The sequence below is a fragment of the Thalassophryne amazonica genome, chromosome 14, assembly GCF_902500255.1.
Source record: "Thalassophryne amazonica chromosome 14, fThaAma1.1, whole genome shotgun sequence".
Taxonomy (NCBI): Eukaryota; Metazoa; Chordata; class Actinopteri; order Batrachoidiformes; family Batrachoididae; genus Thalassophryne; species Thalassophryne amazonica.
In genome coordinates, this window is record NC_047116.1 from 17,617,262 (window position 1) to 17,745,543 (window position 128,282).

Genomic DNA, 128,282 nt, shown 5'->3' on the forward strand with positions numbered 1-128,282 from the left:
GAGCTGCTGCCCCCGCGACCCGACTCTGGATAAAGCGGAAGAAAATGGATGATGGATTGATGGGAACATGACCAAAGGGCCAACGGCAGGTGCTCCTGAGTTGCAGGGCCCTACAAAGCCCAAAATGGGTACATGGTAGAGGTGGGTGCATCGATCCTAATATAAATACCAACGCTGGTATTGATATTGAATGATCCTCGGGTAAAAATATTGATACTCGAGCTTTTTTTCTCTCCTGCACGCATTGACTGTTGCGCACGCAGATTCATCAAAGTCTACTCTGCAAGAGCAGCGCTGCGCTGTGTCACACAACATAGAGTAGCGCACCCTTGTATTGTGGTTGGTCAGCCCTCTTCCTCAGGAGATTTTGTTTTAAGTCGTGTTGTGATATTTTTTAAACAAAAATGTTTATTGTGATAAAGTATTTTGCTGTCACGTACAATGTTTGGCGAAATTCTATCCTAGGTCTTTTGGATCCTTTGGATCTATGAAGCTTAAATATGAAAAAGTAGCGGTATCAGTATCGATATCGGTGATACTGGGCCTGTATTTACTTGGTAGTTGTATCGCCCGCCTCTAGTACCTGGAATGGGTATGGGTCCCCATGACAACAAACTCCTCCCACACCAAAACCATGCCCACAGAACAGAAATGGGAGAAGAGAAATATAAGATTTTATTACAGTGAAAGCCCAAATAAGTAACCCGATCTTCCAACGTCAATTAAAAAAAGCGAATAGCCACGTCCACTGAATCCATCGTTTCGTCTTTTATTATTTAGCTTTTTTCAGTAGTAAAAACAAATAATATCTTCTGGATTGGCGCATGAATCTGTTATTTTTCCACCGTTAGCAAAATGCTAAATGTTGGAAACATGTTAATGACTTGCAACCCTTTGTTTGTTTTTGAAGTAAAAAAAAAAAATGCCTCCAGTGCTTCCGTTTTCCCATCATGCACTTCGTGTAACATCATGGCTGACCACTTTAACAACCTCGATGTGATCTGAGTTAATTAACCCGCTTTCACGCTTCTAGACGAATCAGCACCTTTTTTAGTTTAAAGGTTTGTTCTTTACAAAATGCCGAAATATTACGAGGGTAAAGTCGAGGATAAGAGACCCTGTGCCGGGATCAGAGAAGATTTTCAAGCCTGTCTCCTGACGCACGACTGTGTTGTGAAGGTACATGAACGCCTCATGTCTAAAAGTCTGTTTGAATTATAAACATGTGGTTCTAATTTCTAGAGTGGGAGACAGCAGCGGTTTCCGTGGCTAAAGTGAGGAATAGACAAGATTTTCGAAGATTTAAACTAAAGGAAGCGAAGCTTTAGAAGGTCAAGCGTTGTGAAAAAGCTCGAACCGCAGCACGACGGCGACATCTGGTGGTCGAAAGCCCAACACTTCTGAAGCTGTGTTCCACAATGCCCCCCCCCCCTTTTCTTTCCAACATGGCAATTTTTTTCTTCAATTTCAGGAGGGGAAGCTGCCCAGTGAATGTTTAAAGGATGGTCATTGCAGAGCTCTGCAAGAGTCATTCTTTGACTGCAAGAGGTCACTGGTGAGTGTAAAAGACACACACACACACACACTGGTGGATGATGAGCATTTATCTTTCGTGTATACAACACAAATGTGTGTGCAGTCCATGTGTGCAACCCCTCATGCATATTTGTGAGGTTTGCACACTTTTATGTTTCATACATATCAATGTATTAATAGTTGTGCGGTTTCTGTTCAACTTCGTTTGTATGGTGCATCCTGAAAGTATTCACAGCGCTTCACTTTTTTCACATTTTCTTATATTACAGCCTTATTCCAAAATGGGAGTAAATTATTTTTTTCCCCTCAAAATTTGATTCACAACACCCCATAATGACAATAAAAAGTTTTCTTTTTTTTTTTTAATAGATGTATTAAAAATAATAATAAAAAACGAATAAATCACATGTACATAAGTATTCACAGCCTTTTCTCAATACTTTGTTGATGCATCTTTGGCAGCAATTACAGCCTCACATCTTGAATATGATGCCACAAGCTTGTTGCACCTATCCTTGGACAGTTTTGCTCATTCCTCTTTGCATCACCTCTCAAGCTCCATCAGGTTGGATGGGGAGCGTCGGTCCACAGCCATTTTCAGATGTTCAATTGGATTCAGGTCTGGGCTCTGGCTGGGCCACTCAAGGACATTCACAGAGTTGTCCTGAAGTCACTCCTTTGATATCTTGGCTGTGTGCTTAGGGTCATTGTCCTGAAAGCTGAACCGTTGCCCTAGTCTGAGGTCAAGAGCGCTCTGGAGCAGGTTTTCATCCAGGATGTCTCTATAGATTGCTGTATTCATCTTTCCCTCAATCCTGATTAGTCTACCAGTTCTTGCTGCTGAAAAACATCCCCACAGCATGATGCTGCTGCCACCATCATGCTTCACTGTAGAGATGGTGGTTGGTTTCCTCCAAACATGACACCTGGCATTCACACCAAAGAGTGTAATCTTTGTCTCATCAGACCAGAGAATTTTGTTTCTCATGGTCTGATAGTCCTTCAGGTGCCTTTTGTCAAACTCCAGGTGGGCTGCCATGTGCCTTTTACTAAGGAGTGGCTTCCGTCTGGCCACTCTACCATACAGACCTGATTGGTGGATTGCTGCAGAGATGGCTATTCTTCTGGAAGGTTCAGCTCTCTCCACAGAGGAATGCTGGAGATCTGACAGCGTGACCATCAGATTCTTGGTCACCTCCCTGACTAAGATCTTTTCTCCCCTGATCACTCAGTTTAGACGGGCAGTTAGCTCTAGGAAGAGTCCTGGTGGATCCAAACTTCTTCCATTTATGGATGATGGAGGCCACTGTGCTCATTGGGACCTTCAAAGCAGCATAAATGTTTCTGTACCCTTCCCCAGATTTGTGCCTTGAGACAATCCTGTCTCGGAGGTCGACAGACAATTCCTGTGACTTCATGCTTGGTTTGTGCTCTGGCACACACTGTCAACTGTGGGACCTGATATGTAGACAGGTGTGTCTTTCTAAATCATGTCCAATCAACTGAATTTGCCCCAGGTGGACTTCAGTTAAGCTGTAGAAACATCTCAAGGATGATCAGTGGAAACAGGAGGCACCTGAGCTCAATTTTGAGCTTCATGGCAAAGGCTGTGAATATTTATGGACATGTGATTTGTTAGTTTTTTTTTTTTTTTTAAATAAATTTGTGACAGTCTAAAAAAACTTTTTCACATTATCATTATGGGGTATTGTGTGTAGAATTTTGAGGAAAAATGAATTTTATCTATTTTGGAATAAGGCTGTAACATAAAATGTGGAAAAAGTGCTGTGAATACTTTCTGGATGTGCTGTATATATACGCTGTAACTTTAACAGGATTTGGTATTAACAGTAATTTGTCCGGCATGAGCTAACCCTTGTCTGTTGTCTGTCCACAGCTGGACAACAGGACAAGATTCCGAGGACGGAAAGGATACTGAGGCACAAACTGAATATTGATGCTGTCATGTACTCGAGTAAACGTAGAGCTGTTCCATGAGCACAGCTCTGGGGTCAGTGTGTGCAGTCCGGGGGCCAGTTTCTCTGATGATGTGCCCGGGAATCAGATGACTAAGAGACTTGCAAATTATCTGGATAAATACCACACACTGACTGTTATTACTGATGTCTGCGATTTTTGATAAAATGTGTATTAATATGTGTTTTGTAATGGAAAATAAAGAGTTGTAATCAACTAAATGACAAATAGGCGTGATGACAGTTTGGACACTTTTAAATGAGTTGTACTGATCAACTTATGTAGTGTTTCAAACATATAATGGCACATATATATATATATATATATATACATACCTATATATAGCTTTTAATATTTAAAGTTAATTATTTAAAGTGCCACCGATGCTTCAACATGAACAGCTCATCACAGTTCAGTTTGTGCAACTACTTTTTTTTTTAAATGCAAGAATTCTTGAGTGAAATCAAGAGACCTTGAAGTCCTTTGGACAAAGAAAGTAATTTTGATCCCATGTGGGGGAAAAAAGTGGCATTAATGAATCGAGGATTTTGAAAATCTTTTTCAGTAGACACTTATGCAGCATCAAGGGAAAGGGTTAAATCCACCTCAGTTCACCAGAATTCAGAAAATATTCCTGACTGACCATCTACAGTTGCTTTTCATACTCTGACAAAATAACATTATTTCCTGCAAACACCATACAAAATTTCATCCTTATATCTTTATTGGATTTTAAGATGCTGGGTAAAAACAAGTGGTACAGAAAAAGATGCAAAGTTTAGAACTATTAATGCATTATATTTTCAGGAGTTGTTAAAAAAGATATACAAAATATTAGTTAAAAATAAATTAATATAATGAAATAGATATAAAAAAATAGATTCTCACATTGATGATTTATTTTTAAAAAACGAGGTAATACTACGAGTGTAGGATGAAAGGTTCTAAGGCTCCCCATGAAGGAGTAATGCATTAACTGCATTATAGTGAGCCTTAGAACTTTTCAGCCTACCCTCGTATATTAATTATAGTAGTGAACGACAGTTTGACACTTTAAAAAATTAACGTTTTTCTTGCTGCATCATGCAAGTTCTATAAAGAGTTTTAGCGTCATGTGATAAAGGACAGGGTTTGGCTAATGTACAAAAAGTCATGACAGGTAAGGACAGCAAATGCCGTCATCTCATTTCAAACTCGCCATCAACATCTGCTTGAACTTCTCCATGTCCACCTTCTTCATGATGACGGCCTTGTGGCTCTTCTTCATGATCTCTGTGGTATCGACAACCATCATGCCTCTGGTGTGCGTGCCGGTCAGCTCCACGCTAACCGCATAGTGGTCACTTTCTATGATGAAGGAGTCGTCGATGGCGGCTGCTACAGCGTACGAGTCGCAGGAAACGAATCCTGTGCTGGCGACAAACACCTTCTGGAAGTACTCACTGAGTGACACCTTCATGGAGTACTGGAAGATCTGCGCCATGAAGCGCGCTTTCTCGGTGTCCTGATCCAGCCAGGCGTCGCAGAACTCCTGCAGTGACAAGACGTTAGACGTTACCATAAAAGGCATTGGTCCATAATTATTGGGACACCAATAAAGTCTTGGTGAGCTCATACTTTAAACTCCAATGTGCTGCAAAAGCTAAAACAAAATCCCAGCTGTTGTCCAAATATTTATGGACAGGTCATGTGACCTTACCCAGGGAAGCTTGCTGTAGCAGGTAAACTCCCAACAGGCCAAGTAGGTGGGACACTGGTAGTCGTTGAGCACGATGTACGCCGCCTCTGGATCGGACGCAAAGTTGAACTCTCCGCACACTGTGGTGTTTCCTCGAGCTGAAGGAGCAAAGAACACCGAGCACAAAACAAATAAACCACTACACACAAAGTCAAGTCCGGGGCCCAGTTTCATAAAGTGGTCTAATCTTTTAGTCTACTAAGCTTACTTAGTCGACTACAGTTAGTAGCCCAACATTATCTGTCTAATCTCCGTTTCACATCGACTTAAACTTCAATCAATTCAATCAATTTTTTTTTTATATAGCGCCAAATCACAACAAACAGTTGCCCCAAGGCGCTTTATATTGTAAGGCAAGGCCATACAATAATTATGTAAAACCCCAACGGTCAAAACGACCCCCTGTGAGCAAGCACTTGGCTACAGTGGGAAGGAAAAACTCCCTTTTAACAGGAAGAAACCTCCAGCAGAACCAGGCTCAGGGAGGGGCAGTCTTCTGCTGGGACTGGTTGGGGCTGAGGGAGAGAACCAGGAAAAAGACATGCTGTGGAGGGGAGCAGAGATCGATCACTAATGATTAAATGCAGAGTGGTGCATACAGAGCAAAAAGAAAAAGAAACAGTGCATCATGGGAACCCCCCAGCAGTCTACGTCTATAGCAGCATAACTAAGGGATGGTTCAGGGTCACCTGATCCAGCCCTAACTATAAGCTTTAGCAAAAAGGAAAGTTTTAAGCCTAATCTTAAAAGTAGAGAGGGTGTCTGTCTCCCTGATCTGAATTGGGAGCTGGTTCCACAGGAGAGGAGCCTGAAAGCTGAAGGCTCTGCCTCCCATTCTACTCTTACAAACCCTAGGAACTACAAGTAAGCCTGCAGTCTGAGAGCGAAGCGCTCTATTGGGGTAATATGGTACTACGAGGTCCCTAAGATAAGATGGGACCTGATTATTCAAAACCTTATAAGTAAGAAGAAGAATTTTAAATTCTATTCTAGAATTAACAGGAAGCCAATGAAGAGAGGCCAATATGGGTGAGATATGCTCTCTCCTTCTAGTCCCCGTCAGTACTCTAGCTGCAGCATTTTGAATTAACTGAAGGCTTTTTAGGGAACTTTTAGGACAACCTGATAATAATGAATTACAATAGTCCAGCCTAGAGGAAATAAATGCATGAATTAGTTTTTCAGCATCACTCTGAGACAAGACCTTTCTGATTTTAGAGATATTGCGTAAATGCAAAAAAGCAGTCCTACATATTTGTTTAATATGCACTTTGAATGACATATCCTGATCAAAAATGACTCCAAGATTTCTCACAGTATTACTAGAGGTCAGGGTAATGCCATCCAGAGTAAGGATCTGGTTAGACACCATGTTTCTAAGATTTGTGGGGCCAAGTACAATAACTTCAGTTTTATCTGAGTTTAAAAGCAGGAAATTAGAGGTCATCCATGTCTTTATGTCTGTAAGACAATCCTGCAGTTTAGCTAATTGGTGTGTGTCCTCTGGCTTCATGGATAGATAAAGCTGGGTATCATCTGCGTAACAATGAAAATTTAAGCAATACCGTCTAATAATACTGCCTAAGGGAAGCATGTATAAAGTGAATAAAATTGGTCCTAGCACAGAACCTTGTGGAACTCCATAATTAACTTTAGTCTGTGAAGAAGATTCCCCATTTACATGAACAAATTGTAATCTATTAGACAAATATGATTCAAACCACCGCAGCGCAGTGCCTTTAATACCTATGGCATGCTCTAATCTCTGTAATAAAATTTTATGGTCAACAGTATCAAAAGCAGCACTGAGATCTAACAGAACAAGCACAGAGATGAGTCCACTGTCCGAGGCCATAAGAAGATCATTTGTAACCTTCACTAATGCTGTTTCTGTACTATGATGAATTCTAAAACCTGACTGAAACTCTTCAAATAGACCATTCCTCTGCAGATGATCAGTTAGCTGTTTTACAACTACCCTTTCAAGAATTTTTGAGAGAAAAGGAAGGTTGGAGATTGGCCTATAATTAGCTAAGATAGCTGGGTCAAGTGATGGCTTTTTAAGTAATGGTTTAATTACTGCCACCTTAAAAGCCTGTGGTACATAGCCAACTAACAAAGATAGATTGATCATATTTAAGATCGAAGCATTAAATAATGGTAGGGCTTCCTTGAGCAGCCTGGTAGGAATGGGGTCTAATAAACATGTTGATGGTTTGGATGAAGTAACTAATGAGAATAACTCAGACAGAACAATCGGAGAGAAAGAGTCTAACCAAATACCGGCATCACTGAAAGCAGCCAAAGATAACGATACGTCTTTGGGATGGTTATGAGTAATTTTTTCTCTAATAGTTAAAATTTTGTTAGCAAAGAAAGTCATGAAGTCATTACTAGTTAAAGTTAATGGAATACTCAGCTCAATAGAGCTCTGACTCTTTGTCAGCCTGGCTACAGTGCTGAAAAGAAACCTGGGGTTGTTCTTATTTTCTTCAATTAGTGATGAGTAGAAAGATGTCCTAGCTTTACGAAGGGCTTTTTTATAGAGCAACAGACTCTTTTTCCAGGCTAAGTGAAGATCTTCTAAATTAGTGAGACGCCATTTCCTCTCCAACTTACGGGTTATCTGCTTTAAGCTACGAGTTTGTGAGTTATACCACGGAGTCAGACACTTCTGATTTAAAGCTCTCTTTTTCAGAGGAGCTACAGCATCCAAAGTTGTCTTCAATGAGGATGTAAAACTATTGACGAGATACTCTATCTCCCTTACAGAGTTTAGGTAGCTACTCTGCACTGTGTTGGTATATGGCATTAGAGAACATAAAGAAGGAATCATATCCTTAAACCTAGTTACAGCGCTTTCTGAAAGACTTCTAGTGTAATGAAACTTATTCCCCACTGCTGGGTAGTCCATCAGAGTAAATGTAAATGTTATTAAGAAATGATCAGACAGAAGGGAGTTATCAGGGAATACTGTTAAGTCTTCTATTTCCATACCATAAGTCAGAACAAGATCTAAGATATGATTAAAGTGGTGGGTGGACTCATTTACTTTTTGAGCAAAGCCAATAGAGTCTAATAATAGATTAAATGCAGTGTTGAGGCTGTCATTCTCAGCATCTGTGTGGATGTTAAAATCGCCCACTATAATTATCTTATCTGAGCTAAGCACTAAGTCAGACAAAAGGTCTGAAAATTCACAGAGAAACTCACAGTAACGACCAGGTGGACGATAGATAATAACAAATAAAACTGGTTTTTGGGACTTCCAATTTGGATGGACAAGACTAAGAGACAAGCTTTCAAATGAATTAAAGCTCTGTCTGGGTTTTGGATTAATTAATAAGCTGGAATGGAAGATTGCTGCTAATCCTCCACCCCGGCCCGTGCTACGAGCATTCTGACAGTTAGTGTGACTCGGGGGTGTTGACTCATTTAAACTAACATATTCATCCTGCTGTAACCAGGTTTCTGTTAGGCAGAATAAATCAATATGTTGATCAATTATTATATCATTTACCAACAGGGACTTAGAAGAGAGAGACCTAATGTTTAATAGACCACATTTAACTGTTTTAGTCTGTGGTGCAGTTGAAGGTGCTATATTATTTTTTCTTTTTGAATTTTTATGCTTAAATAGATTTTTGCTGGTTATTGGTAGTCTGGGAGCAGGCACCGTCTCTACGGGGATGGGGTAATGAGGGGATGGCAGGGGGAGAGAAGCTGCAGAGAGGTGTGTAAGACTACAACTCTGCTTCCTGGTCCCAACCCTGGATAGTCACGGTTTGGAGGATTTAAGAAAATTGGCCAGATTTCTAGAAATGAGAGCTGCTCCATCCAAAGTGGGATGGCTGCCGTCTCTCCTAACAAGACCAGGTTTTCCCCAGAAGCTTTGCCAATTATCTATGAAGCCCACCTCATTTTTTGGACACCACTCAGACAGCCAGCAATTCAAGGAGAACATGCGGCTAAACATGTCACTCCCGGTCTGATTGGGGAGGGGCCCAGAGAAAACTACAGAGTCCGACATTGTTTTTGCAAAGTTACACACCGATTCAATGTTAATTTTAGTGACCTCCGATTGGCGTAACCGGGTGTCATTACTGCCGACGTGAATTACAATCTTACCAAATTTACGCTTAGCCTTAGCCAGCAGTTTCAAATTTCCTTCAATGTCGCCTGCTCTGGCCCCCGGAAGACAATTGACTATGGTTGCTGGTGTCGCTAACTTCACATTTCTCAAAACAGAGTCGCCAATAACCAGAGTTTGATCCTCGGCGGGTGTATCGTCGAGTGGGGAAAAACGGTTAAAGATGTGAACGGGTTGGTGGTGTACACGGGGCTTCTGTTTAGGGCTACGCTTCCTCCTCACAGTCACCCAGTCGGCCTGCTTTCCCGGCTGCTCGGGATCTGCCAGGGGGGAACTAACGGCGGCTAAGCTACCTTGGTCCGCACCGACTACAGGGGCCTTGCTAGCTGTAGAATTTTCCACGGTGCGGAGCCGAGTCTCCAATTCGCCCAGCCTGGCCTCCAAAGCTACGAATAAGCTACACTTATTACAAGTACCATTACTGCTAAAGGAGGCCGAGGAATAACTAAACATTTCACACCCAGAGCAGAAAAGTGCGGGAGAGACAGGAGAAGCCGCCATGCTAAATCGGCTAAGAGCTAGTAGCTACGCTAAGCTAGCGGATTCCTAAAAACACGCAAAGCGAATAATGTGTAAATAATTTAGAGGTGATTCAGCAGAAGGAGTGCTTTAGTTAAGGCACGTAAAGATTACACTGGGAAACAAATCGTAATCTAGATAACTAGATCAATCTAACTGCGCAGATCAAACAGCTAACAGATACAGAAAAACACCGCTGTGCTCCGGAACAAGAAGTGATACAATACCGCAGTGAGAGCCGACCACCAGTAGAGTCAAGTAAAAAAGAAAAAAAAAAAAAAAAAAAAAATAAAAATAAAAAGGTAAAAAAGTAAAAAAGTCTTGAAAAAGACTATTAGTTCAAAGTCCAAAGCAGCAGGTAGCAGTCTCTGTGTAAACAGTCCCAACAGAGAGCCAAAATTAACAGATACAGCAAAACACCGCTGTGCTCCTTGTAGATTAGCTTACATTAATCGATTTTCACAGTCATAGAGGCCTCTCAAGCGCTGTTGCCAAGAAACGCCTCCAATGCGTGACAGTTTTGTTTACTTCCGGGTTGGTCAGTCTGCTACAAACATGGCCGTCCACCGCAGCAGAGGAGAACCGCTCCGGCCTCGGCGTCTGTAAACATCACCAATGGATTATTCGGGTCCCGGAACACCTGCTCTCGCTGCAAACCTCTCCTTCCTTCCTTCTCCATCAAGTGGTGGCACATGATAGCTGCCCTTTTGAGGTAAGACTGAACTTTTGTCGATGGTTAAAAACTTAAGTAGGCTAATGCAAAACTTTAGCTGACTAAGCACTTTGTGCAATGACTGTCAAAAAATTAGTCAAACAAGATTAGAGTGCTTTATGAAACCAGGTCCAGGAATACAGTAAGGTTCACACAACAACGTGAACACCTGACGGAGGAGGACATCAACATATTGTCTTCCTTCTTTCTGCTATAAAATTCTTTGAGATTAAAGTTACAAATTTATGAGTAAAAAAACCTTCAAACAGTGTGCAGGGAGATGTTTTCATCAACAAACCACTTAGCTTCAGTTTGCAAGATGGGACCATCCTCATCTCACCAAAGATGTCATTGCTTGGTATATTTATAATACTGAGGCAACTGGTCACTAGAGGGCGTTAGGGCGGCACCCCGCCAAAATATTGAGAACAGAAAATGCACAACATAAACAAGAAATAAGTCTACTTTGTTCAGAGTCAGAGTCTGCAAGTGTCCGTCAGTGTCAGTATGCATTAAAATGTTTTCCAAATCTTCATTTAGGTGTTTTAATTTTGGTTCACGAGACTAAAGCCCACTTTCTCTTTGGGTTGCTGGTCACAGGAAACTCTGCAGAAAGCCATAAGCATGCTCAGCCCTGAATAGCCAATGAGAAACATTAGGTTAGTGTGAATAGACTAGGCTAGCTCATGCCTCGCTTCTTCTGCTATGGTGGATTGACCAATTCTGCCTTTGTGAAAATACTCTTCTGATTTCACATCGTTAAAGAAAGTGGTAACTCCCGGATCTGCATGTTTATACCAACCAATACTTCCACAAACTGTCATGAGAGATTTTTAACTATCAGACAAACTGAGGTGACACAACCTGTTTGGTGAAGTTTCATAATAAAATAATTACATTTTGCAGCAGTACACACAACCGGTAATATTACATAGCATATTTTCTGGACTACATGTCACGTTTGTGTTTGTAACTGGTCCTGCAACTTATACTTCAAAGTGACTTGTATATATGAAAAAATACTGCATTATCATATATGGTCATAAGATGGTATGGTCGACACGTGTGACAAGCTGCTCCTCTGTACTCATCTAAATGAGGTACTGCAATTTACACTGCAGATCAGAAGGTGGTGGTAACATACCATTAACTGAATGAGAAGGGTGTGCCGGGTCTTCAAAAATGAGTGAAATTTTAAGAAGCATGCTCTCAAACTGAAAGATTCTTGAATAAAGAATCAGCACTCAACTTCTTTTAATTTTGCTGGGTAGCCAAAACAGCAATGAGGAGGACAGCTAGGCTAAGGCCAGGCTAAATATAGTGTTTTAAAAATGTATGAGCTTTAAACATTTAATTACATTTAGTGAGTGAAAAATGCACACATTTACCTCTGAATTGATGCTATCATCTGTATAGCACAAACTCATCCTTTTCCATGATGGACATTTCCTCTTGACTCCTCCACTGCAGTCATATTGATCACCTTACTGTGGTGAGACTTTCTTTTCATCTTTTCTTCAGTAATTGTACGACCCTCAGGTGACACGGCATAAACAGCATTTATTTTTTTTGCCCATTCTTTAGTTTTAGCCGTTTCCTTGGTACCACTGATTACGCTGTTAAAAATAAGTTCTTTTCTGGTTCTATGATAGCTAGACTTTAATTTGATAAAGTTCCTCTTCTCTGCCATTTTCTTGAATAAACACTTCTGTTATGCGGGGCATGGTGTGCTGCCTTATATGGTGTTACTGGGGCAGTAAATATGCTAATGAACAGTGCGCATGAACACACTGATTTATGCACAGGTCATTTATGCATTTATTTGAATGCAGGCATGCCTGCATTTGAAAAAAGTAAAGAAAAATGTAATAAAATGTTGGTGCACGAGGACCGTTGTGCAGGTTGAGCAGGCGACTGTGCTTTTACTCACACTCTGTGTTTCCTCCCATGATGTAGAGGCCTCTGAGTTTACTCGGCAGAGACGGATCCAACCTTACTGCCAGAGCCAGGTTGGTGAGCGGCGCAGTGGCAACCAGAGACACCTGAAAATGCACGCATACTGAAGATATTTAAGAAGCTTTACACTGACATCATGCAGTAGAAGAAGTAGGAGAACTACTGCGAAACGCATCCAAACAAACTGGTGACAAAGCTCTCACCTCCCCCGGGTTCTCATTGACAATCCTGATCATAGCTGATATGGCGTCCTCCTCCTGAATCATGTCCAGACTCGGAGCATTGGGATCAGGAGCGTCTCCCAGCCCGTCCTTCCCGTGGAAGTGTCCTCCATCAATTCCGTTCCCAAGGATGGGCTTCGCGGCACCTTTAAATACTGGAATCTTACACAAACATAATAAAGCAATTACAATCCTCCATCATGGCTTTTAACATGATTTAGCCTCAGAAGGCGTATCAGTCAGTGACTGGTTACAAATAAGACGTTGTTGTCAATAAAATGTCGAAATAATGTACTTTTATATGTGCTAAAGATTGGTTGTTGCAACTTCAGCTACAACAAATACATTTGTGCAACTCAGGACTATCTCAAACATGACCGTTCAATTAAACAATTATTACTAATATTATTATTACTACTTGGATAATACAGTCTTTAATCCATTCAGTAGCATCTGGGTTACAAATAGTTGTGGAAGCTCCTGCTATAGGTCATGTGGTTTGAGGAACAGCAGTGCATTGTGCAGTTTTATAAAGAGCACATTACTAATCACATGATGCTGCACATTCCAGTTGGTAAATATCAGGCAACAATGGCCTGAGAAACACTCAACAATCAGCAGTGCATCTTAAACTTAAACTGCCTCCACCTCCAGTTTATTGCAGGCTTGTAAAACCCGCAGCGTGTTCTTGCACACATTCTCCACGGTGCTGTTTCCGTTCACGCAGGTGATCCCCAGGACCTCCACGTTGGGGGCAGCAAGTGCCACCATGATGGCCTGAGCATCATCCACTCCACAGTCTACATCCATCAGCAGCTTCTTACTCATCCTGGACCCTGCAGGCCAAAAAACAGAACAAAAAAAAAAAACCCTCTCACTGTTGGCGTTTAATGCTATATGAGTCAGAAAGTTAACTAAGCACAACTTTGTCCTTCTGTTATCAGAAACCCAGTGTTAGCTTTACGAAGAGCTTTTGTTTAGAAACACAAGTAAAGTTATCACATGACTGTTCTGACCTGAAGCAAACTGTGAAAAATACGAGTTCTGCTGCCTGCGGTGCTCTTTGTCTCGCAGACTTCAGTCAAAGACGGACAGCTGCAGAAAAATATGTGGACAGAAAGCTGACAGGGAGAAGTCATATGGCAGGAAGTAAAGATATATAACTGACCAAGTCAGTGATGGAACTTACTTGGTTGTAAATAAAGAGTGTTTATGGGAGCAATAAATGGTTTGGATGTGCATGCATATGGACACTTCTTTTTTGCACATTTTAACCACCAACAGACCAGAGAGCACCGTGGTGAACAAGGGGTGCATCTGCTTGTTTCCAGAGCAGAACTTTCCCAATTCAAGGCCACTCCTTTATTTTCATAGCACCAAGGAAAAATAAGGCTATCAGCACATCCACAGTGCACGGATTAGTTTTATGATGTTCTCTGACAATAAAACAGCCTCGCTAATGTTTCTTGCTGCAGGGGAAATAAACTTAAAATATTTTTCAAACGAAAGTAACTTGCTTTAATATAATCAATGATAAATCTCAAATGTGGGTTTTTTGTGTACAATTTTTGCAGTGAAACGCTAGTCTGGCTTTAATGATCATTAATTAGCAGCCACTCGGAGCTCTTACAGGTTTAAAACAGTTTAAAATGATTGATTCATGATGTTTTTCCAGATTTTAATGTTCAGTGGCGAAATTTAAAAATGAAATGGCCTTGGATCCAGTAACATAATTATTAAAGGGGCCATGTTATGCCAAATCACTTTTCCTCTTCCACTTACATTTTCAAGTGTTTAATATTTAATGATCAACATCTCTAACATCCCACAATTCTGAGTGTTTTCATAAATGTTGTCCTGATTTAAGCAAAATTTACACACGATACAGCATCTTTAACACTTTTGTGACATATGTAGCAGAAATAACCTGCCCCCTCAGATGCTCTGATTTTACCTCAGATTATTAAAGCCACCCCCCGCCACACACACACACACTTTCTCAGTGACCCAAAATTAAAGTTGCATTCTCAAATCATGAAAAAAAAAACAAAAAAACAGTCATATCCAAATTCAAAATTGCTACGTTTAACACACACCACCACCTTAACTGAAGTGGTAAAATTTTTGAAATACACTTTGTAGTGCCGCCATAAATCATGTTCAGTATGTTCATGGTGCACCATTTTTGCAAAGTTCATAGAGTGCAAAGTTTATTTTTATACATTAAAATATTTCTTCAATTGTTTTTAACAAGAGTGATTTTTTATTTATTTTTCATTGTTTGCATTTCTGTGAGCCTAATATTTGTACGCTGTATGTTCCTAGTGATTTAAGGGGCCATATTTAAAAATAATTTACACATGTGATTAAATGCAATTAAGTTTGATTCATTAATCACAATGACTGTAATTAATTAAATTTTCTAGAATGGAATAAAAATATATAATTAAAATATATATTCCAGCAACAGTGGGGAAAATAAGTTTTTGACCCCCTGTCAGTTTTGCAGGTTTTCCCACCTACACAGAATGGAGAGGTCTGTAATTTTTATCGTAGGTACACTTCAACTGTGAGAGACAGGATCTAAAAAAAAAAATCCAGAAAAATCACATTGTATGATTTTTAAATAATTAATTTGCATTTTATTGCATAAAATAAGTATTTGAACACCTACCAATCAACAAGAATTCTGGCTCACACTGACCTGTTAATGTTTCTTTAAGAAGCCCTCTTATTCTGCACTCTTTACCTGTATTAACTGCACCTGTTTGAACTTGTTACCTGTATAAAAGACACCTGTTCACACAATCAATCACACTCCAACCTGTCCACCATAGCCAAGACCAAAGAGCTGTCTAAGGACACCAGGGTCAAAACTGTGGACCTGCACAAGGCTCAGATGGACTACAGGACAACAGGCAAGCAGCTTGGTAGAAAACAACTGTTATGATTATTTATTAGAAAGTGGAAGAAACACAAGATGACTGTCTATCTCCCTCAGTCTGGGATTCCATGCAAGATCTCACTTTGTGGGGTAAGGATGATTCTGAGAAAGCTCAGAACTACACAGGAGGACCTGGTCAATGACCTGAAGAGAGCTGGGACCACAGTCACAAAGATTACATTAGTAACACATGATGCTGTCATGGTTTAAAATCCTGCAGGGCAGCAAGGTCCCCCTGCTCAAGCCAGCACATGTCCAGGCCCGTTTGAAGTTCACCAGTGACCATCTGGATGATCCAGAGGAGGCATGGGAGAAGGTCATGTGGTCAGATGAGACCAGAATAGAGCTTTTTGGAATCAACTCCACTTACCATGTTTAGAGGATGAGAACAACCCCAAGAAAACCATCCCAACCGTGAAGCATGGGGGTGGAAACATCATACTGCACTGTATTGAAGGGAGGATGGATGGGGTCATGTATTGCGAGATTTTGGCAAACAACCTCTTTCCCTCAGTAAGAGCATTGAAGATGGGTCATGGCTGGGTCTTCCAGCATGACAGTGACCCCAAACACACAGCCAGGGCAACTAAGGAGGGGCTGCATAAGAAGCATTTCAAGGTCCTGGAGTGACCTGGCCAGTCTCCAGACCTGAACTCAATAGAAAATCTTTGGAGGGAGCTGAAACTCCAAACCTGAAAAATTTGGAGAAGATCTGGATGGAGGAGTGGACCAAAATCCCTGTTGCAGTGTGTGAAAACTTGGCCAAGAACTACAGGAAACATGTGACCTCTGTAATGGCAGACAAATGTTTCTGTACCAATTGTTAAGCTCTGTTTTTCTAGGGGGTCAAATACTTATTTTATGCAATAAGATGCAAATTAATTATTTAAAAATCATACAATGTGATTTACTGGATTTTTTTTTTTTTTAGATTCTGTCTCTCACAGTTGAAGTGTACCTACGATAAAAATTACAGACCTCTCCATTCTTTGTAGGTTGGAAAACCTGCAAAACTGACGGGGGGTCAAATACTTATTTTCCCCACTGTAACTGGTTGGCCAATCACGTCCATAGAGTTGAAGGTGGCAGTGTCAAAGACACACCCAACGCAGCAAACTCAAAATTTGATTGGCTAAAAAAAAAGTGACAATCCCATGGGTAAAAGCAAAAAAAATAAATAAATAAAATAAAATAAAATACTTTTGTAAAAATGATCTGAAAATGATGCATTCTGGTGAATTCTGAGATGTAATTATTAAGCTTTATGTGTGGTATCAACAAGTCCTTTTGTGGCTGTTTAAATGAGCACGCTTTAATGAATAAATAACCCTAACCCTGATCTAACTGTCAAATATTAACATACACTATTACATAATGCTACATATTTAAATTTATCTTGTCTAAGGACCACAGCAGAAATATGTTTTACACTTTCTTGTGTTATAAAACTTTCTTGTGCAAATATTACAAGTTTGTACAACTGGTGCCCAGAATAATGATAAAGTTAAACTTGGCACCATATTTGCTTTCTTTAGCTTGACAGACTCGTGGACTGAGTTCACATAATGTGTCCATGTCGTGGTTTTATTCTGGCAGAAGAGCACTGAGAAGGTGCAGAGAAGCATTTTATCCTGCACATCATCTCAGCGCTTTCTTAAAACTAAACAGCACTTTTTCTAGGATTTGTTTCTATGACAATAAATATCTAACAAATAGCTTATAATGTACCACAATACAAAGCACTCGCCGTCATCAGGATGGCAGTTTTTTTTTTTTGGCCACCAAATCAACTGACTTGAGACAGAAACAACAAAAATAATTATTTCGTTCCATGACGAGGGGAAGTTTTACTCCATTTATCTTCCTGAAAAGGTGCTACAGTGATGTCACAATGTTTGAGAAAAGTCCAACCTAAAAGCACTCAGAGTGGCCAACAAAGCAGTGAGTCTCTGCCCCTACCCAGCATACAATCACTTTTTTTTGTTTCTCACCCATGCAGTCCACAACACCATCCTCATTTGTTTTAACCCACAGAGGGATTCTCTTAAAATTCTGAAGGCCTGAGAAAGGTTTTTACCCCAGAGACAGTAGGTGGAAATCTGGCTGGATAAAATGAAGGTCTCATCTATATTTTTGTTTGATTGTTGCATGACTGAAGATGTCAAACTTTTTGTGTGTGTGTGCAGGGGAGATGCTCCAACCAAAACTTAAAATTTATATATTTTTTTTATACTGAGTATAATGGAAACCCAATTAATTCAAAACTAATGTTAAATACCTTGGAGCTTCTATCCATAAGACAGTGAGCTCCAGCACCAATTTTTTTTTTTTTTGGGGGGGGGGGGGGGGGGGGGGGGGGGGGGGGATGTCACCTAAATACCAACGTAGAGATTCTATGAAACTAACAGCAAATGCTCTTCTTCAATCTTGTTTTGATGAAGCATGTTCCTCTTCATACACAAGGAACTAAAGGTAAACTTCAAGCAAGCCAGGATAAAATGATTCATACACTTCTAAAATATCAAATATTGCCACTATAAGAAATGTAATTGGCTCTCAGTAAAATAAACAAATAAATTACTCAACTAAATTAAATCATGTACATCAGATAATTTTAAGAAAGTTCTCAAAGCTCACCTTACAGATATGCTTCGGGAGCAAAATGAACTATTTGTTAGCTTTTAAATGTTTTAGTTGTATTTAGAGTCTTTTTTAAATCCTATTGCCATCTAAGTGCTTTTTCTGTGTTGTTTTACAGTCAATGGTTGTTATTTTCTTCTTTTTTCTGTTTTTATTTTAGGAGCACAATAGATTGTGTTATCCTCTGAATTTTAAAAGTATTGTGTTTTTCCCATTAAAAAAAAAAACGTGCTGAATTAAACTAAATGTCACCCCGCACTTCCCGTCCTACGGCAACACATACAGACCAAAATGAATCCCCGTACAACATAATGAGGAATAAAAGCGAAGCGTCAGAAAGTCTGTTACATAATTATTATAATAAAGAATATTAAATCATGAAAATACGTTTTCTGATAAACAGCATCTAAGCCAATACAACGACCCACTATTCAGTTAAACCATGATTCCTAAAATGATTTATTTACATGATCTGGCTGGAAAACACATTTTGTCTGTGTGCAATTAAAAAAACAACAAAACGTTTTCTGTGACAGTATTAATGGAGTATTTGACATTCTAGTTAAATATGTGAAGTGTGGATCTCTTGGTGTGGATGTTATGCGACATAATTCAGTCTCACCTCATAAAACTGCTAAAAATTCCACGATCAGAGTCCGAAGTTCCAGATTATCTGCACCGCCATTCACACGTACTGAGAGCAGGACAGAGACAGGAGGTCTCACTCTGCGCTCAATTCTGACCACGACAGTTTGAGTGTCATTCTCCCCAATCCCATCCTTCAGTTAACTAAAAACACTCTTACAAATTAAACTCAAAAGTTTTTTCTAGTGCATTATTACAATGCATTCATGTAAATGATATACATAATTTGGTTAAATTATGAACTGTTGGGTGGCGCCATTGTCACTAATTAACTGATTATGAATGTTACAAGTTGAAATGCAAATTTAAAAAAAAGGATAAAATATGAGTCGATAATAAAACAACCTCATTTCAAAAAGGAGCTGTAAGAAATATATATTTTACAATAAATGTTACACTGTGTAATTTTTGTATTTTTTATAAAATTTTACAAAGTATATACACCTCATGTTGGACACTGTATCATCCAATGATAAATAAACTTATTCCATGTGTGAGTGTCATACATAACAATTATTGTTTTTTTTTTGTTGTTGTTTTTTGTCATAGCTATTATTATGTTTATAGACGATCTTTGGTGAGGATGCCACTTCCGTAAAGTAACATTAAAGGAACAATGCCTCTGTGAACCGCTGCTACTGAGAAAAGAATAATTTTGTGCTCTTTAACTATTTTGAACGTCTTTATTTTTGTTTTGTGTCAACAGGCTGTTTATTCCCATTATTGTTCAACTGTACAACAAATTGTTCAAAAGTGAATATTGCTTGATGAAGTAATAAAATAGTACTACAAATAATAATAATAATAATAATAATAATAATAATAATAATAATAATAGCTAGCAGTACTGAGGATAATAATAACATAGGAAATATATGTTACACATTTCAAGGCAAAAATATTCTCATAGTTCAAGGATTCAAGGGTTTTTAATTGTCATTCCAAAACATGTGGTGCATTAGGAGGGATGAAACAAAGTACTGAAGCCCCAGTTAGGCCAACAAGAAAAAATAAATAAATAAAAATTAGATTTGTTAATAAAGGGCCTTAACTCTGGTAAAATGGGCCCATCTTAAACAATATAAGAATGTGTGTATTACCAACCTATAAGAAGGACTTGTGCCAAGTTTCACAAAATTTCTCCGAAAAGTGTGAGAGGAGTTGATTTCACAATACTTATACCCTTTTCATGACGAACAGACAAACAGACAGATGGAAGTCCCCACGACATAATCCCCCCTTTGGGCCTTCAGGCCAGCGGGGGTTTAAAATACGGGACGAGTTGCACCTCCGCACAAACACAATAACAACGTCTGTAAACCCAGAGAATATATTCACAAGAGTTTTAAGCACAATATACAAAGAGTTTAATGCTGTTGTCCATGTGGAGCCTGATCAGAGCGTTTCAAATGCATTTCTCCTGTCGTGACTGTACCAATAATGCACTGGGCAGAGCATGTCCACACTAAAACCTTCAAAATTAGTGCAGTACTTTAAAACTAAAACATATATCTGATATTTTCACTTTATAAAACTTCAGACGTGACATTATTTTAAATAACTTGTCCGAAATTAGTTTGGTTAAAATTTTAACCATAAGTTAAAACTGCATGCCTCTGGATGACTTCGGTGATATTGGCAGCATATCAGTATGGGGTCAAAAGAAATTAGCTTTTTTTTTTAATGATCAGTTCTCCTTTGCCTGCAGAGGATAGAGTGGTTTCTTCTAAAACCAGCTCTTCCTTTTTTGTAGAGGATAGAACTGCACATCTACTACAAAAAGCTATGTCTGCAAAAAATGTTAGCGGTCTAAAAATGATCTGACCAAAACTTATCGGAAGATGATTGGTCCGTTGATGGTTTTCAAAGTTATCTGAAAAGCTAATCCGATAATGAAAACATTATCTTCAATAATTAGCGGTTAGCAGAAATGTGCCCACCACTGCCCCTGTGTAAAGGGGTGGAGGGTGATTTTATGTGTCTTTCCTGTAGTCCACAATCAACTCCATTGTTTTCTTTACACTAAGGCATAGGTTGTTATCACCACACCAGTCCTCCAGTTCTTCCACCTCTCACCTATGGGTGATTCTGTAACTACGGGCACTATTGGCCTTGTAAATGTAATTTCCACCAAACCATTGCCTTACAATATAAAGCGCCTTGGGGCAACTGTTTGTTGTGATCTGGCGCTATATACATGTGCTCTGATGTCACTGTTTATCTCCATAGAAACTATCCAAACAATCTTTCATACAAACTGTTTAAAGGGACATTACAGTGTTGTGGTGGAAATTACGGCAATAGTGTGGGACAACTACATTTTGTTTAAAAAAATCACAACAGCTGTATGACATTGAATACCCCAATTATGTTTTGATTATTTTACTGATATTTTATTCAGAGATATCTTAAAACATTAGAAAAAACGTTTCTTTACCATTCATTTTTATCATTGAAGATCAAAAGTCTGGGTGTGGGACAAGCACAAAATGGCAATATTTGCATATAATGATGCTGAAAAAAGGTGAAAAGTCATCACAGACTACTAGAATAAATTTCTTAACACACTTTCATTGTAAAGATAACTATAAAAGTGTGAAATTTCCCCTTTTTTCTGTTTTTCATACAATATTATCAAAGGACATAATAAGTGCCCGTAGTCTAAGAATCACCCCTATATGCCCATCATTCTGGGAAATGAGACCCAGCACTGTTGTATCGTCTGCAAATGTGATGATGTGATTGCTCTGATGTTTGGCAATGCGGTCATATGTCACCAGAGGGTACAGCAGTGGGCTCAAGACACCTCCCTTTTCTTATACTTAAGCATTCTCATTGCAAAACTGACAAATTTGAACATTGACTATTTGAAATGTCCACATAGTCCTATTCCAACACTGACTATTTGAAATGTCCACATAGTCCTATTCCAACACAAATGAAATGCATTTCTTTTTTATTTCAAAAATAAACACCTAAATGAAGGTTCGAGAAACTTTTATTCAATGTACAGTTTAGTGTGGAACTTGTATCTCTGTGAGAGTCTGTCTTCCAACCACATCTGATCAGAATGAGGGTTACACAATTTACTAAATAACTATGAAAAAAAGTCAAAACAGCATTTGTCAACTTGAACCACACCGCATCAGAAAAACAAAATTCTTTAAATAAAATTCACTGTCTTTGTATCTTACAGTAAAATATACCATCCTGGAAGTGATAAAGTGACAACAGAAGATTTATCGATACAATAATGCAATATGCATTATTTTACTTCAGTGTAGATGCATTTTAAAATGTGCTTAATTGTTTAATAGAAAGCAAAATAATAATAAAAAAACATGCAGGCTGAAATAATGAAGCCAGTTCCAGTCACAAATTTCTGCATATATGAGAACACATACTTAACTTTGAAGGAACCAGCACAGTGCTGAATATATATTCTGAAAGAATATGTGAAATATCTTGAGTCACACCCGAATTAATGCAGTAGTCTGAAAGTAAGGGAGAAAAAATCTGAACACTTTGATTCTATTAAGAGAACATTTATATATGAATGCAACACAAATACTGGGGTCATCAAATTTGTGTTTCACACATCTTTTCTCAGTTTCTCTGTTGTATAATCAAATTATTGGTGTTAAATATTTGTGTAAAGACAGCTAATCCTCAAAACACTGAATGGAACAATTATTTTAGAAATTCATTTGGTGTTTCAAAACCCTTGAAACTCTTTTATGGAGACATCTAGTGGACAGTTCCTCTTCCCAACCCCCCACCCCCAAAATAAATTCCTGGCTGCACCCCTGACTTTGTGCATTATAAGTGTCTCTAATGAATGACCTGCACATCTTATTTAAGAGTGAGAAATCAAGGCGCTGTATGCTTGATGATGCTACATCGAGTACGGCAGCATGCAGGGATGACTGCGTGCGCGTTACTCTTTAAGACAGAATTCGTTATCCTCACCATTTATGGTTGTGAAGGCAAGAAAAGACTGTGACTGCAGTAAGACTGAGAGGAGAAAACAACCTAAACACAAACTGGAACTTAATCATTTCAACAGTGGCTAAACACAAAACTGAGGGCGGCTTCATTTTGACTTGTTTTTAATTGTTTGATGCTTTAGTTGTTGTCCCTCTCAGTCCCTTCGTGTTTTCCGACACAGGTGAAGGAATCCACTTAGGTCTCGACTTTGCCGTATGTCCCTTCTGGTGGGCGGTACTGTTTGGGGAATGTCTTGAGCTGGAGGGAGTTAAAGGCATATTTACGACATCCCACATTCTTCATGGTGTTCTCTCTCCTGCATCCCTCACTGTGGATCAGAAGCAGAAAAACTGAAGAAATGCTTTACTGTATATCACCATATTGTTCTGAATATAAGACTCCCTTTCCCCAAGGCTTTTTTAAAGAAATGTTTTTTAAAAATATAATAAAAGCACATTTTATGAACAGCTCTTCATTTCTTTTTTAACCAAGTACTGACACTCTTTTAGGGCCACGGCAACCTTTTTTTTGATTTCTTGGCTGCTTGAGAGTTGTTTGCTGAATCTGCACGATTTATCACCATGAGCTTAAAGTTTGCATCATAACTTATCCTCAGTTGCCTGGTAAATTAGCTGACTTTTGAACCACTCTTTTCACAATCTCACCATCATTCGGCATTGTAAGATAGTTATAGGGTGGGTTGCTTCAGTCCTGGGAAGGATATTTGTTTCACCATGTAAAAGCCTAGACTGTGAATATACGATGACTATTTTCTGTATTTTCAAGGGGTGGGTTGCTTCAGTCCTGGGAAGGATATTTGTTTCACCATGTAAAAGCCTAGACTGTGAATATACGATGACTATTTTCTGTATTTCCGAAGGGAAAAAGCACCATCTTATATTTGGAACAATACAGGATTTTGAGAATTTTCCATCCAAACTGGTTGAACATTCTGCTAACCTGCGCATACAGTCCAAAGCCTGGTAGAAGACCTGTGGGGCCAAAGCGTGCTCCTGTTGGAGAATTTGACCCTGCTCCAGGGTCACAGACATGGCTGTGCGGTCCTTAGCACTCTTACAGCTGGTGAAACGCACACCGTTCAGACGACGACATGCCTGCAACATTAAAAATGAAAGTTTGACAGTCAAAAGAGATAAAGTTAGTGCTAGAATGCAAGAATTATACGTAAATACATTTGTGACATACTTTCTAACTTCTGTGCTAACCCTCCGAACATGACAGGAGTAGCTGCCACCATTGGTTGACAGACCAAAATGCCTTCAAATCAAAAATTTGTATAGTGCCAATTCACAACAGGGTCACTTCAAGGCACTTCACACAACACAATTTGATAACAGAACAAAATAAATTAAAAGAACAAAAGGCACAATAAAAGAGTAAAAACATAAAAGAGGAAAAAGAATAAAAAACACACATAAAAACATAATATACGAGGTCTATTAGAAAAGTATCCTACCTTATTTTTTTTCAAAAACCATATGGATTTGATTCATATGTTTTTACGTCAGCCAAGCTTGAACCTTCGTGCGCATGCGTGAGTTTTTCCACGACTGTCGGTTGCGTCATTCGCCTGTGAGCAGGCTTTGAGTGAGGAGTGGTCCACCCCCTCGGCGGATTTTCATTGTCAGGAAATGGCGGAATGATTTGGGCTTTTTTTCCATCAGAATTTTTTCAGAAACTGTTAGAGACAAGCAGCTGGAAACCATTCTCAATTTCTCTGGTTATCACAAGAGCTGGACATCAGCCATTTTCTGGCAGATTTTACTTTTAACAAGAGATTTTGTCATGGAAAGCCGCGCGGAGGCTTTGCGCGTCACGACCGATTCGCTGATCGAGCAAGACAAAGGAACACCTCCGTTTCGGAGTGCCAGGGGACAAGTTGGGACATGCCCAGCTCTCCACAATTTCTCTTATACTCACTGGGCTGGTAAGCATTGAAAGCCGAGATAGGCGTGTCCCAACTTGTCCCCTGGCACTCCGAAACGGAGGTGTTCCTTTGTCTCGCTCGATCAGCGAATCGGTCTTTACGCGCGAAGCCTCCGCGCGGCTTTCCATGACAAAATCTCTTGTTAAAAGTGAAATCTGCCGGAAAATGGCTGATGTCCAGCTATTGTGATAACCAGAGAAATTGCTCACGACGGTCCCGGCTCCACACAGCCATCTGTTTAGAAATGATGTGGTGTTTTCTGCCTCTCAGTGGTGGCTCGGAGCGCGGCGCGCCGTGCGCCATTGTGGGGCGTCCTTAAAGCTGTAGTAACAGTCCTTATTCTCTGTGAAGCCTGTACAATTTTCACCAAAAGCCAGATAAATTTTTTTGAATGGTTTCCAGCTGCCAGTCTCTAACAGTTTGTGAAAACATTCTGATGGAAAAAAAGCCCAAATCATTCCGCCATTTCCTGACAAGGAAAATCCGCCGAGGGGGTGGACCACTCCTCACTCAAAGCCTGCTCACAGGTGAATGACGCAACCGACAGGCATGGAAAAACTCACGCATGCGCACGAAGGTTCAAGCTTGGCTGACGTAAAAACATATGAATCAAATCCATATGGTTTTTGAAAAAAATAATAAGGTCGGATACTTTTCTAATAGACCTTGTACTTATGATTCTCATAAAGTTGTGTGACCATTTAAAATAAATAATATCCATGATATATTTACTATTTGTTTCCTGGGATCTGTTTAGTGACATGTATTTGAAGGCAAACTCATTATTTTTGGAGAAAATACAGAAGCCTCCTACATAACATTTAAATCCACTGAACTTACACAAAAGCTACAGCTCCACGTTATTTTACATATTTAGCTATTGTACAGATGTAACACTTTAACACTATTCAAAATTGGTTTTTAAAAAGTAACCCAAACCCTCTCCGTCCTTCTCACCGTATTTCATGAAATTTCGTTTGTTTTTGAGACCTCTTTCCTAACATCCGTAGATCTCGACAGGCGACCTTAATGTTGGTCTTTGATCCTGATTGATAAACTGTGATACTGATCACTCATCTTTTATCCTTACTTGATGCCCTTTGATCCTGAAATTCAAACACAATTGCTCTCCTATGGCCCTGATTACATCTTAGATCCTGGTCACTGATCTTTGATCCTTATCACTGGTCTTTGAATTTAACTAAGTATATTATGTTTTCATTGCCATCTGTCTTTCTGGCTTTGATTTTGTAATAATGACAAAGGGGCAGATTTTGACCTTTGACTCTCATTGCTGAACTCAGATCTGGAATGCTTTGACCCTGTAATAAAGATCAGTGATATCAAGATCAAAGATAATAAAAAAAACTGGATGAATGATGAAAGCTCAGTGATCAACAGCGCGATCTGCCCCTTGATCAAGATCAAAGAAGTGTTTTAAGTTACTCAGTTGCAAGTACCTAGTTACAGTCAGTTAATCTATGGCCAACCAGTTACAATTACCTAGTTACTATTACTCTGAAGTTACTCAGTTACCTATATTTACGCAGTTACCCCAACCGCTCCACTACTTTTAAAAGTTAATTATTTTGTTGCTTTTATTTCTGCAATTACTTTTAAATGAAAGTAAGATCTGCTTCTTGATCCTGATCTGGACCCACTGTCCAGTAAACTGACATTTGGTGTCTCACTGAAACTGAAATATTTTGCTGATTAGCAATGAAAATAACAGACGTGGGAAAAAAAAGAATAATTTATCACTGAGTTGAGGATCTTTGTACAACTTAATGGTTTATTGCTCTCATAATGACATAATCTCCAGCGAATTTAATAAAACAGGCTTCATTAGTTTTTGAGTCACCCTGACAACAGACAAGCAGACGTCTCTTGGTGGAGGACACAGAACCTTTATGTACGTGTGAAATAATCTCACACATGTACTGGTAAAAGCTTGTAAAAAACAGAATAAAGATGAGGACATGTGGAAGAAGGGAGAAGTATGAGCTGAGTCTACCTCGGCTGCCTGCCACAGAATCTCCACGTTTTTGCTTTTCTTGATGTTGACGTTCTGACTCAACAGTTTGAGGAGCTCAGGGAGACTGGTGGAGCTCCGGGAGCGAGGCAGGCCTGAGGAACACAAATATACAAGCAGCTGAGTGAAGCATACTCTACATAAAAAAGCTTTTCCTTCTCTTAGTGGAGACTCACAGTCCTCTGGCAGGACATCTTTAAACTGGTCGTAGTAGGAGCTGAGGCGAGCTAGGTTCTCCATGTTGATCACTTCCTGCAGTGACGTATCTCCAAACCTGGATACAATATATTTATGATACCTGTTGAGACGCTGTCTCCACATGGTTTATAGTTATTACACTCAAAAATAAATAAATAAATAACATAGCCTGAACCATGGTAATTAAGTAACAGTAACACAAATTCATCATGTTGACCCAACAAATTTATATTTAGGTCACTCAGCAAAATTGTTTCTGGCTACATTAATGCTTTTTGCCTGGGTGGAAATACTTTCCATAATTTTATTATGTTCAGTGAGCAAGTTAAATTTTAAGTTGTTGCATGTTATGTGAAAACTACATGATTTGAATGTTCACGCATAAAACTTGATTATCAGAGAAACTACGTGTTAGACTTAGGTTCATAATGGAACATAACATAAACACCAACAACACTCATGTTGTTTTTTGAGTGTAGTATAAACATGGGAAAATATGTTGAATTAATGATTGTTTGATAGAAAATTAATGCATTTAGAAACCTACTAAAAATGGTTACACTTCTGTTTTCCCTTTGGTTCTCTTCATAACACTTACATGGTCCTGAAGCGCTCTGTTACTCTCAGCAGGCGGTTACTTACTTCTCAGCTAACGTCTGCTGTTCATTGATCCCCACGTTGAAGTGGACGGGCTGAACCCGCAGCAGCATCCCATTCTGGATCTCCCGCGGTAACGTGTCAAACATGGCTCCTGGCAGGGGAACCCTGATGGTAAAGCCGTTCCTGTTTCCGGAGATCACCGGTAGCATGTCCGGGCTGAAACTGGAAGTTGCTTGTGTAACTTTGAAGGTAACGTTCCTCAGGTCTGTCACGCCAACACTCATGTCCTCCAGCATGGCCAGCTCCTCCCCTTTTAAGAACCGAGAAGACACCATAAGTCCAGTTTACACATTGAGGTGTTTCCCCTCTGCCAAAAACACAAGCTACCCAAAGACAGCACCAATTTTATATTTCCACACAAGACTTCGTCACATACGTAGGATGTCTGTATTTGTGTTTTCACAGAGTTATGGAGTAAAAGTCCCTTTCAGTTTGTATAGATAGATATGCATGTCTACACATAAGATTCATTCATTCATTTTCTGAACCTGCTTAGTCCTGTTAAGGGTCATGGGGAGGATGGAGCCTATGCCAGCAGCCATTGGGTGAAAGGCAGAGTACACCCAGTCTATCAGAGGGCCAACACATAGAGTGAAACAAACACATTCACACCTATGCATGCCCGTATATAGAGGGGGTTCAGGGGGTTCAACCGAACCCCCCCCCCGAGAATTCTGCTGATTTTTTTCTGATCTAGATATCAATGTTATGTATTTTCTTTTCAATGATAATAAGCAACAAGCACTAACTGTTGTGTGGGCCGCTGAAGAGGAGGTACTGCTGGCCCACCACCACCAGAGGGCACCCTGCCTGGAGTGCAGGCTCCAGGCACCAGAGGGCGCTGGCGCCTCACAGGAGCAGCCGGGGTGACAGCTGACACTCATCACCTGTGACAGCTGTCACCACTCATCTGATCTGCATCGGTATATCAGCAAGACGTCATCTCCGCGTCTTTGCCGAGATATCGTTCTACCTGAAAGGTAATATCCTCAGCCTGACTGCTTGATAGAAAGCCCTTTTTGTGATTTTTGTGAGTGATAACAGACTTTTTCTCCAACGAGAGGTGGAGGTAGCTTCCCTGCCGTGCAGATTGCTGGGTGCAGATGCACCCACGTTTAATTGTGTTTTTGTTCCTCGCCAGCAGTACCAGGTCCGACACGCGGAGGCAGTGGCCACCTGGGAGTTCGGGACTTGGCGGCTCCAGTATTCCCGGGGTCTGGTGGCGGAGGAAATCGTGTGGTTCCGGTTCTGCTTTGGACAGGCGTCTCCTATCTTCGAGCCTGCCCACACGACACCTTGTAATTTGACCTTTGATCTATTGTGTAATCTGTTGTGTTTGTTGTGCACGTTCGCAACAGTAAAGTGTTGTTATTTGACCTATTCCATTGTCCGTTCATTTGCGCCCCCTGTTGTGGGTCCGTGTACTTACACTTTCCCAACAGGATATCTCGGCCAACGTCATGGATCCCGAGGGGCGTCAACCGGCTGTTGAACGGCCAATGGAAGAACAGGGCGCACAGGCGCCCGCAGGAGGAATGATCGGTGAGTTGCAGCGGATCCTCACCGTTTTCACGGCTCGGTTGGATTTAATGACAGAGCAGAACATCCTCCTTAACCGCAGGGTGGAGGCTCTCGCCGCGCAGGTGGAGGCGCGCCCTCAGGGCGCTGCTGCGGCTCTCCCTCCTGTCGACCCTGTGCGTAACAGTGACGTTCCACTGGTCGTTCAACGACCCCTCCCACCTTCCCCTGAAGCATACATAAGCCCTCCAGAACCGTACGGAGGTTGTGTGGAGACGTGCGCGGACTTCCTTATGCAGTGTTCGCTCGTCTTCGCACAACGTCCTGTCATGTACGCGACTGATTCTAGCAAGATAGCTTATGTAATTAATCTGCTTCGCGGCAAGGCACGCGCTTGGGCTACAGCGCTTTGGGAGCAAAATTCACGGCTCCTTCTGACATATGATGGGTTTGTGAGGGAGTTCAGAACAGTGTTCGATCACCCAAATAGAGGAGAGACCGCTTCAACCGTGCTGCTGTCAATGAGACAGGGGCGCCGGAGCGCAGCTGCTTATGCAGTCGACTTCCGCATCGCGGCTGCGAGGTCCGGCTGGAATAACACTGCCCTCCGCGCTGCCTTCGTAAACGGACTGTCATTGGTCCTAAAGGAGCTCCTGGTGGCTAAGGACGAACCGCGGGATTTAGACGGGCTTATTGATCTCGTTATACGATTAGACAATCGGTTTAGAGGAACGCCGTCGGGAGCGAGGCGAAGGACGTGACCGGATACGCGCCGCCCCTCTCCCTTCCGGGTTCGAAAAGGGGCCGCCCTCCCCACGCTCCACAGCCGCAGCGCTTTGTGGGGCAACAGCTCCCCCTGTTGACGTTGTTAGGGAGACGCACAGGGCCAAAATGGGAAGGCAGATCCGTGGAGAGTGTTTTCTCTGCAGCTCAACAGAGCACACACAGAGAGACTGCCCCAAACGGCCAAAACGTCAACACTCGCCCTTAGAGACTGGGCTAAGGGGGGGTCAAGACATTCAAGTGAGACACACACAAATTGCCACACCACTCCCAGTCACAATCCTGAGCGGGGATTTAACCCTTCAAGCCCGAGCACTGGTGGACACGGGGTCAGAAGGGAATCTGCTAGACAGCAGATGGGCAAAGGAGGTAGGGCTCCCTCTGGTGGCGCTTCCTACGCCATTGCAGGTGCGGGCACTAGATGGCACCCTCCTCCCTTTACTCACACACAAGACACCACCAGTAACTCTGGTGGTGTCTGGAAACCACCGGGAGGAGATTGAGTTTTTTGTAACTCCTGCCACCTCCCGCGTGATTTTGGGCATCCCATGGATGTTAAAGCACAATCCCCGGATCGACTGGCCGTCTGGGGTGGTGGTTCAGTGGAGCGAAACCTGCCATCGGGTGTGTTTAGGATCCTCGGTTCCTCCCGGTTCCCAGGCTAAGGAGGAGGTCAAAGTCCCGCCCAATCTGACGGCAGTGCCGGTTGAGTACCACGATCTTGCTGACGTCTTCAGCAAGGATCTGGCACTCACCCTTCCCCCGCACCGTCCGTACGATTGTGCCATTGATTTGGTTCCAGGCGCTGAGTTCCCGTCCAGCAGGCTGTACAACCTCTCACGACCTGAGCGCGAATCAATGGAGACCTACATCCGGGACTCATTAGCTGCCGGGCTGATCCGGAACTCCACCTCCCCGATGGGGGCAGGTTTCTTTTTTGTGGCAAGAAAGATGGCGGACTTCGTCCATGTATTGATTACAGGGGGCTGAATGAGATTACGGTTCGCAACCGATACCCGTTGCCATTATTAGATTCCGTGTTCACCCCCCTGCATGGAGCCAAAATCTTTACTAAACTGGATCTTAGAAATGCGTATCACCTGGTTCGGATCCGGAAGGGAGACGGCATTCAACACCCCATTAGGTCACTTTGAGTACCTGGTCATGCCGTTCGGCCTCACAAACGCCCCCGCGACGTTCCAAGCATTAGTTAATGATGTCTTGCGGGATTTCCTGCACCGATTCGTCTTCGTATATCTAGACGATATACTCATCTTTTCTCCAGATCCTGAGACTCATGTCCGGCATGTACGTCAGGTCCTGCAGCGGTTGTTGGAGAACCGGCTGTTTGTGAAGGGCGAGAAGTGTGAGTTCCACCGCACCTCTTTGTCCTTCCTGGGGTTTATCATCTCCCCCAACTCTGTCGCTCCTGATCCGGCCAAGGTTGCGGCGGTGAGAGACTGGCCCCAACCCACTAGCCGTAGGAAGCTGCAACAGTTCCTCGGCTTTGCTAATTTCTACAGGAGGTTCATTAAGGGCTACAGTCAGGTAGTTAGCCCCCTGACAGCCCTGACCTCACCAAAAGTTCCCTTCACCTGGTCGGATCGTTGCGATGCCGCGTTCAAGGAGTTGAAACGGCGCTTCTCGTCTGCACCCGTTCTGGTGCAGCCCGATCCTAGTCGCCAGTTAGTGGTTGAAGTGGACGCCTCGGACTCAGGGATAGGAGCTGTGCTTTCCCAGAGTGGGAAGACCGATAAGGTCCTTCACCCTTGTGCCTATTTTTCCCGCAGGTTGACCCCGGCCGAACGGAACTATGACGTCGGCAATCGAGAACTCCTTGCGGTGAAAGAGGCTCTTGAAGAGTGGAGACCTCTGTTGGAGGGAATGTCCGTGCCATTCATGGTTTTCACTGACCACCGGAACCTGGAGTATATCAGGACCGCCAAGCGGCTGAATCCCAGGCAAGCCCGCTGGTCACTGTTCTTCAGCCGTTTTGACTTCCGGATCACCTACCATCCCGGGACCAAGAACCAGAGATCGGATGCCTTGTCCCGGGTACATGAAGATGAAGTCAAAACGGAGTTGTCGGATCCACCGGAACCCATCATCCCAGAGTCCACTATCGTGGCCACCCTCACCTGGGACGTAGAGAGAACCGTCCGGGAGGCCCTGGCACGAAGCCCGGACCCCGGAACTGGGCCGAAGAACAGACTTTACGTCCCACCAGAAGCTAGGGCTGCAGTCCTGGACTTCTGTCACGGCTCTAAGCTCTCCTGTCATCCAGGGGTGCGAAGAACCGTGGCAGTTGTCCGGCAGCGCTTCTGGTGGGCGTCTCTAGAGGCCGACGTCCGGGATTATATCCAGGCCTGCACCACCTGCGCCAGGGGCAAGGCTGACCATCGTAGGGCTTTGGGTCTGCTCCAGCCGCCGCCCGTGCCCCATCGCCCCTGGTCCCACATCGGCCTGGATTTTGTCACGGGTCTCCCGCCGTCCCAGGGCAACACCACCATCTTCACGATAATGGACCAATTCTCCAAGGCAGCCCACTTCGTGGCCCTCCCGAAGCTCCCGACGGCCCAGGAGACAGCAGACCTCCTGGTTCACCACGTCATCCGGCTGCATGGGATCCCAACAGACATTGTCTCAGATCGTGGTCCCCAGTTCTCCTCGCACGTCTGGAGGAGCTTCTGCCGGGAACTGGGGGCCACGGTGAGTCTCTCATCCGGGTACCATCCCCAGACCAACGGGCAAGCAGAACGGGCCAATCAGGAGATGGAGCAGGCCCTGCGTTGCATGACAGCCGCGCACCCGGCGGCCTGGAGTACCCATCTGGCCTGGATCGAGTATGCCCATAACAGCCAGGTGTCGTCAGCCACCGGCCTCTCCCCTTTCGAGGTATGTATGGGGTACCAACCGCCTTTGTTTCCAGTGGTTGAGGGAGAGGTCGGTGTGTCCTCGGTCCCGCCTACGGAAGTGCCGTCGGGTGTGGCGTGCCGCCCGTTCTGCCTTGCTGAGGGCCCGGATGAGGTCAAAGGCCCATGCAGACCGTCGGCGGACCCCGGCCCCTGCGTATCGGCCAGGGCAGGAGGTGTGGTTGTCGACAAAGGATATCCCCCTCAAAGTGGACTCCCCCAAGTTACAGGACCGTTACATCGGTCCCTTCAAAATCCAGAAGGTCATCAGTCCAGCCGCAGTGAGGCTTCAGCTGCCGGCCTCACTGCGGATCCATCCTGTATTTCACGTGTCCCGAATCAAACCACATCACACCTCACCCCTCTGTACTCCGGGTCCGGCACCGCCTCCTGCCCGGATCATCGATGGCGAGCCGGCTTGGACTGTGCGCCGGCTTTTGGATGTCCGTAGGATGGGCCGGGGCTTCCAGTATTTGGTGGACTGGGAGGGGTACGGACCTGAAGAACGCTCCTGGGTGAAGAGGAGCTTCATTCTGGACCCGGCCCTCCTGGCCGATTTCTACCGCCGCCACCCGGACAAGCCTGGTCGGGCGCCAGGAGGCGCCCGTTGAGGGGGGGGGTCCTGTTGTGTGGGCCGCTGAAGAGGAGGTACTGCTGGCCCACCACCACCAGAGGGCACCCTGCCTGGAGTGCGGGCTCCAGGCACCAGAGGGCGCTGCCGCCTCACAGGAGCAGCCGGGGTGACAGCTGACACTCATCACCTGTGACAGCTGTCACCACTCATCTGATCTGCATCGGTATATCAGCAAGACGTCATCTCCACCTCTTTGCCGAGATATCGTTCTACCTGAAAGGTAATATCCTCAGCCTGACTGCTTGATAGAAAGCCCTTTTTGTGATTTTTGTGAGTGATAACAGACTTTTTCTCCAACGAGAGGTGGAGGTAGCTTCCCTGCCGTGCAGATTGCTGGGTGCAGACGCACCCACGTTTAATTGTGTTTTTGTTCCTCGCCAGCAGTACCAGGTCCGACACGCGGAGGCAGTGGCCACCTGGGAGTTCGGGACTTGGCGGCTCCAGTATTCCCGGGGTCTGGTGGCGGAGGAAATCGTGTGGTTCCGGTTCTGCTTTGGACAGGCATCTCCTATCTTCGAGCCTGCCCACACGACACCTTGTAATTTGACCTTTGATCTATTGTGTAATCTGTTGTGTTTGTTGTGCACGTTCGCAACAGTAGTGTTGTTATTTGACCTATTCCATTGTCCGTTCATTTGCGCCCCCTGTTGTGGGTCCGTGTACTTACACTTTCCCAACACTAACTGTTACACAGCTATTATCACACACCCTGAAGTTTCAATTTCCTCTGCCAGAGTAATCCCTTAAGTGATGAAAGGGGAAACTGCTAGATAAACTTTTCCCATGGGGGTTGAGAATTTTTGCTCCCTGGTCCCTATCCTCCTCTGATATCAAACAGATTAGTAGGCTTGTAAATACCCATGTAGACACACAATTACACTTGTCTAGTTTGTAAAAACATGTTTGTATGTATAAGCTGAGAAATAAAGGGAGCTTCTCCTTCCTGTTGCAAATACTGTAAAGGTGCAAATATTTGTGTGCGATTTATTATGCGAATTTCGCGAGTTAAACAAGGTCGCCAAATTAAATACTGCTATTTTAATACATAACGTACATATACGTACATATTCATAATGTAAATGCGAATATTAATTCCACTAAATACGAGGTCTGTTAGAAAACTATCCGACCTTTTTATTTTTTGCAAAAACTATATGGATTTGAATCATGTGCGCTTGCATCAGCCAAGCTTGAACCTTCGTGCGCATGCATGAGTTTTTTCAGCAGGTATAAAGTTTGCATTAATATTATCTTGGTACTTCCTGGGTGGTTCTTATGGCACCTGATCCAATCCCAAGCAAGGACTATTTGTATATAAAAATGTATTTCCTAAAATGATACATTTTAGGTTTCAAATGAAATTTCTGTAGCTTTTTACCCCTCGAAATCCTCAAAAAGCTTCTGCTTCTTCTGAGCCCCCCACGAGGGCGTTGCCCCTCGACCCCACCGGGGGCCCTGCGGCCCACTGGACCCCCAACTCAAGGATTTGAACCCCCCCTTTCACATTCCTATATACGGCCCTGCTATGGTCAATTTAGAGTCACCAGTTCACCTGGCCTGCAATGTCTTTGGAAGGATGAGGAACCCGAGCACCGGGAGAACATGCAAACTCCACACAGAAAGGACCGGGTTGGATTTGAATTCAATTCATTTCATTTATATAGCGCCAAATCATAACAAAATAGTGGCGGCGCCAGGAAATTTTTGTTGGGGGGCTGAGGGGAGGCTGGGGTAAAAGTTGGAGGGGGCTCCACAAAATGTCGTCAAAATGAACAATATATAGTAAATTGGTTTATAAATACCAAGGTATATGTTTTAGTCACCCGTGCTCCTCTAAAAAGTGGTATCAACGCACACACATCACTTAGAATGATTGCAAGTTCAGTAAACGTGCACATAGGTATAAATAAAGATAAGTGAAGTTTTAAGAGTGGCCGTAATAAATATTTAGGAAACCTAAATTTTTGGAGTATGGAGTTAAATTTGTCTCATTAATACTTGCAAATGCACAGAAGGTGATTTACAAATATCCTTTGATTTGTACACGCATTTTGTGATCCACAAACACAAATTTCTGATTTGTAACTTGTGTGGGTTTTTTTTTACAAATAAATGTTTATTTGCAAAACTGAAAATTCTGTTTGTGAAGGGTGATTCAGCATTGGTGGATCACCGAACACACACATTCATCACTTTGCTCAGTTACGCAATACTGAGACATTCTCAGCGCAAAACTGCAGTTGAGATCCACAAATATGTCAGTCGCTATTCACATTATTGGCAGAATTATTGGGGAGCTGAGGGGGGCTTGGCTCATTATTGGGTGGGCTTAAGCCCCCCAATCCCCCCCTTGGCGCCGCCACTGCAACAAAAGCTTTCTCAAGGTGCTTCACACAAGTAAGGTTTGACCTTACCAACCCATAGAGCAAGCACACAGGCCACAGTGGTAAGGAAAAACTCCCCCTGATGATATTGAGGAAGAAACCTCAAGCAGACCAGACTAAGATGTGTGAGCCACTGCTTGGGCCATTCCAACAGTTATAAGGTTTTTACAATGTTTTACAAAGCTGAAGAAAGAGAAAACAGGAAATCAAAGCAACATCAAAAACAAGGTGCAATTGTTGAGATGACCATGCAAGCATTTACGCCACAGGCAGGGGATCCTCCAGCACCAGGGGTGCAGTGCCAGCGTTCATCCCTCATGCCGTCAGTGGGCCTGTCACTGCGGCAAACACAAGATTTGAACCCAGGACCATCTTGTTGTGAGGCACCAGTGCTAACCACTAAATCCAACATGGTGTGCTTAGCTGCCGTATGTGGCCCTAGAGCCTTGAGGTTGACATCCACATAAACTGACATATCACCACATACACACAGGTTACCATAGGTGCTGAGCAGTCCTTCACACTGAACCAGTAATCCAATGGTGTGGAGTTGCCTGAGAAAGCCTGAGTTGCACAGAGAATTCCTCAATTTAAGAATGAAGCCGCAGATCAACGCTGTAAGCTGCAAACACCACAACGAAAATCAGCACAGCCATCGTACCTCATAACAGATGTTTTTACATTACGCAATGACAAATACAGCAAGAAGTGTCCAAATGACTCATATACTCATATAACGGACAAACCATCTGGCAGAAGACAACATCGCGGCGGTACTGCAGGCTGATGCTCATGGCGATGGTGGGAGCGCTGTCCTGCATCAGCAGAAACACCATGGCCTTTTTGGCTTTGTCACTCATCAAAGACACGCAGTCAGTCAGCGTGGCGAGGAGCGGGTACAGAACCTCACTCCACTCTCCTGAGGGCAGTGACACAACGGTTAGAAGATCTGCAGGTGTTTAAAGCCACAAGATGTTCAAAATAAGATCCTCGTGTACAGTTTTAGAATGTATGAACAGCTATGATGTCATCAAACTTATGATAATGGTGATTTCAAAGGGGGTCATACTTTAAATGAAAAGGACGAAATGCTAACCACACCCCCAAAGGGCGGAGACAGGAAGATTATAAAGACTGAACAGTCCGCCTCTATCCCCCAGGCTGGGTGGGCGTCACACAGAGTCCAGACTGGCAGATGTACCAGGAGTCTACAGTGAAACAGTTTGAGCTTCGACCTTTTTTTATATCTACGCAGCAGAATAGTCTCTATTTCTGCAGAGAATTTTACATTTTTGAGGCTGTTTGACGTGGCCCCTTTAAAAAGTTGTTGTTTTTTTCCTTTTTTTTTTTAATGGAAATGATCCATTTAATTTTAAAGTTGGTCAAAAGTGATTATTCACTGAAATTGAAATCTGTCTGTACAGAAAAGTTAATGGAAGGTTTTTATACATTCATATTCATTCACCTACACCAAGGATACAATGGCCCTATTTTAATGATCTTTATATAAGACCTAAATACAGTAGATCCTTGTCATTTGATTGGTGGATAGTTTGTCACATGGCACTGATTATTTGTCCCACTATGTAGAAAAATAGTCCATTTTATGATTTACATCATTTGTTGTGCAGTTTTTCGCTTCTTGGAATGACTTCACTGCCTTTCCATAAAAAATAGATCCATGATACCGTCCAGTACGCCATAAGATGATTAGAAGCTTACGTAGTGTTCTCAGGGACATCTCTAGTGGCCGTAGAAGTACTGTTAGATGAAGAATTAGAGAAATTCATATCACAATTTTTTCGCTGGATTGAGGAAAGCAGACAAAAGTGTTGTGTAGGCCGCTGAAGAGGAGGTACTGCTGGCCCACCACCACCAGAGGGCACCCTGCCTGGAGTGCGGGCTCCAGGCACCAGAGGGCGCTGCCGCCTCACAGGAGCAGCCGGGGTGACAGCTGTCACTTATCACCTATGTCAGCTGTCACCAATCATCTGATCATCAGTGGTATATCAGCAAGACGACATCTCCACCTCTTTGCCGAGATATCGCTCTACCGAGGAGGTAACGTTCTCAGCCGACTATATTGTCTTCCTGACAGGAATACCTGTTGCTTTGTGTGTTTGGATAACAGATATTGTGTTGTTTTCTTCCGACGAGAGGTGGAGGTGGTTTCCCACCATACGTGTTGCTGGGTGCAAACGCACCCACACCTAACTGTTTTTGTTCCTCGCCAGCAGTACCAGATCCGACAAGCGGAGGCAGTGGCCACCTGGGAGTTCGGGACTTGGCGGCTCCAGTATTCCCGGGGTTCGGTGGTGGAGGAAATCGTGTGGTTCCGGTTCTGCTTTGGACAGACGTCTCTTATCTTCGAGCCTGCCCACGTGACACATTTTGTGAATTGACTTCTTTTCTATTATTGTAATTCGCCGTGTTTGTTGTGCTTATTCACAACAGTAAAGAGTTGTTATTTGACTTCCTCCATTGTCCGTTCATTTGCGCCCCCTGTTGTGGGTCCGTGTTCCTACACTTTCACAACAGGATATCTCAGCCAACGTCATGGACCCCGAGGGGCGTCAACCGGCTGTTGAACGGCCAATGGAAGAGCAGGGCGCACAGGCGTCTGCAGGAGGAATGATTGGTGAGTTGCAGCATATCCTCACCGCTTTTACGGCTCGGTTGGATCTGATGACCGAGCAGAACGTCCTCCTTAACCGCAGGGTGGAGGCTCTCGCCGCGCAGGTGGAAGCGCGCCCTCAGGGCGCTGCTGCGGCTCTCCCTCCTGTCGATCCTGTGCGCAACAGTGACGTTCCACAGGTCGTTCAACGACCCCTCCCACCTTCCCCTGAAGCATACATAAGCCCTCCAGAACCGTACGGAGGTTGTGCGGAGACGTGCGCGGACTTCCTTATGCAGTGTTCGCTCGTCTTCGCACAACGTCCCGTCATGTACGCGACTGATGCTAGTAAGATAGCTTATGTGATTAATCTGCTTCGCGGTGAGGCATGCGCTTGGGCTACAGCGCTCTGGGAGCAAAATTCACGGCTCCTTCAGACATATGATGGGTTTGTGAGGGAATTCAGAACAGTGTTCGATCACCCAAATAGAGGAGAGACCGCTTCAGCCGTGCTGCTGTCAATGAGACAGGGGCGCCGGAGCGCAGCTGCTTATGCAGTCGACTTCCGCATCGCGGCTGCGAGGTCCGGCTGGAATAGCACTGCCCTCCGTGCCGCCTTCGTAAACGGACTGTCATTGGTCCTGAAGGAGCACATGGTGGCTAAGGACGAACCGCGGGATTTAGACGGGCTTATTGATCTCGCTATACGATTAGACAATCGGTTAGAAGAACGCCGTCGGGAACGAGACGAAGGGCGTGGCCGGGCACGCGCCGTCCCTCTCCCTTCCGGTTCCGACCGAGTTCCGCCCACCCCACGCTCCACGGCCTCTACGCTCCGTGTGGTTACAGCTCCCCCTGCTGATGAAGCTATGGACACGAGCAGGGCCACATTTAGGCCACCAGATAGACAGAGGAGGCTGGTCCGCGGAGCGTGCTTTGTTTGTGGCTCAATAGAGCATCAAGTGAGGGACTGCCCCAAACGGTTAAACACCAACGCCCGCCCCTAGAAACTGGGCCAGGGGTGGGCCAAGACATTCACGTGGGACATACCCATATTGCCACACGACTCCCAGTTACAATCCTTTATGAGGACTTAACCCTTCAGGCCCCAGCACTGGTGGACACGGGCTCTGAAGGGAATCTGCTAGACAGCAGATGGGCCAGGGAGGCAGGGCTCCCTCTGGTGGCACTTACTTCACCTGTGCAGGTGCGGGCACTAGATGGCTCCCTGCTCCCTCTAATCACACATAAGACACCACCAGTAACCCTGGTGGTGTCAGGGAACCACCGGGAGGAGATCAAGTTTTTTGTGACTCCTGCCACCTCCCGTGTGATTCTCGGGTTCCCCTGGATGTTAAAACACAATCCCCGGATCGATTGGCTGTCCGGGGTAGTGGTTCAGTGGAGCGAGACCTGCCATCGGGTATGTTTAGGTTCCTCAGTTCGTCCCGGTTCCCAGGCTAGGGAGGAGGTCAGAGTCCCGGCCAATCTTGGGACGGTGCCGGTGGAGTACCATGACCTTGTGGATGTGTTCAGCAAGGACCTGGCGCTCACCCTTCCCCCGCACCGTCCGTACGATTGTGCCATTGATTTCGTTCCAGGCGTTGAGTTCCCGTCCAGCAGGCTGTACAACCTCTCACGACCTGAGCGCGAATCAATGGAGACCTACATCCGGGACTCTTTAGCTGCCGGGTTGATCCCGAATTCCACCTCCCCGATGGGTGCAGGTTTCTTTTTTGTGGGAAAGAAAGATGGCGGACTTCGTCCATGCATTGATTACAGCGGGCTGAACGAAATCACGGTTCGTAACCGATACCCGTTGCCCTTGTTGGATTCAGTGTTCACGCCCCTGCATGGAGCCCAAATATTCACAAAGCTAGATCTTAGAAATGCGTATCACCTGGTTCGGATCCGGAAGGGAGACGAGTGGAAGACGGCATTTAACACCCCCTTAGGTCATTTTGAGTACCTGGTCATGCCGTTCGGCCTCACCAACGCCCCCGCAACATTCCAAGCATTAGTTAATGATGTCTTGCAGGATTTCCTGCACCGATTCGTCTTCGTATATCTAGACGATATACTCATCTTTTCTCCAGATCCTGAGACCCATGTCCGGCATGTACGTCAGGTCCTGCAGCGGTTGTTGGAGAACCGGCTGTTTGTGAAGGGCGAGAAGTGTGAGTTTCACCGCACTTCTTTGTCATTACTGGGGTTTATCATCTCCCCCAACTCCGTCGCTCCTGATCCGGCCAAGGTTGCGGCGGTGAGAGACTGGCCCCAACCCACCAGCCGTAGGAAGCTGCAACAGTTCCTCGGCTTTGCAAATTTCTACAGGAGGTTCATTAAGGGCTACAGTCAGGTAGTTAGCCCCCTGACAGCCCTGACCTCGCCAAAAGTCCCCTTCACCTGGTCGGATCGGTGCGATGCCGCGTTCAAGGAGTTGAAACGGCGCTTCTCGTCTGCACCTGTTCTGGTGCAGCCCGATCCTAGTCGCCAGTTTGTGGTTGAAGTGGACGCCTCGGACTCAGGGATAGGAGCCGTGCTATCCCAGAGCGGAGAGACCGATAAGGTCCTTCACCCGTGTGCCTATTTTTCCCGCAGGTTGACCCCGGCCGAACGGAACTATGACGTCGGCAATCGAGAACTCCTTGCGTTGAAAGAGGCTCTTGAAGAGTGGAGACATCTGTTGGAGGGAACGTCCGTGCCATTCACGGTTTTCACTGACCACCGGAACCTGGAGTATATCAGGACCGCCAAGCGGCTGAACCCCAGGCAAGCCCGCTGGTCACTGTTCTTCGGCCGTTTTGAGTTCCGGATCACCTACCGCCCCGGGACCAAAAACCAGAGATCGGATGCCTTGTCCTGGGTGCATGAAGATGAAGTCAAAACGGAGTTGTCGGATCCACCGGAACCCATCATCCCGGAGTCCGCTATCGTGGCTACCCTCACCTGGGACGTAGAAAAAAACGTCCGGGAGGCCCTGGCACGGAACCCGGACCCCGGAACTGGGCCGAAGAACAAACTTTACGTCCCACCAGAGGCCAGGGCTGCAGTCCTGGACTTCTGTCACGGCTCCAAGTTCTCCTGTCATCCGGGGGTGCGAAGAACCGTGGCAGTTGTCCGGCAGCACTTCTGGTGGGCGTCCCTGGAGGCCGACGTCCGGGACTATATCCAGGCCTGCACCACCTGCGCCAGGGGCAAGGCTGACCACCGCAGGGCATTGGGACTGCTCCAGCCGCTGCCTGTGCCTCATCGCCCCTGGTCCCACATCGGCCTGGATTTTGTCACGGGCCTCCCGTCGTCCCAGGGCAACACCACCATCCTCACGATAGTGGACCGATTCTCCAAGGCGGCCCACTTCGTGGCCCTCCCGAAGCTCCCTACTGCCCAGGAGACAGCGGACCTCCTGGTCCACCACGTCGTCCAGCTGCATGGGATTCCAACAGACATCGTCTCTGATCGTGGTCCCCAGTTCTCCTCGCAAGTCTGGAGGAGCTTCTGCCGGGAACTGGGGGCCACGGTGAGTCTCTCATCCGGGTATCATCCTCAGACCAACGGGCAAGCAGAACGGGCCAATCAGGAGGTGGAACAGGCCCTGCGCTGCGTGACAGCCGCGCACCCGGCGGCCTGGAGTACCCATTTGGCCTGGATCGAGTATGCCCATAACAGCCAGGTGTCTTCAGCCACCGGCCTCTCCCCTTTTGAGGTATGTCTGGGCTACCAGCCCCCGTTGTTTCCGGTGGTTGAGGGAGAGGTCGGTGTGCCCTCGGTCCAGGCCCACCTGCGGAAGTGCCGTCGGGTGTGGCGCGCCGCCCGTTCTGCTTTGCTAAAGGCCCGGATGAGGGCAAAGTCCCATGCAAACAGTCGGCGGACCCCGGCCCCTGCGTATCGGCCAGGGCAGGAGGTGTGGTTGTCGACAAAGGACATTCCCCTCCAAGTGGACTCCCCTAAACTGCAGGATCGTTACATCGGTCCCTTCACGGTCCTCAAGGTCATCAGTCCAGCCGCAGTGAGGCTTCGGCTTCCGGCCTCACTGCGGATCCATCCTGTTTTCCATGTGTCCCGGATAAAGCCGCATCATACCTCACCCCTCTGTACTCCGGGTCCAGCACCGCCTCCTGCCCGGATCATCGATGGCGAGCCGGCTTGGACTGTGCGCCGGCTCTTAGATGTCCGTAGGATGGGCCGGGGCTTCCAGTATTTGGTGGACTGGGAGGGGTACGGACCTGAAGAACGCTCCTGGGTGAAGAGGAGCTTCATCCTGGACCTGGCCCTCCTGGCCGATTTCTAAGAGGCGCCCGTTGAGGGGGGGGTCCTGTTGTGTGGGCCGCTGAAGAGGAGGTACTGCTGGCCCACCACCACCAGAGGGCACCCTGCCTGGAGTGCGGGCTCCAGGCACCAGAGGGCGCTGCCGCCTCACAGGAGCAGCCGGGGTGACAGCTGTCACTTATCACCTATGTCAGCTGTCACCAATCATCTGATCATCAGTGGTATATCAGCAAGACGACATCTCCACCTCTTTGCCGAGATATCGCTCTACCAAGGAGGTAACGTTCTCAGCCGACTATATTGTCTTCCTGACAGGAATACCTGTTGCTTTGTGTGTTTGGATAACAGATATTGTGTTGTTTTCTTCCGACGAGAGGTGGAGGTGGTTTCCCACCATACGTGTTGCTGGGTGCAAACGCACCCACACCTAATTGTTTTTGTTCCTCGCCAGCAGTACCAGATCCGACAAGCGGAGGCAGTGGCCACCTGGGAGTTCGGGACTTGGCGGCTCCAGTATTCCCGGGGTTCTGTGGCGGAGGAAATCGTGTGGTTCCGGTTCTGCTTTGGACAGACGTCTCTTATCTTCGAGCCTGCCCACGTGACACATTTTGTGAATTGACTTCTTTTCTATTATTGTAATTCGCCGTGTTTGTTGTGCTTATTCACAACAGTAAAGAGTTGTTATTTGACTTCCTCCATTGTCTGTTCATTTGCGCCCCCTGTTGTGGGTCCGTGTTCCTACACTTTCACAACAAAAAGTACTTTTTCACCTGTTTAATTTTAAGTAAAATGTCAAATGACAAGGATTGTCATCTGACATTCCTTTTAAGAGCCAGGGTGGAATATGCACACTGCTACTCAAGCAAGAGGTTATTTTTTGTGGTGAGTTAATAAGTCTATTCCAGTCCATCAAAGTACACAAGCAGAGAGCAGCCACCAAAGCTCCCTGAGGTGAAGTAGTATGGAAGTAAATCTGTGCCATCAGAGTTTGAAGTTGAATTTCTAAGGTTGAATTTGTTTAGCATCAAAATATTCAGCCTCAAAAACGTCAGCCTAAAAAAAAAAATCAACCTCAAAAAATTCAACTTCAGAAAATTCAACCTCAAAAAAATTCAACCTCAAAAATTTAACCTAAAAAAAAATTCAACCTCAATAAATAGAAAAGCAGGGAGAAGCAATCAATCCCTGTATCAATCATCCAACATGACATCACAGACTTACTTCCATACATAAACATTGTATGATTGAGACAGGGATTGATTGCTTCTCCCTGCTTTTCTATTTTTTGAGGTTGAATTTTCTGAGGTTGAATTTTTTGAGGTTGAATGTTTTTTTAGGTTGACGTTTTTGAGGCTGAATATTTGGGAGGTTTAAGGTGTGGTGCTTCCAATATGGGATCATACCACGACTGCAGTGGCCCTTTTTGCTCTATGACTTCCCCATGTCCCAAGTAGAAGGGATGGAAAAGCTCTGCAGCAAGTTCCTGCGGAGATGGCTGGGCGTCCCTCCATCTTTCAGCTCAGTCAATCTCTATAGCAAGACCTCAAAGCTCTCCCTACCAGTAACATCGGTGGCTGAAGAGTTTAAAGCCGCCAAGGTGAGAGCAGTCAGCACACTCCGCTCATCTGACGATGGGAAAGTGAGGTACGCAAGTAAGAACATCAAGTGTGGTAGAAAGTGGAGGCCTCAGCAGGCAGTTACTGAGGCAGAAGCACACTTGAGACATCAGGAGATCGTCGGCATGGTATGTCAAGGCCGTTTGGGTCTTGGGAACTACGATGGCAAGAGGTGGAGTAAAGTTAATGCGAAAGCCAAAAGAGGACTGGTGGTGCAGAAGGTCCGGCAGGCAGCAGAGGAGGATCGCCAGGTGAAGGCAGTGGGGCTAGCCTCCCAAGGTCGGTGGACCCAGTTGGATCAGGCACTGGAGCGTCAACTGTCCTGGAAGGAGCTATAGCAAACTGACCAGGGGAAGTTGTCTTTCCTCCTACGAGCAGTGTCTGATCTGCTGCCAACCCCAAGCAACCTAAGGATCTGGGGTGCAGAGGAGGACCCCTCTTGCAAGCAATGTGGGGCGGCCTATTGTACTCTGAACCACATCTTGACTGGTTGTCCTAAAGCATTAGCGGAAGGACGCTACAGGTGGAGACATGACAGGGTTCTCATGGAGATCACCAAGTGGGTGGAAAACCAGAGGATTAAGATGAACAACAACCATAGTCCGCCATCCATTGGCGTAAAATTCCTAAGAGAGGGCGGCAAGGTCCCTAAGAGCAGAACAGCAGCCAAAAACCTATTTTGCATCCTGCAGAAGGCTTCCGATTGGGAATTAAGCGTGGACGTGAAGAGGAAACTTGTCTTCCCTCAGGACGTGGTGGTAACTACCCTTCGACCAGATATGGTCCTCCTGTCCAGGAGAACAAAAACCATTATCGTGGCAGAGCTGACTGTGCCTTGGGAGGAGAGGCTAGCAACGTCCCACCATCTAAAAAAGACCAAGTATCAGGACTTGGTGGACGAAGCAGCATTAAAAGGGTGGCATACAACTTTTTTCCCAATCGAAGTAGGCTGCCGTGGATTTCCAGCAAAATCGGTGCGCCACTTCCTCCAGAGAGTGGGTCTGGAGTTGAAACAGTTGAAGCAAGCCATCAGGGAAATAGCCAGCATGGCGGAGTCGAGCTCAAGGTGGCTGTTGCTGATGAGGGCCCAAAGTTGGAACCCTTCTGCAGGCGAAGGCTAGTCAGCCTCTGCAGCCCCACTCAGGCAAGGTGTACAGGTTAAGGGGTGAAACACCTGTGACCCTGAGATACCTGCTGATGATGCAGAAGGGTTTTCCAACAGAAGAGGTGAGGCGAGGAACGGGAATAAGGATCCAGGCTACGTAGTCTGTAGTTGTTTGTAGCGTAGCATCTTTTAATGTTTATTTACCCGATGCTAAACAAATTCAACCTTAGAAATTCAACTTCAAACTCTGATTTTGATGCTAAAAACATTCAACCTTCAAAATTCAAATTCAAACTCTGGTGGCACAGATTTACTTCCATAAAGTAGTGAGGTGTAGTTTTTTTTTTTAATTTTGCATTCGTGTTTACTTTAATTGTTGTTTTCAGTTCTGTTCTGATGTGTGTACACGCAAAGTGTACTACTGTACATGCGCCGTGGCCCTGAATATGTAAAGCAGGAAGGCTGCCCAAAAATGTTCCTGAGAGGCACCTGCACTGCATGTTTTTTTTTCACTCTCCCTACTTGGCCCACAGGTAATTAACTCTGACAGGTGTGCTCAGCCAATGAGGATCTGGGAGACACCAGAATTAAACATTCAGGTCTGAGTCGAGCAGGTAGACATGAAAACATGCAGGGCAGGTGCCCTCTAGGAACTGAATAGAGCAGCCCTGAGGTAGAGTTTATGAACAATACGTCATAAATATATAACAGGAAAACTCTGCGCTCAACTTCAAACCAGCAAAGAGGCAACAGTGCATTATTATTATTATTATTATTATCAGACACCATAAGTACATTTCAGCACTTTTTCAGCACTGTAATTGAAGAGATTTTAGTATTTTTGTCAGTAACTCAGCAATTAATGTGCACTTCTCTTGTCACCCACACTTGGCGGCAGTTTGCAATGTCAAGAGTCCTGCTCCAGTTTGAATTTTTGCATCTTGTGTTCATTTCTGAATGCTTCATGTAAATTCTGTTCTGACCTGGGGAAATCTTTTGGACCTCTGGGCTGCTGCTGTCTGGGGGCGAGAAAGAAAAAACAATCAGATAAAAGTTCAAATAGGAACAGAATAATGTGTTTTATTTTTACTGAGTGCAACTGTTTGAATGTTAAACACAAGGATGAACCCAGAGATGAGTAAAACAGGATGTGAACAGTACGCAGGAGTCTGCTAAGATGATGATAATGAATGCAGGGACGTTAATAATGGAGAATGACGCAAATCTTTTTTTATCCTCGGGATCTATCCCAAAAGAGTTTTGGTCACTATGGTTACCTGGCAGCTGGCATGTGGTTGTAGGATTGTGAGAGTAAAAGTTGCTCTGTGTGGGCATTTGTACCCTTCTTAGACTGACTCGGGTCCTCACTGGCGAGCAGGAAAACGTCTTCAGAGCTGCTGTCGCTCTCCAGTTTGCCACGTTGCAACAGCCGGTCCACGCTCTGGATCACACACTCCAGGCTCTTGTCAACATTTAGCCGAACCCTGTCCTGCACACAAGAATAACAAGTAAACTCAAACCAATGAGCTCATATACACCACTGCCACAATATTCCTTGACACACTTGGGTATAAGATCAAGAATATCCCACAAAGGGAGAAGCCTCCACGGAGAAGAAGATTGGAAGCCCAAATCCAGAAAGCCCAGAGGATATTAGCCGAATAACAGAGGTACAGAAGGGCATCATGAAAGACAGGTCCTGGATGCAAAAGAAGTACAACAAGGTGTCCATAACTGAGGCCCTGGAAACTTCTGCTACTGTGCAAGACATCTAGAAATTGGCAAAGCCACTGCATGGATCTGGAGGTCTTGTTCAAATGGCAAAAGCTTTATGCATTTCAGAGTAATTAGACCTTAACCCTTAACCTACCTTGGAGAGCAGGTCGCTCATTGGATAGGATTCAGGCTACTTATTTCTAGACTTGGGTTTGATTCCTGGTCTGTGTACTTGCACAAGACACTTCATCTGCATTGTCACAGTCCATCCAGCTGTAAGTGGCACCGGTCTTGGATGGGGAAGTAACATGCAATGGACTGGCATTGTAGGTCCTCACCTGCTTCATACTATGGAATGGGAAGATAAGCACCAGCACCCGTGGACCTCAGAGTCTGTGTAGGACTTACGTCTTGGGAATTTTTGTTTTGGTTTAGCTGCTGTAGGTTAAATAAGACCGAAATTATTCCCATAAAATAGTAAGACTTGACACTTTTGGAGGTTAAGGTGCAAATAGAGGTCACAGCACCATAGATCCCCTCTCCCATGCTTTTGGTAACATTTACTGTGTTTACTGTGTTTTTCAATTGGTCAAATATTTTAGTGGACAGCTGGACAAACATACACAGAAAATAAAGCCTAAACCATGGCGACGCCCCCTTCATTGGTCTCAACCTAACAGAGTGCCCACGCTGACCACACTTACCCAGTCTTCCTCCCCCCAGTCAACCTGCAAAGAGCTGCGCTTGTTTTTACTTCCATCGCTGCCCTCCGAAGGCACTGCATGGCGAGATGGTGAGGTAGCGGTACGAGACGGGGAGGAGGGGTGATGGGAGGGGGAGCGTGATGGAGAGCGAGAGGATGGCGAGAGAGAGGACGAGGATGCCGATGGGCTGCTTCGCTGAGCGAATTCTGGGCGGGCGGCGGCTAGGGCCAAGATGGCAGAGGAGAGGAGCTTGGAGTCACAAACGTTCACAAGCTGACGGGTCTGCAGGAAGAGAGACAAAACAAACAACATAGTTATCAGGCCTCATCAGTGACTAGGCCAATTTTACAGCAAAGCGTCTAAATTGTAAGCTTAATAAAATAAGAAACAATGTATTTTATATCTCCATAAAACATCATTTCTAACTTGGTTGATGAAGTCCACAGCGGGGGTGTTGTGGAATACTTTTTTTTTTTTTATCTCTGCCAGTTAGCAGGGGGGAGGGAGGAGTTCACATAATTACTACCCATGTCTGCCTTTTTGTAAAATTTTAAAAGACAAGGGACAGTTTATGATTACATTTTGTGAAGCTGTAAGGTGAGTTTCTGTGTAGGCTCTCAGTTGGAAAGTGGAAACTACTGTAAGGTGAGGTTTTGTATTTTTCTGTTTTCTCTTATTTTATTTTATTTTATTTTATTAATAATATTAATTATTTCTCTTTTGATATGTTTTTCAATATGTCAGCTGCGTCTGGGGGTCGGGTGGTGGTGGTGGGCCCAGCTCTTTGCAATACTTGTGTATAGGTAATTTGTTAGTGTTGTGTGAAAGTGTAGTGACACAGACCCACAACAGGGGGCGTAAATGAACGGTCAATGGAAATAAAGAGTAACACTTTTAATGTTGTGAAATGTGCACAACGGATACAGATACAATTCAATACTACAGTCAATTTGTATAGTTGGTGTCGTGTGGGCAGGCTCGAGGATAGGAGACGCCTGTCCAGATAAGAGTCGGGACCCACACGATTTCCACCGCCAACGGATCTGGAACACACCAGAGCCGCCAAGTCCCGAGTCACCAAGTGGCCACCGTCTCCAGCTGTCAGATCGGGTACTGCTGGCAGGAAGCAGAAACAGTCAAGGGTGGGTGTGTGCACACACCCAGCAAACAGTCAGCAGAGTTCTGATGAAGGGAGAAAAACACCTCCCACTTCTCACAATATCACAGTCGTACAGATCCTGAGTTCACTTAACAGCTGAGGAGTGGAAACGCCAACTCCTCCTGACCAGCTGCAAGTGTACTGAAACGTCTGCAAACTCAGAATATAAAGTACAGCTTTTCGAGCTTAGCAGCAAAGTACGTTGCAATAATAAGCTTAGCTAAAACAGACAAAGATGGCTGAGAGTTTACCTGAGTACCTCAGAAGATTTCTCGGCAGGGGTGTGGTGTCTTCTCCAGGCTTTTATGGATGGCTAGATGAGATGATGAAGGACAGCTGTCAGGGTCCCTGGTGGCGAACTGCGCCCTCTGGTGCCTGAAGCCCGTCTACAGGCAGAGCGCCCTCTGGTGTTGGCCAGCAGTACCTCTTCTTCGGGTGGCCCACACAACAGGACCCCCCCTCAACGGGCGCCTCCTGGCGCCCGACCAGGCTTGTTGGGGTGTCGGGCGCAGAAGTCGGTCAGGAGGGCCGGGTCCAGAATGAAGCTCTGTTTCACCCAGGAGCGTTCTTCGGGTCCGTACCCCTCCCAGTCCACCAGATACTGGAACCCCCGGCCCCGTTGACGGACGTCCAGAAGCCTGCAGACGGTCCACGCAGGCTCACTATCGATGATCCGGGCGAGGCGGCGCTGGTCCGGGAGTGCAGAGGGTGGAGGTGTGATACAGCTTAATCCGGGACACGTGAAAGACTGGATGAATCCGCAGTGAAGCTGGCAACCGCAGCTTCACTGCGGCAGGACTGTGGACTTTGATGATAGGAAAAGGTCCGATGAATCTGTCCTTCAGTTTATGGGAGTCCACCTGCAGAGGGATGTCCTTAGTTGACAGCCAAACCTCCTGCCCGGGCTGGTATGCAGGGGCCGTGGAACGCCGGCGGTCTGCATGGTCCTTAGCCCTCGTCCGGGCTGTCAGAAGGGCAGAGGGGACAGTGCGCCATACCCGACGGCATCTCCTGAGGTGGGCCTGGACCGAGGGGACCTCAACCTCTCCCCCTACGGCTGGAAATAATGGGGGCTGGTACCCCAAACACGCCTCAAAGGGGGAGAGGCCGTGGCAGACAGCCACTTGGTGACTCGGGACTTGGCGGCTCCGGTGTGTTCCAGATCCGTTGGCGGTGACAAATGACTGACTGTTATGGGCATACTCGATCCAGGCCAGGTGTTGACTCCAGTCCGTCGGGTGTGCAGAGGTGACACACCGCAGAGTTTGCTCCAGGTCTTGGTTCGTCTGCTCTGCCTGTCCATTGGTTTGAGGGTGGTACCCGGACGAGAGGCTCACGGTGGCCCCCAGTTCCCTACAGAAACTCCTCCAGACTTGCGAGGAGAACTGGAGACCACGATCCGAGACTACGTTCGTGGGGATACCATGCAGACGCACGACATGGTGGACCAGGAGGTCTGCAGTCTCCTGGGCCATCGAGCGCTTCGGGAGGGCCACGAAGTGGGCCGCCTTGGAGAACCGGTCCACTATCGTCAGGATGGTCGTCATACCCTAGGACGCAGGGAGACCCGTGACAAAGTCCAGGCCTATGTGGGACCAGAGGCGACGAGGCACCGGCAGTGGCTGGAGGAGTCCTTGGGCCTTCTTATGATCAGCCTTGCCCCTGGCACAGGTGGTGCAGGCCTGGACGTACTCCCGGACGTCGGTCTCCATCGACGCCCACCAGAAGCATTGCCGGACCACTGCCACGGTTCTACGCACCCCTGGGTGACAGGAGAGCTTCGAACAGTGACAGAAGTCCAAGACCGCAGCCCTGGCCTCTGGTGGGACATTACAGCCGGTTCTTAGGTCCATCTCCGGGGTCCGGGTGTCGTGTCAGGGCCTCCCGGATGGTCTTCTCCACGTCCCAGGTGAGGGTTGCGACGACAGTGGACTCGGGGATGAAGATGTCCAGTGAATCCGACAGCTCTGGCCTGACTTCCTTTTCATGCACCCGGGACAGTGCATCGGACTGTTGGTTTTTAGTCCCGGGGCGATACGTGATCTGGAAGTCAAACCGACCAAAGAACAGTGACCAACGGGTTTGCCTGGAGTTCAGATGCTTGGTGGTCCGGATGTATTCCAGGTTCCGATGGTCCATGAAAACCGTGAAGGGAACTGAGGCTCCCTCCAGAAGGTGTCTCCACTCCTCAATAGCCTCTTTCACCGCCAGAAGTTCCCGATTGCTGACGTCATAGTTCCTTTCAGCCGGGGTCAACCTGCGGGAATAGTAGGCACAAGGATGGAGTACCTTATCGGACTCCCCACTCTGGGACAGCACGGCTCCTATCCCTGAGTCAGAGGCATCCACTTTGACAATAAACTGGCGATCAGGGTTAGGCTGCACCAGAACTGGTGCAGTCAAAAACCGATGTTTCAACTCCATGAACGCGGCTTCGCACCGATCCGACCAGGTGAAAGGGACTTTAGTGGAGGTCAGGGCTGTCAGGGGGCCAACAACCTGACTGTAGCCCTTAATGAACCTCCGATAGAAGTTTACAAAACCGAGGAACTGTTGCAGCATCCTACGGCTTGTTGGTTGGGGCCAATCTCTCACCGCCGCAACCTTGGCCGGATCAGGGGCGACGGAGTTGGAGGAGATTATAAATCCCAGGAAGGACAAAGAAGTGCAGTGGAACTCACACTTCTCGCCCTTCACAAACAGCCGGTTCTCCAACAACCGCTGCAGGACCTGACGTACATGCTTGACATGGGTCTCAGGATCCGGGGAGAAGATGAGAATATCGTCCAGATACATGAAGACGAACCGATGCAGAAAGTCCCGCAAGACGTCATTAACCAAGGCTTGGAACGTCGCGGGCGCATTAGTGAGACCGAACGGCATGGCCAGGTACTCAAAATGACCTAAGGGGGTGTTAAACGCCGTCTTCCACTCATCTCCCTTCCGGATCCGAACCAGGTGATACGCATTTCTAAGATCCAACTTTGTGAATATTTGGGCTCCATGCAGGGGCGTGAACACTGAATTCAGAAGGGGTAACGGGTATCAGTTGTGAACCGTGATCTCGTTCAGCCCTCTGTAATCAATGCATGGACGGAGTCTGCCGTCCTTCTTGCACACAAAAAAGAAACCAGCACCCATCGGAGAGGTGGAGTTCCAGATCAACCCGGCAGCTAACGAGTCCCGGATGTAGGTCTCCATTGATTCGCGTTCCGGACGTGAGAGGTTGTAAAGCCTGCCGGACGGGTACTCAGCGCCCAGTATCAAATCAATGGCACAATCGTACGGACGGTGCAGGGGCAACGTGAGCGCCAGATCTTTGCTGAAGACGTCAGCAAGATCATGGTACTCAGCTGGCACCGCCGCCAGATTGGGGGGGACTAAAACCTCCTCTTTAGCTGTCACACCGGGTGGAACCGAGGATCCTAAACACTCCTGGTGGCAGGTTTCGCTCCACTGCATCACAACCCCAGATGGCCAATCAATCCGGGGATTGTGTTTTAACACCCATGGAAAACCCAGAATCACTCGGGAGGTAGAAGGTGTTACATAAAACACAATTTCCTCCCTGTGATTTCCAGACACAACCATTGTCACTGGTTGTGTCTGATGTGTGATTAGTGGAAGTAGGGTGCCATCTAGTGCCCGCACCGACAATGGTGATGGTAAGGCCACTAGAGGGAGCCCAACCTCCTTTGCCCATCTGCTATCCAGCAGATTCCCCTCCGACCCCGTGTCCACCAGTGCTGGGGCATGAAGGATTAAATCCCCACTTATCGTTAACCCCATCGTAAATGGGATTCATGCGGATTTGTGGGATTTCCCCTCGTGAGTGTTATGGCCCACCCTTAGCCCAGTCTCTAAGGGCGGGCGTTGTAGTTTGACCGTTTGGGGCAATTTCTCTGTATGTGCTCACTCGAGCCGCAGAAAAAACACTCCCCACGGGCCAGCCTCCGTTGTCTGTCTTCTGATTTTACTTTAGCCCTGCTCGTGTCCATAGCTTCGTCAGCAGGGGGAGCTGTCGCCTCACGGAGGGCTCTGGCAGTGGAGCGGGGGGACGACGACATCCGTTCGGACCCGGAAGGAAGAGGGACGGCTCATGCCCAGCCACGCCCTTCGTCTCACTCCCGGCGATGTTCTTCTAGTCGGTTGTCTAGCCGTATAACGAGATCAATAAGCCCATCTAAATCCCGCGGCTCATCCTTCGCCAGCAAATGCTCCTTCAAGACCGGAGACAGTCCGCTTACGAAGGCGGCGCGGCGCGCAATGTTATTCCAGCCGGACCTTGCTGCCGCGATGGGGAAGTCGACTGCATATTCGGCTGCGCTCCGACGCCCCTGTCTCATCGACAGCAGCACGTTCGAAGCGGTCTCACCTCTGTTGGGATGATCAAACACTTGTTTGAACTCCCGCACAAACCCAGTATATGTAGTAAGGAGCCGTGAGTTCTGCTCCCAAAGTGCCGTAGCCCAGGCGCGTGCCTCTCCTCGAAGCAGATTCACCACATAAGCCACCTTGCTAGCGTCAGACGCGTACATGACCGGACGCTGTGAAAAGACGAGCGAACACTGCATTAAAAAATCAGCGCACGTCTCGACACAGCCTCCATACGGCTCAGGAGGACTTATGTATGCTTCAGGGGATGGGGGGGGGGTTCGTTGAACGGCCACTGGAATATCTGTATCTGGCACTCGGGCAGCAGGAGGAGGTGCCGCAGCAGCGCCCTGCGCGTGCGCTTCCACCTGAGCGGTGAGAGCCTCCATCCTCCGATTGAGGATAACGTTCTGCTCGGTTACCAAGTCCAACCGAGCAGTGAAGGCGGTTAGGATTTGCTGCAGCTCACCTAGTACGCCTCCTGCTGGTCCATTGGTGGTTCACTCGATGGTTGACACCCTTCAGGATCCATGACAGTTGGCCGAGAAATCCCGTTGTGTGAAAGTGTAGTGACACAGACCCACAACAGGGGGCGTAAATGAACGGTCAATGGAAATAAAGAGTAACACTTTTAATGTTGTGAAATGTGCACAACGGATACAGATAAAATTCAATACTACAGTCAATTTGTATAGTTGGTGTCGTGTGGGCAGGCTCGAGGATAGGAGACGCCTGTCCAGATAAGAGTCGGGACCCACACGATTTCCACCGCCAACGGATCTGGAACACACCGGAGCCGCCAAGTCCCGAGTCACCAAGTGGCCACCGTCTCCAGCTGTCAGATCGGGTACTGCTGGCAGGAAGCAGAAACAGTCAAGGGTGGGTGTGTGCACACACCCAGCAAACAGTCAGCAGAGTTCTGATAATGAAGGGAGAAAAACACCTCCCACTTCTCACAATATCACAGTCATGCAGATCCTGAGTTCACTTAACTGAGGAGTGGAAACGCCAACTCCTCCTGACCAGCTGCAAGTGTACTGAAACGTCTGCAAACTCAGAATATAAAGTACAGCTTTTCGAGCTTAGCAGCAAAGTACGTTGCAACAATAAGCTTAGCTGAAACAGACAAAGACGGCTGAGAGTTTACCTGAGTACCTCAGAAGATTTCTCGGCAGGGGTGTGGTGTCTTCTCCAGGCTTTTATGGATGGCTAGATGAGATGATGAAGGACAGCTGTCAGGGTCCCCGTCTACAGGCAGAGCGCCCTCTGGTGTTGGCCAACAGTACCTCCTCTTCGGGCGGCCCACACAACAGTTAGATTTTTTTTAAGTTTTGAATAAATTTGCAAAAATCTAAAAAAAAAATGTTTTCACATTGTCATTATGGGGTATTGTGTGTAGACTTTTGAGGGAAAAAAATGAATTTCATCCCTTTTGGAATAAGGCTGTAACATAACAAAATGTAGAAAAAGTGAGGCGCCGTGAACGCTTCCTGGATGCACTGTACTTCTAGTGTTTTTGACTTCCTGCCAGACTTTTTCTGTTGTCCTGTGTTCCTGAACTTTGCCTGCCATTTTGACCTGATTGCTTGGTAAGTGTTACTGAACTTTGTTGTTTTGGATAACTCCCTGCTGCTCTCCTCATCTCCAAGAAAGACTGTTGCCTGTTGGAGTGATCACGTGCGTGTCTCACCTATTGCCTGTTTTTTGACCCAGGCTGTTTGTCTGCTGCTCATAGTCAGACAGCTGTTTTGGATCTGAACTTTTGTGGACAATAAACTTTTTTTTAATTCCTTTTACTTCTCTTCTGCTGTGGTGCCCCACTGCCAATCCTGTTCAACGTGTACATGTGCGATCGAGCGAGCAAGAAAGAGAGTGCGAAAGAGAAGAAGCGAGAAAGAGAGACAGACAGAGAGAGAGAGAGAGAGAGAGACCCTGCACCCTACAGCAGATGTAATACACTGTTATACAAACACACTGTTGATGATATGTTCAGGCAAGCAGAGTGTACGGGGGTTGTGAACCCACTTATGTGAGACATGTCTGAGTGTTGCGGTCATATACAGCGTTGGACTTTGGCCTTTGTTTTAATAGGTCTAAAATGTGCATGCTTCCTCTGACAGATGATATCTGTCCAGCTCTCCACACCTCATTTTTAGACTACAGAAGCGCAAGTGGTATCTTGATTTATAGGATGTGGGAGCTGGGTGTAAAAATGACATCTGCGGTAAGTAAGGTAGAAACCAACGGCGATTTTAAAACCAAGAAAGGTAGGAACTGTATATTGCATTTATGTGTTCTGTGGGCCGCTGAAGTTTATGTTTGTAATTATTTATATAATTATATTGGGGTAACATAAATTAGCCGGCATGGACCTTTAATATTTTTGCTCTTTATTCGTCTTCGCCCCTCAGTGAGAATGACAGCCTAACTCCCCCCAAAAATGCTTTGTTTCAAACAGTGTTTACTTAGAACATGTGAAAACATTTGTTTACATTCATAGTGTTGTTTACCAAACAGCCGCGGTGACAACACTGAGTCATAACAAACGACTCAGCGTGATAGCAACAGTCATCAACAGGCATCAACAGGCAACACATAAACACATCACTGACCCCGAGGGCACAGGTGGGCGGTGACAAAAATCTGCTGTTTGATTTTTTTTTTTTTTTTTTTTTGCAGACAGATTGCGACGTGTTGTGATATAACACATCAGGGCTCTACCTTCTCTGTCAGGATGGTCAGGGTTCTCTCCAGTGCGTTGGCAGAGCGATCTTTGGTGGCTCGGGACAGACGCTCAGTGTAGTAACACACTTGTGTCTTCAGGGTGTTGATCTGACCAATCAGCTCCTTGGCTTTCAGCACGTCCTGCGGCAGGTAAGCAGCTGTCCTTCTGGAGCCCGAAGCAGCAGAGCTGCACCAACGCGCGCATGGAAGAAAAAATAAACGGTGAAATAACACGGCACTGACACAAAGTCACACCTTACGATGCAATCTCACCTCTCCTCCTCGTAAGCGCTGAAGCAAGCAAACAAACAAACAATAAAAGCTTTTAGAATTTTTTAAAAAAAACTGCACCACAGCGCGTTCATTTCTGCTGCACTCACTGTTTCCTGGCTTCCTCCAGTTTGTGCAGCAGTTTTCGGACACCACAGCCTTTAAAACCTTGATGGTGAGCAGAAGGAGCGCCGATAGTCACAATGTCGTATGTTCGGTCTGCCCAGACGACAGAGAGCGACGTTACGGAGGCTAAAATATGACACAGAGGGGCGGAGTCATAAGTTTAAAAACACATACCACAGCCAGACTCACCCTGCACTCTCATCCTCTGGATGTGCAGGTTAGTGGGAATAAACTCCAACTTCTTCTCTGTCTTCAGCATGCTGGACTTAAACGATGGACCTGGAACAGAGTAGGCAAGGTGCACGTGAACATTAAAATTACAGAATGCAAACATCTGCTCAGGCTGAACAATCGCTGTAAAGGATAACGTGCATCAGAGGTCACCGACTCTGCTCTTGGAGATCACCTGCACTGCATGTTTTCCAACTCTCCATACTTCACTAAGTCAGGTGTGCTCAGCCAATCAAGAGCAAGGAAACAGCAGGTGCATGTGAAAAACGTGCAGGGCAGGTCAACAATCCAGATCTCTTGTACTAGTGACCCCTGACCTCGATTAAGTCATGAATCAAATTCATTAGTCAACTGATTAGCAGTAGAATTTATTATTTGCAGCTCTGCGCGCTGGTTGTCACCTTTGTATTCATGCAGGTCGCTGATGGTCTCCTGGTATGTGAGGATGATGGTCTGGTACTGAGTGATGATCTGCCTCCTGAGGTTCTCCCAACACGGCGACAGCTCTCCCAGTTCTTCCAGCTCGCACACCCTGCACGCCACACGGGCGCAGGTACAGTCAAGGTATTTGGACTTTTTAGCTCATGCTTTTACAGCATGTGAATAGCAGTGCTGGGCACAGTTCAGCTAATCAGCTAACAGCTAATTAGCAAAGCTAACTTTTTTGTAGCGGAGTAGCTTTTCAGCTAACTTTGAAAACTCTTAGTGGAGCAATACGCTTCCGCTAAATTTTGTTTGGCTAACTTTTGTTTGGCTAACTTTAAGTCAGGTAATATATATATATATATATATATATATATATATATATATATATATATATATATATATATATATATTTTTTTTTTTTTTTTTTTTAAGTATAATGGTCGAGAATTGATCAACCCTGAAATCATATATGTTTGTTCTTGTTGGAGTTTATACACTAATCCAGTAATTCAAATTGACACATCGAAGGCAACATGCTAGGAGATAGCCGAACAGGAAGTCAATCCACATTAAGTTAGATTATTAAAATTATTTTCTACGTGTACTTTTATTCCTTAATATTTCTTATTCATTTAATAGTTTCTGTTATGTGAGGATAAACTATGTGTCGAAAATTCATTTGTTCTTTTAGTTATTTATATACATTCATCATCATTTGCTTGGCATGCTAAATCTTTTTGCTACAACATATTAAAATTTCTGCTCTTCAGGTCAATTTTTCAGGGTTTTTTGAGGCAAAAACCAAAGCCAAAGTGAAATTTGTATAATAAAAGTTGGCAGGTAGCCGGCGCTTCAACTAAAAGTTAGCAGTTAGCGATAGCTTCAGCTAATGTTTAGCGGTTTATTAGTTTAGAGTTACCATCAGTTAGTGGATTAGCAGTTATCAAAGCTAACTTTTAGGTTAGCTGTGTCCACCACTGGACTCACCTCAAGGATCAAGAGTACCTGTCAAATTCAAATTTCTGACACCTTGCTAATATAAACAATATCGGCTAATTTTAAGGGAATGACTTCAGATATTTTATTATAAGTGAACCTGAGTATTTGAAAGCCCATATAACATTTTTTTTTTACATGCCTGATACTCCAAGCATTTTTGATTCCGTGATCCAACAAAATAAATACTATATAAGTTGCACTTGTTAAAAATGCCTCTTGAAGAGAAAAACCCATGTGTAAGATGCACCGGAGAATAAGTTGCACCTTTTTTTCTGAATTATCAGCTCTTCAATTTGAAATGATTGTACATTTTTGCATTTGTGCAAGTGTACGAGGTCTGTCCAAAAAGTAACGGACCTTTTATTTTTTTCAAAAACTATATGGATTTGAATCATGTGTGATTGCATCAGCCAAGCTTGAACCTTCGTGTGCATGTGTGAGTTTTTTCCACACCTGTCGGTTGCGTCATGCGCCTGTGGGCAGGCTTTGAGTGAGCACTGGTCCACCCCTCCCGTCGGATTTCTTTTGTCTGAGAACTTGCTGAGAGACTGCCGCTTTGCTCCATGAAATTTTTTTCAGAAACTGTTAGAGACAGGCAGTTGGAAACCATTCGATAGATTCAATTGGATATCGGTGAAGATTCTGTCGGTGTCACGCGGATTACGGACTGTTAAAACCTTTTTAAAGACGGCCCACAGCGGCGGAGGGCGCGCGGCGCGCCGAGCGGCCATTCGACAGGCTGGATCGAGCCAGATCATTTCTAAACTGAACGCTGTGTTGATCCGGGACATCATGTGACTACCACAGAAATGGCAACAGAGCTGGACATAGCACTTTTGCAGCACATTCCATTGTTACAGGAGATTTTGTAATGAAAGACGTGCGGAGGATTTCGCGCGTCGGCACGAAGCAGCTCTGGACGTGCAGCAAAAAAAAAAAAAAACACCTCTGTGTTGGAAACCATTCAGAAGATTCAGACGGCTTTCGATGGCTTTCAGTCGAGTGAGTATCCGAGAAATTGTGTAACAGCTGGACATGCCCCAACATGTCCTGTGAGACTTCCAAGACGGAGGTGTTTTTTTGCTGCGTGTCCTGAGCTGCTTCGTGCCGACGTGTGAAATCCTCAGCACGTCTTTCATTACAAAATCTCCTGTAACAGTGGAATGTGCCGCAAAAGTGCTATGTCCAGCTCTGTTGCCATTTCTGTGGTAGTCACATGATGTCCCGGATCAACACAGCATTCAGTTTAGAAATGATCTGGTCGTTTCAGCCTGTCGAATGGCCGCTCGGCGCGCCGCATGCCCTCCGCCGCTGTGGGCCGTCTTTAAAAAGGTTTTAACAGTCCTTAATCCATGTGACGCCAACAGAATCTTCACCGATATCCAACTGAATCTATCGAATGGTTTCCAACTGCCTGTCTCTAACAGTTTCTGAAAAAAATTTCATGGAGCAAAGCGGCAGTCTCTCAGCAAGTTCTCAGACAAAAGAAATCTGACGGGAGGGGTGGACCAGTGCTCACTCAAAGCCTGCCCACAGGCGAATGACGCAACCGACAGGCGTGGAAAAACTCATGCATGCGCACGAAGGTTCAAGCTTGGCTGATGTAATCAAACGTGATTCAAATCCATATACTTTTTGAAAAAAATTAAATGGTACGATACTTTTTGGACAGACCTCGTATGTTTTATTATTGCTATTTATTCTTTTATTATTGGAGTTGATTTTGTTTATTGCTTTAATTCCTGGGAAAGTCATATACTAGTCATTACAGTTATTCTCAGTTATATAAATCTCACTGGAGCAAAAGTTGCAGGGCGCCCCAAACTAGTAATAAATAAATAAATAAAAATATCCAACTTATACTCCTGAAAATGCAGTAAGTATGAAATCAAACATTGCCTCACATAAATTATATAAACCGAGTGTAGCCATGAAGCTCACTCATATGCATTATTGCTCCAAGGGGCCGAACACAACTACAGGAAGAACGAGACACCTAGATAGAGATGGAATTTTCAACCAAATATTCTAAGATCTCTGGGATTATATTCATATACCCCAGTTGCTGCCTGTCTAATCAGCACTTCAGTCATATCATGTTACCTGACGGCGTCTTCTTCCAGTAGCAGTTTGACAAATTGTCGGGGAATGTGCAGCGAGAGCATGCTCTCAGCCATCTGCTCCAGGATCCGCAGGTGGTTACCATCTGTGGTGGGGAACCGGTACGTTCGGGATATGACACTACTAAACACTGAGGACAACCAAAATATAGAAAACAAATAAGAATTACTAAACTCACACAACGGGTTGTTTTAAATTCATACTTCCAGTAAATCTGAACATGTTTGCAAAGCTAAAAAACAAAACATCAACAACTAGAAGGGTACTCGGTACAGCGCATACCTCCTCCACACCACATATCAATATCAAAGCATGTGGATTCACAAAAGGACAAACTAATACATTATGCTATATTCCAGAGTTTAATCTGGATCATAACCAAATTTTAATTGATTGATCCTGGACATATTTCCCGTCATTCCACCAAATTTGGTTCAAATGTGTTCAAAACCTTTTGAGTTATCCTGTTAACAGACAAACAGACAGACAAACGCCTGTGAAAACATAACCTCCTTAGCGGAGATAAACAGTTGTAACTCAATTTTTTAAAGTTGATTTATGGAAAAAAGCAAGATATTAGAACTGAAATATTTGAAGTTAGTGTTCCGTTTCATTTCATTGCTGCTGTATGAAATCAGTTACCTCAAAATGTATTTTGTAAAATGAAGTAGATAAAGTTGAATAAACTTAAATAAACATAATATCAAACTGTCTGAGCAACAGGCACTGATGTTGCTTTGCAAGCACATATTTCAGCTGTCTTGTTTTCCCTTCAAAGATCAATACATCTGACAAGGACTGACCTTTAATTAATTTAATGTTATTCTCTTTCATTTTTGATTTATACCAAAATAGAAAAAGAATATAGTACCAAATTATACAAACTTCAAAAAGTGCTTTAATTGGATTATACTCATATGAAATGGGTTGATCCAAATTAATTTCATTAATATTTATACCAACTTCTTGACTTCATTTTGCTTTTTATTCTGAATATTGAATGTTTCTGTATCAATCCCGAGCACTTCTGTATGTCAGACACCAAATCCCAATGTGTTCAAGTATCAAACTCCATTAAAGGACAGTTTACTCTGTGTTAAATCTGCAATTGTGGCTTGAGCATTATTTAAATCTTGTGTTTGTTGTACTTAAAATAATTACGTTCTATTAACTTGAATACTGCAATTTGAAACAACTAAAAATACGAGTTAAGCAGTATTTTTAAATTTAGCTGCAATCAAGTATGTAATACTAACTTAAAACATTTATGTAAGTTCTAATAACTTATTTTTGAGAGCATAAAGAAAACAACTGACACAATCAGTTATATATATATATATATATATATATATATATATATATATATATATATATATATATATTAGTTTTGCCAAAGTTTTCGGATTTAAAGTGTAGAGGAACTCACCAGCCTTCAACAGTGCATCTTTGCACAGAGATGACGACTTGGATTTAATGGCCATGGACTCAGTCAGGCTGGCATCAACAGGGAGAACCATCTGACAGAAACATACACCGAAAGACACACTGAAGTTTCCTGAAGAATAATAATTAATAAATAATTAATTAATTCAACTACAAACTAAGCTATAGGTCATTTTTCAGAGATTATTATTTTTTAGTTAACAAAATGTCAGAAAATAGCAACAAACACATCAGAACTTCCCAGAGTCCAAAGTGACATTCTCAAATATTCTTAAAACATTCTAAAAAAAAAGATATTCTGTTTGAAGCCTGTTATGCAGGAGAATATTTTGGGGGGTTCATTGTGTTTGTCATATTAAAATGATGATAGATGACATGCTTCTATTGAATCTAAATATAAAACTGGTGTAAACATACAAATTTACACAAATAAAAATGTTCAACAGTTGTCTGGATCACTGTAGTTTTTCTTCGATAAGCGATACGAATATCAAAATAAATATATAATAGTTTTCTGTCCATTATCTAATTTTTCAACTGTGTCAAGACCTGCAACTAACAATTAATGAAGTTATTTTTTAATTTGTCAGTTATGTTTATGATTAGGACAGCACGGTGGCTTTATGGTTCGCAAGATGGTTGTGAGTTTGATTTGCACCTGGGGCCTTTTTGTGTAGAGTTTGCATGTTCTTCCCTCTGGGTTTGTCTGTGTTTTTTTTTTCTGGCCGGCATCCTGTCCAGGATGTATCCTGCCTCACGCCCCAATGCCTGCTGGGATGGGCTCCAGCCCCCTGTGACCCTTAGTTGAAGTAAACAGTTATAGAGGATGGATGGATGTTTATAATTCATTCTTAAATAATGTAGTAGCATAAAATGTCAGAAAAAAGTGTTAAAAATTGTTAGGTTTCTCCAAACTCAGGGGCACATCTTCAAGTTATTTGTTTTGAAAACAACAGTCAATAGTAATACATTCAGTTGACTTTTACCAATCAGTTAATAGTGCCTCATCTCAATTTTAACTAGTTTAAAATCATCTTAAAATATGTGTCGCTGGAATAACACCACAGTTAAGTTATGCGCTAAACTAATTTTAATGATCTTACAGTGTATATTATTTAAAAACATACACTCATAGAAATGTTTACCCTAACTTTTAAGATTTATGTAATTTTATTACATGACAAATTCCCATTTACTTTTTAGATAATTTTAATACAAACCTACCAAATAAACCTTACATGATGTATTTTCATTAATCCCATTTATTTGAAATGCATAATTCTCAGCTTTATGTATTTAGTATTAATAAAATATAATTACTCTGAATCAATAATAATGACAGTATTTATTTAAAATACATAAAGTATATTGTCTGAATTGCATAATAATTATGTTATCTATACAAGATAAATGGCATAGGTAACATAATTATTATGCAATTTAAACAATATACTTTATGTATTTTAAATAAATACTGTCATTATTATTGATTTAGAGTAATTATATTTTTTATTCCAGTAATGAATATGCATCATGTAAGGTTTATTTGGTAGGTTTGTATTAAAATTATCTAAAAAAGTAAATGGGAATTAGTCATATAATAAAATTACATAAATCTTAAAAGTTAGGGTTAAATATTTCTGAGTGTATTGTGTGTGATTTAAAAGCATTGAAAAACAGTTTTAAAAAAGTTAGTGGTTTTTTTGACTCGGTCTGAAGAATGTTTGTCATACTTGATAATTGACTGCTGAAATAATCAATAATTACTTTTCTGTTAAGTGAATCCGACATAGGCCCTTTACCGCCGGTGATTATCCACGGATTGTGGGTGGAGCAGATTACAGTCTCCAGCGCCCAGTTGGAGGAGACACCAGCACATGGCAGGTTCCTTTCCCAGCCAAAGCCTGCACTCATTTATAGCTGAGTGGACTAAGACAGTGCAAATAAAGTGTCTTGTAGAAGGGTAGTGTGATTGGGAATCAAACCCAGGTGTAGATATTTGTATTCCAGCTCCTTAGCCCACTCAGCTACCTCCCTTAAGTTAACAGACTCATAGTTAACTGTCAATATAAGATTGTAGTGCATTCAGAGGAATGTTTCCTGAATGCTTACTCTTCCGTTAACGGTGTCTCCTCTCTGTAACCTCGCAGCAGGAGCTCTCTGGTCACGTTTCTCCTCGATCTGCCATGCGATGACGGTGATATTCCCCACGCGCTCGTTCTCCGCTGACCTAACACACAGTGACATCGATAAAATTCAACATCCCAGAAACCAAAACAAGAATCTTGTCGCTAATAGATGAAACGGAGCCGTGTTTCCCGTTACCGGAGAGTCAGGTGGAGTCGGTGATGTTTGTCCTGCAGCAGTTCCTTCACAGGAAACATGGCTGAACCAAGCATGTACATCTGTCACACAGACAGATACCTCAGATTTTTGTTTGTTTGTTTGACTTTTATTTATTTATTTATTTTAATTAACAAGAAGGAGAATTACCGTGCCCTGCGAGCGATCCTTGACATCGTAGACGGAAAGCTTGACTTGAGTCTGCTGGGTGATCAGAGAGTCCTGGAAGAAAGCGATGCTGCTCAGGAAGATGGGGTTGCTGGTTCCCTGTACAGGCAGAGAGAGAGAGAGAGAGAGAGATGAGCTGTGTCTACAGCAGGAAGGACGCTGGAGACGGTAGTGATGTTACCTCTATGATCTCCGTCTGGGCGTGCTTGGTCCAGAAAGCCTGCGGCGGCGTGGTGCAGCTGACCGCCACGAAGCTGGATGGTTTCCGGTCCAGAGCCGGAGTAACCAGCTCGCTGCAGGCTGCAGCAACACAGAAAGACAGCAGGAGATTACAACCTGCAGGATTAGTAGTGTGCTACTCACTAATCCATCATAGTGGGAGGGATGACGGAGTGTGATGTTTAGGTTTCAGTCAGAGCAGCGGTTCCAATGAATGTCATAGATACTCCAGACTTTATGAAGATGGACAAACTCCAGGTGACTAAGTGTCTTAAGTGCCCCCTCACAAAAATAAATCAATAATTGAGTCTCTAAAAGTGATTTGTCCCTGTTGCTTTCATAAAAATTTGCTGCTGCTGCCCCCTTTTTCTTCTGCAAAAGGGCATCTTTCACCATTCTCTCTGACAGACTGTAGACTGTATATATACAGATAATTTAGATAATTTTAATACAAACCTACCAAATAAACCTTACATGATGCATATTCATTACTGTAATAAATCTTATTTATTTGAAATGCATAATCCTCAGCTTTATGTATTTAGTATTAATAAAATACTATGCTAAATACTAGCTTTATGTATTTAGTATTAATAAAATCTAATTAATAATTATTAAAATAATAATTGTTAAAATAATAGTTATGTTACCTATACAAGATAAATGGCATAGGTAACATAATTATTATGCAATTCAAACAATATACTTTATGTATTTTAAATAAATACTGTCATTATTATTGATTTAGAGTAATTATATTTTATTAATACTAAATACATAAAGCTGAGGATTATGCATTTCAAATGAATAGGATTTATTACAGTAATGAATATGCATCATGTAAGGTTTATTTGGGGGTTGGATTAAAATTATCTAAAAAGGTAAATGGGAATCTGTCATGTAATAAAATTACATAAATCTTAAACGTTAGGGTTAAATATTTCTGTGAGTGTAGTATGTGGGTGATTCTTAGACTACGGACACTTATTATGTCCTTTGATCATATTGTATGGAAAACAGAAAAAAGGGGAAATTTCACACTTTTATAGTTATCTTTACAATGAAAGTGTGTTAAGAAATTTGTTCTAGTAGTCTATGATGACTTTTTCACCTTTTTTCATCATCATTATATGCAAATATTGCCGTTTTGTGCTTGTCCCACACCCAGACGTTTGATCTTCAATGATAAAAATGAATGGTAAAGAAACGTTTTTTCTAATGTTTTAAAATATCTCTGAATAAAATATCAGTAAAATAATCAAAACATAATTGGGGTATTCAATGTCATACAACTGTTGTGATGTTTTTAAACAAAATGTAGTTGTCCCACACTATTGCTGTAATTTCCACCACAACACTAATGTCCCATTAAACAGTTTGTATGAAAGATTGTTTGGGTAGTTTCTATGGAGATAAACAGTGACATCAGAGCACATGTATATAGCGCCAAATCACAACAAACAGTTGCCCCAAGGCGCTTTATATTGTAAGGCAATGGTGTGGTGGAAATTACATTTACAAGGCCAATAGTGCCCATAGTTAAAGAATCACCCATGTACAGATGTAGCACCAGTCCATATATGAACATATTTCACAGAAAGTAAAAAGAACAATTTCAGGCCTATGTTTAATTCTAGCTGAAAAACATACCACATTTTTCAGAGTATAAGTCACACCTGTTAAAAAATGAATCTTGAAGAGGAAAAACCCATAACTCAGTCACACAGGAGTATGACTCACACCTTTTTTCTGTATTATCAGCTCTTTAATTTGTGATTTTTGTGCGTTGTTGTAGTGTGCTTTTATTATTAGCATTAATTATTTTATTATTAGAGTTTTATTTTGTTTTGTGCTTTGATTCACAGGAAAGTCCAACATAAATAGTCATCATAACTATTATTATTCAATATAACTATTATTATTTATAACAAATGTGATTTTTCAGTACATAGGTTGCACCAGAGTATAAGTCACAGAACCTGCGAAACTAGTAATAAATAAATAAATAAATAAATACACAACTTATACTCAGGGAAAAATGGTGCGTATGCAGAGTCATATTGTGGGACTTTGAAAATGTTTAATGTGAATCCTAAAATAGAAAAGCTTTTTTTAAAAAGGATTTTGCATGATACAACCCCTTTAAGGATTTTAAAATATGAGGGGTTGCAAAATAGTAAGTTAAAAACCCTTCATCTGCTCCCGTGTTTTGGGGTCGCCGAGATCCATTCATTGATTTTACACCAGTTGTGCATGAAGTGTTTATAACTTCAATTACAGTTGTCTCACTGAGCATCTTAGCTGTAAGAAGTGCTGTAAATAAAGTGTATGCAGGTAAAGAGAGTTCATTTTTTTTAAACACAGTTCCATATTAGCAGAAGCAGCACAGAAACTTACCCACACTAAACTCCAGCACAGGCTCATCTGGATCCTGATTGTTGCCTGCATGATAACACAAAGACAAAAACAAAACAAAATAAACAAACAAGCTCTTCTTTAAAGGCTTATTTCATCATCAATGGAGGAATCATGTTACCATGGCAGCAGTCACTTAGTTACCTGCCAGAGTCAGCCCCATCATCTCAGCTGAGAGATCAAACGTGTTGGCCCGGTAGACCGACCATGGCCGATGGCGGGGGCTGCGTTCCTTCCCGGACATGGCGGTCACACCTGTCAGGGCTGAGTTGGGCTCGCCGAAGAAACCAAATCAACAAGCGTCTGTCACGGCGAATCTGTGAGGCGTCGTTCTCAGTAGTCAAACTGCTCTCAGTGATAAGTCTGTGAGAAGACAGTCGAGCAAAAGGGATGAGCTGTCGTTCCCATGGAAACAGCTGAGACATCGCCAGAAACACTAAAATTTTGATAATGATGGCATGTGCTCGCCAAGATGGTAAATAATTTTAAAGTGACTTGAATTCAAACAAAACCAGTAACCAAGATTTTAAATTTCTCATAACATTTACAACATAATGTACAAACACACACACATGGCTGAGGTGAACACATCAGTGCATTTGCACACACACAAAAAACGTGTGTGTGGGGGGGGGAAGTGTCCGCCAGTCTGTCTTCTTAAATTTCAAATGAAAAACTTCAATAATTGTCAGTCTAATGACTCTGAACATTCATAAAATATACATTCCTGATAATTTGTTATTGGTAATAAGCAGATTACATTATTATTATTATTATTATTATTACATTATTATTATTGTTATTGTTGTTGTTGGCTTTTTAAGCTCCCCCTCAGATCAATAAGTGTAAGAAATACACTTTTTCACCACTATAACTCATGGTTGTGGCACTTAGTTGATGATGTCTTTATATGTTGGCTGTGAATGCACAAGGTGCTCATTTATTCAATTCGGAGTCGATTGAGTAAATTGATAACTGGTGTTGTGGAACTGACAGGTAAGGATAAGTTGTACCAGGTTCACTGAACTCAGAAATCAGGATTTAAGATGGGCTAAGTTGATCACACATTTTGAAATACCTCCCTGGTATTAACCTACTAGAACTGGTGGCAAAATTATATTGTATCTGCATTAATTCATTAATGGTAAATGTCCACCAGGTGGAGATATAGCTCCATTTCAAGAACTTTGGGACAATGATGACCATCCTGTTGCATATAGTAGTTGATATCGGTATTCCGAATCCTGGCCGTGTGGACCTTAAGTAGTGCACTTTTTCCATTTGTCTGTGAGCTAATCAGAGCAGATCAGCGCAGTCAGGCGTATTTAGCTAATCAAGGACCAGGATTGTGAAATACTGACCTACTATATCATCAAGTTGATGTCAGTCAATTAATGTAGCCTTAAAGTGCACATATTTGTGCAATTTTACCATTATTTTACAGAACATGTCAACACATGCTATGTTATTAATCTCCAGAGATCATTTTGTCACATAAAATATTTTCTTATTTCTTTTCATGATTTGACTGTATCCCTATAACATTACATACAAAATAATAAAACTGCATGGTGATGAGTAAAGTGTAGGCTGATGTTTTAATACTGCAGGTCTGTTCTTCATCACATCCCAACAGAAGCTATTTATAAAGTTATGGTGATGCATCACTGAAATGTGATGCTTCAGTCTGAGGGTGAAAATGATGATTTATATTAAAACTGCTGCTCAGATTTTATGAACATTCAGAGTGAAATATTTCTGTCAGTGCGACTCATTTTCTCCCTCAGTTTATGCACTGTGGAAATGAGAAAAAGTGTGACTTTTCAGTTTCACACTGACACAGCTGCAGAATGACATGCGCGCGCGCGCGCACACACACACACACACACACACACACACACACACACACACACACACACACACACACACACACACACACACACACACACACACTTCACAGCAGGTTAATTTTAGGAAAACAGTAACATGTAGCGATGTGAAAGAGGAAAAACGTGCTTTCAAATATAACTACAACACAAACCACAGCACAGTGGAAAAAAATAAAATAAAATTGAAATGCTTCAGGTGGTATCACTCAAATAAAAAATGTTTTTTGTTTTTTTCCATTTTCAGTGGACTTTGGCTCAGTGTCACAGAACAAACAGGAGTCCAGCAGTTGACTTCAGTGGCATAAACAAAGTGTAAAATGAAAATGAAAGGTGTTTATAGCCAGAGAATGTCAACACACACAATCGTGAAATTGTAAGGATGCTTCATATGAAACACTGAGCATATTTAACTGTAAAAGGAAAATAGCATATTATTTGTGCACTACTTCCCCTTTTATATACACTGAGACACAGACTATTTTGTCTGTGTCCTGCATTCAAACAATAAAAAATAAAATTGATAAGTTGATAATTTATTGCAAGATGGTAAAAACAAACAAACAAAAAAACCTGTTCATTAACAGTTGAGCAAAGGTTGATGTTGATTTTAAAATAAACACTTTGATCATATAACTGGAATTGAATTTAATTTAATTTTACTTATTTGAAATAAGTTGCTAATCCTCAAAAAATGACGGTAACACTTTGTATGGGCATTTGTGAGTAGAATAGAGGTAAAATAAAGATGTTAGCACAACTTAACCTTTTATTTAAGTTGACTCAACTTAATAAAGCTTGTAGACGGCAGAGCAAATCAAGTATATTGAGCTGAATAAATAAATGATTTAGTAAATATCACTCTGAAACAATGCTACACTGCTTGACATAAAAAATTAAGGCAACAATTTGCATGGATCTTTTTAAAGTAATTCTAATTCAGCCATGACTGAGTACACGCATGACACAATTATAGTCAGACTAACTCTCGTCTCATTTCGTTGAGTGGTTTAGTGTACTTGATTTACTTTCTCCTCTACAAGATTAATTAAGTTGAACAAATGTAATTAAAAAGGTGGTGTTATTAGGCAGCAAAATGGTTGAATTTAAGTTATTCTAGCTTCTTTATTTTACCTCCATTCTACTCAGAAATCCCTAATTTGTTACCTTAATTTCATAAAGTTTCTTTCAGTTTTTAAAAATGTATTTCACATTAGTTGGAATAAATTACATTTTGCAATTCCAGTTTTACAATCAAGCTGTTTATTTTAAAACCTATAGTACAAGGTTGTTTTTTTTTTAAATGGTGAACAATATTAAAGCAGCGTCTTGTAACTTATCAACTTACTAACATGCGAACATGCAAAAACATAATTTTTTTCCATGCTGAAAATACTCTTCAATTGAAGTTGTACAAACCCTATGAAGGATTCGAGTGTTGAGTTAGTCCTACTGTAAAAGTCTCATTGCATTTACTAAGTAATGGCTAATTTGATGTACTTAGCAATATACACGTAATTTTTTTTTTTTTTTGCATTGAGCTATGCACATTCTTTGTGTGTGTGTGTTAGAATGTGTATCTACTCCCTTGTCTGGCTGTAAAAGTGATAACTTATTTAAAGTGTGCTGACACTTACACATTCCATGATTTTGTCTATGATATTTTTATTTTATTTATGTCACGCTGTAGAAATTTGGTTTCAGCACAGTAAATTTTGCAGAGTAAAATATACTCTGCCAGGATAACATTTGGTCCCAGTCCAAATAGAGTTAAATATACTCTATCACAGTGCTAAATCAGTTCTTTCACAGGGTAAAATCAACTCTATCATGCTGTGAATGAGTCTTATTGGAGTTGAAAAATGTGATTTGACAACACGGTAGAGCTGATTTCACTCTCTAACAGAATGTATTTAACTCTATGTGGACTGGGACCAAATGTTTTCCTGGCAGAGTATATTTTACTCTGCCAAATTTGCTGTGAGTCTGAGTTTAAAGAAAAAGCTGAAAACAATTAAAATCTGTAAAAACCCAAGGATGCCCATACCAAGAAAAAAGAAAAAGGATGCCTTCAGAAATATAACGAAGATGTCTGATGTATGACCTGACCTCAAACCAGCAACAGACCTTCCTAAAATACTGTACATGTTGAGAGTTTGAAGTCACATTTCCTCTCACATACATGTGCGGTGGTACATTTGTACCAGAAACGCCTAAAATAACCATATAGGTAGATCTGTTTTCTGTCCATTCTGTCGTGGCCAGCCTGACCCGGGGCATCCGCACAGAATACGATTATCCAGGATACCACGTTTGTGTTTTGTATGATGCGTGTGGACTGGAGGCCACTGTGTGTGCATTGATGTGAATGGACCACTGCAGCGGAGGTCTATTTTTACCCTAGAATCCGGTCTGACGTCAAACTCCACACACAAGTGAAACCACTGAACTCCTGTGGCACACAAAAGCACTCGGAGCCAGCTGCATCGATGTCAAAGACAGGGGGAGAAAAAAGGAAAAAAAGATTTGTTTGATGCTCTTTTGTCAGTTTAATCTCTACTTTGGCACCTTCATGCGAGACCAAACAGATGATAATGACAGCACGGGTGCTCGGCCTAATTAGGCTGCGTGGGAGTCTTCGTTAGTCCTCGTTTCCTGAGGCACTGTGTGAAACACTCCAGGAAACCTATAGCGGATCAGATGGAAAGTCGCAGGGAAGCACGTCATCATTACATCTGCCCGACAAACTGAAACACAGCATCCAGGCGGGGTGCCTGAAGGGGCTGAAGCCTGGAAACGTAAAAATTCTTCGCCGTATGCGGGGGTTCAAGTAAATGCATCGACTAGTAGCTTGAACTCCAACTACATTCAAAATATCTAAAAGTTTATATTTGAGTGGCAAAATTTCTTGAAGATCAACAACAAGGCCAGTTGCTTTTACAGTTTTAACAAAGAGAATTGTTGGACCTAATAAAGTGCTTCAGATTATGGTAACACACACAAAAAATGAGGCTGCTCTAAATGATCTTAAATAATATTTATGTCAACTTGCTAACTGCAAATATTTGCAAATGTTCGTTTTTACTCTCACTTCTGATACTCTGTGTGCTTCTTATCCTCTGTGCTGCTATACAATGCTGCTGGAACCTCAATTTCCCTGAGGGTGTCTTCCCAAGGGATCAATAAAGTTCTATTTAAAATAAAAACAATCTTAATTTGAGCAAATTTATGTCATTTGAGTATTACCAATTGAAGAATTTAATTACATTTTACTTTTTCAGCCTCATGACTGAAAACTTTTATTTACAAACTTTGTTTCAACGTTTAAAAAAGTTAAGAATCCAGGCTACCTTAAAGGTTTAAGTTGACTTGAGAGAAAACTTTCACAATGAATCAGGTTTACTAACAAAAAGTTAAACTTGGGCTAACTTAAAAAATTGGTGTAATTTGTTCAATTTTTTAGTTTTTCTTATTTTTTTTTTTTTAACTTTAAATCATGAATGTACATTGACAATAACTAATAAATTCAGGTGTAACAAATAATGGTAATTGTAATTGTTTTCTTAAATTTGGCCAAATTTATAGACAGTTTATGTTGGGAAGGTGTCGTAGCACGGACCCACAACAGGGGGCGCAAATGAACGGACAATGAGTAAGCCAAAAGGTAACAATTTAATGTTGTGATATTACACAACGAAACGTGTCTTAATCTCACAGTCAATAAACACCAGCTGAAGTGTGGGCAGGCTCGAAGATAGAAGACGCCCGACGAGAGAGAAGCCGCGTCCCACACGGCTTCCACCACCAACGGCCTGAAGAACACCGGAGCCGCCAAGTCCCGAGTCCCCAGGTGGCCTCTGTCTTCGACTGTCGACCCTGGTACTGCTGGCAGAAAGCAGAAATATGATGTGTGAGTGTGAGTCCGCACACTCAGTAATATATAGTCCAGATACCGTTAGGAGGGAGCACCTCCACCTCCAAATCACACACACTCGTGCAGCTCCTGTTTGTCCCTCTTCTGGGTCTTCACAGGATTACGGCTGCAAACAGACGTAAGTCACAGTTTAAATTCAGCAGAGAAATTACCTTGGTTCTGGTAGTCGATTTCTCAGCGGGGAGGTGGAGTTGCAGTCCGGCTTATATAGTAGTGTAGATGAGTGACAGCTGGAGTGATGAGTGACAGCTGTCACTTCCTCTGGGTCTGGCGCCCTCTCGTGCTTGGAGCCCGCACTCCAAGCAGGGCGCCCTCTGGTGGTAGTGGGCCAGCAGTACCTCCTCTTCAGCGGCCCACACAACAGGACCCCCCCCTCAACGGGCGCCTCCTGGCGCCCGACCGGGCTTGTCCGGGTGTCGTCTGTAGAAATCGGCCAGGGCAGGAGGCGGCGTAGGTCCAGGTGCACAGAGGGGCGAGGTGTGGTGTGGCTTGATACGGGACACGTGGAAGACAGGGTGGATCCGCAGTGAAGCCGGGAGTCGGAGCTTCACTGCGGCCGGGTTGATGATCTTGAGGATGGGGAATGGTCCGATGTACCTGTCCTTTAATTTGGGTGAGTCCACACAGAGGGGGATGTCCTTTGTTGACAGCCACACCTCCTGCCCGGGCTGGTATGTGGGGGCCGGGGAACGTCGGCGGTCCGCATGGGTCTTGGCCCTCGTCCGGGCCTTTAACAGGGCAGAGCGGGCGGTCCGCCACACCCGGCGGCACCTCCTGAGGTGGGCCTGGACCGAGGGCACACCGACCTCTCCCTCCACCAGCGGGAACAATGGGGGCTGGAACCCCAAACATGCCTCAAAAGGGGAGAGGCCGGTAGCAGACGAGACTTGGCTGTTATGGGCATACTCGATCCAGGCCAGATGGTGACTCCAGGCCGCCGGGTGCGCGGAGGTGACGCAGCGAAGGGCCTGTTCCAACTCCTGGTTAGCCCGCTCTGCCTGGCCGTTGGTCTGGGGGTGGTACCCGGACGAGAGACTCACGGTGGCCCCCAGCTCCTTACAGAAACTCTTCCACACCTGCGAAGAGAACTGGGGACCACGATCTGATACAATGTCCGATGGTATCCCATGCAGCCGCATGACGTGGTGGACCAGGAGGTCTGCCGTCTCCTGGGCTGTCGGGAGCTTCGGGAGGGCCACGAAGTGGGCCGCCTTGGAGAACCGGTCCACTATCGTGAGAATAACGGTGTTGCCCTGGGACGGCGGGAGGCCCGTGATGAAGTCCAGGCCGATGTGAGACCAGGGGCGATGAGGCACTGGCAGGGGTTGGAGGAGTCCCGTCGTCCTCCGATGGTCTGCCTTGCCCCTGGCGCAGATGGTACAGGCCTGGACGTAGTCCCGGACGTCGGTTTCCAGGGACGCCCACCAGAAGCGCTGCTGGACTACTGCCACGGTCCTACGCACTCCGGGATGACAGGAGAGCTTGGACCCGTGACAGAAGTCCAATACGGCAGCTCTTGCCTCTGGTGGGACGTACAGTTTGTTCTTGGGGCCAGTCCCCGGGTCCGGGCTCCTTGTCAGGGCCTCCCGGACGGTCTCCTCCACGTCCCAGGTGAGGGTGGCCACGACAGTGGACTCGGGGATGATGGTCTCGGTGGGGTTCGACAGCCCCGCTTTGGCTTCTTCTTCGTGCACCCGGGACAATGCATCTGGTTTTTGGTTCTTGGTCCCGGGGCGATACGTGATCTGGAAGTCAAAGCGCCCGAAGAACAGAGACCAGCAGGCTTGCCTGGGGTTCAGCCGCTTGGCGGTCCGGATGTACTCCAGGTTCCGATGGTCCGTGGAAACCGTGAAGGGCAACGATGCCCCCTCCAGCAGGTGTCTCCACTCTTCAAGAGCCTCCTTCACCGCAAGAAGTTCCCGATTGCCGACGTCATAGTTCCGTTCAGCTGGGGTCAACCTGCGGGAATAAAAGGCACAAGGATGGAGGACTTTATCAGCCTCCACGCTCTGGGACAGCACGGCTCCTATCCCTGAGTCAGAGGCGTCCACCTCTACTATGTACTGGCGATCAGGATCAGGCTGCACCAGAACTGGTGCAGTCGAGAACCGGCGTTTCAACTCCTGGAACGCGGCTTCGCACCGATCTGACCAGGCGAAGGGGACCTTGGTGGAGGTCAGGGCAGTCAGGGGGCTAACTACCTGACTGTAACCTTTAATGAACCTCCTGTAGAAATTTGCAAAGCCTAGGAACTGCTGTAGTTTCCTGCGGCTTGTTGGTTGGGGCCAATCTCTCACCGCCGCAACCTTAGCCGGATCAGGGGCGACGGAGTTGGAGGAGATGATGAACCCCAGGAAGGACAAAGAAGTGCGGTGGAACTCGCACTTCTCGCCCTTCACAAACAGCCGGTTCTCCAACAACCACTGTAGGACCTGACGTACATGCTGGACATGGGTCTCAGGGTCCGGGGAAAAGATGAGTATATCGTCCAGATATACGAAGACGAACCGATGCAGGAAGTCCCGCAAGACGTCATTTACCAAAGCTTGGAACGTCGCGGGGGCGTTAGTGAGGCCGAACGGCATGACCAGGTACTCAAAATGACCTAACGGGGTGTTGAATGCCGTCTTCCATTCGTCTCCCTTCCGGATCCGAACCAGGTGGTACGCGTTTCTAAGATCCAATTTTGTGAAAATTTGGGCTCCATGCAGGGGCGTGAACACTGAATCTAACAGAGGTAACGGGTATCGGTTGCGAACCGTGATCTCGTTCAGCCCTCTGTAATCAATGCATGGACGGAGTCCGCCGTCTTTCTTGCCCACAAAAAACAAACCAGCACCCATCGGGGAGGTGGAGTTCCGGATCAGCCCGGCAGCTAAGGAGTCCCGGATGTAGGTCTCCATTGATTCGCGTTCCGGACGTGAGAGGTTGTACAGCCTGCTGGACGGGTACTCAGCGCCCGGGACCAAATCGATGGCACAATCATACGGTCGGTGCGGGGGAAGAGTGAGTGCCAGATCTTTGCTGAAAACGTCAGCAAGATCGTGGTACTCCTTTGGCACCGCCGATAGATTGGGGGGAACTTTGACCTCCTCATTAGCCGTAGTGCCGGGAGGAACCGAGGATCCTAAGCACTCCCGGTGGCAGGTTTCGCTCCACTGCGTCACAACCCCAGACGGCCAATCAATCCGGGGATTGTGCTTCACCATCCATGGAAAGCCCAAAATCACTCGGGAGGTAGAAGGTGTTACATGGAACACTATCTCCTCCCTGTGATTCCCAGACACAACCAAAGTCACTGGTTGTGTCTGATGTGTGATTAATGGAAGCAGGGTGCCATCTAGTGCTCGCACCTGCAATGGTGCCGGCAGAGCCACCAGAGGGAGCCCTACTTCCTTTACCCATCTGCTGTCCAGCAGATTCCCTTCAGACCCTGTGTCTATCAGTGCTGGGGCATGAAGGGTTAAATCCCCACAAAGGATTGTTACTGGGATTCGTGCAGATTTGCGGGGTTTTCCCGCGTGCGTGTTATGACCCACCCTTAGCCCAGTTTCTAAGGACGGGCGTTGTTGTTTGACCGTTTTAGGGCAGTCCTTCTGCATGTGCTCGCAAGAGCCGCAGACGAAACACTCCCCGTGGGCCAGCCTCCTTTGTCTGATGTTTGACTTTAATTTGGCCCTACTCGTGTCCCTAGCCTCCTCAGCAGGGGGAGCTGTAGCCACACGGAGCTCTCTGGCAGTGAAGCGTGGGGACGACGTCACCTTGTCGGAACCGGAAGGGGGAGGGACGACTAGTGCCTGGTCATGCCTCCCGGTCATGCCTCCCGGCCTGCTCCCGACGATGCTCGCTTAAACGGTTGTCTAAACATATAACCAAATCGATCAGCCCGTCAAATTCCCGCGGTTCCTCCTTGGCCAGTAGGTGCTCCTTGAGGACCGGGGACAGTCCATTTACAAAGGCGGCGCGGAGCGCAACGTTATTCCAGCCGGACCTCGCTGCCGCGATGCGGAAGCCGACTGCATACTCGGCTGCGCTACGGCGCCCCTGTCTCATCGACAGCAGCACGTTCGAAGCGGTCTCGCCTCTGTTGGGATGATCAAACACTTGTTTGAATTCCCGTACAAACCCAGCATAAGACGTTAGGAGCTGTGAATTCTGCTCCCAAAGCGCCGTAGCCCATGCGCGTGCCTCTCCTCGAAGCAAATTAATAACATAAGCCACCCGGCTAGCGTCTGATGCGTACATGACGGGCGCTGTGAAAAGACGAGCGAACACTGCATGAGGAAGTCCACGCACGTCTCGACACAGCCCCCGTACGGTTCCGGAGGGCTTATGTATGCTTCAGGGGACGGTGGGGGGGTTCGTTGAACGACCAGTGGAACGTCTAATACGGGCCCAGGACCAGCCAGAGGAGTGGCTGCAGCAGCGCCCTGATCGCGCGCTTCCACCCTGGCGGTGAGAGCCTCCACCCTCCGATTAAGGAGGACACTCTGCTCGGTCACTAATTCTAACCGGGCCTTGAAGGCGGTTAAGATCTGCTGCAGCTCACTCAACCCGCCTCCCGCTGACGCCTGCGCTCCTGGCTCTTCCATTGGCCGTTCAAGCTGGAGTTGACGCCCCTCGGAGTCCATGACGTTGGCCGAGAAATCCTGTTGGGAAGGTGTCGTAGCACGGACCCACAACAGGGGGCGCAAATGAACGGACAATGAGTAAGCCAAAAGGTAACAATTTAATGTTGTGATATTACACAACGAAACGTGTCTTAATCTCACAGTCAATAAACACCAGGTGAAGTGTGGGCAGGCTCGAAGATAGAAGATGCCCGACGAGAGAGAAGCCGCGTCCCACACGGCTTCCACCACCAACGGCCTGAAGAACACCGGAGCCGCCAAGTCCCGAGTCCCCAGGTGGCCTCTGTCTTCGACTGTCGACCCTGGTACTGCTGGCAGAAAGCAGAAATATGATGTGTGAGTGTGAGTCCGCACACTCAGTAATATATAGTCCAGATACCGTTAGGAGGGAGCACCTCCACCTCCAAATCACACACACTCGTGCAGCTCCTGTTTGTCCCCTTTCTGGGTCTTCACAGGATTACGGCTGCAAACAGACGTAAATCACAGTTTAAATTCAGCAGAGAAATTACCTTGGTTCTGGTAGTCGATTTCTCGGCGGGGAGGTGGAGTTGCAGTCCGGCTTATATAGTAGTGTAGATGAGTGACAGCTGGAGTGGTGAGTGACAGCTGTCACTTCCTCTGGGTCTGGCGCCCTCTTGTGCTTGGAGCCCGCACTCCAAGCAGGGCGCCCTCTAGTGGTAGTGGGCCAGCAGTACCTCCTCTTCAGCGGCCCACACAACAGTTTATGTTAAAATAAAGTCAATTTTACAGTATTTAAAAGTTGTGACTTCTGTCATTTCAGTTGATCTCTTAGAGTGTAAAAGGGGCAACAGTCCTCTTTTACACATATCCAAAGTTTGGAATTCAAAACTTTGTATTTCCTCTAAGTTTAAAAGTTTACACTCTGAAGATCAAAACAAAGGAACTCACCACATTATCAGCCTCCACCCTCCAAAAAAGGAATTTTTTTCAATATCTGATATTTTCACAAAGACTAAGAGCTCCCCAATCTGCATGTAAAGACTATTACAACTCTGGTGTCATCGTGTAAGAAGCTTTTCTACCTTCGGGACTAGATTTCAAGTGCTGAACAACCCAGTTGCAAGGAAGTAATGACAGCTGCAGGCTCGGTTCCTTGTTTCTGTTTCCAAAAACCCGGAATTTTTCTGAACGTTATACAAATTTAGAGTTGGGGTTCTGGAGTGTATAGAGTCCAAGATGGTTAAACCTCTTTTCCCTCCTATTCTGAGCTTAATCCTCACTTATATTGCAGTGTATTTCAGTGCAGCCAAATTACCACTTTTTCTGTTCCGTTTTGTAGATTTTAACTAGTTAGTTATAAATTATTATACAGAGTACCAAGAACATATTTAAAATCAGAAAGTGGCAGAATAATTCACACACACACACACACACACTCATCTTCAACCGCTTACTCTAATTAAGGGTCATGGGGGGCCGGAGCCTATCCCAGTAGTCATAGAGCATGAGGCTGGGTACACCCTGGACAGGACACCAGTCTGTCACAGGGCCACATATAGACAAACAAACACATTCACACCCGCACGCACACCCACGGACAATCTAAAGTATCCAATCCACCTCACCTGCATGTCTTTGGATGTGGGAGGAAGCCGGAGCACCTGGAGGGAACCCACACAAACACGGGGAGAACATGCAAACTCCACACAAAAAGGCCACAGGCCGGAATTGCACCTGTGACCTTCTCGCTGTCAGGCAACAGTACTAACCACTAAGGCACCGTGCTGCCAGAATAATTCAATTCAATTTAATTATTTCATTTATATAGCGCCAAATCACAACAAAGTTGCCTCAAGGTGCTTTACACAAGTAAGATCTAACCTTACCAACCCCTAGAGCAAGCACAAGGACAAACTCCCTCTGATGATTTGAGGAAGAAACCTCAAGCAGACCAGACTCAAAGGGGTGACCCTCTGCTTGGGCCATGCTACGACACACTTGACAAAACAAATATATAAGAAATTTTAATAATTTCTCTCCAGTCTGACATTTCTGTCCTAGCTCACCTTCCATCCCTCGGATATCACTTGTCTAAACCAGTGTTTCCCAATCGTGGTCCTTGACCCAAAATACTGCATGTTTCCCCATTTCTCCCTGATGTATTGTCACGTTCGTTAAATCATGGATGACTGCCATGTTCTTTATCAATTGAGAAAATGTATTGAAAACTTATACTGATAAAAATTACAGGAGCTAAATACAGAGTTCTGAGCGTTCTTCACACTGCTACAGCAAATTCCAGGCTCCTGACTCCCAGACCTCTGACTACTCCCTTAATGCAGTGGACATCCTCCTTTTTAAGATTTCCTGCCTTTACACTTGGAGACCTGTGTCCGGAAAAAGACAACTTACCTCTGAACTTTTAAGAAAATAGCTTAGTTCATCACATCCTGTCACTGAACAGTCTGTTTTCTTATTGCTGATGTAGACATTACATTTAAGGGTATGACATATACCACTGACTCACGACAGCTTTTTGTGCAGACAGTGCAGCTTTTGCAAGGTTGCATGACAATTATTCCATAACAGAACTAACATACCTATGACAAATCCCCCCAATTTGTTCCTGATCTACTCAGTCCGGATCAGCTTGGTCACATGTGTTCAGCCAACCAACAGCTGGCTGAACAATGGAACACATCTGTTTTTGCTAAGTCGGGTCGCGGGAGCAGCAGCTCAAGCAAAGCCGCCCAGACCTCCCGATCCACACACACCTCCTCCAGCTCCTCCGGGGGAACCCCAAGGCGTTCCCAAGCCAGCCGAGAGATGTAGTCCCTCCAGCGTGTCCTGGGTCTTCCCCGGGGCCTTCTCCCAGTGGGACGTGCCCGGAACACCTCTCCAGCGAGGCGTTCAGGGGGCATCCGGAAAAGATGCCCGAGCCACCTCAACTGACTCCTTTCGACGTGGAGGAGCAGTGGCTCGACTCCGAGCTCCTCCCGAGTGACCGAGCTCCTCACCCTATCTCTAAGGGAACGCCCAGCCACCCTGCGGAGGAAACTCATCTCGGCCGCTTGTACTCGCGATCTCGTTCTTTCGGTCATGAGCCAAATCTCATGACCATAGGTAAGGATCGGAACGTAGATCGATCGGTAAATCAAGAGCTTTGCCCCCCTACTCAGCTCTCTCTTCACCACGACGGTCCGATACAGCGACCGCATCACTGCAGATGCTGCACCGATCCGACAATCGATCTCACACTCCATCCGTCGTCCCTCACTCGTGAACAAGACCCCAAGATACTTAAACTCCTCCACTTGAGGCAAGGACACTCCACCGACCTGAAGAGGGCAAAGCACCTTTTTCCGGTCGAGAACCATGGCCTCGGATTTGGAGGTGCTGATTTTCATCCCGGACTCTTCACACTCGGCTGCAAACCGCCCCAGTGCACGCTGAAGGTCCTGATTTGATGAAGCCAACAGAACCACATCGTCCGCAAACAGCAGAGACGAGATTCTGTGGTTCCCAAACCAGACCCCCTCTACACCCTGGCTGCGCCTAGAAATTCTGTCCATAAAAATAATGAACAGAACCGGTGACAAAGGACAGCCCTGGCAGAGGCCAATGTGCACTGGAAACAGGTTTGACTTACTACCGGCAATGCGAACCAAGCTCCTGCTGCGGTCGTACAGGGACCAGATAGCCCTTAGCAAAGGACCCCGGACCCCGTACTCCCGGAGCACTCCCCACAGGGTGCGCCGAGGGACACGGTCGAATGCCTTCTCCAGATCCACAAAACACATGTGGACTGGTTGGGCAAACTCCCATGAACCCTCGAGCACCCGATGGAGCGTGTAGAGCTGGTCCAGTGTGCCGCGACCAGGACGAAAACCACACTGCTCCTCCTGAATCCGAGGTTCAACCATCGGTCGCATTCTCCTCTCCAGTACTCTCCAGTACTCAGTATGTGAGAACTTACTTGGCATTAAATTCCATTCTGATTCTGATAGCTTGAGTTATTAATGACACATGAGAAGGTTACATTCTCACCCGTTTCTTTGTTTGATTTCCCCCCAGAATTAGTCAGAAATTAATAGATTACTTTTGTTCAAACTTGGTGGAAGGATGAGGCATGGACCCAGAATTTTTTTTCAGGCATAACTAAATCTAGTTTTTTGCTTCTTTGATTACACCAAGATTATGGTGCAGAGATGATGCAGGAGAACAAAGGTCCAAGTCTTTAGGGTCCTGGTGCTGCCTATCTTGCTGTATGTTTGTGAGACTTGGATTCTATCCAGTGAGCTAAGGCGACAATTGAATGTCACTGGTGGAATGACTCTGCATCAAACAAGAAGTTCCTAAAAGAGTCTAAGATGAGGAGTACCACTTGCAATGCCAGGCAGTTCCATGGTGTTGTGAATGTGGCAAAGCCCAACACCAGTGCATGCTCCCAGTCTTGAATTGACTTGCTAATGCACAGGATTAAGAAGAACCCATCAACGTTTGGTGTAGACCCAAAAATTTTCACTTTCATCTCAACAATGCATAAGAAATTTAAAAAAGGTTAACAAATTATAATTTGTTTTGGGGTTACTATGGTTTAAGGACCTGTTCTATCTTGGTAGAGTTAAGAGCCCCTCTAGGTTTTTTTGAAAGGAATTGTGAACAAAATATAAGATCTCATGAACTGAACCATTGAGTTTGAAGCCTTGATAACAAATATTCAGTCTGATGACCTGCTGGTGAACAAAAAATGAAAACAATCTTGGTAAGAAAAATAATGATCAGGAATTTTTAAAAAGTAAAAGTCAGGATGAAAGTTTTTCAAACTCAGGATGTCTTTGTTTTTCCATGTTTAAAGGAAAGAAGTGCTGAAAATGGCAAAAATGCAGTAAAAAAAAAAAGTGAAAAGGATGACGGGATTCAGGTGGTCATTGTAGTAGACAGTCCTACGGGACAGTCTGGGAGTAAATTGGGCCAGATTGTGCCGCTGGGCCCCTGCAGATTCTGTCAACACCACTGCAATGCTTCTCTCAGATATCGTCATCAATTCTTCAATTTTTTTAATGTAGATCTCTTAATATCCCCCAAAAGCCTCTTTTTATATCGCTGTTAACTGCTCCATCATGTCCCTGAATCCAGACGTTGTCTTTCTCTCTTTATCTTTGTTCCTCTTTAACCCCGATGCTCCTCTTCAATTTCTACTTACTGATCCTGTTTTTTGCAGAGCTGAGATATGCTGATACGCCATCCTAAAGCCGCTCAGTTAGCATAAGAACGCTGAAACAGTGGACACATGGAAGAATTATGATCCTTGTCCTCTTTTCAAGGACAAGCAGAGAGTACTGAGACTGGGCCATGTCTATAGATACACTGCCTTTATATAACTCTTAATTTTTTATGTAGCCAGAGACTATGCTCGCAAGATTACCATGATACTAGCCTAGAAATTAGCTTGCTTATTAGCAAATAATAGTCTTCTTTTATGTGTTCATTGATGAATGCCAGGCTGTAATTTTTGGTTTTCATCTGGCGGAATGCCGTGCTTGCTAGATTAGCATGATTCAAACTCAGAAATTAGCCTCCCCTGATGGCTTCCATCCCATCATTAGGAGAGTGCTAACTAGACCACAATAGGTGTTAATTAGAGCTATTGTTTAGTCACTAGCCTATAGCAGTCGGCCTCTCGGTAGGAGGGGTCTGGTTAGGTTAAAAACTCCAGCTTTTGTTGGCTTCTGGTTTATTAACTCTACAAGAGTCAAGACAGAAGTCAGACTACCAGAGCAAGAATTTTAGCTGAGGAAGCTTCTGTGATTTGAAGCAAAACGTCCTCACGTCAAGCAATCCAGTCCAGTCGAAGATTCAAGCTTCTCTACTATGTTTGAAATGATGTACGTACCTGTTTCTAAGAAAAAAAATTACTTTTTTTTTTTTTAAATCTGCCTGCCCTCACCACTTTTTTCTGATGTCAAGGATGATAAATTAATGTTTTTTTATGGGGCCTAAGTAGAAATACAATAAGTAATAAACACAATGGCAAAAATATCTGATATATGCAAAGTGCCTCATACCTACAATGGAATGTGCACTGTGCAATGGAATATGCAACACAGTTGTGCAAAATGCAAATGTGTACACCTCCAGTGATGTGACCGATCACTGCATTGTCATCCACAAACTTTAGGGTGATGTTGTCCTTGTGGGAGGGGACACAGTCATGGGTGAACAGTGTGTAGAGGACGGGGCTGAGGACACATCCCTGAGGGGTGCCAGTGTTGGTGATGATGCTGGCTGAAGTCCTACTACCAATCCGAACAGACTGGGGCCTGCCAGTCAAAAAGTCTAGGAGTTAAGGTGCACTGACACTTGCACGACTTTGATGCACACACATCGTCATGATGATCCCACCCGCTGTGTTCCCAGCTGGACGCCATGCTTTGTTCCATCAGCTGCCATGCGCTCTGTGCTGGATGCTGCGTATATAAAATAATTATTTTGTAGCAGATTAATCATTTTCTGTCAAAGTTGGCTGCTGGAAACGGCTCTAATCGCTTCCTGAATCACAGAGGACCGCTCCAGCAGCACCTGCTTGTGTGAGATTAATGAGCTGGAGAAAGCATTTAGAGCTGTCTAAAAAGGTAATTTTTTGTCATGATTACATTGTCACGGCTTGGTAAAACAGTTGCATGTTCTTTCCTTCTTGTGTGCAGCTGTAGAAGTACGTTTATGATAGATTTAACATCTCATTATAATCGTTCAGACAAGTTGCTCTCTGATGCAGTGCGCTGATGCAATCACTCACTCTGTTCACTTCTTTACTCGACTTGATTAGCTGCACGTAGTGTTGGCGAGCAGATCACGCCATGTTGCATGACATTTATGTGTGAAAGATTTTTTGAACATTTCAAAGATTTTTTTGAACATTCAAACTTCTCTTTGCGCAGTTGCACACGCCGGTGCTCCTCTCACGTTCGGTCTACAAAGATGAGTTTACTCTCCTGCACGACACAGTGCATGCAAGTGCATGCATCAAAGTCGTGTAAGTGTCAGGGCACCTTGATCATTCAGACAGGTGGGTGGGCTTTTATTGGGGAGGGAAAAAATGGCTGTAGTGCTCTGGCTGAGAGAGCATTAACCAGCTCGTTAGCACAAGCTCTGAGGGCCCGCCCCGGAATGTTGTCAAGTCCTACTGCCTTGCGAGGGTTGGTGATTTGCTGGTCTTTATCTGGCTAAAGGCTGTGTTCGCTGGATTAGTGAGATGTGAGCTCAGAAATGAGCTTTCTGAGCCTTATGAGTAAATAAAATATTCTTCTTCTATTTGCTACCAGGTAGTAACTTGTTGGTTTTTATCTGTTTCTGTGAAGGCTCTCAGTTATGGTTTTTATCTGGTTAATGACTGTTCTTGCTAGATCAGAAGGACTACAATTCTGTAGCACTTTTCCATGGCTTTACAAAGATACTTCACATTTACTTCCCCATCCTAGCATGATGTGAGCTCAGCAATTAACTTGCTGAGATGTTTAGAAGCAAATATTACAGTCTTTTTCATGTGTTCTTTGAATGGGGTCAGGCTGCTGACAACTTAGCGAATTTCTGATTTTTATCTTGTTAGATTAACATGATGCTAGCTCAGAAATTTGCTCCTTAGATTAGTATAAGGCTCAGGAATTAGAACTGATTGAATCAGAAGTAAATATACAACAGCTGACAACAATTAACTAATACAAAAAGAGAAAAGATTGATATAGAATGAAGTTAGCAACAGGTTAATTGCATTTAGCATCAAAACTGCTACACATACAAGATATCTTAAACTGTAGTGTGATTCTCAGATAATTTAAAGAATTCAGTCAACTCAGAACAATTAAAGATATCGCCAAAATAAATGATGTCTCTTTCCAGATTTCTATAGGTAATTTGCTAAAGAACTGCAAATAGTAATTACTAGTACGGGTTCTAGATGTGGTCATTTACTATATACGGAGGACAGCTGAGTTTTGGGGAAAATCTGTTTACACTTATGCTACATTTTTAAATATTGACATAGAAAAATTTCTTGGCTTTTATGAAAATCTTTATTGAAGGTTTAATCTGTTTTCAGTTGTGTTCAGTTTGCTAAAATGAATTTTTGTTGTCAATAAGCTTGTTGTGTGGGCCGCCAGAAGAGGAGGTACTGCTGGCCCACCACCAGAGGGCGCCCTGCCTGAAGTGCGGGCTTCAGGCACGAGAGGGCGCTGCCGCCACGGACACAGCCGGGGGTGACAGCTGTCACTCATTATCTCATGACAGCTGTCACCCATCTACACTTCATCATACCACTCCATAAAAACCGGACGTCATCTCCACCTCGTTGCAGAGATATCATCGACCTGTGAAGGTAATATTCTCAGCCTTAAAACTAACTGTGTCTTAGTCTGAACTCGTTTTACAGCTGTTTTCCTGTGGCGTGCCTTATCTGGGAGATTGGCGTAATCAGCGACGGCTTCGCTTCACACCCCAGCCAGATAAGTGTTTGAGACAGGAGCTGCACGAGTGTGTGTGAGAGGTGGAGGTGGACTCTCCTTCACTGTTGCTACTGGGTGTGCACACACCCACATCTTATTGTTTCTGCTCCTCGCCAGCAGTACCAGATCCGACATTCGGAGACGGTGGCCACCTGGGGACTCGGGACTTGGCGGCTCCAGTATTCTCCAGGTTCGGTGGTGGAGGAAATCTCAGGACAGACGTCTTCTATCCTCGAGCCTGCCCACACCTCACCTTTGTGGATTGACTGTTTGCAAAATTCTGTATTCCTCTGTATTGTGGTTGTGCTCATTCACAACAGTAAAGTGTTCATATTCGACTCTTTCATTGTCCGTTCATTTACGCCCCCTGTTGTGGGTCTGTGTCACTACACTCTCCCAACAGGATATCTCGGCCAATGTCATGGATCCCGAGGGGCGTCACCCATCTGTTGAACAGCCAATGGAAGAGCAGGGTGCACAGGCGTCTGCAGGAGGCGTGATTGGTGAGTTGCAGCAAATCCTCACCGCCTTTACCGCTCGGTTGGATCTGATGATCGGACAAAACGTCATCCTTAATCGCAGGATGGAGGCTCTCACCGCACAGGTGGAAGCGCGCGCTCAGGGCGCTGCTGCAGCTCCTCCTCCTGCCAACCCAGTGCAGAATAAAGACGTTCCACTGGTTGTTCAACGACCCCCCCCCCACCATCCCCTGAAGCATACATAAGTCCCCCAGAGCCGTACGGAGGTTGTGTGGAGATGTGCGCGGACTTGCTTATGCAGTGTTCACTCGTCTTTGCACAACAACCCGTAATGTACGCGTCTGACGCCAGTAAGGTGGCTTATGTAATTAACTTGCTTCGTGGTGAGGCATGCGCTTGGGCTACGGCACTTTGGGAGCAAAAGTCACGGCTCCTTACCACTTAAACTGGGTTTGTGAGGGAGTTCAGAACAGTTTTTGATCACCGTAACAGAGGAGAGACTGCTTCAACAGTGCTGCTGTCAATGAGACAGGGGCGCCGGAGCGCAGCTGAATATGCAGTCGACTTCCACATCGCGGCTGCGAGGTCCGGCTGGAATAGCGTTGCGCTCCGCGCCGCCTTCAGAAACGGACTGTCATCGGTCCTAAAGGAGCACCTGGTAGTGAAGGAAGAACCGCGGGATTTAGATGGGCTTATTGATCTCGTTATACGCTTAGACAATCGGTTGGAGGAACGCCGTCGGGAGCGAGACGAAGGACGTGGCCGTGCACGCGCCGTCCCTCTCCCTTCCGGGTCCGAAAAGGTTCCGCCCTCCCCACGCTCCACAGCCTCAGCGCTCCGTGTGGCAACAGCTCCCCCTGCTGACGAAGCTATGGACACGAGCAGGGCCACATTTAACAGACAGAGGAGGCTGGCCCGCGGGGAGTGCTTTGTCTGCGGCTTGAGTGAGCACCAGCAGAGAGACTGCCCCAAGCGGTTTAAACACCAACGCCTGCCCCTAGAAACTGGGCTTAGGGTGGGCCAAGACATTCATGTGGGACACACACATATTTCCACACGACTCCCAGTTACAATCCTGAGCGGGGATTTAACCCTTGAAGCCCCAGCACTGGTGGACACGGGGTCAGAAGGGAATCTGCTAGACAGCAGATGGGCTAGGGAGGTAGGGCTCCCTCTGGTGGCGCTCCCTTCGCCATTGCAGGTGCGGGCACTAGATGGCACCCTTCTCCCTTTAATCACGCACAAGACACAACCTGTAACTCTGGTGGTGTCTGGAAATCATCGGGAGGAGATCGAGTTTTTGTGACTCCTTCTACCTCCCAAGTGATTTTGGGCTTCCCATAGATGTTGAAACACAATCCCTGGATTGATTGGCCGTCTGGGGTGGTGGTTCTGTGGAGCGAAACCTGCCATCGGATGTGTTTAGGTTCCTCGGTTCCTCCCGGTTTACAGGCTAAAGAGGAGGTCAAAGTCCCTCCCAATCTGACGGCGGTGCCGGTTGAGTACCACGATCTTGCTGACGTCTTCAGCAAGAATCTGGCACTCACCCTTCCCCCGCACCGTCCGTACGATTGTGCCATTGATTTGATTCCAGGCGTGGAGTTGCCGTCCAGCAGGCTGTACAACCTCTCACGACCTGAGCGCGAATCAATGGAGACCTACATCCGGGACTCATTAGCTGCCGGGCTGATCCGGAATTCCACCTCCCCGATGGGTGCAGGTTTCTTTTTTGTGGGCAAGAAAGATGGCGGACTCCGTCCATGCATTGATTACAGGGGGCTGAAGGAGATAACGGTTCGCAATCGATACCCGTTGCCCTTGTTAGATTCCGTGTTCACCCCCCTGCATGGAGCCAAAATCTTTACAAAGTTGGATCTTAGGAATGCGTATCACCTGGTTCGGGTCCGGAAGGGAGATGAGTGGAAGACGGCATTTAACACCCCATTAGGTCATTTTGAGTACCTGGTCATGCCGTTCGGCCTCACTAACGCCCCCGCGACGTTCCAAGGTTTGGTTAATGATGTCTTGCGGGACTTCCTGCACCAATTCGTCTTCGTATATCTGGACGATATACTCATCTTTTCTCCGGACCCTGAGACTCATGTCCAGCATGTACGTCAGGTCCTGCAGCGGTTGTTGGAGAACCGGCTGTTTGTGAAGGGCGAGAAGTGCGAGTTCCACCGCACTTCTTTGTCCTTCCTGGGGTTTATCATCTCCTCCAACTCCGTCGCCCCTGATCCGGCCAAGGTTGCGGCGGTGAGAGATTGGCCCCAACCAACAAGCCGTAGGAAGCTGCAACAGTTCCTCGGCTTTGCAAATTTCTACAGGAGGTTCATTAAGGGCTACAGTCAGGTAGTTAGCCCAAAGACAGCCTTGACCTCTCCAAAAGTCCCCTTCACCTGGTCGGATCGGTGCGAAGCCGCGTTCAAGGAGTTGAAACGACGGTTCTCGACTGCACCAGTTCTAGTGCAGCCCGACCCTAGCCGCCAGTTTGTGGTTGAAGTGGACGCCTCTGACTCAGGGATAGGAGCCGTGCTATCCCAGAGCGGAGAGACCGATAAGGTTCTTCACCCGTGTGCCTACTTTTCTCGCAGGTTGACCCTGGCTGAACGGAACTATGACGTCGGCAACCGAGAACTCCTTGCAGTGAAAGAGGCTCTTGAGGAGTGGAGACACGTGTTGGAGGGAGCGTCTGTGCTGTTCACGGTTTTCACTGACCATCGGAACCTGGAGTATATCAGGACCGCCAAGCGGCTGAACCCCAGGCAAGCCCACTGGTCACTGTTCTTCAGACGTTTTGACTTCCAGATCACCTATCGCCCCGGGACCAAGAACCAGAGATCGGATGCCTTGTCCCTGGTACACGAAGATGAAGTCAAAACTGAGCTGTCGGATCCACCGGAGCCCATCATTCCGGAGTCCACTATCGTGGCCACCCTCACCTGGGACTTGGAGAAGACCGTCCGGGAGGCCCTGGCACGGAGCCCGGATCCCGGATCCCGGAACTGGGCCGAAGAACCGACTTTACGTCCCACCAGAGGCCAGAGCTGCAGTCTTGGATTTCTGTCATGGTTCCAAGCTCTCATGTCATCCAGGGGTGCAAAGGACCGTGGCAGTTGTCCGGCAGTGCTTCTGGTGGGCGTCTATGGAGGCCGACGTCTGAGAGTATATCCAGGCCTGCACCACCTGTGCCAGGAGCAAGGCAGACCACAAAAGGTCCCAAGGACTTCTCCAGCCGCTTCCTGTGCCTCATCGCCCCTGGTCCCATATCAGCCTGGATTTCGTCACGGGCCTCCCGCCGTCCCAGGGCAACACCACCATCCTCATGATAGTGGACAGATTCTCCAAGGCGGCCCACTTCGTGGCCCTCCCGAAGCTCCCAACGGCCCAGGAGACAGCAGACCTCCTGGTCCACCACGTCGTCCGTCTGCATGGGATACCAACTGACGTAGTCTCGGATCGTGGTCCCCAGTTTTCCTCTCAAGTCTGGAGGAGTTTCTGCAGAGAACTGGGGGCCACCGTGAGCCTCTCGTCCGGGTACCACCCACAGACGAACGGACAGGCAGAACGGGCCAACCAAGAGTTGGAACAGACCCTCCACTGTGTGACATCCGTGCACCCGACAGCCTGGAGTAACCATCTGCACATAACAGCCAGGTGTCTTCTGCCACCGGCCTCTCCCCATTTGAGGTGTGTCTAGGGTACCAGCCCCCATTGTTTCCCATGGTGGAGGGAGAGGTCGGTGTGCCCTCTGTCCAGGCCCACCTGCGGAGGTGCCGTCGTGTGTGGCGCACCGCCCATTTTGCCTTGTTGAAGGCCCGGACGAGGGCTAAGACCCATGCAGACCGCCGGCGGTCCCCGGCCCCTGCATACCAGCCCGGGCAGGAGGTGTGGTTATCAACGAAGGACATCCCCCTCCAAGTGGACTCCCCTAAGTTGAAGGACAGGTACATCGGACTATTTAAAATCCTCAAGATCCTCAGCCCTGCCGCAGTGAAGCTCCAACTCCCAGCTTCACTGTGGATCCACCCTGTTTTCCATGTGTCCAGACTGAAACCACACCACACCTCACCCCTCTGTGCTCCCGGTCTGGCGCCGCCTCCTGCCTGGATCATTGACGGGGAGCCGGCTTGGACAGTGCGCCGGCTCCTGGACGTCCATCGAATGGGCCGGGGGTTCCAGTATGGGAGGGGTATGGACCCGAAGAACGCTCCTGGGTAAAGAGGAGCTTCATCCTGGACCCGGCCCTCCTGGCCGATTTCTACTGCCGTCACCTGGATAAACCTGGTCGTGCGCCAGGAAGCGCCCGTTGAGGGGGGGGGTCCTGTTGTGTGGGCCGCCAGAAGAGGAGGTACTGCTGGCCCACCATGAGAGGGTGCCCTGCCTGAAGTGCGGGCTTCAGGCACGAGAGGGCGCTGCCGCCACGGACACAGCCGGGGGTGACAGCTGTCACTCATTATCTCATGGCAGCTCTCACCCATCTACACTTCATCATACCACTCCATAAAAACCGGACGTCATCTCCACCTCGTTGCCAAGATATCATCGACCTGTGAAGGTAATATTCTCACTAAAAACTAAACTAACTTAAAACTTACTTAAAACTTAAAACTAACTGTGTCTTAGTCTGAACTTTTACAGCTGTTTTCCTGTGGCGTGCCTTATCTGGGAGATTGGCGTAATCAGCGATGGCTTCGCTTCACACCCCAGCCAGATAAGTGTTTGAGACAGGAGCTGCACGAGTGTGTGTGAGAGGTGGAGGTGGACTCTCCACCATTGTTGCTACTGGGTGTGCACACACCCACATCTTATTGTTTCTGCTCCTCGCCAGCAGTACCAGATCCGACATTCAGAGACGGTGGCCACCTGGGGACTCGGGACTTAGCGGCTCCAGTATTCTCCAGGTTCGGTGGCGGAGGAAATCGTGTGGTTCCGGTTCTTCTCAGGACAGACGTCTTCTATCCTCGAGCCTGCCCACACATCACCTTTGTGGATTGACTGTTTGCAAAATTCTGTATTCCTCTGTATTGTGGTTGTGTTCATTCACAACAGTAAAGTGTTCATATTCGACTCTTTCATTGTCCGTTCATTTACGCCCCCTGTTGTGGGTCCGTGTCACTACACTCTCCCAACAAAGCTTTTCTGAAGCTGCTTAACCAGTACAATACGAATAACTGAAGATTCATTTTTGCACTGTGACAGTGTTCACATTAGCTCAAATTTCTTTCTCTTTTTTTTTTTTTTTTTTTTGGCCTGTGTGAGACACTGTTGAGACACAATTCTGCTATTTTGTCCGGAGTGTGAAGATGTTAATTCTGGGTTTAGGGGTCACATGCATACACAAAATGTCCAGATTTGAATCTGCTGTCTGGGATATTAGAATGGACAGACCAATGAATTCTGTTAGGTCTGTGGTTTTTATTTTGAAATACAGGCTCTTATTGTGGAAGTGCGTGTTGGTCTGATCACCTCGGTGATTTCACGAATTGAATCCTCATGAAAAAATACATGGTATGTCAAAGGATGAAAGTCAGCTCTTTCTGGATTTCAATTGATGCTTCGGATACACAAACACACAGAGGCCACGCCCCTTTTACTATATGGATGAGTTAAATTTACAATATCTCCAATTTACTTTTGACAAGCCATGATTCCAGTTTGAGATATTTACATTTTGACAATAAATAGCTTAGTCTGTAATATTTAATAATAATTTAAGATAGTGTTGATTGATGTCATAACAAATTAAAAATACCATAATTCATATTATATCTAGTGAGAGCTGGTAGAAATGTATCACAGGTCAATGGGGCAACCGTGTCAGACAGAATGTACAACTTTAAACTCAAATTAGAATAGTGAAAATGTAATTACAACATTATAAGTAGTAATAAATGAAGTTTTGACATCTATAACACCACATTATGAGTGTATAAATGTGCTGATTAATAGTTTTCTTACACTGGAAGACAGAACTAGGCTATTTTTAAAATTAGAAGACAAAGAAAATCATAGAGTTCCAGACTAGTTGAAAATAAGTGATTGAGCAGATCACAGCTGCTTCTGTGACGTCAGACCTTTGATATTAGATGTAAAGCAAACAGATTCGACATCATCCTGCAGTTTTAACGTGCTGCTGTGGATCAGGGCGGAGCTGCAGCATATTATGAATATATGTGATTAAATCATTCACAGTAACAATATTACATCATAATGTTGATGTTCAGTTACGAAGCGGCCTTTACTGGAGAATTTACGGTCACATCGGCGCGACTGAAAGCAGTAATCATAATAATAATCACAATAATAATCATTCGACAGCAGCTCTCAGAGCGAACACAAAAAACCTCCACAAACCGCCGTCAGAATTAAAAAATATCAAATGAAATCTCAGTCACCTACCGCAAAGAGAGGGGGAAAGGAGGTTTGTTGTCATTCTGATGCGCATCCTGCATCCAGATCCAGATTCGACGACGTCTGCAGTCTCGCCCTGAATCCGTCCGACGGATCAGCGCCTCCCGCGGCCGCTGGGCGGCGCTGTGGCTCCGATCTGCAAAAAAAAAAAAAAAGGTGCACCGTCCCACATTCAGGGAAAACAAAAACAAAAGAACAGTCAAGATCTGGATCCACCCTGTTATAGATCCAGGACCATTGTTGCAAAAATTATTATTATTATTATTATTATTATTATTATTATTATTATTATTATTATTTATTTTATTTTATTTTGGGGGGGGGGGGGGGGAGGAGGCTGATATTAACAGGCCCCTTTTGATTTTGAGTAATATTCGAACAACAAAAACAATGATGATTTTGAGTTGTTTCTCATGATCTTGTAATTATGACTTACTGTAATGATTGTGTCTTGCCTTTTCGTTATGATTTATTGTCTTGTAATGACTTACTATCATTTACTTATGACTGTTTACTTATTACTATCATGACTTATGACTCTGTGATGATTTTGACTTTTGCGTCTTACTATATTGTAATTATGACTATTTAATGAACTGGACCTGCCTCATAGTTGTTGTATCTTAGTTTCTCCTAATAACTTACAATCTAGTACTTGTGACTTAGTAAGTGATGATTTTGAGTCGTGACTATCTTGGCTAATATGACCTCTAAATCTCCAATTCTCCTCCAGCACCTCCAAATCTGAGACGGTGGTCCTCTGTCAGAAAATGGTGGATCAGGGGACAGTTACTGACCCAGGTGGAGTAGTTGAAGTATCTCGGTGTCTTGTTCACAAGTTGAGGTAAGTTGGAGAGTGAGATCGATAGATGGATTGGGATGGCGCCTGATGTTTTATGGACACTGTACCGGACCATTGTGGTGTAGAGAGAGCTGATCCTGAAGGCAAAGCTCTCAATTTACCAGTTGATTTACGCTCCTGTCCTCACCTATGGTCATAAAGTTTGTGTAACGACTGAAAGAATAAGATCGCCGATACAAGCGGCGGAAATGGGATTCCTCCATCGGGTATCTGGGTTTACACTCCTGCAGAGGGTGAGAAGGTTGACTGTCCGGGAGGGACTCAGAGTAGAGCTGTTGGTTTTTCACATCGAAAGGAACCAGTTGAAGTGGTTCGGGCATCCGGTGAGGATTCTCCCTGGTTGTCCCCCTAGGGAGGTCTTCCAGGCATGTCCAAGTGGCAGGACGACCCAGGGAAGAACCAAGACACACTGGAGAGATTATTTTTCCCATCTGGCTTCGGAAGGCCTCAGAATACACTGGGAAGAGTTAGAGGACTTGGTTGAGGATAGGGAAGTGTGGTATCAGCTGCTTGGTCTGCTGCCACCGCAACCCAGACCCGGATAAGATGCAGAAAATGAACGAATGAATGAACAAATGACTATGACTATGACCTGCCCCATAGTAGTTATAATTTATTTTCTCATAATAACTTATCTTGTAGTTATGACTTTATGATGATTTTGACTTAAGTCTTACTATATTGTAATTATGACTATTTAATGAATATAACCTGCTTCATAGTTGCTATAATTTAGAATGTTGTAATTATGATTATTATGCTGATGATATGCATGACTTGCCTAGTTGTTATTCATTTGTGCCTGATAATGACTTGGTATATTGCATTTATGAATTACATCTGACTATTTTTTGACATCACATTTGTATTTAATGATTATTTTGACTTACCTCATAGTTCTGATTTAGTGTCTCATAGTAACATTTATATCTTGTAGTTATGAATTAGCATCTGATTATTTTGACTTGTGTCTTGCTATCTTGTATTTATTATCTTGTAAATATGACTAAATATGTAGTAATGATCACTTTCCTTGTAGTTGTAATGATTACATAATATAATACAATATAATAAAATAAATAATATGACATATTTATGTGATTTAGTGTCTCTTATTTTGACTTGTGTCTTATCTTGTTATTTTTACAGTGGTTACATCTCACTTCATAGCACAGTATGATCTGCTACATTATGATGTGCATATGTGTGTGTTAGTATGTGATTATTTTGATATAACATCTTGTCGTTTTGACTTCATATCTGATGATGTTACATGTCATATAAATATGATTTGTTATTGTGTAATTGTTACTTAGCATCTAATACTTATGACCAAATGTGTAGTTGTTATGACCTTGTAACTCATAATTATGACATACTCTATCATAATTAAGACATAGGAAAGTGAGTTAGTATCTCACAGCCATTACTCTCTTATAGCCAGAGGTGACTAACCAAAGCTTCCGTGAGTAAAAGTCCTACCACAGATTTGTTCCCTCCACCCACAATACCAGCTGATTCAAATTAGTTCAACTCTTCAGGCAAATAGATGAGCTCATCGGTGAAATCACATGCTTTAACGTGCGCAGGTAGAAGTAATACATGTTGGATTTTTACTCACTGAAGCCGGGGTCTTCCACTGTTGGCTTGGTGTCTTGAAATTTTAGTTACTTACTATCTCAGTATTGTGACTAGAACATTAAATTTAACATCTTATTGGGATTGTACATATACCGAAGCAGTGGCAGAGGGGTTGAGGGGTTGTTGTTGTTGCCCCCCCGCCTTGGGCATCTGACCCAAGGTGTGATAAAATATGGGGAAGGTTGCTACCAGATTACTTTACAACTAGATTAGATTAGACAGACCTTTATTAATCTGTTGGGAAGACTCCCTCAGGGAAATTGAGGTTCTAGCAGCATTGTACAGCAGCACACAGGGTAAGAAGCACACAGAGCAACAAAAGTGAAAGTAAATACAAACATAAACAAATATAAATACCAGACATACTGATCACTACTAGCTTACTGGCTACTACTGTTCCTCTCATTCCTGTCCTCTGTCTTCCTGTTACTTCTCCGCCCGCGTGAGGAGTTCTACAGTCTGATGGCCTGAGGGACAAAGGAGTTTTTCAGTCTGTTGGTCCTGCACTTGGCAGTCTGTGGCTGAAGAGGCTCCTCTGGTTGCTGATGACAGTGCAGCCAAGATTGTCCAGTGCTTTTGTTTAGTCACCCAAGGAGACTCTTTTGCCAGTCCATCATATATGACTGAAGACATGCAGGAAAAAGGCTACAGGAGAATTTGGGGATCCTGAAAGTGACATCATTCCTGCGCAGGCGTACAACACTGGTCATCCACAGAACAGCCATGTGCACCATTGTTGTTACCAATGAATCGTAACACTGTCAGCAGTTCTTGTAAAGGACAAAAGTCTGATATTTCAACATGTGTGATGGTGTTACACATGGAAGCTCGGCAAAAATACCTCAAGTTGAGGTGTAACCAGGGATCTGTGATTAATACCAATTGAGAAATAGAGCAATAACCAGACATACTGATTGCATTTGGAATTGGTACAAATCTATGTATATTTGACTGTGAGTCCAATTTTATTCAACTCAACAGTTATGAAAAATTACAAAAGGTTAGAAGCCTACATGTGTGTAACTTTTTTTTTGGAGCATGCATTTGGCTACTGAAAGTGGACATGTTAATGAATACAATGCATCATTCACAACAAATGAAATTAATTATGTGAAAGGATGACATTTGTGACAGAAAACATGCCTTTAATGAAGTGTTCATGACAAACACGCACTCCTTCATCACCTTGACTTGGGCTAATCACTCTTCACTGCTTTCACCTCACAAAATCCTTTGGAATTCTGTGAAACTTCAGACCTGTTTCTATGTCTGTGTCTCTGTTTGTACACACTAAAAATGACTCATTGGATGAGCTTAATTCAATTATGTGCAGGATTTCCATCTAATAAATACAGTATATGTAGCCCCAACTCAAAAAGCACATCCATGCAAGATAATTCAATTTAATTTAGTTGGAACTACATTAATTTATTACGTGGAAATCCAATCCAATGAGTCAGTTTTTGAGTGCATTTGTAAACAATGCATTCCTTCCCCATTGTGCAGTTTTGATGGTGATCGCTAAAACATGCATGTGTTGATGTAAACATTATTGATTATGACAGTGTTGGTTGGGACTACATAGATTTATTAGGTGGAATCCAGTCCAATGAGTCAGTATTTTGAGTGCATCATGCAAACAAATGACTCATTGGATGAACTCATTGCAATTATGGGCAGGATTTCCATTACATTAAATGATCTTACATGGATGCACTTTATTTGAGTTGGGGCTACATATATTTATTAGATGGAAATCCTGCTCATAATTTAATTGAGTTCATCCAATGCGCCATTAGACTTAGTATCTATGAGTATCTTTTAATTATAACTTATTAATTTAGAATTTTGACTTAATATCTCATAATTATGACATTTATATATATATATATATATATATATATATATATATATATATATATATATATATATATATATATATATATAACGACAGAGGACCACATTGAATTTCTTTCTTCTTTTTTTTTTTTGGACTTCGAGAATAAAGTTGTAATATTACGAGAAAAAGTCGTAATATTATGAGAAAAAAGTCAAAATATTATATTATGACTTTATTCTCGTAATATTACGACTTTATTCTAGTAAAATTACAAATTTATTCTTGTAATATTACAACTTTTTTCTCGTAACATTACAACTTTATTCTCGCAAATTACGAATTTCTTCTCGGAATATTACAACTTTATTCTCATAATATTACGACTTTTTTCTCATAAAATTACGACTTTATTCTCATAATATTACAACTTTATTCCCGTAATATTACGACTTTATTCTCGTAATATTACAACTTTATCCTCGTAAAATTATGACTTTTTTCTCATAAAATTATGAATTTATTCTCGTAATATTACGACTTTATTCTCATAAAATTGCGAATTTATTCTCCTAATATTACAACTTAATTCTCGTAATAATACGACTTTATTCTCCTAATATTACGACTTTTTTCTCGTAAAATTACGAATTTATTCTCGTAATATTACGACTTTATTCTCGAAGTCTAAAAAAAAAGTGGCCCTAAAACGCCGTCGTAATATATATATATATATATATATATATATATATATATATATATATATATATATATATATATATATATATGGCTTGGATTCCATCTCTGCTGAGCATCTTAAATTTGCTAGTTTAAGGTTGGCTCCTCTTCTTGCCCTATGCTTCACTGCCTTCATGGTCCATGGCTATCTTCCTGACTCCATGATGACAGTGTTGCTGGTTCCTGTTATTAAGGATAAAGCAGGGAAATTATGCAGCTCTGACAATTACAGACCTATTGCTCTTGCTAATGTACTGTCTAAAGTACTTGAGCAAATTCTTCTGGAGAGAGTTAATACTCTGATTATCTCCTCAGAATATCAATTTGGATTTAAAGCCATGCATAGTACTGATTTGTGTATATTTGTTTTAAAAGAATTATTGAGCGATTATAAAGGGAAAAACTCATCAATATTCTTGTGCTTCATGGATGCTTCTAAGGCATTTGATCATGTGAACCATGGAAAACTGTTTAGAAAATTGAGTGATGCTGGCGTTCCCAAATCCATAGTGAGGCTACTAATGTATTGGTATGCACATCAAAAAATGCAGGTGAAATGGGGTAATTGTATATCCTCCCCTTTTCAGGTCAGCAATGGAGTCAGACAAGGGAGCATTTTGTCTCCGATTTTATTTAATTTTTATATGAATGATCTGTCTGAACAGCTGAATGGGTGTAGAACTGGTTGTGTGTTTGGGGATACAGTGGTGAACCATTTGATGTATGCTGATGACTGTGTTTTGTTTAGTCCCGGTTCTGCTGGGCTACAGCAATTGTTGAATGTGTGTGCCATGTATGGAGAAAAACATGAGGTAAAATATAATGATATGAAAAGTATGATCATGATTTCTAGAACAAATGATGACAAGCATTTGGTTTTTCCTGATTTTACTCTGGCAGGTCATGTACTGAATGTATGTAATCAGGTGAGGTATCTTGGTCATGTGTTCACTGATACGCTGAGTGATGATGAGGATATTTTTCGTCAGTATCGTACGCTGTATGTCAGAGCAAACACATTAGTTTGAAAATCTGGCTTTGTTTAAAGCATTTTGTACACCTTTGTATACTGTACATTTGTGGATAAACTATAAGAAAGCGAGCCTTCGGAGACTACAAGTGGCTTATAATGACTCTTTGCGAATTTTACTAAAAAGGCCTCGATGGGCCAGTGCCACAGAAATGTTTGTGACGGCACGTGTGAACACTCTTCAAGCCATCTTAAGAACGATGATGTTTAGGTTCATCTTTCGTTTAAATAATTCTGATAATAAGATTGTTCTTAAATTGATTGACATTTCTTACAGTGCCACACGGTATACGTCACAGATTTGGAAACACTGGTATAAGTGTCTTTTATTCAAGGGTGTTTAATGTCCCTATTTTATTTATTTATTTATTTTTATATTTTTCGTTGTTGTTGTTGTATGTATGGTGTTTTGTTTCTTTTATCTGGACCTTGAGTCTGTAATAAAGTATCTGTCTGTCTGTCTATATATATATATATATGTGTGCGTGTGTGTGTGTGTGTGTGTGTGTGTGTACACTATGTTATGACTCAGTATCTCATATTATCTCATAGATGTAGTTTCTTGTAACTATAACTTCCTTAAGATTTGTTGCAGAGACATCTTTATTATTTTTTTAATAGCAGTAACTTCCTGACTGCTGTTGAAGGTTAGATCCCTCTTGGAGCAGCAGTTGCCACCGAAACTGAAGAGTTTTCCCCTGAACGCCAGAAACGTCACGCCCCGCCCTTTCATTCTCAGCCGGTGACAGCCAATCAGAGCAGCTCTCGGGGCCGCGCCCTGTCCGTACCTGGCGTTAGACGCGAGCGCGCGCCAGGTCGACTACAGGTGTACAGTGTAGGTGTAGTTTGAAGGATTCCGATCCGGATCGGACAGCCGTGTAGGAGTGAACTGAGTCATGACATTTGTCACCTTTTAGCAGCAAAAACTGAAGTTCTCACCTCATCAACTTTTTATTTTATTTTTTTTTAACCTCCTCCGGCTGTCACTGACTTTCATGTCAGTTCGGATTTCCGTGCAGGAAAATGGATTTAAACATCAGAAAACGCACAGAAATTTTACTCTTCGTTTGCACAGTTTTAAGTGTTTTTTATGGGTGCAGTGGGGAAATTGCAGAGAAACCGAGCGGCGTCACCATCCTGCCCCCGATCAAACCTGCTGATGGCCCCCAGGCCTTCCCCGACGCACAGAAAGCCAATTTACCCGTCTTCACTATGAACTACCCACGCATCCAAATTCCCTTTGAGATCACTCTCTGGGTGTTACTGGCTTCATTTGCAAAGATTGGTGAGTTATTCATTTTTTTAAAAATTAAATCAATAATTTTATATGAGGTGATTTTAGAGATGCAAATATTTATTTAAATTACGCGTTGATCAATTGATTGGGCAGTGGAGAGATTTCAAATTGGTGGCCTTTTGGGAAGACATGGCTCACCAGCCAGAAGGTTGCATGCCTGATCATTAAGTATGAAATAAGACATGTAAGATAAGATATGTTTGTTTGTGTGTGAGATCATTTAAACTGACAAGGACACGCACACTCATTGGATTTCAATCATATCAGCAGGAGACTAATATTTTTGGAGAAATTATGGACATTATGTAACAACAGTAAACAATGGACATTGATAATTACATTATAGACTCACACGCCATTCCAAATCATTAAAGAACCTTTGCATAATTCATTACCACTCTTGAAAAATGTCAGGGCAAGTATGTAAAGGTGGGAAAATTGGGAAATCTTTATGCTTCTAAAGCAGGCCTCCATTTCTGGAAGTGTGCTGCGCTCTTCTAGATACAGGAAGTGATTCAATCCTGATGTCTCAGCGATGTTGCAATGTACTTTATCTTAAATGATTTAGGGTTAGGGTTTAATTTCTCTGAAATGCATAAAAAGTTAGGAAAGTTGTCCAATCTTTAGAGATATGTGCAACAGCTTTGCCACTTTTGGAAATCTTTCACAACAGCAGAATCCAATATGGTCAGAGTACAGTTCTGGGATCATTTATCTTTGTATATTCTGGAGATCACTGCACACTTCCAAAGGAATTGGTCAAACTTGGAAGCACAAAAGCTTCATATTTGGTCTTCCTTCCAATACTGCGCGTAACACACAAGAAAACAATTGAGTCAGGTCAACTGGATTTAGTTCCTTGATGATGTTTCGCTTTTCATTCAGAAAAAGACAATCTGTTGTATAGTTGGAGCAGTGAGAGACTCGGCAAAGGTCACTCGAGTTCAGCTGTGAGTTGCTACTGTTCTTAGTTTCGTATGAGGAGAGGTGAGGATGAAATTTGAGTGTGCGTGGAACTGATAAAAGGATAGGTGGTGTCTCAGCCCCCACCTAAGTTTAGTAAAGGTTTCATCACTTTAACAAAGATGGTTTCCTCGATACCTCTTGTTGAAACAGCCATATCCTCTGTCTTATATTTGAACATTGTTATCTTTGAAGGTGTGTTCCTTCTCCTTCAGGTATAGACAGCCAGGTTCTGATCAGCACTGGCCCTTCTGTGTTGAGTCAGCTTATTGTACCAAACCTCATACACCAGACCGGTTTTGTGGATGTTTGTGGTGCGGTTTTTGGGGTCAACTACTTTCTGTCTGATGGTGTTGGGTTTGAAAAGTTCATGAAATGTTTGTTAAAAATCCTCCTGAGTCTCTATGGATTTCATGTCTTCTTGCCCCACTATCTCAGTCACTGAGCAAGTCACTCCTTTGAATAACTGACAAACGATAATGATATAACCAGTATAAATTATATAAAATTATTGTCAAAGTTAACAACAAATGCACTAATCTTGATGCTCTTCCTTCACTAAAGGACAATGTATCTATAGACTGTATTGTGCTTTTCAACTCATTGAAAATAATTGCACATCTGATTCATTAATTTTCTGCCACTTCTCCGGGTTGCGGTGGCAGAAGACCAAGCAGCTCATCCCACACTTCCCTATCGTCGGCCAAGTCGTCTAACTTTACCCAGGAGATCCCAAGGTATTCTCAAGACACCCGGGAAATATAATCCCTCCAGTGTGTCCTGGATCTTGCACACTTGATGCTATTGAACAACTGTGGTAAATAAATAATTGTATAAAAATATCAATAAATTTCGCAAGTCTGTAAATTCATGCAACAAAATGCAGGGTTTATACCAGGTGAAGGATGACCTTTATGAATATATCTGACAATTATACATAAATAATAATATGCATGGGGACTTGGACAGCAGGGGAACCTGCACCATGGGGTGACTTGGCATTTGGAATTGGAGGCGAGATGGATACTGGGTTGACCTGTCCGGACCCCATTACAATAATATTCCTTTTGTTCTTCTTTTCTTCATCACTCACAGTGTTTGCATTCCTTCTAGCGCTTGTAGATCCAGTTAGGATATCCATAAACGTTTGGTTTTTTTTTTCTTGGCCCTGAGCACTTGTAGGGTCGCTATCAGCCCCGTGTTGCAGGGTTCTGATAACTACAAATGTTTGGGTGGTGAGAATGAAAAAGAAGTTGTTGGTTTGCATGTGTAGACCCCCATGTACAAGCTCCTGTCCTCATTCATGTGAACATCCTTCTTTACCTTTTTCCACTTTGATGTTCACTTCACAATGACATAAAAGGAACAAATCTTCATGTCTGAGAAACTAATTGATGTAAGTTTGTTATTGTTGCTTCCTCAAATGATGTAAAGTGATTTGTTTTCTTCTTGCTCCAGGACATTTGCTTATTTGGAGTATGTACAAAGTTTCTTAGTGAGACGTCCTGACTGGGATTCGAACCCAGGACCTTGATCCAAAGGGAGTAAACCTGTGCTGATTATCTGACAATTGGGACCTTTTCATAGAAGATCTTGGCTGCAGGCAGAGATGAGTAATTTTCAGCCTCTTTCTGAGCCACGTGCTCTCTTCACAGGGTTCCATGTGTACGAAAGGATCACCGTTTGGGTGCCGGAGTCGTGCCTTCTGATCAGCATTGGATTAATCGTGGGCGCCATCATGCACTCTGTCCACGAGGAACCTCCTGCTGTGCTCACATCCAATGTTTTCTTCCTCTACATGCTGCCCCCCATTGTCCTGGACTCGGGCTACTTCATGCCCACCAGGCCTTTCTTTGAGAACGTTGGCACGGTGTGTTCCAAACTCAGCCCTGTTTTGCAGCATCAGTGTCAGGCTCGCTCCGTGTTAATCATTTTGCATGATGTATGTATGCAGGTGTTCTGGTTTGCAGTGGTGGGGACTCTGTGGAACAGCATTGGCATAGGCATGTCTCTGTTCGCCATATGTCAGATTGAAGCTTTCGGCGTGCAGGACATCAGCCTCCAGGAGAACCTGCTGTTTGCCACCATCATCTCGGCCGTAGACCCGGTGGCCGTTCTGAGTGTGTTCGAGGACGTGTCAGTCAACGAGCAGCTCTATATCATAGTGTTCGGGGAGTGTCTCTTCAACGATGCCGTCACTGTGGTGAGTAGCCACGATCCGTGCCACAGCTGATGTCACCTGACAGAAAACGTGAACCTTTTATATGAAACAGGCATGAGTGCAAAACAGGGAGGCTTACTGCAACATGCCTGATTTGATTTTCACCGGGTTGGTGCTTGTTATGAAAACACGCTGAGCCGTTGAAAGGCTGCAGTTGCGTCCTGTTGATATGATCCTATAACACTGCCCAGAAGAGTCAGGAGACAAATGCATGGGAGTTTTAATGAGCGGTGCACACAGGGCCACTTAATTTGCAATAAGAAGAATAAACTTTATAGGAATTTGTTGTGGCCACAAATTGCAGCACAGAAAAGCTCCAAGAGAACCATGAAATTACTCAGATCTTTGCTAAAGTTGAACATTTCCTGTATTTTGCGTTAAAATTCAATGTAAAGTAGGTTTCTTAAAAAAAAAAAAAAAAAAAAAAAAAAAAAAAACATTTTGAAGAACACACACTCATGAAGTTAACTTTGTTGCGTTTTATGAACATTATGTCTGATTACCTCCGCCAAGGAGGTTATGTTTTCGGTCGCGTTTGTTTGTTTGTCTGTCTGTCAGCAGGATAACTCAAAAGGTTTTGAACAGATTTTGATGAAATTTTGTGGAGTGGCTGGAAATGACAAGAGGAACAAGAGATTAAATTTTTGTGGTGATCCGGATCACGATCCGGATCCCGATGCTAATGCGTTAGCATGTCTATGGCATTTTCAATGTTAAAAGTTAGCATTAAGCAGTTGCAGCTGTCATCACGTTCGGGTGCATTTGTTTTCATCAAATTGTAATATTTCTTAAATTTATTTTTGTTTATATATTAATAATCTAATGATTATTATATACAATTTTAGAGAAGAAATAGATCACTGTGCCAAGGAGGGAATCTCTTTAGGGTCAGTGACCTTATGGCCTTGTTTAGAGAAGTGTTTCATAAATGTTAAAAAAAAATTCATATATTTGGAGTTTAGTTGAATAATAAATTGAATTTTGTCTCTTATTTGTTTTTGTCTATAGGCACATGCAACATCAATATCAGTGCTCAGATGACAGTAGCTTCTGGGAAAGGTGCAAGTTGCAATAAACCGTGATGCCAAGCGCTAAGGATACATGCTATCCAGTCACAGCAGATGAAACTTTTTTACTACTGAGCAAACATCATTGTTAGACTTTTTTAGGTTCAATGATTCCACGGCGTGTGGATGTATGACGTCAGTGACCCCAATGGCCTTAGCGGAGGTTTGCACTCTCTGAGTGCTTCTAGTTCTGATACTGAGATTCTGTTTTTACCTGTAGAACTAACGTTTAATTCGACAGTGTTAGTGATTTGGGCCTCCATCCTCATTGTCGGAACGTCTATATAGTCTCAGTGTTTTATATTTTTGGATAATAGATTGGATGGCTTTTAATTGCAACAACACAAACACCAACAATATTCCATCAATATATTCTGTCGATATTAATCTCTGTTTATGTAAAGTAGTGACCCACTGAAAATCATGAATAATTGAACATAGTGATGTAAACTTATGTCTTCACCAAAAGCTAATGAATGATATGCAGGAGATTGTTGGAATGTTATTTTAATATATGCCATTTTTTAAAAATTAAAAACAGTTTCTGCCAAAACAGGCTGCATTTCTAAAATCTGCCTTTAATGTCTAATTGATAGTCAGATTGGGTGGTGATTATTGTCTAATTGATAATAATTGGTGATAATTGTCTAATCTAGTAATTTGTCATACCTTCAGACACACAGACGGATTCTTTTATTTAAACGTTAAACATTTAAAGTCCCGTTTAGGATGATCTACAAACTGCTCTTCTATGAAGTGCCAGTTCCTGGATCGTTTTGTCTGGAATTATTCTGTTGTTTGACACCTAAGGCTCATCTCAGGTTTCACCAGATATCACCAGTCTATTTTTTTGTTCGGGATGCATGCCACGTTTGTGCAGGGTGGATAAGCTTATATGATCGCAGAGAAGATAAGTTATTCAAAATATGGACGTGTGGGGAATGTTATGCGAGGCTGCACCAAACAAATATATCTGGAGCTGTGTACTGTTGTGAGTCTGTTTGTTCAGATGCTGTCAAACCAGTTTCTAAGGTCATTGTTAGATTTTTGCCTGGTGGGTGAAGTTAACTCACAACAGTCTGAGGCAGGTTCATGCTCAAATTTTCCCCCTTCCACTCACATTGTGCTCAAACACGCCGATCCGCCCTCCTGCCATCATACATTTGCTCTTAGCTTTGGTGTGGTGACCCTTTTGTTTAGAACACTGTAGCAGAGCTGAGTGGAAGACAAACATTTACCCAGGAGATTGGAAAAGCCTAGGTGCCGTTTGCTCTGTGTGTTTTCTGTTCCCGAATTACACCAATCAAGTGCGATACTTTGGCAGAAATGCCTGGCTGGATCTACAACAGCAATATGGTAACCAGGTGGGTGAAAGATGGGGATGTTTTTATGGCTGCACAAGTGGAACAAGAACTGGTGCATATCAGAAATTAAACATGCAAGATAACAGGACTGACCTATATTTTGCCTAATTTGCACGTAACCTAAGTGCTGATCCTGTGGTGATGCATAACGACACATCCATCTCTCCTAGTGGTCCCATATTTTGCATCTCTACGGGGAGCAGGATGCCTCACTCCCTATGAGTCTCCTGCTGCCTTGGTGAAAGAATAAAGGAATGAACCCTGACAGAAAATTGGAATGTGTACTGGACAGTCTTGTCATGTGTACACACTGGGGACATGGACATGTCTTGAGAAGCCAGCAGCCGCACTCCAGTCTGGTGCCTCCGAGGAAGGTTTTTGACCCAGAGTCTCAGCGATTGATCCTCCAATACAAAAGCTACACCAGTCAATGCTGTGCTACTGCATGTGGCACCCTGTGCACCCGTGGAACTATAAGCATCAGTGGGAAGCTGGGTAGAGGACTGCACAACCCCCTTTCACCTTCAACCTTAACATTTGCTGGTCACACCAACAGGCTAACCAAAAAAAGTAGCCTCAATTTCAATTTACGTGTATTTTCATTTATATAGTGCCAAATCACAACAGAGTTGCCTCAAGGCGCTTCACTAACCCCCAGAGCAACAGTGGTAAGGAAAACCTCCCTCTGAGGAAGAAACCTCAAGCAGACCAGACTCAAAGGGGTGACCCTCTGCTTGGGCCATGCTACAGACACAAATTGTAGAACAATTCACAAAATGAATATGCAAGAAATGCTGTTGGTGCACAGGACAGGAGGGTTTTCAGCACAAATACCACACCATCTCTGGATAGAGCTGCACCTTAAACAGAGAGAAAAAACAGAGTCAGAAGGAGAACAAATACAGTATAATTTGTCAGCATTAAACAACAAGAAAAAAAAGGAAATGCTAAGGTGATCGCTGGCCACTAGCCCTAAGCTTCACTAAAAGACCCAGAATTTAGGTAAAGTTGAGGTCGCGGCTCGCTCAGTTTCCTAGTAAAATGAATTGAAAGAGTAAAAAGCGTAGAACTATACAGTGCCAGTATGCTAGCCATACAAAAGCAAAAATAAGTGCGTCTTAAGTCTGGATTGAAAGTCTCCACAGAATCTGACTGTTTTATTGATGCAGGAAGATCATTCCACAGAACAGGGGCACGATAAGAGGCATGATAAGCCTCCTTGCCTGTTCATTTGTCGGTCTGAGGAGAGAGTTCAACAGTGGTAATTGGATCCATACATCAGTCCACTGGATGAGTCATCTGTCTATGCTGGAAGATGTTTGGGGATATTCAGTATAGGAATCACCCTGCTAATTCATCTGTTGGTCATTGAATCTTGTAAGAGCAGTTCCTCCTAAATTGACTTGTGAATTTCAATAAACTTCACACAGTGGTACCACAGTGTATGAATAATTCCAGTCCAGTGTCTTCAAAGGGAGATCATTGAATATTTGTTGGTGTTGTTTTTATAATAAATCCTATAAGGCGACGACTGTATCTCTTTGGTATTTGATATATTTTCAGAGGATCCTTGGGTACCACTGGAATGATTTTGTGCCCAATGAGCTCCTACTTGGAGACTCAGATGATTTGTGTCAATTCCATTGTGATCAGACGTCAACTATGACATATTGACCATGTGGCGCTTTTCTCAGCATAATCAAGCAGACAGGTGTCACCAGTGACTAGAGATGGTGAAGGGGACACCCAGGTTTTATATAAAATTAATACATGTATAACCAGGCCTGTTGGGCTCTTCAGTACAGAGGCTGACCTGCTTAATTCAGGTATTTCATCACATCAGTCCTCATCATTCTCCACCTTAAAGCATAGTCACGAGTTCAGTTGTCACATCTCCGTTGCACATGTGCCACATATGTTATGTGCATAAACCAGGTGAAGGCGAGGTATATCCTGTATATACTGTTTTCTTTTTACTTTTACTTTTGATACTTTGTGGCTTCTTACCCTGTGTGCTACTATACAATGCTGCTGGAACCTCAATTTCCCTGAAGGAGTCTTCCTAAGGGATTAATAAAGTTCTATCTAATCTCCACCTCAGGCAAGTCAAAATTCTGCATTATTTATTTTTTATTAAAACACGATTGAATAATCGGTTATTAAAGTAATTGGAAACTATTTGTCAATCCATAATGTAATTATTGCTGGATGGTGACAGATTAATGTTGCTCCAGCCTGAGAGCGCATCATTCCAGCCGTTGCTATGCAAACATTTTAAAAAGGTAATGGGAGCCGTTGGCATGCTGTCCTGCTTTAAATAAATGACTAAAAAAGGTTGGTCAGTGTCTGAGGTGCTTTGTGTGCAGTGTTACATGATCAGATAAACTCCATTTTCTGACAAACTCATCTCATGACATGGGCAGGATGAATGACATCCGAACACACCCGCTTCTCTTGAAGCTAGCTAAGGCTAACCAGCTAGGTAACCTGGGTTTGGATGATGGATTAACACACATTTTTGCAGACTAGATTCAGTTCATTTATTTTATTTGTTTGGCACCAAATCACAACAAAGCTGCCTCAAGGTGTTTCACATAAGTAAGGTCTAACCTTACCAACCCCCCTGAGCAAGCCCACAGGTGATAATGAGGAAGAAACCTCAAGCAGACCAGACCAAGAGGGTTGACCTGCCGCTTAGGCCATTCTAACAGTTACAAAGTTTTTACAGATTGTACAAGAGTTTCTTTACAAACAGAAGACAAGGCATTGAGACTATAAAGTTATTAAGTGAGTGATCTGAAACCACTGACGCAAGAGACACAATGTCAATGTTTGAGACGGCAATACCGCAAGCAAAGATGAAATCCAGGGGGTTTCCACTAATGTGAGTTGAACCCTGAATCTATTGCTGGAGTCATAATGCATCTACAATGTCCATAAATGATTTGCACAGGGGGTCAAAAGTAAGTAAGTAAGTAAACTTTATTTATATAGCACCTTTCACAGATACTGATCACAAAGTGCTTTACAGAGTGCAGTAAAATAGATACAAACAAAGGCATAGAATACAACAAAGTTAGAACAGCAAAATAAAAACAAAAGTAGTGCCACTAATTAAAAGCTTGTCTAAATAAAAGTGTCTTCAGCTGCTTTTTAAAGGAATCAAGAGCGTCGGCCACATGGAGAGACGGGGGCAGGGCGTTCCACAGCCTGGGGGGCTACTGCTTGAAATGACAGGTCCCCCCCGAGTTTTAAACCGGGTCTTAGGGACCTTCAGAAGGTTCTGGCCTGAGGACCAGAGAGAGCGGCCAGAAGAATAGGGGGTTAACAGGTCTATGATGTATTGGGGGGCCTGTCCATTAAAAGCTCTAAAAGTCAAGACTAAAATTTTAAAATCAATTCTGAACGTAACAGGTGGCCCATGTAAGGAAGAAGGCATGTATACATGAATGTTGAAGTCACCAACAATCAGAATGATATCTACACGGGTTTCCAAATTAGAGATAAACTCACCAAATTCATCAAAGAATTCCAAATATGGGCCTGGGGGCCTATATACAGTGATAAAGTAACATGTTTGAATTTTATTCACCTGACCTTGGCTATATGTGGCATCCTGAGCAGAGCAGAGAGTCAAATGAACCTTCATCAGTGAAATCACCTGCTGAAGTCAGTGGCTGCAAAGAAAACCTGCACCCTCTTGGCTCTTTCTGGAATAGTTTGGACACCACTGTTTTAGACCCTCAGGAGTCAGTAAGCTAAACCCAGATTTGTGTATAAAAGCAACACCTCTCGTTTTCGATCACAAGGGACGTGACTAAATGTGTACACAGTTGGGCAGGCTTCGATTAAGGGGAGATGCTGCTTTGTATAACAGGTGGCTTGGGTGCGGGTATGAAAAACTATGACCAGCATATAGTATCAGTGTACAACCCCTGGCAAAAATTATGGAATCACCGGCCTCGGAGGATGTTCATTCAGTTGTTTAATTTTGTAGAAAAAAAAAAAGCAGATCACAGACATGACACAAAACTAAAGTTATTTCAAATGGCAACTTTCTGGCTTTAAGAAACACTATAAGAAATCAAGAAAAAAAGATTGTGGCAGTCAGTAACGGTTACTTTTTTAGACCAAGCAGAGGAAAAAAAAATGGAATCACTCAATTCTGAGGAAAAAATTATGGAATCACCCTGTAAATTTTCATCCCCCAAACTAACACCTGCATCAAATCAGATCTGCTCGTTGACATTGACCCTATGCCATGACATTGACCCTATGTTTCTTTTTGCAAGGAATGTTTTCGCAGTTTTTGCTCTATGGCAAAATGCATTATCATCTTAAAAAATGATTTCATCATCCCCAAACATCCTTTCAATTGTCCAAAATATCAACGTAAACTTGTGCATTTATTGATGATGTAATAACAGCCATCTCCCCAGTGCCTTTACCTGACATGCAGCCCCATATCATCAATGACTGTGGAAATTTACATGTTCTCTTCAGGCAGTCATCTTTATAAATCTCATTGGAACGGCACCAAACAAAAGTTCCAGCATCATCACCTTGCCCAATGCAGATTCGAGATTCATCACTGAATATGACTTTCATCCAGTCATCCACAGTCCACGATTGCTTTTCCTTAGCCCATTGTAACCTTGTTTTTTTCTGTTTAGTTGTTAATGATGGCTTTCGTTTAGCTTTTCTGTATGTAAATCCCATTGCCTTTAGGTGGTTTCTTACAGTTCGGTCACAGACGTTGACTCCAGTTTCCTCCCATTCGTTCCTCATTTGTTTTGTTGTGCATTTTCGATTTTTGAGACATATTGCTTTAAGTTTTCTGTCTTGACACTTTGATGTCTTCCTTGGTCTACCAGTATGTTTGCCTTTAACAACCTTCCCATGTTGTTTGTATTTGGTCCAGAGTTTAGACACAGCTGACTGTGAACAACCAACATCTTTTGCAACATTGTGTGATGATTTACCCTCTTTTAAGAGTTTGATAATCCTCTCCTTTGTTTCAACTGACATCTCTCATGTTGGAGCCATGATTCATGTCAGTCCACTTGGTGCAACAGCTCTCCAAGGTGTGATCACTCCTTTTTAGATGCAGACTAACGAGCAGATCTGATTTGATGCAAGTGTTAGTTTGGGGGATGAAAATTTACAGGGTGATTCCATACTTTTTTCCTCAGAATTGAGTGATTCCATATTTTTTTCCTCTGCTTGGTCTAAAAAAGTAACCGTTACTGACTGCCACAATCTTTTTTTTCTTGTTTCTTATAGTGTTCCTTAAAGCCAGAAAGTTGCCATTTAAAATGACTTTAGTTTTGTGTCATGTCTGTCATCTGCTTTTTTTCTACAAAATTAAACAACTGAGTGAACATCCTCCGAGGCTGGTGATTCCATAATTTTTGCCAGGGGTTGTAGCTGATGTTACCATGCTATTGATACCTGCTTTGTCCTAATGATGGTAAATACAAATTCAATCATATTAAAACTTCAGTCAGTGGAAATACCGGAGCACAGACTTCTTAGAGGGTCTGTTAGTACAATTAAGTGCACAATAAGCCATATTATCTCAAATATTTGAAATAAATGCACAGAAAGGACAAACAACGTCAAGTCAGAAGCTAGCAGAGGCCACGAGCAGTGGTCACCTGGTCCAGGCACACGCTAGCTAACACTCAAATTGACCGTGCCCCTAATAGTCATAACTTTATGTCTTACAATAGTTTATGCTGATGAGTTATATAAAAATCCACCATCTAACACAGTTGTCATGAATAGGGAATATACCTGTCTGTAAACCTGTTTATTTCCTGGATAAACCTGTGTACGAGGTCTATTAGATAATAAACCAACCCTTTTATTTATTTTTTTAACTATATGGATTTGAATGACGTGCGATTACACCAATCATGCTTGAACCCTCGTGCGCATGCGTGAGTTTTTTCACGCGTGTCGGTGACGTCATTTCCCTGTGGGCAGGCCTTGAGTGAGATGTGGTCCCGCCCTCTCGGCTGAATTCCTTTGTTTCATACGCTACTTGAGACGGCGCGCGTTGCTTTATCAAAATTTTTTCTGGACCTGTGAGGAATATCCGAGTGGACACTATTCGAGAAATGAAGCTGGTTTTCGGTGAAAAGTTTAACGGCTGATGAGAGATTATGGGGTGTTTCTGTCGCTGTAAGGACTTCCCACGGAGCGGGACGTCGTGCAGCGCTTCCAGGCGCCGTCGTCGGCCTGTTTCAACCTGAAAACATCCTAATTTAAGGCTTAATTCACCCAGGACGTCGTGAGAGAACAGAGAAGATTCAGAAGAGGCCGGCATGAGGACTTTATGCGGACATTCCACTGTTTAAGGACATTTTTTAATGAAAGACGTGCGCGCAAATTCGCCGAGTCGTTTCCGTGATGACTCGGCGAATCTGTGTGCGCCGCGACAGGAAAAACACCTCCGTGTTGAAAACCATTTGTAAAATTCAGGCGGCTTTTGATGGCTTTCAACAAGTGAGTAACTGAGAAATTGTTTAACAGCTTGGGCATGTTCCAACTTGTCCGTTAAGGTTTCCAACGGAGGTGTTTTTCCTGTCGCGACCCCCCGCGGTCGGGTCCGGCCCGACATGCGACTCTGCCAGCACGTTCTTTCATTACAAAATGTCCGTTAACAATGGAATGTCCAAATAAACTCCTCATGCCGACTTCTTCTGAAAGTTCTTTGTTCTCTGACGACTTACTGGGTCAACAGAGCCTGAAATGTAGACGTTTTCAACTTGAAACGGCGAGACGCTGCCGCCTCGAAGCGCAGATCGCCGTCAGGCACCGTGGGCCGTCCTTACGGCGACACTACCAGACCAAAATCTCTCATTAGCCGTTAAAATTTTTACCGAAAACCAGCTGAATTTATCGAATGGTGTCCACTCAGTTGTGCCTTACAGTTTTGAAAAAATTTTGATCAAACAAAGCAGCAGTCTCTGAGCCATTCCTAAACAATGAAAAAATCGACGAGAGGGTGGGCGACTCCTCACTCAAAGACTGCCCACAGGCGAATGACGTAACCGACAGGCGTGAAAAAACTCTTGCATGCCCACGAGGGTTCAAGCATGTCTGATGTAATCACACGTGATTCAAATCCATATGGTTTTTGAAAAAAAATAATAAGGTTGGATACTTTTCTAATAGACCTCGTATTTTAATTTGGGGTTATATGAGGGTTAACTTTGCTTTGGAGCCAGCTTCAAGTGTAACTGGTGGCTAGTCAGGGAACTTGCAGGTTTTGGCACTTTGTTTTTTTTTAAAAACACTGGGCGTTGCTGCTTGTTCAAAACAAGAATTAGTCATTTTTTGGATTAATTTAAGTAGAAACTTAAGAGTTCAGGAGGAATTTAAGACCATTATCTGCTCTTTAACCTCGGTGGTTAGTGAAATGTGGATAACAGGCGACATTTGTTGTTCTTGGTTATTACCATGGTAACACTTCCGGCTACAGGCAGTTGTGTATTGTAGATAATTTGGAATCAACCTGAAGACTGTAATGAACAAATACACGCAGGCTTGTACGCAGGTGGAACACACTGTCTTCTCCAAAAGCATTGGAATAGTAAAGCTAAATACTATAAATTTTTTTTGCTTATGCTCTGAAGACATTTGGGTTTGAGACCCAAAACAGTTTGCGGTTTGGGCGTAATGGGAAGAATATAAAACAAAGTTGGTCGCTCTGGCAAAACAAATCTTTTCCTGAGTCATTCAGTGTGTTTAGTGAAGTGACATTATCACACTACAAACAGAGCAGAGTAAATATTTCAACAAATCACTTCTGTCAGGAACATTGAGATTAGTTGCCACAGCCCCTGACGCCACCTGTAACCTTTGACACATGACTGCGTCTACATGGAGTCTTTGTTGGGATGGTGTTCCCATACACTTGTGGACATACAGTATGTGTGTGTTTGGTTTCAGGTGCTGTACAACATGTTCACCTTTGTGGCCGACATGCCGGTGGTGGAGCCGGTGGACGTGTTCCTCGGAGTAGTTTGTTTCTTTGTGGTCGGTCTTGGCGGTATGGGCTTTGGAATTCTGTTTGGCTTTGTGGCCTCTTTTACCACAAGGTTCACCTCCAGAGTTCGGGAAATCGAGCCGCTCTTCATATTCATGTACAGCTACCTGGCCTACCTGGTGGCGGAGCTCTTCGCCATCTCATCCATCATGGCGTGAGTTGGTTTCTGAGTTTATTCAGATGTTCAGATGGTCCATGGCTCTGAGCAGCTGTTTGGTGTATTTCTGCAGCATTGTAACCTGTGCACTCACCATGAAGTACTACGTGGAGGAGAACGTATCCCAGCGGTCCTGCACGACCATCCGCCATGTGGTCAAGATGCTCGGCTCCATCTCGGAGACCCTCATCTTCTTTTTCCTGGGGGTTGTGACCATTACAACAGAGCACGAGTGGAACTGGGGCTACATCCTTTTCACGCTGCTGTTTGCCTTTGTTTGGCGAGGTCTGGGTAAGGACAGTATCACTGCCATGTTGGTGATTGGTGGATGTTTTGTTTTTTAAACCCTTATCTTTGGTTGCGACAGATATTTTCTTGACATCTGGAAGCCTTGCGTCATGGATTGTGATGTAAAGCCTTCCGTCCTCGGAATTATGTCAGAATTCAGGGAACACAGTAAATTTACAGAGTAAAATAGACTCTGCAGTGACTGCATCTGGTCCCATTCCAGATAGTATACTATCTCACATTAACGTGTTGGTTTTTACATAGAATGAATGAGTCAGCCAATCAGTGTTAGTAGAGGCACATTTTACCCATAATCCCTTTACCATTTGTCTGTGTTTGCTACAAAACTTCAGAAATAGTGCATTATTTAAAATTAAAAGATATATGTTATATTTTAACTTTGTACAAATGACAGAACTGACATTAATGGAGTTATTGTGTTGGTATTAATTTTATTTATAAACAGTGTTGCCACAGTTACTTTGAAAAAGTAATCCAATTACTGATTACTCCTTGAAAAAGTAACTTAGTTACTTTACTGATTACTCAATTGTAAAAGTAACTAAGTTAGATTGCTAGTTACTTTTTTAGTTACTTTCCCCAGCTGCCGAAAACAACCCTCTGCCACCTCAACATGACAATGATACTTGTTTTGCCAAAACTCACTTCATAGTCACCCTTTCTTGACTTCAATGAAAATAAATACTTGTTTTATAAAAAGTAAAATAAAGGCCGCTTTCTTGATCTCATATTTAACTGCTGACAGCACTGTAACAGTAAAACTTAGGGGAGGTGATGGTCTAGTGGTTAAGGTGTTGGGCTTGAGTCCAGAAGATCATGGGTTCAAATCCCCACCTGACTGGAAAAATCACTAAGGGCCCTTGGGCAAGGCCTTTAATCCCCTGTTGCTCCCCGTGTGTAGTGAGCGCCTTGTATGGCAGCACCCTGACATCGGGGTGAATGTGAGGCATAACTGTAAAGCGCTTTGAGCGTCTGATGCAGATGGAAAAGCGCTATATAAATGCAGTCCATTTACCATTTAAAACTTGCAGTTTCCAACCTACATTATTTATAAATGTAACTATTAAATTCTTTCTAACATTTTTCTAACATTTAAATTCTCTCTAAACATTTTACTTGTCGAAATTATTATTAGTAGTTGTAGTAAAAAAAAAGCCTTCAAAACTGGACCTTTAATCTAGGGGTGTTGTGGGGGGGCACATCCCTGCCCCACGCCATCATTCCATCTGGATTCACCCCTGCTTTGGCGTTTGAGGACAAAGAATGGATAACACTTATTTATGCAGAAAACATGACCAGATTTACAGGTAAGAAAGTTTTATTGTGTTTTCACATCATGTGGTCCTCAGAAAGAGAGTTTAGGTGCATTTGAGTGTAAAATAGTGTTAGTTGTTGACGCATCGTGGAGGATCAGCTGTTTTTAGCGTGCAGAAACGGAGCGGCTCAGCTCAGAATTATAAAAATAAAGGAGGAAAAAAAAGCAAAGAAATGTCTTTGTAAAGCTCAGTGCAGGTGTGCTGCTGTCACCACGCTTTAAGAGGTGAGGACGAGTCGTAGCTGCTGCAGAAAACTGCGGATGAAAAGCTCACAGCTCGTTTAAAGTGGGCAGTTCAGTCGAACCCCGACCTCCTGCCCACGACCAAGTTTAATGCTGCTATTGACCCACAATGCAAAAATAATAGTAACGCACAGTGACATGGAGAAGTAACTTTAATCTGATTACTGATTTGGAAAGATTAATGCGTTAGATTACTCGTTACTGAAAAAAGTGGTTAGATTAGAGTAACGCGTTACCGGCATCACTGTTTATAAATCAAAACCATAAGTCAGCACTGCTTTATTTTCCAAGACCTCTGCTTCACTGCGACACTGCTATTGAGTAGAGAGTTGAGCTTCGCTGCTCCTCTCAACTGCTTCACTGCTGGAAGCTATTATAATAAACAGTGATCGCGGTGTTAAAACTCACAATCAGCTTGTTAGTAGTTGCAAGTGTACCGGAGACAATACTGGAAGTTATCGGTTATCAGTTAGCTGTAGCTTCCGATAATTTTTGGGTGGTTTATCGGTTTATCTTTATAAAAGATAACTTTTCAGTTAGCTGATTATCTGTTATCAAGCTAACTTTTGGTTAGCTGTGCCCACCACTGCTCGACTGTCTGCATATCTAGTATACTATAGCATTTATACAATGACAGACTTGATTCAAGACTAAATTAGAGTTTATTTAACACTGTTTGGAGTGTGTGGAACTGTACTCCTTCAGAGTCTATTGTACTCTGTAATTACATTAGTTCATTGATGGCCTGACATTTTAAATAAATTGATAATAAAACACGTTAAAAGGAAGATCTTCACATCTTTATTCTTCTTCCAGGTGTCCTGGTGCTGACTCAGATCATTAACCCTTTCCGCACAATCCCATTTAACTTCAAAGATCAGTTTGGATTGGCCTATGGTGGTCTGAGAGGTGCCATCTCCTTCGCGTTGGCCTTCACTCTGTCCGACAATATTGGCCGCAGGCAGCTCTTCATCACCGCAACCATTGCCATCATCATCGTCACTGTGTTTATCCAAGTAAGTACATTTCATGCAGGTCAATATGAGGAAATAATTTTATTTTGAAATTCTTTATAACAGTGTCTTTAATGAAACTGGGAAAAAAAAATCCCAGTTTATATTTAGTCTAAAATGCTAATATTGGATTAAAAAAAAGGTTATGATAGATTAACAGCTGCACAAATTGTCAGATTTATAATCAAAAGCCCCAAATGAATATGTTTACAGTGATATAAAATAGAGAATAGCACCAAAATCTCAAAAGATTTTCTTATTTCTTCTTAAATTAGTGATTACCATAACAGAGTATCAGTCCGTGTGGGATTTTGGCTGTGCATACTGGACACCAGACACTTTTAGGTCTCAGGGCCAAGAGGGTGCAGATTTTCTTTGCAGCCACCCACTCCACCAGGTGATTTCACTGAGCAGATGGAATCAGTGAAATCACCTGGTGGAGATTTAAGGTTCCAAAGAACACATTACTTTCTTCTCTCCTGGCTTCCATCCATAAAGACAATTAACAGACTAAATGCTCATTTTTTTGTGGTGGTAACTTCTTCCTGAAGGAATCGGTGCTGCCCTGGATCATCATTGTGTCTGCTCAAAACTTTAATTTGTGCAGCATAAAGGTAACAGTGTTACGGTGGTCACAACACCGGCAAATTAAAAAAAACAACAACAACAACAAAAAAACACCTGCATCAATTCAGTGGCAGATTGTTGCATCAAGTCTTGCAAGCACAGAAAACATAAATATAACCTAAACTTTCTATAGACATATCTGCTGCAAATTCACACAATGCACGCAAAAACACAGACTTGCTGCAAATAGCCACAACACAACAGAGGCATAGAAAGATGTTTGTGCCTGGACAACTTTAACTGATTTATACTGTTTAATGCATTCAAAATAAATTAAATAAAATGTGAAAATATAGCTATCTTAAGTAAAATCATCAATAAAGTCAAAGTGAATCACCTCTATAACAGGGACGCATTTAACAATCAGTCAGTAAAAGTCCTCCAGGCAGCAACCTCTTTTTGTGTTGTTAGTACTTCTGTTGTTGTGGTTCCTTGCAGCACATCTGTGTTTTTGCATGTATTGTGTGATTTGGCATCACATTAAATTGTTGCCTGTGTTGGAGGTTATATTTATAGTCTCCATTTGCAAGCAGTTTCTTTTATTGATGTAACTCCATTTTGTTTAATTGATCCAGGTGTTTTTTTTTCTGTATTTGCTGGTATTGTCTTAATTTGAGAGTGCTGTGGCCTCTCTCAGCCACCATAACATCTCCATGCACAGTCTGGTGTTAAATGTCTGATGCTCAGTCACTTCATTTCCTGTCGTCTCTGCAGGGCATCAGTATTCGACCTCTGATTGAGCTAATTAATGTTCGCAGAACCAACCGTAATCTGGACACCATCAATGTGGAGATTCACTGCAGGGTACGTATGCTGCACACTGGCTGTTTGTACGCCTGGTGGACAGAACATTTTCGTTATAATGGATTTGACTCTGTTCTCAGCTGATGGAGCACACCATCGCTGGAATCGAAGACCTGTGTGGACAGTGGAGCCACTATTACTGGAAGGACAAGTAGGAACTTTACCTTTTTGAATGACTTGAGCTCTATGAAATCGTAATAATCATCACGTGCTGTGCCATATTTAACAGTGACCATCCTTCCCGGTCATACTACATGTCTGTTGCTGTGTCTCAGTTGATGGGCTGCATCGTTCAAAGGCTGCATTCGCCAACCGCATGCATGTGGTACAACTAGGCTGTCTCATTTCAAAGGCTCCTTGGAATGCAGCTGAGAAATGCAGCCTTTTTTTCCCTCAAAAATGAAGGATACACACATCTGGGGCACAAACCGAACGGTCCGCCCCTAAAAATTTGTCCACCCTGCCTCCACTGCGCATGCCTCATTTTGGAGCTCAGCGGCTCGTCTGAGACAGAGTCTCTTCAACCAAAGCGATCACATGGTTTAATGGAATTATTAACCATCAGATGACAAGCCTCTTAAATCATTCTAAAGTCAGTTTTAAGCAGAAATGAGGCAATATTGGTGACTCTTTGAAATAGCCGACGCGCAGTGAATGCATCAGCTAGCAGTTCGTGTAGCCGCAGCTCTCTGATGGCTTCCTCCATCTTTTATGATGAAATAACGAATTTATGTGGAAATGATTGTTGTACAAATGCTTCAGATATCTGTCGCTGAGATAGATGATGACTGGAGTGCAGTTTGAAGCAGAAATGAGGTGATAATCCCTGAACCGCGGCTAATGACGCATGCGCAGTGAAGGCAGGGCAGACCAATTTTTTTTTGGGGGGGGGGGGGCGGTTCGGTCGGTGACACCGGCCTTGGCTGGGGAACTAGCCTCCATTGGGCTGGCGTCCTGTCCAGTGGAAGTCATAGACTGCGTCCCAGTTCAAAGGCTGCATCCTTTCATAGCCCATGTAGCTTTCTGAGACGCTGTAAAAGCCAAATCAGCATTTTACGATTGTCATTAGCTGTTCCCGCCCCTACCTCCCTGTCTCCTGGCAACACTGACAGCTGCACGCAGCAAGCTAGCGTAGTTGGTGTAACCCTTCATTTAGTAATCATTTTCATTACTTATTTATATTTTACTTATCAACATTTGCTTATTTACAATTGTACATATGGAGCTGAAAAGTGTCCTTTATTTGTTTGTTTTTAAATTTACCAACAACTTTGTCTTGGGGGGGGGGGGGGGGGGGGGGCTTGCAATGACATGACATCATGGGATTGTTTGAGCCACGAGGGATACAGACGGCTGAGAAAGAATGGTGCACATGTAAACCGCATTCCAACGAGTCTTTGAAATGGGACAGGCTAGTTGAGACCAAATCAATGCGGTTTTCATATTTCTGGACCCCTGAGCGTTAAAACAACAAGCACATAAATGGATAATTTCTGGAGACCTGTAATTTTTTTTTTAAATTTCTTTATTTTTAAGATGCATCATCTCAGTGTCTGAGATATTTTTACCTGCAAGCTTCAATATGTTTTTTGAAGACCTGATAACCTACATTAGCATTCGCTGAAGGTGCACCGTACGACCCCTTTAACAATGAAGAGCCCCGCCCCCTGCAGTGAAACTGGAAGTGATGTGACAGTTTTGGTTCATTTGTTCTTTGCGGTTTTGTTTGATACCGCTTTTCTTCAAGGTAAGGTGGAATTTTGATGGTTAAAAAGGTGTCGTGTTCACCTTCCTCCATTCAGCTAAAGCTCTGAAATGTTTTTAAATAAGTTCCTCATAAAATCTTCCTACTTTCTCTTTGTTTTTTTGTTTTGTTTTTTAACCTGCATGACCATTTTTAAATATTAGTATTTTTTGTTACATTTTAACAGCTTTATTACTGTAGTTTTTTTCTGTTTTAAATAATAAATAATTGTAATGATTTTATTATTTCATCCTTCGGGTATTAATGGTTTTATTCACTGTCGTTATGTTGTTTTAAAACATGGTTTCAGTTTTATCCATTAACAGAAATAATTGGACAAAGTATTGTTGTTGCACCCTGTCTTGGTTTTTTTTTTTTCCTTTCTGTCCCTCCAGTATCATTGCAGTTTTTAAAAATCTTACACATATTTATTTAATCTGTTGCTTTGCTGCTATTCTTGACTTACATTTGCAAGGTGTGTTATTTTTTTTATATATATAATTTATCCATTTTTCTTTCCTAAGGATGTAGGTTTTTTTTATTATTATTTTTTTTATCTAGATTTTAAATCCTTTCAATTAAACGAAAAGGCTGCAAAATATATTGCCAGCTGTTGTTTTCAAGCCTAGTCCTCGCCCACCCCTAAAGGTTTTTCCATTTTCTGCAACCTACACACACGTGTGCACGCAGACGCCTGCTTCGTTCAATACTGAATCAGTGTCCTCTTCCTTTTTACTGCAGGTTTATGAAGTTTAACAATCGGATCCTGCGTAAGATCCTGATCCGTGATAGCCGGGCTGAGTCCAGCATTGTGGCACTCTACAAGAAACTGGAGCTACAGAATGCTATGGAGATCTTGGGACACAGTGCTGGAGACATCAGTGCTGCTCCGTCCATCGTCTCTCTGTAGTATGACCCCTCTTTATTTCAATATTGTGTTTTCATGTTGGAAGGGAAAGTTCATCTCATGTGTTCTTTTTATTATTTTTCAAAGTGAGGAGAAGAAAACGCCTACTAAATCCAGGAAGAAGTTCATGGCTGCTGACCTGAGGAACATGCATGACATCCTGTCCAAGAACATGTACAAGATCAGGCAGCGGGTGAGATACTGATGGAAGGATGATCAGCACGCTTTGTCTTCTGTGATTAGGAATGAAATCAGTCCTGTAGGATTTCAGCTGGTGATGTGATCAGCTTTGATTGATCATCAGCAGCTTATTTCATGCATGCTTCACAATTTTAGGAATTCTTCATTCATAGAAAATGAAACCCAATGTTTAGAATACAATGACTGCTTTGAGTCAGTTTCAGCTGCAGTGCTGCCAGGATGATCAGCTTTCAGGCGTGGAAGTATCGCTGTTAATACTGGACACGGTGCGTTTGACTACTGAAGGGCCGTATTAATGTAAACGGTAACTGTGATCAGGGTTGCAGATGCAGTCATGATGCTCAGTCAGGGACACGGCGGTTGTGACTGCTTATCCTGACAGTATCCGCTAATGAATGACCCACAAATACATCTGTTAATTCACCGTAGTATGGTGCATCAGTAGTCAAACACTGTCCGGTATAAATAGCAGTGGACATTTAATGGACATTTGCCATCTTTTCAGCATGTTAATATTGCTCACCTGATGTCTTAAAGTTGTCCTAAATGGCATTTTACTCATTAATTTAACAGCCAGCAACTATTTATATAGTGGTTTAGTGGAGTCTTGTACGTAGAGTGAAGCAACACTCCCTCTGTGCTCAGAGCTTTTCTGTCTCCTGCTAATATTTTTCGTTGGGCTGTATGTTCACTTTTAGTGTGAGAGATTTCAGCGTATGCTCATTTAGTGCATTTGAGTCCTGCCCTGTGAAATTGTTTCCCCTCCCTGCAGAGGCAACAATGTTCAAATTGAGACTTGTGACATAGCAGTTGAAATTTTTTTACCAGATGGCAGATGGCAGCAACTTCCCAGAAATACATCCAAGTCACATTGAGAAGCTACGAATATTTCTGGCATAGAACATGGTCAAACTAGAATCCCCACATATATTTGCCCCCCCCCCCCAGAAAGCTGTGAAACCTGTTCCTTGTTCTCAGTGCAGTGGAGGAGGGGTTGTGTGTCTGAGGGGGGAAACTTTGTTTACATCCTGAAAGTGGTGACCAGTGTTGTGGAAAGTAACTTTGACAAGTTACTTTTTTAGTTGCTTTATACAGGTGCTTTATGCAGTTACTTCATTAGCAGCTTTATGCAATTACTTTATTAGAATCTGCAGAAAACTTGCAACTACTAAGTAATGTAGCTAATAAGGTAATGGGTAATCTAACTTGGTTACTCGTAAGATTGAGCAATCAGAAAAGTAACTAATCAGCAAAGTAACTAATAGTTACTTTTCTGAGTACTAAATCTTAAAAATAACCAAATTAGATTATGAGTAACTTTATTAATTACATTCAGCAGCTGCCGACAAGGTGTCTGCAGCTACTAATGAAGTAAATGTAAGAAGTAACTGTAAAATATAACTGTATAGATTAACTAATGAAGTAACTTTCCAAAGTTACTTTCCCCAACACTGGTGGTGACTTCTAGTGGCAGAAAAAAAATCATTGCACATTTAAAATCAGACATTTAAAGTTCATTCATTCATTCATTTTCTATGCCCACTTACTCCAGTCAAGCATCATATGGGGGCTAGAGCCTGACATTTAAAATTTAAAGAAGAAAAGAGTAGTGTTCAGGTGTCTGATATGTTTCTGTACCTGTTGCTTCAAATGGAAAGGAGCTGGTCACCTCAATTTCTCCAGCTGAAATTTGACTTGTGGGAGGAGATTTTCTACATTTAGGAATATAGGTGTTTGGGGACTTAAAGATGTTTGTCTTGAAACTGTTGCCATATTTAACCCCAAAAGGCTGATTAAAAATTTATTTTGCATATTACAACCCCATTAAAAACAAATATCCAGCACCTGTTTGTTGTATAATCATAGAGTTGGAGACTCTGTAAGAGCTCCTTGTTTTGTGTCGGCACAGACCTGGCGGCAGTAGTTTTCCATGTGTGACATCACCTGTGGAAAGACTCTGCAGAAGCTTTGATGTTGACAAACAGGAAATGCTCGCTTCTGTCCCGCTTGTACCTAGTAAGTAGTAAGTAAGACCCTTCGGCTGCTCCCTTGTTTTCAGTCAGGGGTGCCACAACAGATCCAAGGTGGGTCTGTGCGTTGATTTGGCACGTTTTACACCGGATGCCCTTCCTGAGGCAACTCTACATTATATGGAGAAATGTGGCAGGGGTGGGGTTTGAAATGGGAACCTTCCACACTGAAACCAAGCGCACTAAACACTTGGCCACTTCTTACCTAATCTCCACTAATTTACCATTTACTCTCAAAGAAATTAAACCTCATTTAGTCTTTCTTAGCAGGATAAAATTATTATTATTATTACTATTACTATTATTATAAAGGTGGAAATGTTTTATATTTTCATTTATTTCAGTATATGCTGGAAATCTGTTTCACTTTATGATAAAAAAGATAAAGTGTGTGTGTCTAACAGAAGGGGACAGATTTTTTTTTTATGAGCAGTCGAGTGTCTGCTTTGTCTATAAAGTGTCTGCTTTTCTCAGACGGTCAGTTTAACAAGCGCAACGTTGTATCTTTCTTTTCTTTGATCAGACGGTGGCATTCACCAATAAGCATGCGCTGCCCAACGACAGGCAGACCAAAGAGATACTGATCAGACGTCACGCTAGTATACGCCGCAGCCTGAGGCCGGGCAGCTTTCAGATGGTAAGACGAGACGCTGTTGGAAGTATGACACGAATTTCTCTGTATGATTGTGGAAAGCGTTTAAAATGTTCTGAAAATATAAAGAATTAGTATCAGATACAACTTTCACAATCAAAGTTCTCTTAGAAACTATTACTGACTTTTTTTCTGCCTTGTTCTCATTCTGCTGCTTTATTTGATTTCTCTTCTCAGGTGGTTCCCAAATCCCATAAGTACTTCTCTCTTCCTACTGGGAAGAGTTTGGACTCAAAGTTTCCTGCCGAGCGGCTCAGCTACACACGTAAGCTTCTTCAAACTGCACATCCACTTTTACTTCATTCTTATGAATTAATTTAGAAGCAGCTGCATTTAAGATATATTTTTATCTTAATGGGATTCATCAAACCAGTAGATGATAGAGAATTTATTTGTCATTTGTACTCGCACGCATGGTTTGGATACATTGGAATTCTTGTGACGAGCTCTCGAGTAGATAAAGGTATGAAAGTATGAGGTATAACAGTATTAAAACATATAGCATATAAAAAGGATACCCGGTGCACCTGGAAAATTAAAAAGAAATATATTACAATGTGATTTTTGTTCATCTGAGGAACCTTTGTCAATTTTTGTAATCTGGTTGCAGTTCCTGATTATTTTAAGTGTAGACATTATATTTAAAGCTACACTGTGTAGGATTTACGGGTCTTTATTAGCAAAAATGGAATACAGCATTCATAACCATCTGTTCAGTAGTGTATAAACTTAGAATCCTGTGTAGGCCCCAAGGCCTGAGGGTGCAGGTGTTTATATCTGGATTCCATAGTGTCAAGTAGATGAGAGTCTACAACGGCCCCCGGATGGGACACTAGTTTGAAACGGGTTACTTCCCCAGCAAAGGCTGGTACCCATTTTACAGCTTGGTGGACTGAGACAGTGTAGATTAAGTGTCTTGTCCAAGGAAACAAACAGGTAGCCTGAATGGGATTCAAACCCAGGTCTGTGTACTATGAGGTCCATCATATCCTCATGGGAGCAAGTGGAGACCCCGATGTTGATACAGTCGCCCATATGGAACACGCTTATCGCACTTGTCACATTTTGCAGCGTGGCCAGACAAATAAGTGGTTGCGTCCCTATACAATATCTACTTGTTGCTAGTGCAGGCTAACAAGTTCATACATGTTTTTTTTTTTTTGTTTGTTTTTATCACAAGAGAAAGCAAGACAGCTTGAATCCCCATCACCAAAGAAGGGAAAACATGAGGGGAAATAAAATCATGACCTGTCACAATAAATAGGCATTGCAGGTTTAGCTGTCTTTTTATTGGTGTAAGTTATAAAATTTCAGTGTTATCATGTCAGGGTTTTTTGTTGTTGTTATTGTCTTAGTAAGAACTGATCAGAAGTGAGGGTCAGATATTGACTCACCCACAAATGCTGTTTGGTCCAGATATGAATGGAAATGAATTTTTCACCTTGTTTTTGGTGGTGGAGGTAGTTTTTTTTTTTTTTTTTAATTTTCTCCACCTGTCCCAGGTGATGATGAAACCATGTCAGAGTTGGCCTACCCTGCTCGGCGATCCAGATTTGGCCAAACTGGACGCCTTTCCTCCTGCAGGGCCATGCCTATGCACAGGCTGGACACGTTAAAGGAGGTGCCCTCTGCTGACGTGCTAAATGACAGCAGTGAGCCAAAGGACAAACAAAGCATGGCATTTCCAGAATCAACTCCTCCTCCAGTGATTCTCGCCTTCCTGCTCGCCAACAGCACGTTGACCCATCTGTAGATGATGGAAGCAGCTCATCGTATAACCTTGAAAACGGGCACCATGAAGAAGACTTTGATGATCAGCCTTCACCTCCAGCCTGGGTTGCTGAACCCAGAGAGTGTGACAGTGGCGCAGCCGCGGCGCGCAACCCTCTGCTCAGATGGCCTCAGTGGAACCCAAAGATGTAAAAGGTTTGAGATCTGAGCAGCAGCAGCAGCTGGACTGCCATAGACCTGTCTCGAGTTCTCAAGCAACTTTATAGCCTCTGTGTTGGCTGATTGAACCACAAACACTCTCCAAGTGCTTCTTTGGACTGGACATCCCATGATGCTATACTGCCAGCGAAAACCCTGAGAGTGCTCTGCCAGCTTTCTGAAGACAATGTGTGTGTGTGTCTACAAGAGGATGAAGGGGTCAAGGGTAGGTGGAACTAAATTTTATTGAAAATTGTTAATGACAGTTGTAATTGCGGTCAATGGAGCAACCAGCTTTGGACAAGTTTAAAAGTAGTTTCAGGTTTTATTTGCACAGTTGGATCAACTTAACAATTGCAAATGGTTTGGTGCGTCACGTTGAGGTTGGACAGTAAAATTTAGAGTGTTTACTGATCTATTATCACCCTCTGCAAATGCTATCATATTTTTGGAGCAGTTTGTTCGACTGTCAGTAGGATATCTGAAAAAGTCACAACCACATTTCAATGAAATTTGCTGGAGAAAGTAGTTTGGTGTCAAAAGTTGATTAGATTTTGAACCAAATGCAGCTTAAGGCCATAATCTATTTCTGGAAAAAAGAAAAGAAGGCCAATTTATTATTACTTTTACTTAATATCTATTTAATTTTTAATTTTTTTTTTTTTTTGGGGGGGGGGGGGGGGGGTGTTACATGTTCGGGGTTTGGACAAACACTAGCAAACTGGTTACACAAGTTGTCTTTGGATAGCCAACAAAGCACTCTGGGAAATATCACATAATGTCAAGGTGCAACAAGGTTTCCCAATTGAACCAACACTGCAGGTCCTGGGTTTCCTGTGTGAGGCAAACAGACCGGCAACATGAGTCACGTTGCTGCGCCGCTGGTACGACCAGTCAATTGTGGTTGCAGCAGTATGAATGCACGGTCGCCCACGTCAGGACAACCATGCACTCCAGTGACAAAGATGCATATTAAATTTTTTCTGCAGACTTGCACAGCTTTCACAGCAACACGATGTGAAAAAGAGGCGACCTGCTGTTGGGTTTATATTGTTCATAGGTAGTTTTATTTGTAATTTTTAATGCAGTTTTTATGTACCGTTCGGCGTTAATATGTCCTTTTGTATGGTCCATTATTGAGGACGTGTTTTCGTCAGATTAGGTAGTGTTAATGTACAAAGTACAGTTTATGTGAAATTTTTCTCATCTGTTACAGCTCATGGGCCTCAGAAATTACCCAATTTGTTGCTTTTATTTCAACATTGAATTTTCTAATGCTTTGAAACACAAATCGTTCTGACTTAAATCATAGCTTTGAGTTTGTGAGCTGTAAAGATAATCAAATACTGAAAAAAATCACAAGCTTTAAAAGAAAAGTTTATTCACTGGCATGAGACCAACATGATGTTCATAAGTTTTAAATGCTTTACACAGATCCTTACATTTTCATCCATACGCAGATGTTGCTGTTTTTATCTAACACTCAATATAAAATGTAACAAATTAAATATACACACAAACTGTAACATAAATGTTAAAAACGTAAACGTCTCAAAGAATAGCAAGAATCTTTTATTAGTGCAGTTTTGAACCACTCTTGTGGATCACAAGAAGGGCATCAAAGTAAAGTGATTTAAATGACCTACTTGAACAGTGAGAACTGTTCTGTAAAAACAGTCCAAATTTCATCTAAAAAAAAAAAAAAAATCTTTTACCATTGTTAGATGAAGGTCACAAGAAGCATAACCCTAACATTTAAAAATGAACTGGAGGTATTTACTCACAAACATTCACCAAGAAATTATCAAATGTGAGTAAAAAATATCCAGATCCAATTCGGTGACAAACATGTGAGACTTACAGTGGCTGATCGAGGCCACAAAACGTCCACATTACAACAAACACCAGCAAATGGGTGGGTGTGGGAGAAACACCTACATCAATTCATCGCTAGACAATTGGGGAGAAAAAAAAACCTTGCAAACAGAACACAAAATCTGCAGCAGATCCAACAATTTAGTGTAATAACATGTTGGCTGCAAATTCTCAGAGCACGTAAAAACACAAATGCTTCGCAAAGCTCCACAACAGAGGGGGAGTACTCACAACATAGACGTTATTGCCCAGAGGACTTTAAGTGACGGACTGTTCGGTGCATGTTTTTAGTCTGTCTGCTCAGTAGAGCTGACTGTTCAATGAGATTGATTTTACTCTTATGTTAGCCACCTTTTTAGGTCTAATGTATAGATTTGTGATGCATTCGACAGTAAATCAATTAAAGTCCTTCACATGTTTGCAAGATTTTTTTATTTTGTGCCATCTGATATTTG

The 128,282-nt window shown here is 43.6% G+C and overlaps 4 protein-coding genes across 7 annotated transcripts; 2 read left to right on the top strand and 2 right to left on the bottom strand.

Moving 5' to 3' along the window:
• Positions 1-938: 938 nt before the first annotated feature.
• LOC117524151 (cytochrome c oxidase assembly factor 5) lies at positions 939-3,743 on the top strand. The gene is made up of 3 exons (XM_034185885.1): positions 939-1,179; positions 1,472-1,555; positions 3,434-3,743. The coding sequence occupies exons 1-3, from the start codon at positions 1,078-1,080 to the stop codon at positions 3,473-3,475; spliced, it is 228 nt and encodes a 75-aa protein (XP_034041776.1). The 5' UTR covers positions 939-1,077; the 3' UTR covers positions 3,476-3,743.
• A 471-nt stretch (positions 3,744-4,214) lies between these two features.
• si:dkey-4e7.3 (uncharacterized protein LOC402865 homolog) lies at positions 4,215-19,080 on the bottom strand. Of its 2 annotated transcripts, XM_034186963.1 has the most exons (7): positions 19,016-19,080; positions 13,826-13,904; positions 13,458-13,645; positions 12,792-12,971; positions 12,563-12,674; positions 5,213-5,349; positions 4,215-5,044 (listed from the first exon to the last, which is right to left on the bottom strand). In XM_034186963.1, exons 3-7 carry the CDS (start codon positions 13,635-13,637, stop codon positions 4,697-4,699), a joined length of 957 nt encoding a protein of 318 aa, XP_034042854.1. In that variant the 5' UTR covers positions 13,638-13,645; positions 13,826-13,904; positions 19,016-19,080; the 3' UTR covers positions 4,215-4,696. The 2 variants fall into 2 exon arrangements, with proteins under 2 accessions (XP_034042854.1, XP_034042855.1); XM_034186964.1 differs by lacking the exon at positions 13,826-13,904 and having other exon boundaries at positions 19,016-19,079.
• A 2,938-nt stretch (positions 19,081-22,018) lies between these two features.
• inpp4aa (inositol polyphosphate-4-phosphatase type I Aa) lies at positions 22,019-93,054 on the bottom strand. Of its 3 annotated transcripts, none has more exons than XM_034186250.1 (24): positions 92,934-93,054; positions 67,281-67,499; positions 67,119-67,163; positions 64,684-64,802; positions 64,485-64,601; positions 64,317-64,396; positions 64,104-64,221; positions 61,975-62,065; positions 60,531-60,678; positions 57,404-57,534; positions 56,961-57,050; positions 56,756-56,864; positions 56,649-56,666; positions 56,373-56,562; positions 48,119-48,400; positions 47,040-47,187; positions 46,682-46,717; positions 36,841-37,013; positions 36,593-36,716; positions 27,846-28,113; positions 27,182-27,279; positions 26,988-27,100; positions 23,986-24,140; positions 23,135-23,353 (listed from the first exon to the last, which is right to left on the bottom strand). In XM_034186250.1, the coding sequence occupies exons 2-24, from the start codon at positions 67,378-67,380 to the stop codon at positions 23,221-23,223; spliced, it is 2,886 nt and encodes a 961-aa protein (XP_034042141.1). In that variant the 5' UTR covers positions 67,381-67,499; positions 92,934-93,054; the 3' UTR covers positions 23,135-23,220. The 3 variants fall into 3 exon arrangements, with proteins under 3 accessions (XP_034042142.1, XP_034042141.1, XP_034042140.1); XM_034186249.1 differs by having other exon boundaries at positions 56,946-57,050; XM_034186251.1 differs by lacking the exon at positions 46,682-46,717 and having other exon boundaries at positions 22,019-23,353; positions 56,946-57,050.
• A 6,843-nt stretch (positions 93,055-99,897) lies between these two features.
• slc9a2 (solute carrier family 9 member 2) lies at positions 99,898-125,971 on the top strand. The gene is given in 14 exon segments (XM_034186693.1): positions 99,898-100,338; positions 102,969-103,183; positions 103,268-103,516; positions 113,925-114,175; positions 114,252-114,469; positions 116,862-117,061; positions 118,400-118,489; positions 118,570-118,640; positions 120,975-121,142; positions 121,228-121,333; positions 123,895-124,008; positions 124,201-124,288; positions 125,526-125,675; positions 125,678-125,971. Coding segments are annotated over 14 exon segments (2,451 nt in total). The 5' UTR covers positions 99,898-100,076; the 3' UTR covers positions 125,947-125,971.
• The last annotated feature ends 2,311 nt before the right edge of the window (positions 125,972-128,282 follow it).

What these genes read in the sequence shown, in the direction of transcription:
- LOC117524151 (XM_034185885.1), top strand. Translation starts at nt 1,078, where the DNA reads ATGCCGAAATATTACGAGGGTAAAGTCGAGGATAAGAGACCCTGTGCC. An exon ending in CGCACGACTGTGTTGTGAAG is followed by an intron (nt 1,180 to 1,471) that starts GTACATGAACGC and finishes CTTCAATTTCAG; the next exon opens with GAGGGGAAGCTGCCCAGTGA. An exon ending in TTGACTGCAAGAGGTCACTG is followed by an intron (nt 1,556 to 3,433) that starts GTGAGTGTAAAA and finishes GTCTGTCCACAG; the next exon opens with CTGGACAACAGGACAAGATT.
- si:dkey-4e7.3 (XM_034186963.1), bottom strand. Translation starts at nt 13,637, where the DNA reads ATGAGTAAGAAGCTGCTGATGGATGTAGACTGTGGAGTGGATGATGCT. An exon ending in AAGCCTGCAATAAACTGGAG is followed by an intron (nt 12,972 to 13,457) that starts GTGGAGGCAGTT and finishes TGTTTGTGTAAG; the next exon opens with ATTCCAGTATTTAAAGGTGC. An exon ending in GCTACAGCAAGCTTCCCTGG is followed by an intron (nt 5,045 to 5,212) that starts GTAAGGTCACAT and finishes TTGTCACTGCAG; the next exon opens with GAGTTCTGCGACGCCTGGCT.
- inpp4aa (XM_034186249.1), bottom strand. Translation starts at nt 67,380, where the DNA reads ATGTCCGGGAAGGAACGCAGCCCCCGCCATCGGCCATGGTCGGTCTAC. An exon ending in CGACTCCACCTGACTCTCCG is followed by an intron (nt 64,222 to 64,316) that starts GTAACGGGAAAC and finishes ACTGTGTGTTAG; the next exon opens with GTCAGCGGAGAACGAGCGCG. An exon ending in GAGACACCGTTAACGGAAGA is followed by an intron (nt 62,066 to 64,103) that starts GTAAGCATTCAG and finishes TGTTTCTGTCAG; the next exon opens with ATGGTTCTCCCTGTTGATGC.